The 144179-nt window shown below is 36.8% G+C and overlaps 1 protein-coding gene and 1 long non-coding RNA gene across 9 annotated transcripts in view; one reads left to right on the top strand and one right to left on the bottom strand.

The window, feature by feature from the left end:
* Nucleotides 1-913, top strand: part of LOC109052102 — a 2708-nt gene extending 1795 nt beyond the window's left edge. The window contains exon 3 of the long non-coding RNA XR_002011472.2: nt 675-913. This is a non-coding gene — a long non-coding RNA (uncharacterized LOC109052102). The remainder of the gene's footprint in view (nt 1-674) is intronic.
* Nucleotides 914-4948: 4035 nt separating this feature from the next.
* On the bottom strand, nt 4949-91152 carry LOC109052120 (echinoderm microtubule-associated protein-like 4). Of its 8 annotated transcripts, none has more exons than XM_042736327.1 (24): nt 90739-91152; nt 45029-45211; nt 35661-35793; nt 35006-35203; nt 31681-31818; nt 30844-30869; nt 30175-30207; nt 28306-28429; nt 27687-27836; nt 26965-27034; nt 25962-26072; nt 25235-25330; nt 24824-24958; nt 24002-24137; nt 21157-21308; nt 20067-20192; nt 18822-18953; nt 17349-17416; nt 17146-17234; nt 16953-17050; nt 13932-14019; nt 13617-13715; nt 10378-10508; nt 4949-7083 (listed from the first exon to the last, which is right to left on the bottom strand). In XM_042736327.1, exons 1-24 carry the CDS (start codon nt 90761-90763, stop codon nt 6589-6591), a joined length of 3036 nt encoding a protein of 1011 aa, XP_042592261.1. In that variant the 5' UTR covers nt 90764-91152; the 3' UTR covers nt 4949-6588. The 8 variants fall into 8 exon arrangements, with proteins under 8 accessions (XP_042592261.1, XP_042592258.1, XP_042592257.1 ...); XM_042736324.1 differs by lacking the exon at nt 90739-91152 and adding an exon at nt 62639-63227 and having other exon boundaries at nt 31681-31812; XM_042736323.1 differs by lacking the exon at nt 90739-91152 and adding an exon at nt 62639-63226.
* Between the last annotated feature and the right edge of the window lie 53027 nt (nt 91153-144179).

Here is a 144179-nt window from a genome sequence, read left to right on the forward strand (position 1 = left end):
TAGTTAAAAAGTCTTCCGATAGATTCTTCGATCTTTAGGTTTTAAAGGAGTCTCACAATTTATTCATACAATTTTTCTTTCATAACAATTCTTGTGAAAAAGTTCTTTAATGTGCTGTTACATAATGTACTATATATCAGATAATATATTATTAATGAAATAGGAGACCACTAAATCTTACCTAAAGACAGAAACAATCATGACTGTTTTTAACACACTTACAAGCACTATAATAAAGACAAAGTACATTTTAAATCATTATTATTATTTTTTTTTTGTAAATAATCTTGACTTGTTTTGTCTATTTTGATGTTTTTACTAACACACTAAAGCATGTGTTGAATTGTTTAACTTTATTACAGTCTTATTATATTACAAAGTTAATATATTTTAAATGTACTATATTGTAACTTCATCATTACAAAAGTGTAATTACAAAAAAATACAAGTTTTTACAGAAATTACATTAAAGTACTGTATATTGTAGTTTACCATAAATGACTGTCGGTATATTCAGCAGTGCACTTTTTACCATATTTAAAAGACAATAGTATTATGAAATTACATATAAAGTTGTACTTAAGTCCTACTACAAAAGATAATACTACAATAAGAGATTTGGACACATCTTACATGTTGAGGGTGTGATAACTGATCTGAGATCTCTTCCACAGCAACTGGAGAGAAAGGCTGCGTCAGCGAGGTATTCTGTCAAAGGAAAGGCTGGACATGTTGTTATGAAAACCGGTGCAACGCTTGATCCTCATGGAGTCTGCTGACCACCAGCTTCACTTATGCCTCAGTCATCTTTGTTTTCATTTTATACTCTCTGACATCAATATGATTTTATATTGTGACACCAATGACTTCAAATTAAAAAAATAATTAAAAATAAATAAAAATTCAGTAACCAGCCTATGATTTTGTGCTCTCACTTGGCCATGATACCCAAGGTTTATCAGCAAGCATGTTACACACATACATCAAGGAGAAATAACTTTGGCCTGGCCCGCTGGCCAGTTATTTATTTGCACAGCAGAGAGCAGAAAGTTTTGCTGAGTCATGAAGTGTCTTTCTCAGTGAGGCGCTCTGTTGGTTTCACCACAACATAACCTCACTCTCTAACACAGATGGAAGAAATCAATAAAGAACATAAACATCATTCAAGGTCTGTGATTTTGCTTGTTTACTGGTCCAAACTTCAAAGTTTACAAATGCACCAACTCTGAAGGGTCAAGGTTTGGCTGTCATAACTCCATTAGCCTCTGCTGGAGGTTCACAACTGCACCATCTGGCAGCAAAAAGCAACTTTCTTCATTCTGATAAAAGTTTTTTTTTGCGATAAACATATTGCTAATATTTATTTTTAGTTAGATCTACTCAACTTTGGAATGCTGAGGGGCCATAAAACACAATGACAGTACCCTCAAGGGCAGCATATAATGCAACCAAAAATGTATTTCTATTTTAAACAACCAAACATTAAAGTCTATTTTTGAAAATACTGTGAAGCTGACCAATGAATTCATTAAGCTGACCAAGTAGGAAGTGTGAAATAGTAAAAAATTGCTGAACATTTTCTGACCCTCAGGCCATCCAAGATGTAGATTAGTTTTTTTCTTTATCTAAATACATTTTGAGAAATGTAGCATTACATCACTTGTTCACCAATGGATCCTCTGCAGTGAATGTGCGCCATCTGAATGAGAGTCCAAACAGCTGATAAAAACATCACAATAATCCACACCACTCCAGTCCATCAATGAATGTGTTGTGAATTGAAAAGCTGGGTGTTTTTAAGAAACAAATCCATCACAAAATCAGACATATTTGTTTAGAGCTGTTTTGGACTGTTTGTGCTTATAAACAGTACTTGGTCTGTGCTTATTTCTCTCCTGATTCAGATGAAACTATCAATCAGTTTAAAAAATAATCTAATCTACATCTTGAAATGGCTATAGGTAAGTACATTTTCATCATTTTTAAAATACATTTTTAAATTTTTTGGGCAAACAATTCCTTTAAAGAGATAAAGTATAAAGTGCATCCAGGTGTTCACATTAGAGAAATATGTAGAATTTCAAATGAACAAATTACTCCAGGCATCTCCAAGAGACAACACAACGACTGTTTTTAAAATGTTTCTTTATTTTCTAAATTCTTCAGTATTTTCTGCCCATTGGCAGGAATGCATAAGAAACAGATTGGCTCAAACTTTGTCACAAGAAAAAGAAAATTGCCTTTTCATATTTTGTTAACATCATTGAATCACTTGCATAAACAGAATCATCATTGTGGTTTTCATAACTGTCATTCTGTTTATCAGAAAAGCTTAGCTTAATCTCCGCACCTTTATTCAATGAGGATATAGTCAGACGGCCTGCAAACAGCAAAGCATTCAGAAGTCCAGAGCTGTACTCAAGCCCAACATTTCCACCAAGTGTAGATACAATCACCAGCTGGGCTTTTCCATTCCCTCTCTCTCCCTGTGCATGTTTTGGAAATTAGCTCTTGGATATTAGCAGATATAAAAACACAAACAGCAGTCTCCTCAATGGTGAACACAAATACATTGACATCAACAGCTTCACTTTCACTCTTGTTTTTGAAATCTCTCTCAAAACACCCAAACCCTTCACCGTTACTTCTACCAACACACTTAGCATTCTTTTCAATATCAAATAACAAGGCAAATAATCTGTGACATTCAAAAAACATTTCTGTATGCAACGCTCCATTCAGCTAACAGGTTTCAGATAAAGGAGTATGTTCTTGGAAGTGACAGGTATATAAAAAAGCCCTGGAGTCTCCAAACTGAGAAAACCTGGCCACAGTGTGACAAATCCTAAAATCTGAATTCATGCCACTAGGCCACTATACCTGCATCTGCAGGAGAACAGTCCCCAGCTTTTTCGTGGATGAAAACAAACATGGAATCATTGCCCTTGCATTTCAGAGAACCTCCCTACCCAAAAAAAGTTATATACATACAGGTACACCAATATATACACAATAAAGCCAGCCCTGAATGCAACAACAAAGGTCTGTGAAGGATCAACATCCTTGTTTGTAACTTGTTTAAAACTTCTAAGAGTTGCCCTTTTGATATCAATGGTGTCTTGAAGTTTTGGTGTCAAGGAGAGCCAAGCTAGTGGCCTCAAAAAGTCACACTTAAAAATGTCTGAACACTATTAAATCAGATTCAACAGTATGAATGAGCTTTTCAAATGTCACTTTTCTGAGAAATTTGACAATTTTGATTGCTAGTGTTTTGGTGATTTTTGCCTCAAGTTCACACTAAGCAATCACAAAGCAAAAACTATCACATTAACATTTGACTTTTGTCTTCGTTTTGAACTTCAAATGCTTTTTGTGAAATATCTTGCATTAAAAATGTGCCTGTATTTTGTTTCTGCTAAGAAATTCATACATTTTAAGTGTGGCTTTCTCACTGTATAGGTCAGGACAAAAACATAAAACATGGAAGTCCATGGAAAACCTAACTAAGGCAATCTCAGTGAAAACCATCCAACTTTCTTTAAAAACAGGAAAAGTCCATAAAGCATTCATAAAAAGGTATAAAAAGGTAACTGCAGACCAGCTGAGGGGCATTCAACTCAACACCGTCTACAGAACAAACGTTGCATAAACACACCAAAACCACAAAAACAATCAGATCTCATTCCATCTACCATCTAAACGTTGCTAACACCACCTAATCAACTATTACATCCATTTCATGCACTTAAAAATCACTTAAAAACACATCAGACATGAGTTTGAGGCAGTTGTGTAAAATACTTAGTATTTGAATGCTGATGTGTATTGTTATACACATTACAGAAGATTGTCATTCTTTCACAATTAAAAAAGGAAAACCCAAATTACTGTAAATGTGTATTTGAACCTCTCAACACCGTACATCAATACAGCATCGCATCCTAAAATCTGAGTGTGTAAACCATGCTTTCTCATGCCTTTGTACACAGAGACTGCACATAAATGTACAATGCATTTTAATACTCTGCAATGCTTAAAAATCAAGAGGCTGCCTGGTTTGAGAGCTGTTTTGATGTCTTTTCTGGTGTATTATTGATGATTTAGGTTCCCGTTCATCAAGCAGCACTGGAGGGAATCTCTCTCAGCAGCTGTGCTCTTGTGTTTCATTGATATTGATGCATTTCAGAGAAAAGATTTGCTTCATCTCAAAATATCTGCACCTACGAATGCTGTTTAATCTTCAGTGAGCTTCTTTTTCATCCATATCGCCATGCATTGTTGAGGGAACACACAAAGGCAGAACCATGGAAAAGTACCATGGTATCAAATGGGAATACTAAATTATATTCCAATGCTTTTGAATTCTCTTGTGTTCGCTCAGAAATCTTTTGTGATGGAAATAATATTACGAATTAAGGAAGGAAAATGCTAATGCTTTGCGAATGAATGCAAACTTTCTTGGGTGAACGCAATACTTTTAGAAAACATGTTTCATGAGAGAATATAAAGTTTCTAAGGGGAACGCAATGGTTTTGCGAGAAAACAAATGTTTTGTCAACAAGTGTAAAATTTCAAATTACCTTAGCGAGAAAATGCTAACGCAATAGCATTGAAATATAATTTTCCTCCCATCACTATAAATATAATATGATACCATACTCAAATACCTTGATATTCCATCCTGTGAATGTCAAAACATCACCCAAATTACCTAAATTAGCCCAATATTGTACAAATAATACTATGGTGGTTTTTTGTGGTGCTTTTTTTGTGAGTTTTAGAGAGGGGTGTGGGAGAAAATATTTTTTTTTTTTTTGTTTCTTTTTCTTTTGGAGTCTGTCCAAACAGAGTGATCCTTAGAAAATGTGAGGGAGAGAGGGAGAGGGCGATCACCCTTTAGCGGAATGAAAGAAGCGGCGACTCGCGCGCACATACACACTCACGCATGCACATTTAAGACTTGTTTAATCTTTCGTTTCTCTCATACGATAAAAAAACAAGAACATCTCAGTCCAATGAACAAAATGACAAGAAAATCAGTCCCAAAATGAAACCTAAAAACAATGCAGTCTCGGTGAGAAGAAAGTCATTTGGATGCAAGGTTAAAACGGATGGTATGAACGAGGAGGTTCTCCAGTCCAACAGAGGAAACTGAGAGATGTGAGGGTGGTATGGCATCTTTAGACAGGTGGATAACCGAAAGTCTGAAATAGATATCTTTTAGAAAATAGCTCGGCTATTGCCATGCAGCCCCCATTTTGAGGCAAGGCTTGTGTGAGTGTGTGTTACTTGTGTTTGTATTGAATGAAGTGCTCCGCTGTTTATGGCTGTTCTCCTGTAAAGCGGCGATAATTGTGCCAAGTTGAAATTCAAGGTGTCCGTGACCATGATGATGAATTGTTGAGGTCCTTGAGTCTGACCTATAAGTCAGGGGCACCTGCCTGGTGTCACCAGATATACACGTCCAGTAGTTTTTGGCTCAGGGACAGATGCTATGCAAGCATGCAAATCAGCTTTACATGCAGTCCTCCACCAATGTTCACAGAGAGCGGGAGAATACAAATCATCTACATCTACATCATGTGATTTTTAAAAGGTTTACTCATTTAAAGGGATAGTTCACCAAAAAAAATGAACATTATTTACTCAACTTCATGTTGTTCCAAACCTTAATGACTTGACTTGCCTTTTGCAGAACAAATAAAACTATGTTTTAAAGAATAAAAGTCAAAGGAGTCCAGTGTTGATCTGGGCCCAACTGACTTTTGTTGTAAGGACAATAACAGGCAAAAGATCTTCAATAGGTCTTCAAAACATCTTCAAAAGATCTTCAAAAGATTTTTGACAAGATCTTAAACAGATCTTTGAAAGATCCTCGAAAGATTTTCGACAGATCTTCTAAAGATTCTGAAAAGATTCAAAACCTTTATGAAACATTTGTATTTTACATACTGTAGAAGTCAGTCAGTCATACAGGATTGGAACGACTTGAGGATGAGTAAATAAATACAGAACATTCATTTTTTTGGGTGAGGAAAGTGAGGAAAAGGTTCAGTAATTCAACTTAATTCACCCTTATTTGCTGATCATTAATCAATTAAATATTGATGTATATGCCAATGACATGTGTCCATTTTATGTTGTATTTGTCCAGTTGTCTGTTTATATGAACATGTTGTTTATATCTAAAACTTTTAAATCATTTGTTTTCTTCTCTTTTTTAATGTATCACAGTTACTGATGTGTCTATGCATGTGTGTATTAGTGTTTGTGTGGTAGTGTGTGTGTGTGTGTGTGCGTGTCAGTGTAAACTTGTAGGTGTTCTAAATCTTTCCAATCTTTTTTTTTTAATTACACATTCCAAATCTCTCACCATCCAACCCAAACCAATGCATCCACAACAACATCTACTGAATGTCAACATAACAACAAACTAAGACACAAAACGAAAAAAAAAAAAAAAAAAAAAAAAAAAACTTGAAAGGATAAAGAGAGGAGACCCTGCTTTTGTAATCCGACAGGAAGGCTGCAGTGACGTGCTGTTGCCTTTGGGCGGATCGAGCAGGCGAGAGTAGGGGTCGGACTGCCTTATAAGGGAGGGTTAAAGGTTGTGCCCTCATCACTGGGTGTGGCCGTATCATCGCTAGGCTCTAGGCTGTCCTTGGGGCTCAGGGTGCTGTCGGATGGGGGTGTGGCCTCATCTGAAGGGGGCGGAGTTTCAGGGGAGTCGTCCTGCTGTCCATTAGGAGTAACCGTGTGCACGGGTTCAGGGGGAGTGGGTGGGGGAGTGTTGGTGTCGGGTTGGGTGCTGAGGGGAAGCGAGGCTGGCACCGGCAAGGGCTCAGTAGGAGTGTGGGGAACGCTGGGTACCGATGGCAGGGTGCGAGGGGTGGAGTTGTGCAGCAGGGAATCACCCAGGCCCAAGCTGGAGTCACTGTGCACCAAGGATGAGGTCTTCTCCACCAGACGCCACTGCATGATGCTCGTGTCCTTGCCACCCGTTGAAATCAGGTGACTGTCCCTGTGCATGAAGCTCACGTTTGTCACATGACTGCTGTGGGCACTGTACTTGTGGCTTGGGGCCTGCAATTAAATAATAAAATCAGTAAAACATCAGATAAAGAGAGAAAATAATATCCCCCAGGCTTTAATTACAGCTCATGTTTTGGGTAATACGACAAAAATATTACATCCCGATAGGAGTAATTTGATTTCACAATAACAATATATATCACAATAGTCATTTTTTCTTTAAATAAGGTCTGTATGACATAAAATACGGTTTTGATACCGTAGAAATGTAAAAATTTTTGTCACCAGTGTCAATATCACAAATATGAATACTAGCCTAAATTAAAAAAAAGAAAAGAAAAAAGAAAACCTCAAGATCACTGAAGACAAGTGAACAGTCAGCGATTAAATAAGAATAAGTAACTAATTACAAATATTAGGACAAAAAAAAACTACAGTATAACAAATGAATAAAAAATGCTACACACATTGTAAAATATAATTAAATTCTTATGAAAGATACAAAAGTGATTTAATCAAGAGCAGTGAGAGATTTTCTCTCTTTTGTAGTTTAATTAACACGTATGAGAGACAACGGGAATATTACACTGCTATCACTTTAAGAGCTGCCCAGATCCAACATACTGTCTGTTACACGTGTTTTCTTTCTCAGCTGTTTGGTTTCACTTAAAACAAAAATTACTGTGTTTATAAATAGAGTTGGAGATGGATGATCCATTGTGGTGACCCCTAATCGGGAGAAGCCGAAAGAAGAAGATAAAGATAGTTCCAAAGATAGGCATTTTGACACATACAAGTGTGTCTATGTAACCTTTCAAGGCCTAAAGCAGCAAAAACAACTCCGTTCAATACTCCTGCGCTCTGAGCACTGTATTCATGTGCACGTGCCTCTCTAATGGTGCATAGAAACAGTCTCTCTGACAAAAAAGGTCAGAAACTGCTCAGAAATGGTCCTTCAGACAGTGCAAGTATATAGCGAAATCAGTTCTTGCTGCTGCTGATTGTGTTTCAATGGCTTAGAATCACTTGATTTTAAACAGCAATGCTTAAAAACTAGGGGTGCTCTGATCGGGATTTTTGAGGCCAATCACCGATCACAGAAAGCGGTATGTGCCAATACCATCACCGATACTGACCTTTTTAAAGCCTTATTTTTATCATGTATAATTATTTACAGTAATACTCCAATCAGGATTTTTAGAAATTTGTTCAGGGCCTGAATTTCATTTTTGAAATTGGGGGAATTTCCCTCTTATAGGTGACTCTTGTGAGAGGGGATTTTTATTTTATTTATTTATTTATTTTTTTTAATTTGAGGGGTGGGGGAGCATTTATTTTATTTTATTTTTAATTTATTTTATTTTTTTCAAAAACATATATTTATCTCACCTATATGTTCGATCATGCAGTGCATTTTTGTTTTTATACTCCTGCAATTGTTGCAAAATAGCTTACACACAGCACAACACAGTTGCTCAAGCAAGTGGCAAAATATTTAAACTAGTACTTTTCTTACATTATCATAAACATTCTAAATTAAAACAGAAACAGTCAGCTCTACTCCTTTTTCCTTTGCATTTAAATCTTTATTACAAGCAATCATTATAATAAACTTTGTTTTCCTACCTCCATGAGTGCCATCTTTTATTGCCTTTTTTATCTAAAAGTGCTCTTTTCCTTTAAAACTAGCCAACAAGCCATATGTGTTGACTGTAAAACACAGTAGAATTTAATTATATGCATTTATGGTGTAATTACTACATTTTCATTTATTTACCGTAAACAATGTGCTGTCACTTTAATTCAGCACATGCAGCAAACTCGGTATGGAATCAATCGCTGCATTGCTGCAGAACGCTTTAATCTGTTAACATGAGCATGGAAAAAATACGCACTGCAAACGGAGTATATGTGAACCTGGCATTATGTGTGTGCACAGTCTACAAAACACAATATGATTTGAAGCGATTTGCACATTTGAGAGGGAAAGAGAGAGAGCGTGCGGTCATTCACTCACGCTGTTTGTGAAATTATGTCTCAGAAAGTTTTCAAATTACTTTAGAAGTTATTTAATGAAGAAATGTAAACTGTACCTCATCTTCAGCATTATAATTATTTTACCCATGTTGGACAGAGACTGAGATGGTGCCGCTGCATGTCATGCCAAACCTCTTACGGCAGGCGTGTCATCAGTTTGAGATTGTTTTTTGAGATTGGCCTTTTTAGAGACTGCCGATCAAACATCCCAAATCGATTATCAGCCGATAGTGATCGGTAGACAATCAATCGGAGCACCCCTATTAAAAACACGTGCAAACAATAGGTTTTCGTGACCACGTAGTATAGCAACATCATGTGAGCATGTAACTGCGATTGAGATGATAGTCCAAAATCTCTACCGGTTGACAAATGTCTACCGACTAATAATATCTACTGGTATATGTGTTCCTGGACCACAAAACTAGTCTTAAGTGTCAATTTTTCGAAATTGAGATTTATACATCATCTGAAAGTTGAATAAATAAGCTTTCCATTGATGTATGGTTTGTTAGGATAGGATAATATTTGGCCGAGATACAATTATTTGAAAATCTGGAATCTGAGGGTGCAAAATAATATATATATTGAGAAAATCGGCTTTAAAGTTTTCCAAATGAATTCTTAGCAATGCATATTACTAATCAAAAATTAAGTTTTGATATATTTATGGTAGGAAATTTACAAAATATCTTCATGGAACATGATCTTTACTTAATATCCTAATGATTTTTGGCATAAATAATATTTTTGACCAATACAATGTATTTTTGGCTATTGCTACAAATATACCCCAGCGACTTAAGACTGGTTTTGTGGTCCAGGGTCACATATAGCCCACCCCTAGTTGTAACATACAATGGATTACTTAAAAAGAAAAAAAAATTGCAGTCAATTGTATGAAAGGGGAAGAATTTAAGTTGAATAAATGATTGGAGAAATCCGACATATGTCACCAGACAGAAGTCTGTAGTTTCATTGGAAATCGACGATAAGAATTAAGAGATCAAAAAACAATTTCAAGCATAAATTGTTCACAATAAGATCAATAACATGCATTTGGAAAATAGAGGAAAATAGGATTTTCACTAAAGTTTTAAAGAACTTATAAATGACTAAATTTAAAAGTACTGAATCAAATTGCTGTTCAGTATACTGAAACAAACTGAAACAAAAACCAATGAATCATGAATCAAACTGGTTTATATCTGGCTTCAGATATCTAGCTAACAACTAATACACATCATGTTCTAAAATGTAAAATTAAAGATGCTCTTTAAAATATGACAGTAAAGTGATGTGACAGACCTTCGGTCTTGAGCAGGGGTACTGGAACAGGTGAACTTTACAAAAGTCATCAGCCAGAGCGATCACCTTCCTGTTGTGAGATCGCACAAGTGCATTGATATCTGTCCCATCTGAGCCCTCCGGCCAAACACCTGTTGCACAGCAAACACCAAGACACATCAGTGCACAACAGTAGCTAGAAGAAAAACTCTACCAGTTTAATAATGACATTTGGCAGTAAGCTGTCAGTATCACCTTTTCCAGGAACAACTGACATTTCACAACATGATGGAGTGACATGTACATTTCCGCACCATGTAGAGAGTCATTTTAGTAAATCAGTTCATTATTTTTTTCCATTCAAAAGTAATTACTCGTCCTTCAGTCCCAATATTTTTTTTTCTTTTTGTTGTTGTTGTTGTTGTTAAATGATGAGAAATATGGTATGTTTTAACTTAGTGTATACATTTTAATATACTTTAACTTTTCATTTTCACATTTTATTTAATGTGTCCAAATCTGATGTTGAAATCCAAATGTATTTATTTTTGTGCTAGATAAATGCACTGTTATGTTGATAGTAATTTAATATTCTGTTAAAATCCGTCTTTAACTGGTAGCAAGAAGAAACATCAAATCCTTACTAACTGTTATAAGGGAAAGTATTTTTGACCTCACCACTATAATATCTATAAGCTCATACAGTAGACACCTCATCACATTCAAAAACTATGATCATCAATGGATTAGGAGCCTTCAACGAGGTTACCAGCAGGAGGCAGAAGAACACCAGGTACAAGAATCTCTCTCTCTCTCTCTCTCTCTCTCTCTCTCTCACACACACACACACACACACACACACATTTGTTTTTGTGAATTGTGGGGACATTCCAAAGGCGTAATGGTTTTTATACTGTACAAACTGTATATTCTATTGCTCTACACCAACCCTACACCTAACCCTACCCCTTACAGGAAACTTTGTGCATTTTTACTTTCTCAGAAAAAATCATTCTGTATGGTTTATAAGCGTTTTAAAAAAAGGGGGACATGGGTTACGTCCTCATAAGTCACCCTCTCCTTGTAATACCTGTGTCATACCCATGTCATTATACAAAGTTGTGTCCTGATATGTCACATACACACACACACACACACACACACACACACACACACACACACACACACACACACACACACACACACACAGAGAGTTTTCTGTAATATCACATTCACTGTACTGCTCTAATCTATTGGCTCAGTGCTAGGGAATTTGTACAATTCAACAAAATATTTTCCAGTCTAATAAAGTGCTAAAATATGTGGAGTTGTGGTGAGGACTGGGCTAGCTGTATTCAAAAGCACCCTGTGTGAATGTGCTCCAGTATTACAGACCTGCACACACCAGACGGCACGCTATGCTGACAGATAAAGTGAGTTTGTGGTCTGAATTACTTTTGGTTTATGAAATCACCCTGCTTAGACATGAAGTCACTCAGAATGTGAGCAAAATTAGAACGACAGACTATAACTGTGCATATAAAGACAGAGTTGCAAAAACAGAAGGAAAGTGAAATGAATATATAAATAATGGTGATGTGCAACATTTTCCCATTGAAATGAACTAAATACAATAAAGCCTTAATCTGGATATACCTGATTACAAAATGCAGATTACTTTTTATGATCTATCTATCTATCTATCTATCTATCTATCTATCTATCTATCTATCTATCTATCTATCTATCTATCTATCTATCTATCTATCTATCTATCTATCTATCTATCTATCTATCTATCTATCTATCTATCTATCTATCTATCTATCTAGTAATTTAACCTTTTTGATTCCATATTTTAGATAAGGTATTCTGACTACTTTTTTGATTACTTTTGACCTTACTTGTAAGAAAATATTTTCCAATCTTTATCAACGTCATGAAGTGCATTAAACATTACATACACTAGTGTTTCCCAAACTGGGGATCATAAATGAAATGCAGGGCATTCACAAAACGATGAAGAGATAATAATTCATAATGTCAAATTAAACTAATTGTATGGCCTCTCTATTTTCTGTGTAATTACAGTCACCTGCCAACTGGCTGGTGTGTGCAGGTCCATAAAACTTGAAAAGACTTTTTCTAATTTAAGTGGTAGGATTTTTTTAGAAAGGAAAATTTAAGAGAGAAAAAGAATAAGAGCAAATCAATACATTTTGAATAATTTACTGCCATTTTGTGAAAAATGTGTGATCATGTAATCTATAAAAAGCAACTGTAGTCTGATTACGAGTATTTAAAATGTAATATTATCTAATTACAAGTACTTCATTTTTGAAACCTGATTACATAATCCAGATAACATGTAATCACTTACTACCCAATCAGCACTGTGTGTGTATATGTATATATATGTAATATATATGTAATCTTCTAGGGTTAAAATTATTAGTCTGGTAAAAGTTAGATTAAAAAGATAAAGTAAATCTGGTATGTCCTCATTTAGATTGCCAAGCAAAACGTGTGTTGGTGTGTGCGAGAAAGAGAATGACTAAGACCCCCTCAAGACTAAACCACTGACAGGAAATGAGTGTGAAATAGAGCAAAGAGTTCAAATACCAGCCACACATTTGGAAAAACCAAACAAGGCATGCATACACAAAGCACACATACTCATAATACATAAAGCAAGACCAGCCACACATTTTTTAAAATGAGTGGTGTGATTCGTATTCAAAGCACACATACTCATAATACATAAAGCAAGGATTATTCACATGTCGTTATAGTTGTGCCGCCTCTACTGCTGTGACTCCTGAAAAACTTTTTCATTCCGCATCGTCCCATCAACCTCTCGCTGGATTCGCTCCTCGGCTATCAATGAGAGGAACATCTGTACTTCCTCAACAGACAATGAAATGTTCAAAACAGTTGCGTTCGATCCTTCGCTGGCTGTTGTACTTTAAATGTAGTGGTTCTGTTGTGTCTCTGTGAGTTTACATGTCACATTTTCATAATAGTACAGTTTGCTTGGAACCTCAATCAAGGTGGTACTGAAAAAAGTACAAGGTACCAGGTACTGTACCCAGTGGAAAACCCCACAAAAGTGAACCGTACTGTGCAATGGAAAAACACCAATAGTCATTCAGTGACAGACCCTTAGAAGGCGATGCGATTTCAGCAGTGGGTACTTTACAGTAGGTTTCAAACCCCTACTAGCAATAACACCCACAATGCACCACTCTACAGATACTGACCAAAGACGTGGTATCCTAGCACGCAGGTATATGTGGCCCAGTCGATGTCCTTGCACTCAGAACGGTTACGAATCAACTTACAACCGTTTGGAATGTCCCCTGTGGAAGAGGGAAAACAACATGTCAGGAAAATCTGGGATATGGTGCAAAATTTAAGTTATTTTGGTCCAAAAAAAGTGCAAACACAAACCACAAGCTGAATCAGTTATGAAGTATTCTACCAAACCAATGAGACAAAAAACAAATAAGATTGGAGATGGAGATGTTTTTCAGGGAAACCGCGCCAGAGAGAACTCGTTGCGGTCGTCCACTTACAGTAAAGGATTTCGTAGTCTCCTGAGTTGGACATGATGAACTTGTTGTCGGGGGACCAGTCAAGATGTGTAATGTAGCTGGAATGTCCCTGAGGACAGAGATTTAAAGATTTGACAATGAAAAATTTTAAATAAAACAGTTCTGTCACATTATTTTCAATAACCAGAATTGATTTAGGACAATCAGAACCGTTTAGGACAAAACAAGCACTAGAAAATAAACACTTATTTTGATGTGTTGACTAACGTACTTAAAGCACATGTCAAGTACTTGATTATAATTATTTGATGTTGTACTAAATGGTAATTTCATCATTACAAATGTATAATTGCAAATATATTCAAATTCATAAAAATGTCAACAGAAATCACATTTAAGTTTATTAGGTTACCAAAAATCCATTTGGCAGTACACTTTAACCCTATTTCATTGACAATACAAGTAATGCATATGACATTACATACAATAATGTACTTAAATTCCAAAGTCCAGCTAACTACATTCAATATAAAATATAAGAATAATAATTGAGACTGTCTGAAAACATTACATTAACTTTACATTAGTACATTACATTAGTATTCTTTTAAAGTATATTTGTGAGAAAAAAAGGAATCTTTTTTTTTTTTTTGTAACAAAATAACAACACATCATGAAGCACTATGTAAGAATGGAAGCAAGGGCAATTTAAAAGCTGTACCACACCCAAAATAATTAAATCATTTTCAAATACTTGAAATTATGTGTGTGAGTCATACTGAATACATCTATGATATTGTTTTGGTGCTCTGTTGTCCTTTTCGGAACTTTAGAGATTGAATGTTCTTTTGTATGGAGAACAGCTGATCTGACGTTCTGCAAAACATCTCATTTCTAACAACATATTAGTGAGAAAATAATAATTAGATTTTTGAGGTACTCTAGCTCTTTAACATAGATACATGAAAGCAACAAAAGTTCAGTTGAAAAATCAATTAAACTAAAAGCACAAATAAATCTTCTTCAAAAGAGACCATGTCAATAAGAGCCTGAGCGTCTCACTGACACTGACAACTAATCAAAGGGATGGAATAGCACAAAAAGAGGCTTTTTCAAAGACTGAACTCAGTGGTCTCAATAAATAATGCTGGAGGGTCTCCACCCAGAGCAAAGAGAGACACAAACTAATACTGTCTGACTTACAGCTCAGGGAGGGAATTAAATTTTTGTCTGACTTGGCTCCGACTTGTCCACAGGCTTCCCTACCATATGTGCACTGACATTTACATGTGAGTGTGTATGTGTTTTAAAGAGTCTTGCGATTGTGAAAGCTTGCTATCTGCGCACAGAGTCCCCCCTGTAGATTATAAAGATCACCTGGCTCTCCATTTCCAGCTTTTTCATACACATATTGACATGTGCTTTCCGTTTCCACTATCCTAGATCCTGAACTTCCTTTCTATGGCTGTCGAAAGAGGTCAGTAAAAGGCAAACATTCCCACGCTGCACTGTAATGCAAATGGTTTATAGCTCAATGGTGCATTGCTTGGAATTTTTGACCTCAACAGCATTTGGACACTTTTGCACATTTAACTCGCATGTAAAAATGTATGTATCTCTTATGAATTGCATAGATAAACTATTAAACCATCTCATCTGCACTCAAATGCTGTTGGAGCTTTTCTCAGAACTAGCCATTTTCAAATACTTTTAATAAGCTGATGTTTTAGTGATTTGTAGTCTTTGTGATATTTTCTTGAAAATGTGTTTTTGTGCTTTTTTCTTTACAATGAATCACTCAGTCTGATATTTTTAAGTTTTGCTTACGTGTCCAAATACGTTTTGGGGCCACTGTATGTGTTCATCTGCTTTCATCTGTCTGCGAGTAACATGGTTCAGCTACGCTGACAGACACATGAGCGATTTGTCTGCCAGCATCAATAAAACCACAGACCAGCATTCCCACAATGTCTGAATTCTCTCTGGAAGCTCAGACGTGTCAGGCAGTCAAGAGCGCTGAAAGACAGGCACGCTTGCATTCGGTCCGTTAAAATCACACTGACATCTTCAGCCATTTCACAACCAGCGTTTCTTCACTCTCTTTATGACTTGTCGAACGACAGACACCTACAAAAACTGACTATGTGGAAATAATTTCATTTCTGCTAGTCATTTCATAATTGGGTTCTTCTATGAAAGGAGAACCATTTGTGTGTCCATCATGTTTAATGAAGAACACTAAACACAGAAATGTGTTTTAAAGTGTTTTTAAAGATAAAATACTTGAATTCAAGATGAATTATAAATGTAGTCTATCAAAGCATTCACAAAGCAATAGCCTATATTAGTACATGACAGAACTTTTTTATTTGTCTGACAGAACGTATAAATCTACACAAATGTACTCTGTAAGGCACCCATTTCAGAGAATGACTCTATTATTACTGTGATTGAACACAGATGTTAATGACATTAAACTTCACAGCTACTGAAAAACGGTGCAGAAAAATACTAAAAATAATAATAATAAAGAAAAATCTGAGGAATCAGAAGAACAGTGGTGTGATTCAGAGTGTGTTGATGGAGTACAGCCGAGCGAAACGAGACCCAGGTCAGACATGGGCAAACGGTCACGCATGGTAAAGTTTTATTCTCCACTCTCCCTGACCCCTCGGATCCAGCAGAAAGGGGAATAGTGAAAATAGACAATAATACAGCCATAAAACAATTATGTGAATTGTAACATTAATCAAAAGGCATTATTTATGGATTGATTACGAATATGTTTTAAATGCATGTTTCAAATTCTTTGTATTCGTTTTTGCTTCTAATATATTTTTTTAAATGTCTATAAATAAATAAACCTTAGGTCTTCAAACATTTTTGTAGGTAAATGTATTTTTTGTAATTTTCTATCAGTCAGTGTCAGGACAAGCACAGTAGTAAATCTTTTGGGAGTTCAATGCGCATGAGATCCACTAAGCTGTTTTTTAAGCTAGAACACATTTTGTGCAAACAGTCACACAAACTTCAGATACTCACAGTGCATTTCCCATATCTGCTGTACTTGCGTCCCTTATCCGACACTGTGTAGAGGTAAATGAAGTTATCATGTGATCCCACTGCCAGCAGTGCACCATCTGAGGAGAGACAGAGAGGTCTGACTGTCTGCTCGACACAGAAACACAAGAAAAAAAAAATACAGAGTATGCAAACAAACCACACTCCTACTCACCGACAGAGTAGCGCATCAATGACAGCTGCTCATTGCCGTCTGTGTGAATGGCCACCAGGTCTCGCGTCTCTGCGTCCAGAGCATACCACCTGAGACGCACACAAAACAATCTCTGAACTACAGTCAGCAAAGCATTTTTATGTTAAATTTGGGCAAAGCAATTAATGTAAACTTGACATAGAGATGATATAGAGATCACTTACTTCCCTGAGTGAGTACCAATGGCAACAACTGAACCGCTAGGATGGAAATCTGCGCAGTGCCCGTGCTCCTAAAAACACACAAACACATTAGTACTGTCACACTCATAGCGCACGGGACTCTGTTATAAAACTGAGAGTTCTGGATCTAATGCAGATGTTCTCATTTCTATATTTCTGCTGAAATGAAAGGTGCTTGTGTTTTTGTTCTTTTACAGACATTAGATGTTACAATGCATTAAAAATAAATTATTAAAAACTCAAAAATTTAAAGTGTTTCAAGAACTGAATGCATTTCAAATGAACACTTATAATGACCAATGCATTTGCATGACTTTTTTTTTCTACCTGATAAACATTTTAGAACTTGAATTGAAAATTTATTTTAGAAATTTCCATTAGTTTTCCAGGTAAAAAAAAAAAAAAAAAAAAAAATCACGCTTCCCTCACATACAGTATCCAGGTTTTTCAAGACTTTGGAAACAAGCAAGCATTTTTTTTATGTACATATATATATATATATATATATATATATATATATATATATATAAATATAATCTTAAGCCATATTATGGCCCTCTTTGAAATGTGATTAGGCCCCTTAGTGGGTCCCGGCCCCTTGTTTGAGAAGCACTGCTCTAAATGCGTGGATGAGGTCACAAAAAAGAAAATTAAACCTGATATACATACATCAACTAAAAACTGTATTACTGCATTAATACAAATGTAAACAGCCTACAGTTAAGATGACAAGGGGTATTTAGCGGTTATTCTGTGTAGCTTTCCATCTTTCAAGCTCCTATAAACCATAGTCTTAGCTCAGAGACACACTGTCCAAAAACAGTAACCACTGTTACAATAAATGATTGTGTGAAAAAAACTCTGTATTTGCCAAACTGCGCAAGCTGACTTTGTACTGATGTCTTAATAAAAAGGTTTTGCAAGAACCACTAATGTCATGGCATGTGTCATAAAGTTTGCCAACAAATTCCCCAAAATCTGTTTATTCTGCTTTGTTTTCTGAGAAATATTCAGTACGGATTAGATCTAGACGAAGAGAAAGTTTTCACAAAATCAACAAAGAAGCTGTCTTTGGTATTTTCAAAAGAACAAAGCACTGGGCCATAATTTATGCCAGTAACCACTGAAATTAAGTCTGATGTATAGAACAGAACTGTAGCTCTGGATTGTTTTGATAGTTACAAAACTGAAACATTTAGTGGTTATGCCCTTCAAGGCCACCTTTAACGAAGCCCATAAACTATATTACCTGATGAAAGGTTAGTGTATTGTGCTTATTATTATTGTAATTAAATAATAATAAGTTTACTACGTGAAAATGTAATTGCCCCCTACATTTAATAACTGTTTTTAACGTTGTGGATGACACATGCCACAACATCTCAATCGGACTTTGACTTGGAAAAATTTTCACAGCACTGTATGTGCGCAGATGTGTGTTTGTGGGAGTCTTACATCCAGCAGTCTGGTCCATTCCAGCATGTGGTCCACTGAGTTCCACAGACACACCTGTCTGTCCTGAGCACAGGTGAGGAAAAGGTCCTTGAACGGGTGGGCTGCCAGACCCCACAGCTCATCCGTGTGACCCTAAAAACAGAGAGTCCCATGAAACTAATTCTATAAATGTGACTGCAGTTACACAAGTTTGATAAGCATTGACTCTATATATTTAAGAGATTAAGATTATTGGGATTATTGAGAATTGTGGGGTGAAAAAAGCTAATTGACCTTCACTACGTTCTTAAAAATAAAGGTTCTTGATGGCATTCCATGGAGAACCTTTAACACCCATGGAATCCTTCCATTCCACAGAAGGTTCTTTATAATAGAAAAGGGTTCTTCAGATCATTAAAATAACCACACTAAGGCTATGCTAACACTACTACATTTTCATTTTAAAATGCATTCAGAACAAACTCAGCACACCTAAAGAAACGATAGGTGCGTAGGAAAAATAGTCCAACAACACTGTCGAATCAAAAATATAAAAATCATTTGCCTGAAACGTTGCTTGTGCTTGTAACAATAAACTTCAATATTTAGCAAGTATTAATAGTGTGCGGGATTGCATCTTTGAACTTTTTAAAATGCATAACTTTTGCTATGGTTATGCCTGTTGTTTATACTACTCCAGTGTTTTCCACCCTCGAAAATGAAGACTTTTGAAAATGCTTCAGAACCCGCTTTAGTTTGAAAATTCTGGGGTTGCGTTTCAGTGTAAATGGACCAAAACGGAGACTTTTGAAAATGATGGCGTATTACTGACGACTGCGTAAATGATAACATCATGCTCTTTGCTGTACCCATAGATATGTATAGGTAGATTCCCCATTCGACTGCTCCAAGCATGCAGATGCGTCCACTGTCTAAATAATAGGGAATCTACCTATACATATCTACAGTTGTACCTGCATAAATGGTCATGTGACGTGTTTTCGGTTGTGTATTGTGGGTGGAGATCGATTCTGAAACGCAGTGAAAACGCCAGGGTAGACAAGGATCGTTTTCATTTTAAAACGCTGTTGTGAAACGAAAACAGACTAGTGTAAACAGAGCCTAAATTTCTTTTAAGAATTGTTCATTAAAAGCTTCTTTGGGGAACCAGAAATAGTTCTTCCATGGCATCACTGCAAAACCCACTTTTGAAACCTTTATTTTTAAGAGTATAAGGCTGCACATGAGATAAAATATCTGGTTTACCTGCACTTCCACCTGGAATCCGTCGTTGAAGGTGCCTCTCAGAATGAAGTTGCGTGAAGTGCCCACCAGAAACTGCTCGCCCTTGCCCTCAGCTACTGCACGGATAGTGCCATACTGATCTGGGACCTGAAGAAAAGCAATCACACATGATAGATATGTTATATTTCATCTTGTTATAAGAGCTTGTGATGTTTCTCATATTATACTGTATGCTATGATTTCTGGTAATACTTTATGTTAGGATGACATAGTGACACGTTACATGTACTAGTGTAACAGTAAATTACGCATAATTACAAGTATCTAACCCTAACCGAACCCTAATCCTAAAGACAGTATATGCGGTTAGGGTTAATTTAACATTAAGCTTATTTTTTTTTTTAATGCCATCTAATGATTCTTGTTATAAATATGTCTGACAAGATTTTTTGGTTCAGTATATGAACTACTGTTAAAAAAATTAAACAGGACAAATTCTAATGTACAGAAAATAAAAGAAAAAAGTAAAGCTGTATTAAACTTTTATTGCGTTGATGCTTGAAAACCTAATTTTGTCTCTGACCCAATTACACTGTAACAATGTCTCCACAAAATAAAGTGTAACTAATTTACTATGCAATCACTATTAATTAGTATCATACAAACAATCAAATGAACGCAGAGTGCATAAGGAACTCCGGTAACACTTTACTTTAAGCCTTTATGTATAATTCATTATAAAGAGTTATTAAAGCGTGTAATGCATAATAATTATTCATAATGTGCATTGTAATACATTACATCTTGTCGTAAATAATTATAACCAAATTTAAATTGCATAGCGTAACAATGAACTGTTAAGTGTTACAATGTGTTAACTGTGGATACAATTATTCATGAGTTTGTACAATGCATTATAAGGTGCATTACATGGCATAATTAATGCATTAAAAATACTTTTGTAATGCATTTATACATAAAGGCTTTAAGTAAAGTGTTACAGAAAAGCAACATTAAAATAATCTAATTAGCCTATTCCAAACTTTTACTTGTAATGTATAGCAGATACAGTACGTGTCTCTTTAAAAACATGCTCTGCTTTGTCTCTCACCTCGATGTCTCTCTCTGGATTCAGGTCGTGGTCCCACAGAATGATCTTGTGGTCTTTGCCGCCCCCTGTGAGCAGAGTGCCATTCCTCATCTGACACAGAGTGAAGACGCTGCCGTCGTGAGCCTTGATCTGACGCGTGATCTGAAACGCTCCTGCGGGGACGGGACGGGTTAGTAAGACAGACAGAGACCCGCTCTCACACAATTTCTGGGAACAGAACACCACAAATATCTCTCCTGGCTAATGCGGTTTAAGTGCCAGACTGTTTTGCCATTGGGGATGTGATAGGGCTTTTAGAAAAGCCAGTGAAAGAGAAGCTCATAGATATTCTTGCCAGTGAGGCCAGGGGTGCGTGTGTGTGTGATGATGTTGCATTCTGGGAATTCCAGTAGATTATCACTTCTCCCTGTAATGATACTGATGGCTCGGCTGTCTGCGCAAAGAGCCAAACCAAGGGAAATATAGACCCCTGGAGTGCCTAACCAGCCCTGTCAATACACACACACACACACACACACACACACTCACATATCTGAAACCGAGTGCGTTTCTGAACCGACACACTGTAACACACCTGCACTACCACACTTATACAGTTACATGGTATCTGCAAGAGTACAGACGCAGAGACAGGAAATCAGCTAGACGAGGCCAGTTCAGGGCATAACATATGCCAAATGACTTAAGAGGGAAAGAAGAAATGAAGCAGCAGCCGGCGAAGCACATGTGAGGCTTCATAACAGGAGGACGTTGCACAGCTTAAGCAGGAATTCATTTTCATAAAGTGTGTGCTTATCTGTCTGTTGTTTTTGCACTCTATTTTTCAACTCATTTAACAAAATACTTATCCACAAAACATACAAGAACAGACGTGCATAGCTATGCAAGGTCAATTTTTATTGCCAATGCTATCTGGAAAAAGTTAGAACGTAATTCATAAGTCTCTTATGCTCATTTATCAACTTCTTTGATCAAAAGCACAGCTAAAGGAGTGAAATACTGAATTTTCAGCATCATTACTCCGGTCTTCAGTGTCACATAATCCTTCAGAAATCATTCTAATATGCCAAATTGTTTCTCAAGACATATTTTTGATTATTATCTGTGTTAAAAACAGTTAACAGGAAACTGTGATACTTTCATGATTCTTTGATGAATATGAAGTTTTTTTGAAATAGAAATCTTTTGTAACATCAATCAACAGTCAATTTTGATCAATTTAATGCATACTTGCAGAAAATACTGTAAGTATTTATTTCATTCAATATAAAAAATCTTACTGACCCTAAACTTTTGAATGGTAGTGCAATAACAATGGGCCAAGCTTCTGATCAGGTGTCACTGATATGTAAATATAGGCAGTCGTGTTTATGTATTCATTTGTTTATGTAGAAGTTTGAGATGAGGTACAGGCAGCTGAATTTCCATAAATGCACCTCTTTGGACTCAGGAAAGAGTTTGAGTTTTGAAAGTTACAGATTTTCAGTTCAAAATATCAAGTAAAACTACTATAAGTGCTCTGTGATTGGGAGTAGTAGTAGTAGTTTCCGTCCTTTAGGGGGCGCTGTGTCACAGGACTGCACTGTACTGATCGAGAGGGTAAATAAAGGCGTGATAAACCAGCATGCCAGTGAAAACCATTACAACTCCAGGATCAACACAGAAAAAGCAATGTCAACTTGTGCACACAGACACTAGCATGTGTGTATGCAAACACAGTTTCAGTCACATATCAAGAGATGTGCACTTCCATTGAAAAGTCTTCTTGAAAGCTACTTTCTACAACAGGTTTCTAGAAGTTTCTGTTTCCGTCACTGTTTTCCTGAAATGAATGCTGGCCTCATTAACATTATAGTATTGATGAAACAAAACGTTAATAATGTACCTCAAAGTGCCATGATACTAACATCTTTTCTAATATCACAACTTTGTGTTTTCAACACTGATAATATTAAGAAATGTTTCTTGAGCAGCTAATCAGCATATTAGAGTGATTTCTGAAGAATCATGTGGCACTTAAGACTGGAGTAATGATGCTGAAATTCAGCTTTGCATCACAGGAATAAATCACATTCTAAAATATATTCAAACAGAACGGTTAACTGTAATACTATTTCATAATAATACAGTTTTTACTGTATTTCTGATCAAATAAATGCAGCCTTAGTGAGCATAAGAGACTTGTTGCAAAGAAATTATTATTTTACATAAACTTGAGCACTCATGCTCTGTAGTAGGTCAAATGTGAGGGTCAGTGAGGTTTTATTTGTTGCATTCACCATAGTGTAATAAATTCCTCTTTTTAACTGAGTGTTTTTTACTACTGAAGTTAAAAAAGAAAAAATGAAACGGCAATCATAAACTGAGCTTTTAATGTCATTTTCACAGTCATGACATAAGAAATAAACAAAGATTTCCTATAGCAGTGTGTCGTCAGAGTTGTAAATCCTACAGCCTTCCTTGACCTGTGCAGTAACAATCTGCTACTGTTAATATGACGTGTCTTTTGGTAGAACATAATGTGGTTATGCATTGACCCTACATGCATCTGGCCTCATTCTACTTCCTTTATTTTCTTTCATGGTGAGCGGGTACTTCTCTAGTTTCTGGTTTCAGAGCGTGCAGCAGAGCAGAGGATCAGACTGCATTTGGAGGTGGATACCATAACTTGCCAACAAAGTACTTTTTGTAAGGAAATGCAGGTGATGATGGAAAAATGAGGAGAATGTTAATGTGAAGTATGTGTTTTAGTATGCTGGTAGTGCTAATAATGTCTGTGCCTGTGTGTGTGTGTGTGTGTGTGTGTGTGTGTGTGTGTGTGTGTGTGTGTGAGACGAGCGTCTACCTTTCGGCCCTTTCCCTGGTGCTGGTTCAGCGGTGCTGCGGGTCCATATCAGCATGATTCCTCCTGAGTCTCCGGTCAGGATGTCTCCATTATTGAGAAAAGCCAAACACTGCACAAATTTGGGCTTCTCATATTTCTGTCAAAGACACACAAACAAAAGTATTAAATGTGAAGTCAGGTTTTATAAACCCCATGTACTATGTACTAGCCTGTGCTTTGTACATCAAGCTGACTGCAGCATTAGTCTAGACATGTTTCTAGGGCTGGGAAATGTTGCTAAAATAACATTTATCTTGATATTTGTTTGACCTTTTGACTATTTCATACATGACTCAATATTTACTGTATTTTCTCTGAAATGGTCTGACACAGCGATTTTTTTTTTCCCTGATCAGTTAATAATTATGGTATGTTTTTCACATTGATATTCCCTAAATGAGCTCATATATATAAAATAATATAACAAAGTATATAGTAAAAAAAAAAAAAAAAATTTTATATATATATAATATATATATATATATATATATATATATATATATATATATATATATATATATATATATATATATATATATATATATATATTTACCTACAGTACATATTTTTTAACTAAAACATTTCAATTAAAAAAAAAAATTCAACATGGACTCTTCCATGGACTCTTCTGAGTAATTATGCTAAATAATCACTGAATCAGAGTTCTCAATCGATTTGTTTATGGCCTGAGGGTGATCAAATTTTCATCAAGTTTAGATTTTTGGGTGAACAATTCTTTTTTATATATTCCCCACTGAGAAATATAAGCATGGGTGTCCTTACGCCAAAAATGCCTTGTTTGCGGGCGAGTGAGGAACCGCTCCAGGTCCAGAAGAAGATATGGGATTTTCCACATGTGACAATGGTGTTGGCGTCAGTCGGGTGAAACTCCACCACTAAGACCACTTCATTGGTTGTCTGATAAAACAGTATATTGGCAAAAACCATTACATAAAGAACAAAGAGATGAGAAGAAGGAAAAGAGGAATGTGCAGGGAAACAGGGTACAAATGGAATAGACATGGCAAAACATAAAAGGACGAGAAGGAAGCCATCTGAAACAAGATGAAAAAGGCTGAGAAGAAAGGAGGAGGAGGAAACAAGATAAGGGCTAAGAAATCTAAAAGAACAAAGGAAGGGAGTGGTGATATGTGAGACAAAAGAACCAAATGATTCAAAGAAGTGTCCACGTACCTTAATCTCAGCGATTTTTGATTTCTTCTGCCAGTCCCACACAGTGAGCATGTGCTCATTAGAGTCATCAATCACACTGAGATGAATGCCTGAGTCCTACACACACACACACACACACACACACACACACACAGTATGAGCATTACAAATCCATACTCTACTATTAAAGATTGAATTACTGTTAACGAACAAACACTAAATCACAACACTTTCGGTTTCTTCAGCCTCCCCATAAAAGAGCCATTTATATATTTGCACTTCATTCAGAGTCGCTGAAAATGACCAAAGAGTGCAGTGTTTGATGTTGAAACAACCAGGTTCATAGAAACTTGAGGTTTTCCACCATTTGTAAGGTGAAGAAGTCTTGTATTATCCATTAGTCACCAGAAAAACTGTCACAAAGGCAACACAATTCCTATCTGCCTCTGAGCCAAATTAAAATATTGTTCAATTCTCAGTCGATTTGCACAGATATGGTATTATTTTATGGTTTATCCTGATTTCAAGGTTAACGTTATTGACAGTTGAAAAAAATAAAATAAAAATGCGAACATGACCCAGATCCAGGAAGAGCGCAGTGCAAGACTGTGAAAAATATTAGAATAATTTTGAAAAAATAAACAAACAAACAAACCACCAGGCTTATCAATTATCAAAACAGTTGTTAGGCAATGCTAATTAAACATAATGAAATCAATTCAACTTAGATAGCTGATGTTAGACTCACGGCTTTAGAGAAAGCGAGGGAACCAACTCCTCTCTCAAAGGTGCCGAGGCCGATGATCTGCAGCGTGGACAGACTGACCGAGTCCCAAACTCTGACGTGAGGCTGAAGCGGCTGCAGGATTCACAATACAGACATGTCAAATATCACAGCAGGAACTTACGAGGTAAACATCCCAAAAGAGCTTATATTGATAAACAAGCAACATTGTTGGGAAAAGAAGAAACTACTAACACAAGTAATACATGGTCCGTAAAGTGTGTGTGTGTTTTTTTTTTTTTTACAGTGTTTTAGGTTCTTTAGGGATCCTCTGAATACCTGCAGGTAGATGTGTTTATGCACTTTCAAGACATACTGTTTGTCTTGAAAGTTTGTTTGCTAAAGCACATTTGCTGTTTATTAGTACTTAAAAAGTACATAGTAATGCCTTATTCATAGCTATATTCTAGAATTATATTCTTACTTAATACCTAAATCTAGAGTGTTACCCAATATTCACAAGGCCACAGGAACAGGTATGCTCAGCAACAAGCTGAACAGAAACTACCCAGTTATTCCAGACCGGTTCTCCTATTTTGCATAACTAATACCAAAAGATGGAGCATAATATTTGAAAATGAAGTAGAGTAGTTTAACAAATCCTTGGAAAGAAAAAAATGAATGCCAATATTTTTAATAGACGTCTCTCATGCTCACCAAGGTGGTATTTATTTGGTCAAAAATACAGTAAAAACAGTAATATTGTGAAATATTATTACAATTTAAAATCTGTTTTCTATTTTAATTTTTCTTCAGGATACTCTGATAATTAGAAGGTTCAAAAGAGCATATATTTTAAATATAATTTTTTCTGTCACCTTTGCTCAATTTAATGCATCATTGCTAAATAAAAGTATTAATTTAAATCTAATAATTATTTATTTATTTTTTACTTTTGAACGGTAGTGTACATTATGGCAAACACAGGTTTGTGCTTTATCATAGTAGCTGCGCTGATAAAACTCACCCTGCCATCCTTATCCACGCCTGCTATCTGTCCTGTGGCGATACGGATCTTATCCGGGTGAACAGCAAGACTAGAAGAGAAACAGACATTCACTGATCAACACTGCTGAAGTCCTCCGAGGTGAATATGGCTTTGTTTGTGATCATTAATATGTCATCATGCAAATAAGCAACGAATGAGGATTTCCACTGGCCTGTCCATATACTGATATCTAGAGACCAGTATGAATTCCATTATATATCTATTTAAGACAATATTTGGTAACACTTTAGATTAGGAAACACTGTTCACTATTAACTAGTTGCTTATTAGCATACATATTCCTAGCACATTTGCTGTTCTTACTCAATAAATCTAAAGTGTTACCCAATATTCACAAGGCCACAGGAACAGGTATGCTCAGCAGCATCATTGCTAACAATGCTCTCTGTCAAGGTTTTTTTTTTTGTACACTACATCAGCTCATTTGTTTAGATCAGTGCCCACAGAAGACATTTTCCTGTCATTTCCATCCTGTGATTACACAGCCTCAGGACGACAAAACTAAACGTGAATTCACAATGACAGCCATTCACCAAGAAAAACTGCAACATGTTTCAATTAAATTTTCAGTGAGAGTTGGTTATTTAATCACTGTCAGTGACAAAGTCCCATATGACGGATGATAAGACCAACAGATAACTGCATGGCCCTAATAACACAACATGTGTTTTCAATCTCACCACTTGACACAGTCAGTGTGTCCTAAATAGTGCCGCTGTGTCCTCTCCTCATAGTTGAAGAGCACAACCACAGAGGCGATGAAATATACAATCTCCCCGGTAGGTAGCAAGTAAACGTTTGCACGGCAGTCACGTCCCCTGTAGCCATATCTGCCCGTCTGAGTCAAGGAGGATACAGGGAATACAACAATATTCCAAAAACCAAAAATGCATATAATACTTGTCCATTACTATGTTTTAATGTCTGTGAAATTAATTCACAGAATGGTGTATTTTCTCAGCAATTACTGGTAAAATAAAATAAAATAAAATAAAATAAAATAAAATAAAATAAAATAAAATAAAATAAAATAAAATAAAATAAAATAAAATAAAATAAAATAAAATAAAATAAAATAAAATAAAATAAAATAAAATAAAATAAAATAAAATAAAATAAAATATTTATTGCCATAAACTTCTAATCCAGTTTAAAATGTAATTTTTCACATTATTTTTAATGCATTTTTATGTAATGTCATGCTATGATTTGACTTTTATGTCTTTACTTTGCCTATGTAAAGCATTTTAAAAAACCATTGTAAAATACAATACATTCAAAGTATGCTAGAAAGGATACACCCACTCCAGTTTGAGTCTCTCTGGGGGAAGTTCGGTGCGGACATCATCGTAATTCTCCACGTCCGATGGGATGAACATTGTGATGGGTCGTCCTCGCATGAACATTTTAATATATTCTCCCTCTGTGGAGAAATTTGATGAAAGAAATATTTTCTTAGAATATAGTAACTAATTATTACGAATCAATAATTATAAGCAATTAGTAACAACTGCGAATGAAACATATATCTCAAACAAAACCTATGTTTGTTTGTGTGAAGTGTATATTGAATTTAAGAAGCAAGTTTTGGTAGTGAACATGGTCTTTCAGAACAGACTGCATGAGTTTGTTAGTTTTAGCAACATTTAACATACACATAGCATATATTTAGCTTCGAGCATCGCTCCTTCTTACTTAAAAAAACGAACAAAAAAAAAAGTTTTTTTTTAAATACTATACATTTCTAAAACATGATGCTCTTCGATGGAGTTAGTGAGGCTCATGCTTAGAACTCATTCATAAACCCAAGCAAAACAAAAAGTGAAGCTTTTGAGTGGCGTGCAGAAGGGCCAGAGCAATGACAATGGCCAAATTTACCTGTGATTTAATAAAAAAGAAAGGTACAAAGCAGAAACATCAAGTTGATGAAAAAAAATGGACATTGCGGCAGAAACATTTTGCACAGTAGCAGGTCTTAGAATAGCATCGCATAATTCTATAAAGTATTTAACACTGAACAAGACATCTGACCACAGATAACCTTTAAAAACAGCTTAGTTGGCCGAGGATCTCTAGAACATTCCTCACTGCCACTGATATCCTTAAAGGGATAGTTCAGCCAAAAATGAAAATTCTGTCATCATTTACTCATGCTCATGTTGTTCCAAACCTGAAGGAATTTAATAATTGTCTTTTTTTTTGTTTTTTTTTTTTTTTTTTTTTTAAATAATACAATATTAATGTTTCACAGCAGAAAGAAGGTCATCAGGTTTGGGATGAAATGAGAGTGAGTAAATGATGACTGTCACAGTGCTTGCATACTGAATTAGTATATATACAGATGAATCTTACAGAGACATGTCTAGGCCACATTTCACCCCAAAATAAAAAATACAAAAATACTTATTTTATTTTTATATTATAAATGATCAATAATATACATTTTTAACAATTATATATTATTATTTTTATTTTATTTTTTCACAAATATATGGATAAAATGTATTTTTATAATAAAATAATTAATTAATAAAATAAAAATCTTTTGCATTTTGTAATATTTTCAATGGATATTAAGTAAAAAAATCAGTGCAACAAATACTTTTATTTTACAATAAATGAAATATTCTACCCCAAATAATCTAATAATAATAATAACAAATAATAATTTTTACAAAATGCTCTTTCTCTCTCTCTTTTTTTTTTTTTTTTTTTTTTTTTTTGATTTTGCAGTAAAATATGCGCTGGATATGTTCTTGAAAGCTTTAATGAGATTCAGCCGTGAAGCTGTTCTGCTATCTTTATTTTAGGACAAACACATTCCTCTGCTAATGAGTTACTGGTGGTGAATCTACAGTAAGTCATCTACTTAGAATAGTGAGAAGAAATGAAGAAGCGAGATGCGCGTTTATCATCTAGGCTGTAAGCTCGGAGGAAATCCACTTACTATTGATTCCTGCAGAAATGTTATTTAAGATTTTAAGGAACAAGAGAGACAGAAGAAGAGTGGAAGAAGTGACTGACCATTGATCTTGCAGATCGATCAACAAGTTAAAAGGATTAAAGCAGGATTAGAGCCAGAAACGCTTATAACCAGCATGAAGGGGGTAAGGGAGGGGTAAAAAATGTTTTCGGCGGTTTTCGGCCCTGTAGAGAGGAAGACCTTACCTTGACTGTTTTTTTCACGGGTTGACATTTTAGCTGGGTATGGGACAGAAATAATAATCTCTCAAAAACAAACACAGAATGGCAGACAAGGAACAGTTTTATTGATGCATGGTAAGAGAGGCCTGTCAACAAACAGTTTTTAAGATGGGCGTGATCATTAGAAAAGTCTGGAAGAACAAACGAGGAACCACAAGACACAGGAATGCAGTTTGTGTGCATCTTTGCCAAGATTAAAACGACTAGAGAGATGCTCACACCTGTACTTTTCTCGACCAAGTGCTAAATCCAGATTCGGGATAAGGTCGTTCCAGGGCACACTTAGCCTGTGACCACTGGCATGAGCCCCGTGCTAACAGTGCTTTTCGATGTCACCGCTAATCTTGCTCTGGGACAAAGCCAAGTACTAAGAGGTGGCATCATGCTACTGTAGCTTTCATTTACACTTATGAAATGCAAGTTGGCTACAGGGCACAGCTTAAATGTTTTTTACAGATGTTACTGTGCAAATGACATGTAAATGAGAATTTGTAACGATCTTAAGTGCACAGAAGGTCTGCACGAGGCAGCAGTTTCACTTGAACCACTGTGATACAGGAAATGAGAGGAACACATGAGGAAAAAATGAAGTTGAAACATAATAGATCACGTAAAGGCAAAATGAGACTTTACCTTGGCTGATGACTGGATCTCTGTGTCTAAAGAGGAAATGGGAAGAAAATCAAAATATTGTTAACACGAGACAAAAAATTGAGTTCCAAAAATGGCATGTTTGTTCAACTACAGGAATGTCTCAAAGGAACCGTTCCAAAATGAAAATTCATTTTATTGTCATCATTTGCTCACTCTCATGATGTTTCCAAATCATATGACTTTCTTTTTTCCACACAACACAAAAAGAGAATCTCTGACATGCTTTTTCCCATACAATCACAGTGAGCGGGAATTCAACAAAAAATGAGCCTAATATTAACTAATTTAAAAAAAGAATACCTTTGTTGCGGTATTTATTAAGCTTTGTTAACAATAGTTAATTAAGTACAATTATTCATTTTTATTATTCATTTATTCATGAATCACTGTTAGTTCATGTTAGTCCAAGAAATAATGTAGAACGTTTGATTTGAATAATTTATTAGTAAATGCTGCTATTGACATTAACTAAGATTAATAAATGATTTAGAAGTATATTACATTGTTAGTTTATGTTAACTAATGCAGTTAAATTATATTTACAATTGGAACTAAAGTGTTATCCAAAATCACATAAAAGCACCACTGATGCACTATATCATACGCTTTATGCTATGGCGGGAAGAATGTTACAAGTTAATGACCTCAAAAAATTTCAGACATTATTGTTAGGAAGACTTGGAATATAGCGCACAAGTGGTCTAGCCCAATTTATGGTACTTTTATTATGTTATTTTTTAGTCTTTTATTTGGATGACTTATATGAGGACTAGAGTCTTTGTAGGGCAAAGGGGACAGAAGGAACCCAACACTTACTTCTCTGCATTCTTCACCACTTTGGACAGCAGTTTGGAGGTGGAAGCTGCTTTCACCAGCTTATTCCTGCTCTCCTCTCCGCTGTCCCACGTGCTACTCTGAGAACGCTCCATTCCTCCACGCTTCGCACTGCTACCCCTGGTGCAGATGCAAATTACACAAGAAAAAACATATAAGGACTTCATTCGAAAAGGAAGGATGAAGGGAAAAGTAAAAAATTTAGAGGAGAGCTATTGTGAGCTTAGAGGAGAACAACCCATTAAATCTAAATAGATCTACATAGACCCACCAAAATGGATCACAGGTTTATTCAGACAATTTTAGTTAGAATAAAGAGTGCAAAATGAACTCTATCCAGGTCCTCCAAACTCAAATAACCACAACTTCTCTTTGGTTAATTTCAAACTGGAAGCCAGAAAACAAGCAACGCCCCCTTGAAAGTCAAAAATGCATCCCTCAGGTAAAAGATCATGCATATGCCAAAGCACTCGATGGTTAGTACACACAGGGGAGCTGAAAAACTTGAAACCCAGTCCAGTGGTAAATTGCATGAGATTGTTCAGGAAAAAGATGCCACACAGCAAAGCTAAAGGAAAGTAGAAAAGGAAACACATCAGAGGTTTAGAAAGGGAAAACAGAGGAGCGTTATCCTCACGCGAAGCTGGGTAGAAGAAAAAAAATGTTAAAAGTCCAAAAACAAAACAGTTTTCTGGACCACCCCTTCTACACCAACCTAATTTCCAATTCATTCGCTATGGGAACTAAACAGGAGGCTTTTTTTTTGACAGAAAAGTGGGAAGTGAAACAAAAATGTTGGGAAAATCTGACGTTTGTGCAAAAAATGTATTAATGATTGCAAATTTTGGGGCTTGAACCAACAACCTTCTGGTTAGCAGGCTATAGAGTCTATAGAGGTTAAGGCAGGGGAGCATGGGAATTTTTTATTTTTTTTGGTACAAGTGATCCAGAAACTCAAAGATGTACGTACACATTAAAGCCCAAAGTATACTTAAGTTTTTAAGTGTACATTGCGCAATATCAATTTCATCAGCTAGAATTTTCTATCCGTGTGTATTCGTACTTCATAAACGAGTATGAAGACATTTTTATCGGTCATCGAGAAATGGCGCAGACACTGGACACAGATGAAACTTTCTAGAGCTTAAGTTTTGAGTGTCTGTGTTCTCACACGCTATCGAATGGTGTATACTTTGAAAGGCTGTGGGTTTGGTTATATGTATATGCAAAGTGTTCATGCTAAAATTGAAGTATACTTTGGGCTTAAGGCCATTAAATAGGTCAAAGCTGTAGCAAAGTACCTCCAAACTCACCAAACATGGGAGTAAGAGAGGAAAGGGAATGGATAGTTCTCAGGGGCAAAGCGGACACACTTCCACATGTGAAAAACTGGCTTGAGTTCTACATTTGGGGCCACTTGTGAGGTATACCGGTCTAACGATGTCCATCCCTACATTTACTGCACAATTTACTTCTAAGAGTTCTTCTTTTCAGGAAAACAGACATCACATGAGGCATTACTGTATTGACAACTGTATATTTCTCAAAACAATCTCTCTCACAAGTTTAGCATTGCTGATGCTAATTACCTATAAGAAAGCTCAAGTCTTTGCTAGTGTGAGTGGAATCTTCTTGACTGCAGAGGCTTTTCTAAGTAATGTGACTGTGGCCAAATCCTGGCTAATAATCTTCTTGTTGCATCGTCTAACAAGCATGGGTTGGGCCGTGAAATGACATTACGGAGACATCTAATTGGTTTTCCAGTTCTCTTTAGCTAATTGGATGGGACAGCTTGCAGATATGAATAACTCAGCAGGCGGGCTCTTGGATTATTAAGTACAGACTAGAAGGTTTGCTAATGGTGTTGAAGCATGGCTGGGCTAATGTGTTAGCCTGATTACCCTGCGGATTATTAAGCAAGAACCAAGGGTTTGAGCACTGAGAGGACATCACATCTGCTTTCCATTACTTTCCTCTTCTGGGCGGACCGCTCTGAGCGATCCAGAGCATAACACATTCTGACCTACACTGTCAGTCTGATCCTAGCAGGACTGATAAATGATGAGAAAGCAATAATTTGTTAGGTATAATTAATTTAAGAGCCTGGAAATGAGGTTTTTGTAATGAGTACTGATGGATGTTGTTTCTTTAAGTCTTAGTGACTTACTTGTGGCTCCTTCATTTGAACAGCAATGCATACTATGATCTGGAAGTAAAAATCCCATCCTTTTTCCACAGTAAAATCCATTGCATCCACTCTTTAAAAAAAAAAAAATGAATATTTGCAAATGATGGAAGTGAATTGTTCTCCCTACATTATAAATTTACTTATATATGTGTATAAGTAATACATACATATATATATATATATATATATATATATAATATATATATATATATATATATATCTATATATATATATATATATATATAATATATATATATATATATGTGTGAAAATTTAGCTTTGCTATCAAATAAAATAAATTACATTTTATTACTTAATATATTATCAAATAAAACATTTATTTTTAATTGTAATATTATTTCACAATACTACGGTTTTTACTTTTTAAAATAAGATTTTAAAATATTAAAATATTTTAAATAAATTATGTATTTAAAATTATTTATTTATTTATTTGGTGAGCATTAGAGACTTCTTTTAAAAACAATAAATATATTTACTTACCACAAACTTTTGAAGATAGTGTTTAGAATTAAAACATACATTTATATATTTAATATGATTTTTATAATTACAATATTTGTTAATGAGAAGTGAATAATTTTATAAATTATTTTGTACTGCACTTTTGTTTTTTTTGATATTATTACAACATTTGTAATGCTGTATCAAATTAATTAAATACAATATATTAATTTATGGGAGTATTTCTTTCACCATAAAGAACTGTATTTTTCTTATTCAAATCAAATGTTTTCATTATTGCTGTATACACACATATTATGTAAACAAAAACTTTTATTTTGGATGTGATTAATCGCGATCAATCATTTGACAGCACTAGTTTTAATATTGTGAATCATCTTGGTTTGGTCCAAAATTTTTAGTTAATCATTTTTCAAAATCCCTATGGAGAAAATGAATGGGAAAAGTACTTCCGGAACCAAGGCAAATAAAAAGCGGCCAGTCACTGTTGCGATCTATTGATCTTGATATTGATTGAGGAAGCATGTCAGCCCTGCCCCTTGGCTTTACGTCAATAGGTTGCGAAACCGCAGCAAGCAGATTGCCAAACGCTGCTCGAACACTGCCAGAAATTGCATGGCTGTTGGGAGGAACCTTTTGGCTGGGGTTGACCCCTTGTTCTCCGAGAGCCGTCTTTGGGACTGTGGGGGATGAGGGGAGGGGGGGTTGCTGGAAGGGGACGGTGCCTGAGGGGTGCTGGGTGCTGAGGGGGTTTTATCGTTAGCCTGTGGCGGCTCCTCTTTCTCCTTGATCCCCTCCATCGGAGGCTTGTCTTTTTTCCGCTCGCCACCACTGCAAAAACAACATGCAGGTCAACAGAGGAAGATCCGCTACACATGAAAAGATGAGGAGAGCTGAGCATCTCAACACTGAGATGAAACACTCACAGACATTCAGATGAATATATTTCTTCAGGCTGAAAGAGTATCACATATTAAACAGAGAACATCTGAATACATCAGGGTAAGATGAGTCGTCAATCATTGTGACAGCATTTTTCCAGACGGCTGTACATTTTAAAAGCGTGTCTGTTAAAAATTAATTAAGAATATCCTAGCACAGTGTTTCCTAAAGCAGTCATGGAGGTTTGCCACAACAACTCATTGTGATCATCTACCTAATCTAACACACCTGCTTCAAATCATCAGCTCATTAGTGGAGAGCTGAAATGGGTCAGAGAAGGGAGACAACCAAAATGTGTAGTGGAAGCTTTGAGATCATTTGCATATTTCGGTTGTGTGTGCATTACCTCTTGGCGGCGGAGGACAGTGTCTCTTTCTTGGCTATGGACACTGTGGAACTCTCTCTGTGAGATTTGCGGCCGCTGGAACTGCCATTGGCAATACAGGACATTGAATAAGCCTCTCGCAGCGGGGTCTGACCTGTAGGAGACACATTGCGCATCGGTTTTATTCCCTCTTATACCTTAAAACAATGACTCAAATCTCAGCACTGCAACAAATTTACTGCCCAGATCTTCTGTTAGGGTTCCCACACCCTTTGACTTTTAAATTTCCATGAATTTTCCAATTGGATAAGCTTTTTTTATATTAAAGGGGAGGCCTAATGATGTTTCATGCATTTTGACTTATTTACACTGCTAAAGTGGTGGATTCTCATACTAAACACGGTCAAAGTTACAAAAAAAATTTTTTCTATGCCAAATACACTCATTCACAAACAATGGACAAATTATAAATATTGTAAAACATGTTGTTCTTTGTTAGCTCATATTTGCTAAGGCATTATCTCATGTTAAATATATGGAAACTTGTTTATGCCACAGGATAAAAAAAAAAAAAGGTAATTGCAACTTTTTAACTGTGACTTTTTCTCAAAATTGTGAGAATAAAAAGTCGGAATTGTGAGATTAAAAAGTTGCAAATACCTTTTTATTTTTTTAATTTCATGGCAGAAACAGAATTTAGTGACTCAAAATTCAGAGGAAAGAAGTCAGAATTGCGAGATATGAATGAAGGAATGAAAGTCATAATTACTTTTTTTTAATAATGTGGTGGAAAAGTGCTTCCATATAAATGGGAGCTTTTTTGTAAAATGTTACCTAATTCATGTGCAGAATATTGTATGAATATTCATAAGACATTATGAAAATTATAATGCTGAACATAACTATATAAGATTCTAAATAAATGATATATATAATTCTACAGAATATATCGAATTTAAATATTAAATATAAGATTTAAATTCAATAGAGAAATTTCCAGAATCTTCTGTGACTTCAGATTCTATTGATTTCTATGACTTTGAAATGCTTGGAAGTCATACAGCTGAACATGATCAACAGTCAGGAAATAGAGAAAGACAATATAGACTGTTAAGAGTCTGGCTTAAATAAAGCAGCAATCCAGACTATGCTAACTGGATTAGTCAACTGATTTACTAGTCCATTTTAATTACAGTACCACTGACATAAAAATACTTTTTTATTTTTTTTAATCCAGTCCAATGACATCCATACTGTATATTGTAATAAGTATGGGCCACAATAGCAACATCATAAAGCATTTTCTACACTGATAATTATAAGAATTCAATTCACGTTTATTTGTATATCACTTTTCATGATACAAATCATTGCAAAGCAGCTTTACAGAAAATTTATGCTTCTACATTATATTTAGTAGTAGCTTATCAGTGGTGACTATCAAGTTAATGTCCACATGGCAGAAATGTACAGTAAAAATCATGCAGTTAGTTAATGACGTAATCAAACAGATGGTGGACACTATTAACAGCAATGATTATATGTTGCGATCAAACTTATAGCAAAATTTGGTGGTAGTTGTTGTTTGTTGGCATCATCTGAGGTAGTGCTGGGTGATATGGCCAATTTTTTTTATTATTTTTTATTTTTCATATCGGTCTATATCAATATATATTTAAATGTTTTCTTGTGCAGCAAATCAGAAAATTTGTATGGTTTGTTTTGTGTGGTTTGTGTGTGAATGATGTATTGATTAATGTGGATTTTAAGATTTGTTTGTGAGGATTATGTTACATTTTTAAAATATATTCAAATAGAAAATGTCTTTTTATATTATATATATATATATATATATATATATATATATATATAGCAGCCTTGGTGAGCAAAATAACAACAAATAAAAATTTCAACATATAAAAACATACAATATCTTGCCAATCTCAAACCTTTGAATAGTGTATATAAAATGTATGTAATATGTATAGTGAAGACCAGATCAGAATGAATAAAACAAATCTGTGGTTTATTTTCCATTTTAATTAAATAAGAAAGAATAACCAACAGATGCAGTCTCAGATGTCTGGATCCTAGCGGAGACACACTTACTCGTGTTAAACTAGCATTTTGGATTTTACAGAACAGACTGAGGTGTCCAGTTGAGTTTGTTATGGTGTTCTCACGCTAAACATTAGTGCCATGATTGCAATGGTTTGCATCAGCCATGCTATTTAAAACTCTCTCTGTATGGCCTGAATGTGGACATGTCTGATTTAGGTCCTTGGCTGCTCACCGGTCGCTTCACTTTGACCTCTTTGCATTGTGAGAGAGACTGACGCCTGTGCAGGCCTTGCGTGATGGATTCGATTAATTGTTTTTCTCCGAGGCACGCGTACGTGTGTGTATATTATCTTAGGAGGCAGTGATGCGATGTCAGTAACACATGGCTCTGTTTCACGCTCCATTAGCCACAACAAAAACACACAGTGTGTGGCTGACCTCATCAGACTGCTGAGAGATGTGTGCCTCAACAAACCTTTGTCTATAGTGATCCAGATAAAACACAGCATAAAGCAAAACAACTACAGGTCACATTCATCTAGAATTTCCCTTCCGCATGTTTCTTTTTAAATTGTATTTGAATGTTTAGAAATATTTAGTGTGCATTAATGATCTAAGTCATTCTAGGTTTATTCTTAAATTAAAACAGTCCCAGCTCCACGCAGAATCTGCGAGTGTTTGTATATTTTCTATGCTGATTTTGTGGGAAAATCTGCATCATCTTTATTGCATCATCTATACCATATATGAAATGCCTAATATTAATTAATATTAGTATTGCAATTTATTGCTAATAATAATAATAATAATAATAATAATAATAATAATACAATCAATACAAATAATATACTACTAATATACAAATACATTATTGATTTTTGTTTTATTATTATTATTATTAATAATAACAATAATATTGTTGTCGCATTAATTATTATTCAGTTATACAGTATTCGTTTTTAATAATAACAATGATAAAAGCAATACAAATACTACTAATATACAAATACAGTATTAATATTTATTTTATATATATTTTTTGTTATTATTATTATTATTATACCTATTACCAGGATTATTATGATTCTGATTATGATTCTGATTAGTACACACACACAAGCACACACATACACACACACACACACACACACACACACACACACACACACACACAGGGAAAAGTGCACTTTCAGGCTCTAAGGAACAGAACTCTGATGCACTGAAAACATTTTGAATTTAAAATGATATTCTGACAAAGTCATATTACATTTTGGCCCCATTACTGCTAGCTATAAATTTGCCAAAATATTTAATAAACAAACATGTATGGGGTTGGAAGAAGTTTCAAACCTTTCGAATTACAGACAAAATTACAGACACGTTCTGTTTTTACATGTTTAACCGTAAAAGTCAAACAAACTACACAAGCTTTTACTTTCAACATCATACTGTTATAATTAAGGAAACCTAATCGTTCAGATTTGTGTCTCAGTAATAGGTGTCTTTACTGGAAGCTGCCACTGCTGCCACAACAGATCATGCTGTTTGCATCAAAGAAAGAATTAAAGCTTCTGTTTAGAGCACTGGCTTTCATGGACAGAGACTGAGCATTCAAGCATAAGATGAGCTTCTTCCTGTGTACGATGTATGGGTGTGTGTGTGTGTGTGTGTGTGTGTCTAGTCAGCACAGCCACACAGGAAGTCCTCATGTGACCTCACTCCAACAGGAAACCAAGGAATTATCTGCCTTCCATCAGAAGCCTGTCACTAGCTGTTCATTACCAAAACCACTGGTATTCTCCATCACTTTCATGTTTAAAATACAGGACAATTTGCTGGATTTACGTATATAGTCACTCTTAATCATATTCAGTGCACTTCATAGAACACCTCAATAACAGTCTGCCTTACTGAACCAGACAGCTTGTGAAAATCAATTCAAATGTATTTCACAATATGCCAAATGAGTGATCAGATTAATCACAAAAACAATAAATCAATCACTGCATTCTGTAACTGGGAAAAGCAGTTTGTGAGGAACCAGCGCTTCCCTTTTCCTTAGTGAATTGAGCCCTTTCAAAGATAGTGTCCAGAGAGCAGCTGATTGAGGATAAACTGAGGTTTGGGAGAAGACTTGAGTGGAAAGACTGAGAGTTTGGGAAAGATACTACTGTGTGGGGGATTATGGGAAATGAGGGGGAATAGATAGGGGGATTGAATGTTATAGGAGCAGTGAGTCAGCCTTGAAACTCAAATCAGCATGGTGAGAATGAAAGAGAACTGGAGGAGTAAAAGTGAGAAAAATGGGTCATAATGGGCGCAGTGAGTAAATACGGGCAGTGGAAAGAAAATATGGTTCATTCAGGGACTGAAAATGTAAAAAATGAGAAGTAGTGACAACTAGTGACTAGTTTAATCTACAATGAAAATTAATAAACAGAAAAAAGCATGATGTAAGAGCAAGTAATATGCAGATTTTGTCCGACAGAAATTCAATAGCAGTACGATTAAATGTTAATAAACTCCCACTTTACACTCTATTGCTCAATAGATTGTTAATGTTCCTGAACAGTGTTGGGGTGGTAACTCATTACAAGTAACGCAAGTTATGTAATCAGATTACTTTTTTCAAACATTAAAGTAACGCATTAGTTTTTAAATTTACAAGAAGATATCAGAGTTACTTTTTCAAATAAGTAACTCCAGTCACTTCCATTTTTATTGAGTGAAAGCTCTCCTATCCCCACCTTCTGAGAAATCGGAGTAAGATGTTACTTTAGTTCTAGACTAAATGTGAACATGCATTAATTCACCTAACTCACAAAAAAAAAAAAAAAATCAGTTTTCCTCAAAATGAATAAAAATGAATAAAAACAACTCAGAATATGATGCAAACCTGCATTAATTAAATATGTTAAATAATACAAATATCCTTTATGTGTTTAATCCCATCAACCATACTAATAAGCAAAAATTACTCAACATTAACTAACATTTGTTCTTTTTTTATTGCTAAAGAGTGTTGAACTTTCTTCTTCTGAATTCTGCTGTACAGACGTGAATTTACATTTCCTACATAGATTTATTTTTTTGGTTTGGGATTTTTTTAAAGGTTTTTTAAATTTGGAAAATTTTATATTTTTTTATATTAAAGCAAGACATGGCAAGATTTGAAAAGTTTTGAAAAGTAATGCAAAAGTAACGTATTCCATAAAAAGTAATGTAATACTTTTACTTTTACTATTTTAGGGAGCAACGCGATATTGTAATGCATTTTAACTTTTAAAAGTAACTTTCCCCAACACTGTTCCTGAAATAAATTTCTTAAAGGCTGCGTTTATTTGATCAAATATGAACATTTAAAAAGCAATATTGTAAAATATTATTACAATTAAAAACCATTACTCCTCTGTTCAGTGTCACATATGTTATCACATTTCTTTTTATTATCAATGTAAACAACTGTTTTGCTTATTACAAATGTCTTTACTGTCATTTCTGATCCATTTAATGCATCCATGCTAAATAAAAGTATTAATTTCTTTAAAAAATCTTTCTGATCCCAAGCTTTTGACAGTAGTGTATAAAACAAAGATCAAATATTTTGACTGCAGGATTAGGTTGGAACCGCTTAACAAATTCTCTTTATTGGGGAAATCCAGTCTCAACTAGCTTAAACATGAAGCTATTTTGAGATCCAAAGTAATTGTTGAATTCAAACAGATGAAGTCTGAAAAGCAGACATGTCAAATTTAATCTAACAAACAGTTTTTAGAAGGAATGCACACTTTTTTTCAGTGTGTTCACAATAAAGATTCAGTCTGACACTGATACATTTCATGTTTAAAAAAAAAAAAAAAAAAATCCGGTCATGGATTCAGGAAGGATGATCTGACCTTCATCTTATGACACATCTTTTTAGTAAGGACGGAGCTCTGTATGCTTATAATAAATAATATCATTATTTTGAGGTTTGTTTTGGCTATTAGCTTCCAGTTTTGATGACTATTACTGTAAAATGTGGAAAACGGTCATAATAAAGAATGAACAGTGTAGCTGTCCAAGCTGTGTTCTGTGTTGAGTTAGAGGTTGGCCTTCTTTCTGATGGTTTTGTCTGGCAATTGCCGTTCAGGGCTTGAATTTCTATTTTGTTTAGAGGCTTGGTTTCGTTTTGCTTGTTTTCATTGTTCACTGCCTGAGAATTGTTGTTTCTTGCTTTCGTATCCTTTTCATTTGGTCAAATTATTTCTAGGCCCAGCCCTGTATGTTTGTAAAGGCAGAAATTCAAGCACCCCCGGTGTCTGTCACATGAACGGCTCCTTTACACAGAGCAGATCAAATGTCTGAACACACACATTAAGCTGCGTCCCACTAGACTTATATGTACAATACAAAATAAAAAAATATTTTTTAGTAATCATAATGAAAATAAAAGTGAATTTCAGGCCTGTGAAAGTCTGAGAAAAATCTTCTAAAGTCATGGAAATTTTAATAATGAATATTAATCCTTCTAGGTCTGTTCTGCAGTATAATATTTCATTGAGATGAAACTCTTTGTTATTGCTTGTGTTGAATAAAACATTCATTAGTCTGTCTATTGGTCTAATTAGAGACACTTGTACACTAATACATATAATTACTCAAGTCTATTTTTTCTAAAGCCTATCATCTGACATACAAATGGAAATCCAATCCAGCTATCTTTGTAAAATGGTAAGAATTACTTGTGAATGGAACATGAGGTCTAGTGTGACACACCTTTGGTCGTGTCGTGGATGGGCGAGATGTGTCACACAGGGATCCATACACAGATCCCACAGGGAAAGGGAAACCAGTGAATGGTTGAGGAGAACACAGTGCCAGATTTTCCAGCTCTTCAATCTCTCCTGTCCTCATATGTACAGTAATTCATTTCCTTTAATCATCCACTCTCGTTACGCTCATACATTTACAAGCCCTTTTTATTTATTTTTAATAAGAAGGATTGTATAAATGTAAACTTCTGAGTACAAGTGTCTGTTTGCAGCTTTAATTTTAAAGAGAAAAATAAGATGTGTGCTAAATCAGATACTGATGAAAATAAAGTCCAAAGCATACTTTAGTTTTAACGCAAACACTAAGCATTTGCTTACAACCAAATGCATAACCTTTCGATGTAGACTTTAATATTGTACTATTAGGGGCGTTCGACATCTATAATCTGCGATAATATTGTAAATGTTGTTTTAACGATGTGTGATTTGATGTTATTGAGTATTTTGCAAAAAGCATTATATTTCTTGTTTTTGCGCTATTTAGACAACAAAAATAATTCCGAACAAAGCCACAGCAGTGTTTTGCGTCTCTGAGCAGCATGATGGTGTTTTGTTTCTGAATGAATGGCCAATTTAAATGGTTCAGTTCGATCGCAGTGACTTGCTGGCGGTTTCAATTTCACATTCAAAGTATCTTCTATTATTCAAGCTATTTCAAATATCAGTATTAAACGTTTTATGTCTAATATATCAAAAATAAATGTATGCATTTGTAATTGCAGGTTACATGTATTCATGTCTTGCATTAATACATCTAAATGCCACTTCAGATGCAGCTTCTGTGTTTCCTCTGCATTGCAAAGATGAATTTTATTTATACTGATTTGATTTGCTTGGTAACAGCCCAAATGTCATATTATTCTAATTCACTGATTTTAAAGAATTTGACTCAAAAGATAATGGACACTTTTATAAAGCTTAACTGTGTAAAGGTAAAAATGCCCATAAAATATAAAAATCAGTTTTTCAATATTGGAAAAGATTAATTTCTATCAGTGTGAACTGACCACCACACAGAATATGATGAATATCAATAACTTTAGGAGTCAGGTGTCCACAGTAGTCCTTAAGGCACCAGCACAACAACACACAGCAAAATATCATCTAATTATCATTATCGATTATTTTTTTGTCAGTATTGCACACTCCTATGTACTATATACAGGCTCTCGACACTTAAAATTCCACATCTGTGTTTCTCAACAGTTTATGTTACCAGTAATGCACAATAGGATTTTTATGTTGCATCTTAAATTGATAAATTAATGTTTTTTTTTCTTCCATTATTTTATGGTCATATCTTACCATGATTGTGTTTTGTATTTGTGTGTATGACACTGTACACCTTCCATTTATTAATACACATCTATACACCTTTATATTATTATTATTATTATTATTATTATTTGTAAATTACAAATTTACAGGTTGCTTTCTAAAGATGTTTACATTTTTGCTCTATTTTTACTGAATTATTCTGCCAACCACAGCTGCCAGGTTTTTTTTTTGTTTGTTTGTTTGTTTGTTTTTTCTGTTAAAGCCACATGTACACAGTATGAAAAAATTCCTTATTCAAAGAATGCCTGAATGACCAGCTATATTTGTCATTACATGCACATACAAGCACTTGACTTGACATTCTGTACTTTAAACATGCCTTTTCTAACATAAAAAGGGTTATTTTACACAAAATTTGATGCAAAAATAATGCTCTTATTTACAATATGATAACTAGGATTCAAAGTGATGAGGTCCTGGGACAACTATTGCCATGCTACATTCTTAAACATTAATGGACAAGAAACATTTACGGTTTCTCTCAATATTTCTAAAAACCTGTGGTTAATTGGTTAATAGTAGATTACTAGGTAGTCCGCCCAAAACGTCATTGGCTGAGTAAGCTGTCAACATGTTGGGCCGCTCAAACAAACAGAGCAATATTTTGTCAGTGCCACACTGTTTACACTATCGTAAGTCATCCTTAGTCTTTACATATTAAACCAGGAAAGGATAAAAGTATTTTAACATCAAAAAACTTTAAGCTGCATAAAGTTAAAATATACACAAATTGTGTACGTGTGTGCGTGAGAGCGAGAGAAACTGGGCGCGAGGCAGCCAGTGTGTTTTATACAGTGTGTTAAACGGAGAACAAAGTGAAGTCAGTTTTAATGGTCAAACATTAAAATGCCTTCCCTCAAGCAGCCCCCAAGATCACACGCTCAAACACACAAATGTTCACACACACACACACACACACACACACACACACACAAACACACACACACACACACACACACACACACACACACACACACACACACACACACACACACACACACACACTCACACACACACAGCTGCTATTCAAATGGAAACGTTCAGCGCCGTGGGTCAAGGCTGGATTGAAACTGTTAACAGATCCTGGTCTGGCTGCGCTCCTGCACTTCCTGCATGTAAACAGTGCGAGGATCACTGAAGGCAAAGACGCACACACACACGGCAGTGCTAGGTTACCTTTGCTGCTTTGCTGTTTTTTGGCAGCGGCGGCGGAGTCCTCTGACTGAGCCAGACGTCTGAGCACGTCTGCCAGCGCGGCCTTCATCACTGTCAGCTCATCCTCCTGCTGTTGCACTCGCAGCTCCAGAGACGACAGGCGGTCCTGCACGTCTGATGTGCTCACGGCAGAAATACTGTCATCTGCCAGAGAAAGAGAGATAAAGATGACTTTCTCATCTTCTATATAGTACAGATGCACAATATAGAAGTCTTGTCAGATATATGTTATCTTCTTTGGACAACAATATCATTGTCAATATAATAAATTATCAACATTAAAATTGTAAAAAGAATTTTAAAAAGTGTGTATATATGTAGATCCTGCAGCAAAAAATTTTATTTATACGGTTATATAAAATCACAATGTAATACAGTTCAAAAGTTTGGGGTCAGTAAGATATATATATATTTTTTTATTTCTAATTTTATTCAGCAAGGGCACGCTGAATGCATCGAAAATTACAGTAAAGACATTTCTGTTACTATATATCTATTAATATCTATAAATGCTCTTCTTCTGAACTGCATATCACAGTTTCCACAAAAATATTAAACAGCACAACTGTTTTCAACACTGATAATAACATTAAATGTTCATTGAGCAGCTAATCAGTATATTAGAATGATTTCTGAAGGTTCATGTGACACTGAAGACTGGCGTAATGATGCTGAATTTTTTTCTTTTATTTTATATCACAGGAATATATTACATATTAAAATATAAAACAGTTATTTTAAATTGTAATAATATTTCACAATATTATTGTTTTACTGTATTTTTTTGATCAATTAATTGCAGCCTTCGTGAACCTAAGAGTCTTCTTTCAAAAACATTCAAACACATCTTATTTATTCCAAATTTTTGACCGCTAGATCTCTTGTACTGTAGCGTTAATTCAAAACAGTTCTCTGCTGTCTAGATGAATATATCCACAGAGCATTAGTGGACACACTAGTCACATAGAGCACCACTGTAGCCATTCTTTAAAGCACATTTCCCATTGATAAGTGACATCTGTGCTTTTTCAATCTTGAAGAGCACCAGATACCACTAATGTCAACAAACAACATGGAGAATGGGCTTGGGGCTGTTTATACACAAAACGGAAAATGAAGGAAAGACGCAAAAAAATATGAATGAGACAGTGGGAGATGTGGGCAGCACAGCTTATCAGTTACAGATGGAATTGGTTGTAAACAAAGGCCATTTTATGCATTAAGTCTTTCTTCTAGCAGTTTCATTGGCTGCTGCGATTTACGCTCTTTTGCTTGTCAAGAGATAATGAATGCATCTAAACACAGGTAGGCTGGATTTTAGAACAGGTTTTATATTTTTTATAAACAGTTGTCATTTCATCAATTTTTGATGTCGCAAAAATAAAGTACATTTTATTGAAGAAGTTGTATTTAAATTGTATATTTTATAAGCAAATAAAAGTGAATTGTGTCCACTTTGAGAAGTAAAGTAGAACTTATATACGCCCTCAAAGCTAACAGACATGAACTAGCAGTCAAACATGACAGAACCAGAAGAGTCGGTCCTCTAGTGTAAGCTAGGCTTAAAGGGATAATTCACCCAAAAATGAAAATTCATGCCGGAACTGGGTCAGCCCTGGCGCCACCACACACGCACACCACACACATGGTACTCCTGAACGCGCATCCACAAGTGATGCAGTAGAGACGAAAATGTGGAATAAAGTCATTATTTTTGTTTCCTTTGCGCAAAAATTTATTCTTGTAGCTTCGTAACATTACAGTTGAACCACTGATGTCACATATATTTCTTTGCCATCTTAGTACTTTTCCAGACCTTGAACGTGGTAGTTCCCTTGCTATCTATGGGAGGGTCAGAGAGCCCTCAGATTTCAGCAAAAATATCTTAATTTGTGTTCCGAAGATGAATGAAGGTCTTATGGGTTTGGAACAACACGAGGGTGAGTAATTAATGACAGAATTCTTATTTTTGGGTGAACTTACCCTTTAACATTAATTGCACAGACAGCAGCAGGTATAGGTTGCTATCACTTTAAAGGGTTAGTTCATTAATTCTGTCATTAATTACTCAACCTTATGTCGTTCCAAAATCATAAGACCTCCGTTCATTATCTGAACTCAGATAAAGATATTTTTGATGCATTCTGAGAGCTCTCTGAACCCCCCCATAGACAGCAAGGATCCTTACACAATCGAGGTCCAGAAACTTAGCAAGGAGATCGGTAAAATAATCCATGTGACATCAGGGGTTCAACCGTAATTTTATGAAGCCACGAGAATACTTTTTGTGTGCAAAAGAAAACAAAATAACAACTTTATTCAACAATTTGTCTCCTCCGCATCACCTTAGTGCCATTTTGGAGAGTATCCACTGAACGCAAACAACGTATGCTGTTCTGTGTCAGCTGCACCACGCAGAATTATTTAAGACACGAAAAAGAGCTGTTTAATTCTGTACTATATGACAGGCGTCTTTTTTGAGTGCATGTTTTTGATGTGTGTGCAGCACAGAAAAAAAAAAAAAAAAAAAAAGAGTAAGAGTGCCCAATTGACTTCTCTTTCACATCTTCTTGCACTTGCATATATTAAAACAATAAAATGCACAGACATGTATCAATAAGAGGAACTGAAATACATGTGTCTTATCCAATCCTCAGTTCTTGGACATTTAGAACCAATTCTAAAATGAAAATGGTTCTGTGGAAAAAAAAAATATGAAGATATTTTTGAAGACTGCTGGTAAACCAAACAGTTTTGACTTTTAGTGTTTTGACAAAAAATTATAGATACATTTCTAAAATTATCTTCTTTTATGTTTCAAAGAAGAATAAAAGTTTTTGGAACCACAAAAGGGGAGATTTTTAATTTTCGGGTGAACTTTCGCTCTAAGTGCTTTTCTTTGCAGCAGAAGGTTAGCAGTATTACTGGTGCTGCAGTGCATTAGAGGCCTTTAGTGTTGGGTTCTGGATGGGGGGCACTGGATGGTTCTGCAGCGCTGCAGTCAGCTGCCAGGCTTTACTGTGGTTGGGATTTTGATTGCTGGACTGCTTCCCTGATCGAAGAGGCCCTGCATTCTGAGCTGCGGTTAAGTAGCTTAAGGGGCATAAAATACCATATAACAATTCAAACTCTCACACACCAACACATCTCTGATCCAAGCTTGAAACCAAACCATGGGACATTTTTACACCACTAATAAATCACTGGAAGTACTCACACTCTCACCCACACAGAATTCACAAACAAAACACATGGGCACAAATACAAGAAGCTTATTACCACACCGCACATCCAGCTTTGAAAAATCAGCAAATTTCATATATAGCGCTAATGATAAGGGTGTCTGCAGTCTTTGGGTCACTGCGGAGCTCCGTGTGGAGACAGAGAGGAGGTTCAGGAATGCCCTGGCACACACTCACACAGACCAACCCACAACCTACTAACAGAAAGTCAGTGGGTAAATACCCAAACAAAACACGTCAAACAAGCCAACAAAGGGACCCTCTGTGCACTCTAACCCAGAGTCCATTATTAGACATGAAGCCAAGTACATTAGCTAGATACTAGGCCAACAGCTGAGCTAACCCACTTTACAGTTTGCTGTTAGCACAAAGATCAATCGGTCCAATCTGGCAACTCCGGCAATGGAGAGCGAAACGATTCAACCTCATTCAACCTCCTGAAGCCGTCTAAGCCACTGCCTGTCATGAGTCAGAGACGCCAAGCGAGTGCAAAACTACTGATCGATACTTAGTCTGTCAGAGTGGCATATCAAACCTCTCATTCCTGCCTTGGTGAATCACGAATACTACCATTAAAAATGAATCACCTTCATAGCTGTGCTGTTTGCTTTATTTCTTTTTTAAAGTCTTGACATCTGAAGGCCAGATTATGGCAGCATTTCAAAGAATAATCAGGGGTGAATATCTGATGTTATATCACCCATAAGAAGCTGGGGGTAAAACTGAATTTGATATTAAAATTATGTGCTTTTGATCGATCACGGCAGCAGTAATTTATTAAATGATTGGGCAATACTTTTGTGGTTATGTTCATAACATTACCTGCATATGCATTTCCTTTAGTGATGCTAGATTGAAGAAGATAGTATGTGCAAATAAACAATGTAATCAGGTCGCAGAATTATTAGTGAATTCCTCTCTTCAGATCTACATCAGATCACAAAGTGTGACAAACAGTGTGACCACCAAGGCTTTCTATAAGTTATGCTCTTTCTGAGGCAAAGCAGCCAAACATAGCGCTTATAGTTTGACGAATTCTTCTGCAGAAGATCAAACCTGAGGCACTAATATGGAGTAGCTCCTTCACAGGATTGGCAATGCAAATCGAATGCTACAAAGTAGGAAAATAATAAAAATTACCCCATGATTTACTCACCCTCAAGCCATCCTAGGTGTATATAACTTTCTTCTTTCAGATGAATACAATCGGATAGTGTTGTCAAAAGACCCAGTATTTCGGTACCAAGTCGGTACTAAAAAAATAAAAATGTCACGGTACCAGGTTTCTTTAAGTAACGTTACCGGTGGTACCGAGTACCCGGTCAACCCGGTTCTTGACGCATACAGCGCTATGATTTCCGCAAAGCAGAAAATGTGGACGGAATCTCAAAATCCAGTCGTGAAAATGAAACTTACATTTTAATATGGACAGTCACGGAATTTGTCAGAGTTAGCATTAATTAATCAAATAAAATCTCCATATGGACCAGTATCTGTAAATGTTAAGCCTGTTAAGTTAAGTTGGTTGAAATATGAATACTGCATGTTCTGCGCGTCTCTGTGTGAATGAATGAATGAATGGCAGAGATGTGCGGGTTTGTTTACTACATAGACTGAAGCACGTGACGCTTGCAGTAATTTCAGCATCTGCCGTCTCAATGAGGACATAAATACATAAACATCACCACCAGAACTGTTCTGAGTCACTTCACAAGCGTTTTACCATTTCATTTGAGTAAAACCAGTGTCAATTTAAAGGTATTCACGGCAACCCAGGGTTTCCACACATTGATTTATTACAATATCTAAACTGACCGCCACAAATAGATTTTCCAAAAGGCTTTGACTTCATTGAATAAACATGAGCACTGCACGTTTCAAAATCAAAAACCGATGCGGGTGTTTTTATATCACTGTATTTCAGAAGGAAACCGACTGTATTTCATTTTCATTTCATTTTGCTTGTAATGCTTGATAAGGCAGCGTTTGTGAGCTCAGCGCTGTTTTGCAGCCGTTACCGGAGAATCCTGTATCTCTCCCGCACTTAAAGCGCCCCCTGCTGGCAGAAAATTAATTTGCACATATACATAAATATATATATATATATATATATATATATATATATATATATATATATATATATATATATATATATATATACACACACACATATATGTCTCGTCAGTAATCCGGTTCCGTGATTAGTAGTAAATCTCCATCACTTGCTTTCAGATAGAGCGGTATTTAATACACAGAGCCATAGATCACTGACAAGCTTTGCAATATCACATTCATAATCGCATGAAAATCGACCTAATTGTCAGTGAAGTATGGCTCTGAAAGCAGGTGATGGAGATTTACCATTATTAACGCAACCGGCTTTACTGACGAGATGCGTATGACAATCGCATGTGATTAATTGCACAGCCCTAACAGAGAACAGAGCATTTTTTCCTGTAAAAATCCACCAAACTTTTGATGATATGATGCACATTATCCTTCAATGAATAAAACAAGAGTTGGTGAACTAAGGAACCTGAACACAAGTAAACATTCCCAAGTGACCACAAAAGGCTACACCAGACACAAGTCCATACACACCAACATTGCTCAAATGTTTATCTTTAGGGATGTAACGATTCACTCAACTCACAATTCGATTCAAAATTTTTTGTTTGTTTGTTTTTTACAAAATGAGATTTAAGACAAATTAAATTAAATGTGTCCTTTTATTATTGCTTAGACGAAATGGTGCACATTTCTTTGTGAAATTTAAATATAACACTATAATAATATACTAAGATAGCACTTGCATATTATGGCTCTTTTGTTGATTTTGATTGCTTCTATTGTCCTCATTTGTAAATCGCTTTGGATAAAAGTGTCTGCTAAATAACAAAATGTGAATATAATGTAAATGTAAATTATAAAAGTTTATTTGAAATTTTAAAACAAGCTCCAAATCAAATAAATAACACAAATAAAATAAATCTCTTCATATTAAATAAAATAAGGCTTTGTCTGTGCTCTTTCCATTTAAAATGAGAGGCAACCACTGCATTTTAATCATAATCCAAGCAAAGATGCTGCATACATGCAACATGAGCAGTTTTTAAAAAAAATCTAAATTTGAAGCAAAAACAGAATGGATTGACTTTAGTTTTGTGAAACTATGCATAAAAAATATCTGCATGAAACAAACAGATGATGAGCTGAAGGAGACACAGATTCACTCTCTGCCAGCAGGTGGCACTTAAAGCATTTCCTTGGTTTCCACTGTAAACAAAGCAGCGCTCCACTTATGAACTTTAATATGCATTGTACAGAGGCAAGATAAAAAGAGAAAAAATACCATTTAAACTTTTCTAAAGACAGTAAGTTCCCCCTCAGACATGCATTCAAATAAATTCCTATCCCTAATTGAATCGCAATTTGTTTAGCATCTCAACTGATTTGAATCGTCACATATTTTGAATCGATTTTCAACTGGCTTGCAGTTAATTGTTACATCCCTATTTATCTTAGTCAAAAATTGACCAAGAAACAAACATCTCAAGGTTGCAGGAAATAGCCAATAAAATCCAATCTCTGGAGGGCTGCAAAACGGCTGCAATATTTAATTTGCTTTCTCTGCCCATGGTTTCCTCCCTGTCTGCAGGTCCTTCCTCTCAAACTGTCTTATCTCAGCAGACCACGGAAACATGGAGAGGGCAAACGTTTATAATACAATGCATTTCTTTGAGAGGAAATCGCTTTGGGAGGTTGTTTGATACTGGCAGTGCATACGGAAAAACCAAGGGCAGAGGGAGCAAGCTAAATAGAAAGAGAAAGGCAGGGTTGAAAGGTGACGGAGTATCCCCAGGTAACCTCCACCAAATATATCAATGGTGTGATGTTTCTCCAGAATGGTGTACACCTAAAATGAGTATAAACTTGGCTTCTTTCACATTTCTACCCATGATTCCTTGTGGGCTAAGAGGAAGGAAGGCCTACGCACATGTCATATTTCACAATAGCTCGTCACATTCCTTAGTTTTCTCCCCCACCCCTTCAGCACGTACACCTAAATGCACACACACCTCCAACCTAATACACATCACCTCAGCATGCAACTTATTTATCTTGCATAGAAGATATGCAAACCTCCCAGACTCGGACCAGAGCCCAACATACGCTCATACGCACAACTCCAGCGAGATACTAGACTCGGTGTGGGACAATCCCATAGCATGTGGCCAGACTGCATGCTCATAAGACTTGTTTTTGGCATGCTTCATTTTGACTGGAGGTCTATGGAGGAAGTCCTCAGGATTAGATGGCAGATTCACAGCTGAGATAAGACCCATGGTGCAATCAACTGTATTCAGGCTCTAGTTGCACACAAACACAACATTCGCTAGCATTGATTGATGTGTCTTGTTAATGTTCATCATTTGCAACACTTCTTGTTAACAGACAGCTCTGATAATCTGTCGTGGTGTTTAGCTGTGAGCTTCCGGAGTACAAGATAAGGGATAGACGGAAGCATTGACTGGCTGCACACAAAACTGGGTTGAACTTGACCTTCATGAAGCAGCAGAGATGTCTCTTGTGTACCTGGCAAGGAAAATAATCAAGTCACGCTGCCAGGGTTAGGAGATCATTAAAACACTCGGCACACTTGTAAACTGGAGTAGAGCACAAGGCTGCACATGTCTGAACTGGTTATGTGTGTGTGAGAGTCTTATATGGTTTAGAGAACAAAACATTTAACTGAAGTAGGGTTATTATACTCTCACACATGCATTCCATAATTAAATGGAACTGAAGGCTTGCAAAAAGTACTATGGAATTATTGTTTTATTAGACACGTACCATGTTATTTTTGTACACAGTACCATTGTAACACCCTTTCTTTGGATATCGTACTATGATATTATCATGTTTTTGGTTGCACTTTATTTTACACACACACACACACACTTACATTGTACTTCCTCAGGAAAGTACTGAGTGAAATAAGGTTGAGTTAAGGCTAGGTTTATGGGTAGATTCTAGGTTAATACCTAGTTTTTTCATAGATAATGCACTCACTGTATAAAATAAATAAATAAAAGTCTTTGTAGTACTATGGTACTATGTAGTACACTGTAGTACTATGTCAGAGATCACACAAATCATTAAAAAACAGTCCAAAAACACAGCATTACCACACCCTTTTTTTAAGCATAGTAATGTTAAAAGTAACTAAGTAGTACCTCTGAAAATACACTTTGCAATACCATGGTCCAACCTTTATTTTAAAAAAAGGACCGTGATAATACCATGGTTTTTATATTTTTGCATTTGCAGTACTATGGTAAATGCTCAACATGTGACTGTGAAAGGCAGGGAAGCCACAAAAGGGAAGCTGTGCAAGGCCTCTGTAATACTGCTTTGAGTCATTTTGCGGAGGTGAGCTCATACAGGAAGTGACCTCAAAGATGTGGGAGATGAGAGTGAAAATTCTGAAATAAACTGACACTCTGCTTTCAAGCAGTGATGCACCTCTTAACTCTCGGTTAACACGCGAAGATTCTCACTACACAGCTTATGCTAACAGGAACCCGAAACTTATGCTAACAGGAGATATTCATATTACTAACTAGATATTTAACATTTCTGAAGAAAAATGAGTGGTGTTTGCCCTTTTAAAAATCATCGCTATAAAGCTACCTCCTGAGGATGCTTATTTATTTGCCCATGGCAAAAAGACAACAACTCTATTTATGAAATGCCATGACACTTTTGTAGGGTTATAGTCCTTCTGTAAAAGTACCAGTGACACAGACTCGCTCACACACAGCTACAGACAGCCTCTTGGGACTGGGTATCATTTTTGCATGCAAGCAATATGAATTAACCATTATAATTCACCATATCCACACAACAGGGGATTACATACTCATACACGTGTCACAGACATGGAAGCTCATTTGCATATAGAGACTCTAGGGAGGAAGAGGCTTGTGCTCTGTCCTCATCTCAAGGTTATGAGCTTCCACACTAGACTGTTCAGTAGAGCTTTATTCACCATCTTTACAATTACTTTGCTGCCAATACAATGGTTCATATACTCTGCTTTTTATTTAGCCTGCAAGTTTTACTTGAATAACCTCAAACTGTCTGTTTGAATGCAGCAATTAAAAACTCAGATTCAGCAATTCATTTGCATCTCAAAAATTAATACATTTAATACATTTCTCAGTGTATATTTAACTATTAACATGATAAAGATAGATATTTAGCTAAATATTGCTGCATAATTCTATGTATTGTTTAATACACACACACACACACATATATATATATAGATAGTGGAAGTAGTGGAAAGTGTGAAAAACATGCCTTGATTTTATTTAAATAGACTTTAATTTGTACATTTTCTTAAATTTAATAATATTAGTCTAGTTTGTCTAAAGATTGCCTCTCTGATAGAATATTGCCATGCCATTCCAAATACATATATTTAATATATTTTGAATGTTTAACCATATAAATAATTTTAATAAGTAAAATATAAAAATTATAATATATATTTTGATGCACTACCATACAAAATTCTGAAGTTTTCATGTTTCACTCACCAAAGATGCATTTACAGTATTTGATCAACAATACAGTAAAACAGTAATACTATGAAATAATTTTACAATTTAAAATAACTTTCCTATTTTCATATATTTTAAAATGTAATTTATTCCTGTGAGTCAAAGCTGAATTTTCAGCAACATTACTCCAGTCTTCAGTGTCACATGATCCTTCAGAAATCATTGCTGATTTGCTGCTCAAGAAACATGTTTATGATTATCAGTGATGAAAACTGTCATGCTGCTTTTTTAATTTTTTTCTTTTTTCCCAATAGTTTATATTTATATAAATATTTTTATCCAATATTTTTCAGGATTCTTTGATAAACAACATGTTAGAAAAACATTAGCATACTTCAGCTACATCAAATGTACAATGAAAATGTATGAAAGGCATTCATTATATTCAAAAAAAAAAAAACTCCTGTTGTGATTTTGTGAAGAAAGTCATAAAAGATGAGACAACAACTTAACAGAATATTAAGACTGCAATAAGGTGCAGTGAGAGTGGTTCAGTAGGGGCTGTGACGGTGGCAGATTTTTACCACCGCGGTGGTAATGGACCAACTACCGCCAGTGGAGCGGTGTTGATATACATATGCATACGCAGCCTGCAAAACACTAAAATAAATATCAAACAAATAATAGTTAAACAAGAAAGTAGCCTATATAAGAAAGTTAAATACACCCTGTCTACAGGACGCAAGCTGCGTGGCGCGACACAACTAACCCATTATAATCAATCAATTCTGCTACACTGTATGTGGCACGACACATGGCAAATCCCCGACAGTAAACTGCCTCGTCCTATGTATGAGGTACAGACACAGACTTCAAATGTCCTGTGTAGACACTAGACAAACATGTTGCGACGCGGTGTCGCATCCGGTGTAGACACGGTTCACTGAAAAAAGCCTCGTCCATTTGGGAAGGTGCGCGCGCAGTCAGTGGAGGCTCGCTAAGCGGAGCCAGGCAAAAGTGTAAATTCTGCTTTAAGTCTTCTCATCTGCATGCACTCTTGTCACATCTTTCATTTATCACTGTCTCGTTTGTATTTGGCCAGTTTGGAGAAAGCCTCACCAAACCTGACCAGCCAGGCGTTTGTGATCACGGGAACTGGAAGACAAACGCAGATGGGTGACATGAATGGAGATGGCACCAGATTGGGGATGTATTATTTGGTTTCCCAACAAGGTCCATCGCCCAACACAAAATCAATTCGCTGAATGCATAAACTATATTTTCCTGCACTCAAACCTGCCAATCTAAAGGAAACGCTGTGTATGGCGTTTGAGGTAATTTGTAAATTACCATAGACTTATAGTCTAAATAAAACAATTTGCAGTTATTGCTGTTATTACACTTGTATACAAAACAAGTGTGCGTAGAGTGCGTGACATCACATGCACTACCACCGGTGGCAGTAGACAACCGTGGTGACAACCGACCACCGCGGTGACACGGTTGTCACGGCGACCGTCACAGCCCTATGGTTCAGTGCAGCTTTATGAATGAGATTCCTCTGCCTTCAGCAGACCAGCAGGCATGTAACAGACACGATTAACTACACAGCACTGAAGCTTCATGTTAATGATTCATTTTAATGTCCTGGGGCTTGACACACAAGATACACACATACTCTTCCTCACACAAAACCACACACACGCCCTCACACATCTGTGGGGCCCATGTGAGATTAGATAATAAGTGGTACAGAGCAATGTTGTGACATGCATTTTCACCACCTTTCTTCTTTTTAGATTATGGACAGACTGAGCTGCGCTGATGTTCAAAAGACAGAACAGACTGTAAAACTTAGTTGTTAAACTAATCCACAGCATACAAAGGGAGCACAGATATCCACCAATTAACCACTGGCTGTTTGGAACAACTACTGTACTACCATATTACAACATTTTTGCAGTAAGCATTTTACTAAGCATTCTATGCAACTTACTGTATGCAATACCCAGATAGCAGTAAACTCTGTAATGTTATACTGTATTCCACAGTTCAATTTGCTTAACTTGATCTTATATCACTTCCGTGTAACTAACAATCCAGAAGTAATTTTAAAGTTAAAACATTGGTTGGGTCTAAATAGTATACTAATTAGGGGAGGGCGTTATCTTATCGTTTCCAATATACCAGTAAAAATTTCCCCACGATAAGTATTAGTCTTCCCGCGATAACCATAATGTCTAGTTGTTGACATATTTCTGTGTGCGACATCGCGGAAGGTGGATGTGAATCTTATTTGTGTTTTTTAGTTTGATGGGGGGCTTCTTGTAAGGTATGTATGTGGTTTGTTTAGGGCTGTACGGTGCACAAAAAAATCGTTCTGAATTATTGTACTGGTTTGGTATGTTATTGATGCAGTTTTGAATGTGTATGTGCATGTTTACAAACCTATTGTCCAACAAAGATATCATTTTTCTCCAAATTAACTTAACAGTTGAGTGTTTGAAAAAATTTTTGTGACCAGACGTTGTTTCGTATTACAGAATGATAGTATTATATACAGTGATAAAGGCTATGTCGATTAGCAATGCATTATAAATATACTTTCCTTATAAAAAAAATACACAAGATTGCTTGAAGCACACAGATAAACCATATATGTTGTGCAATCATATGTTTATTGTCTTAAAGTTTAATTAATTAAAAAATTTCTCTATCTCCATTGTGAGTTTTATTCAGCGATAACTGGATACTTTTGTCCATATTAGGGATTTCCTGGAGCATTGTCAGTAGTATTACTTCTGCTATGCATGTGGAGTTTCTGCGCAAGGGCGCCCTCCGGCTTCCAGGATGAATTAAACAGTGATTACATTACATTACATTACATGTGTACTCAGTAATGCTCACAACACCCTATTTTAGGTAAAAATGGGAAAGACAATACTTTTCTCTAAAGAAACAAGATTCCCTGAATTATCATCATTTATATCATTATCGCAATACCAGAAATATTGTGATATATTTTAAGCCCTTATCTCACATCCCGAATACTAATATACTTGTCTTAAAATTTCTGCTGTACATAATTATATACACATTATAAAAAATGTGTTGTTCCCCCAAGTTGTAAATTATTTGACAGCAAATAGGCCATCCAAGATTACTAGGGTATGTTTTGCAAGAAAATATGATTTTATTCTTTCTACTTCAAAATGTAACATTTAAAATTCAATGTGTTATTTGCTGTTTCTTTGTAACTTTGTGAAATTTACAAGAATATGCTCAACTTGACCTTCAATCTAAAGTGTAACAAATGACCTGCAGTAAAAACATTTTCTCTGACTTATTATTTGTTCTGCCTGCAACAAAATTAGTATTAGTATTAATATAATTTTTAATTAAAATTTTACATTTTAAATGTATTTTTTTTAAATGTAAATGTATTTTTTTATTATTAATTATTATTTTTAATTTTCTAAATAATAAATGGTTGTGACTCACTGATTTAAACATGCATCATGACGTCATTTGTGACTCCGGCATGGCATAGTACTGTTCACATTTTCTTTAAAAAAAAACACCTGAACAATTCTGCATAATTACTGTTACACTTAGTATTAAAAAAGAATATTAGGCAGTGTACAGTGCACACTGTGCCGTATTCAGCACACAGTATTCCATTGTAAACACAGCCAAAATGTGCCCAATAATGAAGGTCTGTGCACGGAAATAATAAAATGTTTGTCTGCATGAAGTGCTAATTATTGCGCTGCAGATTCCAACCTACTGCCTCGCAGCGGCTTTAAATTGTTTAATGCGTGTGGTGACATGTTTGTTTAAAGACATTAGTTTGTGCAGCCGGGCCAACTATGTGCACCGAGCAAGTGTAGAGACAGGGTTACGCAGCGGCCCGTTCGCTAATGGATGAGCAGGATTATCACAGAGTTGCACAGAGAATGCCACATCCGTTCTATAAACCACCACACATCGATTTAGCCTGTGTTACTTAACAGGTATACATCATCCTATTTGCTGTCACTAAACTTTTTAATTCTAATATCACTACTACACTGGCCTTCAGACACCCTGACCTCAAGATATCACTATCAGCATTTTATCAGCAAATAATCAGGCAGTATCAAATCACTATCATAGTATAAGATGGTAATACCATATTCATAATGCCACATACTCCAAAGTCCTTCAAAGAAAGCTTCAGAATCACCATCTATGGAATGGATGTGCAAAAATACATGGTGCTGTGGCCCAAAACCTAGTGGCAATACCATGGTAGATTTTTGGTGATATTTTGTTAGCATCCAAAGATGATTTCCTCATGATAGACATATATTTCTAGTTATTTATATCTGTGCAGGCGTCCAGGCAAACGCAAGAAGTTTCTATTCACACGTTCACAAAGTTTAGATATCTATTGCACAATTTCAAACTAACCTCTGACTGCTAGATAAACTTAAAACACACTAACACGTCCTACACAAACACACACACAGCAGACAGCAGTTGTCCATCTGTGAAAGTTGTCTGAGAGATTCTCTCAGCTGGAATCTCGCCTAACGTACTTCAACTCCAGCGCCAAATACAAACAGACGGTTGTAATAGAATCTGCGTGTGTGTGTGTGTGTGTGTGTGTATGTGTGTGTGTGTGTGTGTGAGAGTGTGTGTGTGTGTGTGTGTGTACGCGTGTAGCTACCTAACCATATTTTAAGGACAAATTTGTAGTCTGATGAAACCTCATTGTGGGGATGTCCTCATTTGTTAAAAATAGTACAAAAATGCTGCAAGTAAAGTTTGTTTGTTTATTTAGTCATGAAATAATCAATTTAATTTATATTTACACAGCTGCATGACCAGACTTCTCTGAAATTTTTGTTGAATTTAAACTTTGACTTTTCATAACTTTTTGAAGTATTAAAATCAGCATTTAGCAATTATTCAGTTATTTTAAGTCATCACGATATGCATGTGATGATTTGTACTAGGCTTGCCGCGATAGACGGTGCTGACGGTGATAACGCTGTTAAACCGCAACACTGGTTACATCACTTGCCCACCACGGCACCAACCCCCACTGTCGTTTAGATTTTTTATATAGTAATACAAATCATTTAGTTCAGTAAAGAACAGAAGCCACAATTAAAAACTGAACGCGGCTGTCATGCAACATTGTTTCATTTTCCCTTTTTTCATTTCCTTAAAAAAGTATTTTCTGCAGCACTAACAGAACTGCAAAAATAATGTTTTCAAACAGGTTTCCATCATCTACCATTGGTCAGACAAATCCTACACTCACGCTATTGGTCGAACCTATGTTGCTGTGCGGGGCTGGTCTGGATGCTTAAACAAACAGAGCAATGTTTTGAAAGCGCCACAGAGACACAGTGTTTACACTTAGAGGAAATAAACCTGTAATGGTTTACTTACATTTGTCTCTGCATACAAACCCAGATGGGAGAAAGTGTTTTACCATTTTTTTTTTAATTATCACACACTTCAGCTTTCATTAAAGAAGATGAGAAAAGAAAAAACGAAGGAAAAGTGAGACGGAGAAGGAAGTAAACAGAAAAACTTGTGTACCATCTGCAAGAAGACAAACACAATCCGAACACCAGCTGAGCACATACTACAGGTAGATTCACAAATGGTGTGCACGAAAACACACACACACACACATACACACACACACACACACACACACACACACACACACACTAGTTAATCGTTCACTTTTTTTATTGTTTCTTAACCAGCATTTATTACAATGAAAGGAAGAAACACCCTGACCAGAGGCAGTATTCTGCCCACATTGAGCCACTGAACCTGAGTACTTCTGTTTCACATCCTCAGTAGTACTACTCTGACCCTAACTGGTCACACAGACACTTTAACACACACTTTTACAAAGAGATTTGCCCCAAGCCAGTTCACCATAAATGAGACACCACAAACAGACTGTACAGACATGGCATCCCAATAAAAACCCACAAGACACATAGAAGCATCTACACACCTGCACGCAAAAAAAAGAAAAAAAAAACCTTAGAAAAAGACAGTTTGTCAAGATAATCCTTGAACGCTGACTTGAGAAAGCCTTATCTAGAAGTTCAAAAATGTTTTAAAATCCTTGAGGATTGTAGGTTATTTAGACCGTACAGACAGAAGAGAAAAAGACAGACAGAGAGAGAGAGAGATAGACAGACAGAAATATTTATTCTTGCAGAGAAACATTTTAACAGTCTTTAACAGTGTTTAGCCGCTTTACTGTGTGAATGAATCTGATGGTTTGAGGCAGAACTACCTCATATTTGCTTAAATATTTTTAAGCAAATATACAGAATATATGCCGCCATAGTTACTAGATCTTATTCAGTTCACAGACATGATGTACACTGAAAACTCAAAAGTTTGGGGTCAGTAAAAGTTGTTGGTGTTTTTGAAAGAAGTCTCCTATGCTCTCTAACGCTACATTTATTTGACCAAAAAAACCATTTAACATAACTTTTTCCACTTGAATTTATTCATGTGATGCTAAGCTGAATTCTCATTGTCACATGATCCTTCAGAAAGCATTCTAATATGCTCATTTACTGCTTAAGAAACATCTCTGTTCAGTATCACTGTAAAAAACAGTCATGCTTCTTAATTTTTTGTGGAAACTGTAATACATTTACTTCAAATAGAAATCTTTTGTAACATTATAAATGTATTTAATGTCACTTTTGTTCAATTGAAAGTGTCCTTGCTGAATAAAATCTTACTGACCCCAAACTTTTAAATTATAGTATAAACGTGAAATTTCACACCAAACTGAAACAGACAGCTCTAAATATGAATCACTAATTTAAACTTAGAACACTGTTTTCAACATTCAACACATTTCATTTCTAACAAAAATCTTAAATGAGAAATCCTCCAGTGTACCTATTTCCTCAACAAAAGTCCAAGGATCTGCTAACACTAAGTAAATGTGCAAGTTTAATGGTTTGAAAAAAAGAAAGCATAATAACTCAACAGCATAAAGTTCTGTGCTAAGTTTGTTGCATTGAGTTTAAACAGTGAGAAAACGTCAATTTAAGTCTACAGTATTCGTCTGCTGTGTGAAAATTTAAATGAGTTAGAAAAGATATAGCAAATTAGTATTTTGGCAGAAAATCTATGCCAAGTTTGTTAAGCCAACATAAATAATAAATTATGGTTTACAACTACAGTACATTCTTAAAAATAAAGATTCCAAAAGGGGGTTTTCACAGTGATGCCATAGAAGAACCAGTTTTGGTTCCCTAAAGAACCTTTCAGTGAACAGTTCTTAAAAGAACCATTTTTTTTCTTAGTGTGAAGAATATTTTAATAATCTCAAGAACCTTTTTTCCACTGTAAATAACCTTTTGTGCAATGAAAAGGTTCCATGGATGGTAAAGGTTCTTTGTGGAATCATTGAGGCCAATAAAAACCTTTATTTCTAAGACTATAACCACACAAAGCTCTCAATCGGTGTGGTGACCGGCATTCAAATAAACTGCTTTACTCACTAAACACACATATAAATGGCTGAGTTGCATCAATGTAGTGAGGTTAGAGCGTTACACATACTTCCTCTCTGTGTGGTGTGCAGAAGGGAACCTCCAAATGACAAAAAGGAAGACTCACACTAATACACTGCGCACACACACACACACACAGACATGCATGCATCAGTCTCACACACACACAGCCCTCCCCACAATCCCGCAGCGCTGCTTTACCGGTGCAGTGGTGGTTCAGCGTGGCCGTAGAGTTGCACACTGGAGCTAAACCTGTCGTACTGTCTTCCATTCTCCACTCGCGCATACGTCTGCAATCTTCACCGCTGCTTGTACGCTTCTCCTCGTGTTCTCCTTTCTTGTCTGTCTGTCTCTTTGCAGTCTGTGTCGTTCTTTCTCTGTCTCACACACACATTCTTTCTTTCCTGGATGGTGCTGCACACATATGTCCGCTCACACAAAAGCCAGGGTGAGCGAGTGAGCGCGAGGGTGAGAGAGAACAAGGGAAACTAGAGGAGGAGGAGATAAAAGGATAAAAAAAGAAAATCTTTGATGGCTAAGGGAGTGGCTAAAGCTTGCACGTCTTTAACCTCTGCCGTTCCGACGAAGCCACACACACAGTGTATGTTGTTTTACTGTGCGCTGGGACGGGGGAAGGGAGCACCAGGAGAGGGGAGGAGACCACGTGGAGGATGTCAAAGCTTTCAGAAACTGGCCAAGCACACTACAGCAAATTACAACAGCTCTGCAACCCTCGTTCAAATGACCACGCACTGGCTGCTGGAAGTGAAATATTTGTCACATCACATGATTTAAGACATCAAGATGCAAAACAAAACTGTAAATTGCAATTACATATGATAGCTGGGGCTATTCCGGTTGACACAGACTGTATTTCACAACTCAAGCATCCTGCATATAGTATGCAAGAGTAGAAATAGTGATAGGCTCAATGGCAGTTGCTAGGCTGGTGCATGTGGCCTCAGAAGTACACAACCAACATACTGCCATCTTTGCTCATTAAAAATTTGGGTTGTACTTTATTTAGAGGTGTCCTTGTTACAGTGTAATTATACATTTAAGTACTGAGTAATATTAATTGACTACATGTACTTACGATATGGTTAGGGTTAGGATTAGGGTTTGGTTTAGGGTTACTTGCATGTATGCATAATTTATTGTTATTATAACGGTAAGTACATGAAACAAGTGTAATGGACACTTTAAAATAGAGTGTTACCGAACTTTGTTCCAGACAAAGTGTGACTAATTACTGAACAAAAATAGAATCATGACAAAGCTGATTGGCTGATGGAACCACAAACCCTTCACAAGCAACTACCCTGAGCACCCTTGTGAAAATTAGTATGTTATTGTATTGAATGTAAGCTTGTAGTGTATTTCAAATCCAAAAAGTATGTTTAAAAAAAAATACCTTATACTATAATATAATATTAATGAAACAAAAGACCTCTTAAGTATCCTTACAATGCACTTATTATTATTATTTTTTAAACAAACTAAAGTACACTTTTAAAAAGTGTAGTTTGTAATAATGACAAAATTCTACGTTTTATTTTAAAGTACATTTTAAACCATTGTTTTAAAAAAAATTGTTGTGCTTTAAACAAGTACACCTATTTTTTGATGTGTTAACTAATGTTCTGCTAAAGCACATGTAAAGTACTTCATTATAATTTTAACTGTAGTGTGTTATTCAATATTATATTCAGTTATTATTTTTTAATGTAATAAATCACATCTTTATCATTACAAAGGTTTAATTGCAATGTATTTAATACATTACGTTTCATTAGGTATGACATTAAAGTAGTTATATTTTAGTTTTAATATATTCAATTGTTTATGAAAAATACATATAAAGATATAATTGCATTATACTTAAGTGGGTAAAAATTTTTTTTTTTTAACCACTTGTTACTAATTGCACTTATTAGTTCAGCTAACTGCATTTAATATAAATGTAAACTACAAATTAACATGCAATTATATGTCAGAAATCATTACAGTCAGTTTGCAATTAAGTATATTCCTGGAAGTAGGCTATATTATTTTCATAATAAGAAACCTCCCTATACGGCTAGTTTTGAAAGGAGAAGCAGACTTTTTGCTAAGATAATGGTGTAGCATCTAACTGACAAAATTCCCCATATTGGTCAACCACTAGTCTCAGATCCTAGTATGGATGAAACAGTTCAAAAGTGCCAGGATGGAGCGACTTCATGAAGTGATAATATTCTGTAGTATTAGAAACTATTTTCAGAAAATATGAGCCCTAGTAATCCAATGATCATCCCATGACCGTCATGCTTTGCAAAACAATGTGAGTGAATGATTGTTCATGTGTGTTTATAAGCTCAAGTCATTACCTGCACATCATTCCGAGTCTTAGTGTCTTAGTTTATATACAACTTATGTACTTTTCATATATTTACAGTTTATATCCCTCAGAGTTCAGTGAGTTATAATGGTAAGTGTGCCTTGGCGGGCCCTCGTTCAAAAACAACACGACTGTTTATTAATTTTAGACCTGAGGAGAAGGAGTGGAGCATAGCAGCCTTGTTTAAAAAATAATGAAACATTTAATTATCCCGCGTTTGTGAAGGGGCCAGCCTGTCGCTGAGGAGAGCTATAAAACAATGAGAAGGAGAGCGAGTGAGAGAGAGCATTCCTTCAGCACACAGCTGCCAAGTTGGAAGAAAAACCAACAACAAAAATCGACTGGTTAGAAGCCAGGAGGAGAGCCAGAGAGAGGAGAACAGAGGAGAGAAAGAATATCGTGGCCACGTACACCGCAATCCTTCAGCGTAAAAAAGCCTATAAACCGAATGAGAGGAGACTGAGAAGATAATCAGCATACGAGGTGGAAACCTTGTCTTTCGGTGGGATATGAGTGTCATACTGACACAATTACAGACGAGGAACGAAAAGAAAGTAGGTCAAAGGCCAATCATAGGGACTGTCAAACTCCCACTCTCACACACATATGCATGCACTTGAACACTTAACATCTGCATTCAGCCAAACATATTCCAGCTTTCAATTAAATTACAAACCACAAACAGAGAGTACGCCTACATCTGAATGATCAAAAAAGACACACTAGCTCTTTTCCAAAACCTACTAAGCTTCATTAGCCTACTACCTACATTAGGCAGTTTTCATTGATGGCAGTATCCCAAGTGAAATGGAATTTCTGATTTGAAATGCACTTGATCTGGAACACTCAGGGTTCATACAGCTGTTTTAGAGTGGAATTCAAGCACTTTTCCAGCACTTAAGCTTTGAAAAAAGTAATTTTTAATTGTATGTATTTATTTTTTATTATTATACTGGAAGTTCTAAGAAAATGATCAAGCGTTTTCAAAGATGTTATTCAAAATTCAAGCACATTCCAAATCTTGAAAACTCTGTTTAAACCCTGAAAACTCTACAAGGTCCAGAGCTCTGTGAATAATACAAATAATGAACTGGAAAATTATGGAGGTTTCTTTTATTAAACAAAAATGTAAAATTTGGGTGCTATTCTATCTATTTTTATTATTAAATGAATTAGAATATTTATAATAAACATTTCTCATTTCAACACAATCCATGCATAAAAAAGGGCTAAGTTAAAAAGTGAAGTGATGATTATTTATTTATTTTTTTTTTTTCTTGGACCAGCTGAACTTCAGTAAGAGAATCTTGGTCAAGCACTGAGATTACAGTGCCAACTCATACACAGCTATTAACACAGCAGTGGCAGTATGTCTACAGACACACAGAATATCCACTGTAGCCCAAAGCTGTTGAAGCACATTTTCTATATCTGGTTGGTAAAGTCCCACAGTTTCCAGAATCACAAATTAGATAACTGTCTTCTGAGGAAGTCTTTATATTTACCCACTTGCACAAACTGTTCATTTGCATTTTAGCTGCAAATTTGCAGCAATGTTTGCTAGAATCCTATAAGACAATTCATTGAAAATGAATGACTGTTAAGTGCTGTTTATTTGCTTGTGCATTAAAGTGAAATTATATTCATTAAAGGAATGTCACAAACACATCCACCACATTATTGTTGAATACGATTTTTCATGAGTCGGATGCAAAGCACTAGGTTCTAGATGATGCAGCAGACCAGCACAATCTGGCATACTTTACTGAGATCATACAGCATTGCTTCATTATTAAAGAATTAATGTTGCCATGGTGAATGGAAAATGTATGCAAACATTTCACCCTCAGAGACCTAAGAAGTGATATTTATTTAGGGGTGAAAAGATTTACCTCTTTTTTTTGATACCAAAAAGTCTTTTTGAACTCAAAAGGTAATATAGTATATTTGAACCAGCAAGGATATAACCAGGAAAAGTTAAGAAATTTTAATTTAAATTTGACCCCCTAATGCCCAGTCAAATTTTAGCTAATTTAAAAACATCTTTATTTTGTGTACATTCAAAATGTTTGGGCACATAAGCTTTTTCCATCACTAGACATACAGAAATTAAATATATATGAGATGTCAAATACTTGTATTAGTAAAATAGATACATTTGTTCTAAAAGTGTTATGAAATGCGCAATTTTGTGACAGACTTAATATGCAAATTTCTTCCCATCAAATCTTTTGTGTGAGTTTGAGTGTGTTATGTGTAGGTTTTACCCATATTTATTGTTATACAAATATTGCAGTTCTGCTATGCTGGGTCCGTAACACTGTGTTTACACCGGAGGCGACCGTTGTTGCATCGAACCGCAAAGCAACCACTGCAAATCCATTTGTCATTCATTTCGAAACATTTCCTTATTGAGTTTACATACATTAACATGTAGGTTCTTGCCAGAAGTTTTCAAGCTATTCATATCATTTCAGAAATGAAAGGCACACTTTTGGTCTATAAATTACTTTTCAAGAGTAGATTGACTCGTTTTGTGAGTCAGGTCAAACTGGGCGTGTTAGCGTGTAAGACCCTAAGGCAAATTTAACACAGCTGAAACTGTCATACACAGGTGTGCAGATGCACTAATTCAAAATGCTGACACGTAACATAAGTGCTGAGGTGTATAACTGGTGTTAAACTGGAAAAAGGTGTAATATTTCATTTTAACAGATCTGAATGCAAATTCCAACCTTTTGGGTCTATAAATGTACCCAAGTGCTCAATTCTTGACAAAAATTAAACTTAGACACAACTGAGATGCCTGAACCATAGATACAAACATGTTGGCAGAATGCATAAATTCCAGATTGAGACCTGCAAAATAACTCTACTGCAGACACAAAGCATGTGCCACTCCCCATGTCCCAGCATGTGGCCTGGCGATGGACACAGTCATCTCAAGAAAGGAAACAGAGACTCATCAGAGTCCCACAAACATAACACTAAAATAGAGAAGACAGGAAGGCAGTCGGTGGCACACAGGAAAGAGAGAGTGTGCAAAGGGTGAATGCAGAAGGGCTTTTCATACTTTCAGTAGAGCATCTGCATGAACACCCCAACGCCTTACCAGAAACAGCATCACCACTAAAACACACTGCTGCAGCAATATCAAACGCCCCAGCAGTTTATGAGAGTGAGTAAGTAGTCATTTAGCTGACACTTTTATCCAAAATGAATTTATTACTCCACTTATTATAGGGACTGTCCGCTTTAAACAAAAGAAGGTTAAGAGTCATGCACAAAAAGCTCGGGGGTCTGAACCTACAACCTTCTGGTTAGTACCAACCCAAATCTTAAACCAATAAACCACGTCACTCTGTGGAGTCAAGAAAGAGTCACTTTCAGCCTCACATGCAACACCAAGTGATGCATGTCACACATAAAACTCTGAAGAACTTACAACAAATCAGCAGTTCCAATCAATACATATAAAACTTACAAGAAAAAATGACTAAGCTGGTAAGGAGACCTTATTGTGTGTTGATAGTCTAGCTATTTGAGACTAATATCAGGAATCTATAAATGTGATGACACAGCATTTAAGTGAATAAACTCTGCACTAAATGTGAAACACTTGTGAAAGCATTGAAATTCTCAGTGCTTCAATCAAAACTCTTTACTGGTGACTCATGACACCCACTGAGGCCAGACACACACACACACACACACACACACAAAACATTTTCAAGGGCACGTTTCCAAAGGTTTTTCATTTTAACAGTGGTGATAAAGTGGGAAGGTACAGATCATGCAAGCTTGCACTTGAATTGGTAAAGACATGCATATCCATTCTGCAGTGTCAAAAGCTGAAAATTTCTAATTTGATTTACTGCAATATTATTCCTCTTCTCCATTCTTATTTTTAAATTTCCTCCATATCTCTCCATCTCTGCCCTGCATAAATCATAATAAGGCTAATGGTTTTTGACGTGACACATTTGGGCATGTCTGAACAGTGCCGTTAAGGCTTACACAATATTTAAGAGTAATGCACCCTGATACCTGTATGATCAGTTTGGCTCCTTGCTGAAAGACAGAGGTGTCAACATCAGGGTCTAGAGTGCACTAGAGAGGCCGAATCAGAGGATACCTAAACACCCTTAAACATCATGTTAAGAGTTCCTAAGTGGGCAATTTTTAGCCAGCATAAGTAACACATACTGTAAGTGGACTAGATGTTTTACAAATAGTTAAAAGTCCAGTTCTGTGAGACTAGAAAAACCATGACTTATAGTCTGATTAGTGAGCTTGATTAGTTTTAGATTTTTTCTTATTTTTAGTTCTGATATTTCGAGTGGTGCTTTAATCCCCATGACCTGTGACCGCATGCTTTGCTTCAGCTGTCGGACAGCTTGCACGGTGAAACACTCTCAGAAAGTTGCATCTTTAAACTCGTCCTCCTGAAATCCATTTTGCGATGTTTTTTTTAGCATCTTGCGCAATGTGCTTCAGGTTAAGACATGAAAACAGTCTAAACAAATAAATCAAGACCCTGTATTTCATTACATTCAATTGTAATCTGTCAGGTTTTGAACGTTAGAACACATCCTATATGAATATACCCTTAAAAAAAATTCTGATCACAGGAATGTAAAGTAAATAAAGAGTTAAAAAATATACTATTATATACTGATGTAGTAAATGTAGTTTTGCACATCACTAGCTGCTATGATGCATTACATTTGTAAGCAGATGAAAAAAAAATGCTGTAGTTTGTTTGGTTGTTCGTATGTTTTTTTTTTTTTTTTTTTTTTTAAGTAAAGGTGAAGTGTCTAATTTCTCTCCATTTACACCACTGAATGAAATTGCAAAAACAATAATTGCATTCTTTCTAAAGCTCAAACAGTAAAATGTGGCACTAACAACAAGGACATGGGTTCAATTCCCAGAGAAAGCAAACCTGAAAAAAAAAATGTCTATCTTTGCATAAGAGCAATTGTGTAAATGTAAATTTCCAAAAAAAGTTTTCTGAACACTCTCCTTGTCCGCAATTGGTCTGACAAACAGATAGCCCCGCTGGGCTCAAACAAACAGTGTTGCCGTGCTGGGCTTAAACAAATAGAGCAATGTTTTGAAAGCACTAGTGTTTTAAGGGTATCAGCCTGGCTTAGTGATAGTAGTCCTTTAATATTTATCTAAAAGTAAAGTATCTTAACTTAAAAAAAGACACACTTCAGCTTCAGAGGCTCAGTAATATCGTTTACAGCATGCAGTGCACCACCGCTCCTCCCCATGATGAACGTGGTTTGTTTAGCCTCACTAAATTAGAACAAGAAAGACAGAGGGCCAGAAATACACCAACGCACATGCATGCATATGCACAGCTGGCCCCTACGGAGTGATAAGGCCATTTGAGGTCAAACGGACTACAGAGAGAATGGCTGCCATGAATTATAGGACTGACACAGACACAGAGACAAAGCAAGGGATGACAGAAAAAGAGATATATACAGACAGAGAGAAACCACAATGGGGTGAGCCTGACAAAACAAGACATGTTCGACATACAGCAGTCACACGCAAACTAGCGTTTAGGGAAATGCCTCCCACATCAGCTAGTCACATTGTCAGACTTTTGAGAATCAGCAAGAAGTCTGGTCCACATCGCCATTTATTTTTGTCAAGAACTGCCCATGCAAAATGTAAAGTGCCGAAATGTAAAGTGACCAACCACAGATTTTAATTTTTATTGCAATAATCTTGTTTATTTGGTACTAAGTGACTCTGTAACTGTAAATATCTAAATCTAATATTGCAAACTTACAAAAAGCTGCATTCTGACTTCCAGAAATTACACAAAGCAAGCCAATCAGAGTAAATCATGCTGTTTTTTTTTTTTTTTTTCATTCTTCTTTGTAATATGCATCATAGGGTCCGTGCGAGGGCTGTCTCAAGCTGAGATTGAGACGCTAACAAAAGCATCACATAAACATCTAGCAACATGGTGCCATCAAAAATGGCATTGTACAACACAGCTATGCAGTCTGGAGCTTTTTTGTTGCTTAACTTGGCCACAGAACCCTTTTATTGCTTTCAAACTTCAGCTCATTTCAACCGCAGATTGTTAGAGGAAGGCTGAGTTAGGACACCCACACAACAGAAAGGAAGGAGCCATGGAGAACTTGGATAATCAGAATGGATAGAGTCTTTTTCATGTGAATGAGTACTAGTCTTCAGTCATTTGTAGTGTTGATATTAGTGTGTGTGAGGGCGTTCTCATTCGTAAAAACAATATAAGAAATTAAATAAAGGGTTGTTGTTGTTTGCTTTATTACATATTCAAAAGTTTTCTGTAAGAGTTAAGGTTAGGTATAGTATTTATAATTAACTGTATTATTAAAAGAGTAAAAATCGATGGAATGACCCTGTTTAGATAGCTAATGTGTGTTAATATTCACAAGGATACAATAAGAAAATTAATGATTCTGGTTCCAAATTAACTTAATCACTCCTGAATGAATGAATGAATGAATGAATGAGTGAATGACTATAAATAAATAACATTTTACTTATATATTCATCAATTTAACTATTTTTTTTTAATTAAATAAACAAATAAATCAAATTCAGAAGTAGAGGATGCGAATCAGCAATACCAGCAAAAAAAAAAAAAAAAAGTTATAAAATATATAACTTTAGAAATAAATTGTTTATTTTGAAATAATTAATACATTTCCCAGTTCCCAAAAGTAGATGCTAATCAGCAACAATTTTTAAACTGCTTTACAAAAAGTTTTTAAAAGTTTTAAATAAAATATTAATTCATTGCAGGTTTTTTTTTATTACTGTGAGGATGCACCAAAAATTGGTCCTAGATTAAACTATATTAAACAAGATGTAAATAATACATATATAATATATAAGCAAACACTAAAAAACAATACAATGTTTAGTAACATATTACATTTTAAAATACTGAATGTGTGTCTTTACTGACAGGTTGTTCACGTGACAATATGAAGTTAATTACAAGAACTTAGGTAGACAACATTCATAGAATTACAAGTCAGATAACAGCAACAGTAAAGACTTGCGGTTCAGTGAGTCATTTTGACTGATTAATTCACAAGTTTCACCTATTTGTGAGTCAGCAGATAAATGTGTTACCTACTGATTTCATTCTATTATTTTAGATCATTTTTGCACCATTTGTTAAACAGTGGCACTGTAGATTCAGCACCGGTGCAGAAAACACTGTCAGAGCATTTTATTACGTTGTATCTGGACCTGAATCTACAAAAGAATGCAGATGTTCAAGAACCATTAACAAAACGGTCATGGAATCCATTTGGCTTGGGTATTTCAAATAAACAACTGGTTTGAAATAAGAACAAGTTCTCAATTCCAAAACCTTAAACACATGCTTTGGCTTGGAGCCATTATATCAACAGGTACGGCCTTAAGTAGCAGCTATTCCAAATCTACATGCAACAACACTTCGTTCTCCAATCCACACAAATTGTACATCAAAGCTCACATTGCGTCTGTCTAATTAAAGTAGAAATGCAGAGAGCCGTGATTCCTGCACCCCTGCCCCCTAATACATCATACTCAGAGACTCTGTTAACCAAATTTGAGCAGATTTTAAAAAGACAGATGTCTTATTCAAATTCTTCAGTCACTGTGTTTAAAAAGAAATTAAATAAAAAATTTTTTATAGAAATTTCACTTAAGGATACCAGAGATCCAGTGTCTCACTTCAAAACTGTCCACTCCAAAAAAAAAAAAAAAAATATAAGTAAATAAATAAATAAGATTATATAATAAATAAATAAGATTCACTGACAAGCTACGCAATATCGCGTTCATTATCGAAGGCGATTCATCTGCGATAATGAACGCTATATTGCGTATCTTGTCAGTGAACTACGGCTCTGTCTATTAAATGCCGCTCCATTTGAAAGCAGGTGATGGCGATTTAGCGGTAATCAGGGAACCGGCTTTACTGACGAAATGCGTGTTACAATCACATGCGATATATCCCCCATCCCTAAATCATTACATCCCTGAATCAGGATGGAGAGAGTGGTCTGGTCTCGGGCAGCTCAGACCCAACATAAGAAAAAAAAAGAAAGTTTGAAAGTCCAAAAAATATATATTTGTAGTAGCTAAGAACATACTGACAGCATTAGCCTGCTACAGTCTGTTTATGAAGTACTTTCCTCACCTGCTTGAAGCCAAAAATTGGATGAATGTTAAAATTAATACAGCCATACAACCGAGGTCAACAGCATGAAGCAAAAGCAACATGGAAGTATGTTATGTGATGAATGAACCTTCTTTCTAGTACATGAGAGAGTTAATCATCTACTACAACTGAGGGTTAAAAAAAAACATTCTCTTGTTCAGCCAATACTGATGAACAGCTTCACCATCTCTTGCTCACAGACACACAAACATAGAGCTCAGTGTCGTCTTTGTGACTGCGTACATGCTTCAGCGCAAATTAAATGAAGGAAACGCACAGCACTCGTGCCAGAGCAGAGCATACAGATGGTAGGATACAGTTCATATAGCCTGCACTAATGAAAGCCACATTATAAGTTAAATAATAGCAGATGGATCGGGTGTGCAGTAATTGAATGACACTAGAGGGCTGTACATTGATCCGGGCAAAGTTTCATGCTGAACCAGTTTGCAACTGGCAGATAAGACAATACTAATCGTTAACAATCACTACAAACACCAACAACCCTTGAAAGGTCATGAAAACAAAGCGCCAAAATTTTGACTGCACCTTAAGACGTATAATTAGCATCTTTGCTCATGGCTGGAAAAAAAATTGCAGATTTCAGACTTGCATAAAACAATTGTGTTCGGACACAACTGTGTCAATCTGTGCATGTCAAGTTTTGGTATTAAAGCCAGCTTGAAGAGTGAAATCAAAGGAAGCACGTAGCCAGAGCGCTGCAGGGCGGCTGGAAAATTTAAACTGCAAACCTGACACTTACTGACAAGCTGACACTCGTCTGACTGGAGAACTGCTGTCAGTAGCTCTGTCTCTGCCAATTCCTCTTTTCTCTCTCCAAACGGTATCTCATATTTAATCGGATTTCATTTCACTATCCGTGAGAAGAATGTCCTCATGTAACAAGAGCTCACAATATCAAAATGATTTTAGAGGCACTGTAGGATTACTCTTGAATATTGTGATCATTTTAATGCACTTTTTAAATGCCTATTAAGTTTCCCAAAAAGCACAAGTGACAGATCAGACAGACTAACATCAAGAACTTTGCTTGTCTCTCCATCATAGGTAACTACTGTAATTCTGTTTATGCTACTTAAGTTTAAATCAGACACTGCATACAAAATCACATACTCTCAGTGTGTACTACATTAGATAAAGAACTGATAAAGAAAGAAGGATCAGTTCAGCCCCCAAAAACTAAATAGGTTTTCCTAATTAGGTTTTACCATTAGGTTTTACCTAGTCAGCAAAAAGTTTTTAATCATTTAAAATATAAAAAAATTTTGTATGAGCACTTATTTGTATATATATATATATATATTTTAATAAGTACAGATCAGAATAATTTTTATGTTTTTCTTTTTCTTTTTTACACACACACACACACACATATATATATATAAATATATATATATATATATATATATATATATATATATATATATATATATATTTTTTTTTTTTTTTTTTTTTTTTTTTTTTACGGCATCAACAGGAAGTTTTATCATATTTGACAGCACATGATTAAATAAATTAATCAAATCAAAATGAGTTCATCCATCAGATATTTTAAACAGCTTGGCTTTAAATGCTTTGTAATCGAGTGCAAAGAGTATATTTGAGCCACACGCCTTGCAGCTCGCACCCATGAGATGTTTTTTGACATGTGACCTACTTGGGTAACTTACCTGCCATTCATGAATCCTCTCCTATGGCCTCATGGGATACTAAAGTGCCTATCAAATGTGCAAACCAGTATCTCAGCAGAAGCTGTAAGTCACCTGAGTATTATTTTTTAGTCTTCAAGGAGTGGTTCACCCAAAAATTTAAATTTTGTCATTATTTACTCAACCTCATGTTGTTCCAAACCCATAAGACCTTCGTTCATCTTCGGAACACAAATTAAGATATTTTTGATGAAATCCGAGAGCTTTCTGACCCTGACTAAAATCATTATTTTTGTTTTCTTTGTGCATAAGAAAGTTTTCTCCTAGTTTCATAAAATTAAGGTTGAACCACTGATGTCACATGGACTGTTTTAACAATGTCCTTACTACATGTCAGTTGTGTTGCTGTCTATGCAGTGTCAAAAAGCTCTTGGATTTCATCAAAAATATCTTAATTTGTTTTCCTTAGATGAACGTATGTCTTACGGGTTTGGAACGACATGAGGGTGAGTAATTAATGACAGAATTTTCATTTTTGGGTGAACTATCGCTTTAAATGGACAGCACACCCAAAAACAAATAAAAATCTGTCATAATTTATTGACTCTTTCTTAATCGCACAGCCCTGTTTGGCAGAAGAAAGCAGTTTAGATACAGATAACAAAACAACCAAAACAACCATTTATGTTGCTATTACTCTTGTTTCTGACTTTCTTTTTCTATGTTCCCATATGTCTTCACATATTTCTCTTATTTATGCTTTCTTTTTACATCTGCTTCTCCTCTTTAACTCACTTTTGGTCTCTGTTGCCATTTAGCTTGAAGTGCTTACGCAAGCTTTCAAATTTATTCAAGCAAGATCAAAATGAAATGTTAGGGGAAGTACATTCACTCAAACCCCAGTGTGGTACTTACAGGAATTAATGGGCACTATAGGAGTAAAACGGTTCCAACAGCAAACCCGAACCACACCGTTCCAAACAGTCCATGCACAGGCTCACAATGCTCAGTCTGTAGCAGCTCACTGTAGATGTACAATTACCACAGCAATAGCAGTTTATCCTGCAAAAACAGCACTGAGACGTCTTCCTCCAACTGCTTCATTACAAATGATCTGCATTACTTAAAAGCCCCTAAGAGGGTAATTTTAGGTACTAATGATTTCTCTCTAGAGCAGAATACTGAATGCCTCTCTGTGTGATGCTGAACACTCATAGTGTTTACTAGATTCCAGGTGCGCTAAGCATTCTTTGTTTGTGCCTCTGGATGTTATAATGACACCTATCACAAGCATGGGGCATCACAAACAAACAAAAGTTTTCAGTTCCGCCATTAGGAAAAAGGTGTATTTAAGTAATTTATTCTACTTTATAAGAACTCAAACCTCTTTCAGATGACCCAAAAATCAAGTGAAGAAATGAGCCCAGCTGTGACTGTATTTACATTGTAAATGGGCTTAGAAACTGAGCCAGGTCTCATTCTTGTCTACTTTATTATACAATCACAATATGATACTGTATCATTGTTGAATATTGTTTAATATATTCAACATTGAATGTTTATATTGTGATTACTTAACTTCCACGACTTTGTGTACACTAGGGTTCCACATGACTAACAAGTGTACACTACGTTTCAAACATTTTTTAAAATAGGTCTCTTATGCCCAGTAAGGCTACATTTATTTGAGCAAAAATACAGTGAAATATTAAAACAATTTAAAATAACTGTTTTGAATATACTTTAAAATGTAATTTATTCCAGTGATTTTAAGCTGAATTTACAACTTCATTACTCCAGTCTTCAGTGTCACATGAACCCTCTATAATCATTTGAATATGCTGATTTGCTCCTCAAGAAACATTTATTATTATTATCAATGTTGAATACACAGCTTCAGGATTTTCAAGACTTTACTGTAGCATTTTAAAAATATATTGCATACTTGATTAATAAAAGTATTAATTTACAAAACAAAATAGGGCATAATGTACTGTATAAATATAATTGTCTGTAATGTTTTTTTTTGTTGTTGTTGTTGTTGTTTGTTTGTTTTGCATTGCGTTGTGTTTTAGAGTTAACAGAAAAGTCAGAAAAATTATTGGATAATGTTTTAGCAAAAAAAAAAAAAAAAAAAAAAAAAAAAAAAATCCAGTACATTTTCCCTATTTTTCAGTTTAGAAAAAAATCCAGAAATATAATTTCTATAAAAAAAAAAAAAATACATAAAAAAACTTTTCTATGCCACTGATATGATTGTATCTTTAATCATCTATCAAAGGCACTATTCATTAGATGTAAATGTATTATTTATTTCTCATTATTTAAAGTTCAAATTCTGAAATGTTATGTTTAATGAACACAAAGACACAACTTAAAAACACACAACAATTCCCTCCTCAGCCTCAAATCCGGTTGTCTAAACGTCTGCAGCGCCCCCTGTCTGCTCCTCACACAAACTCTGCAGAGCTTCTGATGGAACAAATTGTGAGTACCTACTGCTGCTGTGCACCTGGTCAGCATGGAAATCCTTTTACCAGCCATGTTTGAGCTGGATGCTGTGGAAAACTACCAGAGAAAGTTGGAAGGACTGCTGTGGCCTGCCTTTAAATACCCAGCTCTCCTGAGTGAAAATGCAGAGTCATCACTGGGGTTCTGCTGCACTGCGGAGACGGAATGAGGCCGTCAGACAGACACATGTTTATGCGGAGCGTAAAATCTGCAGTGTCACTGCCCTGGCTGACCTCACAGTGCGCAAATGTCCTTCCCTCAAAACCCTAATTATGCAAAGACGTTAGTACATGAACGTGAGTGTTTTCCAGTAAAACAACCATGTAGATCTTTTTAGTAATCCAAAAAATAACACTAAAGAGAAAGAAATATAACTTCTTTTTTTTTCTGAGGATGAGTTTACTGTGCAATTTGGCCAAATATTGTGATTTGAACAGTGAATTATGAACATTTCTGGAAATACCATGAGCACCACACGTGATCCGAGTATGTAGACAACAGACTTAATGTTTATTTAATTAAATCACAGGTTCTGTGGTTTAATCACACTAGCTGACTTTGTTTAGCTTAATTGTAGAGTCCAGCCTTGTGTGTTTACAAGGCAGCTGAACTCAGAGTCTTGTGTATCCGCTTGTGTACGTAGGTGAGTGACTGTGGCCAGCGTGTGGTAAGGTTAGCATTTCAGGAGAATAGCGTGGAGGCGTCTGATGGCAGAAAATGACAGATGTTGCACATTTGTGATTTATAGGTGACAAAAACGGCTAAAAATAAGAACCCACAGCAGCACAATGAGCTACTGTACCTGTCAGCATGTCACGCACAAAAAACCAAAGGAGACCTAAGTCAAGCACAGTACATTTCCAGTCGTTTAGAGAAGTGGTCAATTGCACAAGTTTCAAAATCTAGACAGTCAGTAAATTCAGTAATGTTTCAGTAAATTCTGTGTAAATCTTGTGATTAAATAATCATTTAAATTCAAAGTGTATGTATGTTTTTATTTATTCTTATTTATTCAAGCTAATTGAAAGGAGCCTGTGAGCAGATAATCTAGCACATCTATAGCAGTACATTTGATACTGATCCAGCTCCCGCTGAGCGTACACCTGTCTTGTGTGTGTGTGTGTGTGTGCGTGTGTGTGTGTGTGTGTGTGTGTGCGTGTGTGTGTGTGGGTGTGTGTGTGCATGATGGGTTTGTAAAGACAATAAACACTGTAAACAACTACAACTTTTTAACCACAACTTGCCAAACGTGCGGTTTATCCTAACAGAAATGGTTTAGTGCGCCTCATGGTTTATGGACCATTTATAGAGTCATAACCACATCACACATGACCCAGATGGTATTTTTCATGACCATGTGCATCTTGAACTCATACATGTGCCTAAAAACTCTGACTGGGTTTCATGAGCAAAGAAAGAGTGCCTGCAACCTCATCCAAGATCTGTGTCCAACCCAGCCATTAACTTAATCCATCCTGAACCACTTCAGACTACATGCTGTTCTACCATACATGTGGATTTATCTCCACCCTGAGATGACAACCCTGTCTCTCTTTCTCACACACACACTCGTGAGGGACGGCGGCACATCCTGATTAATCCTGATTAAGGTTAGAGTACAGCCAACACAAAATCTGGCCCCTTATGTTCACCAGCACTGTCTTCCGGCGGCCCATTCTCTTGCTCTTTTTCCCAATCGGGGGAAGCAGAGCAAAACAATTTTTAAATTAGTTGATTCAGTTCTCAATTTCATCCAGGGCCTGCACTAATAAATCAGTCAAACAAGCCTTGTGTGTTCAATAGACTTTCTGTGCATGCAGGGGCGTGTCTAGAGCATTTTAAATGGGGTGGCCAGTCTGGGGCACTGGCTCAAAAGAGGGTGGCCGGGGGTGGGGGTGGTGGGTGGGGAATATGGTTTGCGGCATGATGTATGTTAAAATACATCGTGTATACACTCACTAAACAAAGAGTGACAGCTTTTTTAGTGGTAATGAGCACTCTTTGCAAGCTTTCTAGTCTATGATCCAATTAAAATGTAGAACTTTGTTTTTCAGCCACACACACATTGCAAAGTTTCGGGAATGACATCTGCATATTTATGTGGGATTCACTCTCGAAGTAGCAGTGATTGACACGATGACCAAAGCAATAGACGGGATGTGAAAATGGGCATTAAGACTAGAGCACCCTCACTAATTTTAGAAGCACGCTCAGTGATTATTTCTGGAACCTGGTTAATACGCTTGTATTGCAAAACTATATACAAAAACAACAAAATACAAATGCACTTAATAAAACAATTGAATAAATGCATATTTATAAGTTAAGCACCTAACTAAAATAAGTAGGCTATTTATAAAATAAATAACTAAAGAAGGCTGACTATAATCAGCTTGCTTCCATTTAATGAGATAAGCCTACTCCTCATCTGAATTAGAAAAAAGGCGCTTCTAGTCTTCAGTGATGCAAGAACGTTCGAGCATACACGTTATCTCTGAGCAAAAGCAGAGCCAATTCATAAAAGAACAATGTATATTTAAAAGCACACATCCAGTTTTATGTGAGTGAAGGAAATCCACTTGCGAGTGGAGATTCGTGCATTACATGGATCACGTAACATTATGCGCTCTCGATATCTGTCAAATATCACGCTATAGAAACTGCCTAAAATTAAGTATAAAGAGGAGAAGAAAGCGGCCCTAGGCAGCTACTCATGCCAGGATCCGCCACTGCCAGATGCAGTTAGAAATTTACTTAAAACAAGTCTATAGCAAGACATCTGGTGGGGGTGGGGGGGCACCTGGGGTGCCACCCCTGGCCACCACGTAGACACGCCTCTGTGTGCATGAGCTTCCAGAATAAACATGACAACTAGGGCATGACATTTAAAATACTCACAATTTATTTACAATGATGCAAAATCACAAAATTAAGCAATATAATAAATATTTTCATGATTTTAAGAGATAAGATATCTAAGATAAGCACTAAGATAACTGTGACAAGAAAATTTGTCAGTATCAAAATCAGTCTTATATTTGTTAAGTTTGATGGATTTCTGTGACTCAGTTCAAACCATTTTAAGAAACAATTTCAATGATTCATGTGTGTCATATTTGCATTTTTAAAGCATTAATATGTTTTAATAAATTATATAAAAATATTATATATGGATTCACATATACCATTCGAAGGTTTAATGCTGTTGGTTTGAACGTTCTATTAATTCAAAAATCCTGAAAATATTAGCACTGATTTGTTTACACAAAAATGTAAAGCAGAACAAATTTCAGTGTTGATAATAACAATAAATGTTTCTTAAAGCTTTCAGCTTTGCTATCACAGGAATAAAGTACCTTTAAAAAGGGCAAAGTTACATTAAACTGTAATAATATTACTTTTTACTGTATTTTTGGTCAAATAAATGCAGCCTTGGTGAGCATACTGTAAGAGACTTAAAAAAAAAAACATTTTATTAAATCATATCAACTCTGTATGAATTAAAATCATTTGTGAAAAAGTTTAAAACAGAGATCGTTTTTTAATTCGATTTTTGCTATATAAGGGTCAGGACATTAAACGTTGTGAAGTTACTATCTAAAAAATGTACGTTTGATTGAAATGTTGGCTCTTATTACTGAAAAAAAAAGTATTAAACAAAATAATAATCATAAATATTTTATATGTTTTTTTTATTTTTTATTTTATAATGATGTTATTTTTTTTGATATACTGACTGGCCACTAATGGCAACATTAAAATACTGCATTTCATTCAACTCACTTGTCTGCATGTTTTTTTTCTTGATCAAACAATGAAGACAGAGGTTGTTGTTGACTAATTATACTACTTCCTGTTTTCCCCAGAGAACACTAGAGGAAATTCGGTGGAGTTTACAGGCAATTAACAGAAATGAAACAAACATGGATGACAGACAAAGTGGGCTTCTGGGAAAAGTTCCAGACACTCTTTCACTGTCCATGCAAGTGTCCCGTCCTGAGAAACCTCTCAAAGTAAAGGCGGTGACACTGTAGTGATGTTTACATACAGCAGCCAGTGGCCCAAGATCCTCCCTTACAGACAAACTCACACAATAAAATTGATCCGGCCAAACTGTAAGTTGCATTATTTCTACGCTTGTGTGTGTAAACAGTTACCTACTGACTCCTTTAGTTCACTTACCCAGCAAAGGCAGTGTTTACTCCATGTTCAGCACTTGAGTGTGAGTGTTTTGGACTTGTGAGTGTGCAGCACAAAATAAGGACGTGCATATATTCTGGAATCTGTCGACATCAGCATCTGCAGCTCTGCAATTCATCAGACTTCATCTGTCTGTCCTCTGCACACTCACACACACATATTGCTCTTCTTGCTCCAGCTGTAATCTCATCCATTGTTTTGAGGGAAGAAGGGAATGAGGAATGTGAAAAGCTGGGAGGCAACATTCCAGCATCTGGAAGCGTTCGGGTACACGTGTGTCCCTTTCCGGATCTCTCCCTCCCTTGTCTGTGTCCTGCTTCCCTCCATCTTATTTCTTTCAAAGAAGAAATTTTGAAATCTGATCTTCAGCTTGTCTTTCCAAGTGCAACTCAGCACACAAATACACACACACACACACACACACACACACACACACACACACACACACACTTTAACATTAACAACTGCCATATGCAATCACAACCACATGAAAACCACATCACAGGTCATTTAGAGTCAAAACAATCAGATACTTCCAAAACAAACTTGCGCATAAAACCCAGTTTGACACACTGCAACTGAACCATGAGCGATGCTGGAGACCCGTTCATCCCAAACCAACATAAGTCAGGGTTTTCAACAATGATATGGTTTTCACATCCCACTACAGCATTCACAGAGGTTACATTGTGTTTATCTGACAAATCTACTGACAAAAAAAATTGATTTGCATCTGTCCCTTTTGGGGTTTTCACAAACACTGAGCACACAAAGACACGCTGTAATGTTTCCTTGAATCAGAAACCTAAGCCAGCACTGGTGCATCTACTGAAGCTCCAATAAATAAGTCAACAGTAGGGCTGTGCAATTATGAAAATGTGAAAATTTCATGTGCATCTCGTCAGTAAAGCCGGTTCTGTGATTAGTAGTAAATCTCCATCACGTGCTATCAGATGGAGTGGCATTTCCTACACAGAGCCAAAGTTCACTGAAAAGATACGCAATATCGCATTCATAATCGCAGACGATTCACCTGAGATTTTGAACGTGATATTGCGTAGCTTGTCAGTGAACTTCGGCTCAGTGAGTTTTCTCCAGCGCTGGAGAGCTGATCCGAAATTTATACGGGTCCTACTTCTTGCCTTATTGTAATCCTTCTTTTATTCCGCAGACGTTTTCCTCTTTTGTTTTTATCCGCCATCTCTATCTTTCTGTCGTCGCTCAGCTTGGCTAATGTCCGTCCTGTGCACTGAGTGCTATCTCTCCTCCACATCATGAGTAGACACGCCCCTTACTGCTGATTGGCTACTAGTTTGTTTTGGTACAGCGCCCCGACTTAGCGTTTTTGAAAAAATCCATACCCCACCTTTAAATCGACACATTCTTAGGAAATAGTGGGTTCACAGCAAATCATCAGAACTATTTCAGTAAGACTAAAGCTACAGTAGGTATAGGCTTATATCACATATTAGCACAAACTACTAGCTATTTTGAGCACCTAGTTGTACACATGTACACATAAAGTATCAACTCATCGTACTTACAGGTTGTGGTTCTGAAACGCTTGTTGGTCCAAATAAAGATTAGAAGCCGACAAAGATAAGAGGCAAGATTAGAGAAGCAGGCCTCTGTAAAATGACAAGCACACAACAAATGGATGGAATTGTATTGCTGTGGTATTGTGGAAAATATTAATTTGAACTACTGATTCTTCACATCATAATCTTTCGGCAATGAAAACAGAACAAACTTGGTTTCACTGCGCAGAACACAGTGTCTTCTCGACATGATGTAAACACACTAACTAGCGGAAGTGTTTGTGGGCAGGTCAGAGTGTTTGTATTTCACGGGGTAACAGGCAAAAATTAGAAAATATGACAACTCATTAAGGCAATTCAGAATCGACTCTCTCTTTTGAGAGATTTTTATTTATCATGCACTTTTTTAATTAACAACTTTGCAGACGGTTTACTTTTAAGGATAGCTAAGGTAAACACTGCAAAAGAGACATTTTTCAAAAACCCATATGAACTGCTATTTAAAGCTATAAAAGTTATTGATTTCCTCTTTTTTTTTTTTTTTTTTTTGGATTAACAGACATCACAGCAGCTGGTTATTAGATTGTGTTGGCTGCTATTTCTTTAAGAGTCCGCTGCTGAACATGACGCGGATCTGACACACATTGTATTTTCTTTCAAATCTCTATAGATTTTCTGACCCACTTCAGGTTTTAAAGTTTCTACTAATGAGCTAACAAGTTGAATGGGGAGTGTTAGAGGAGGGAGACAGTCCTGGGCTGCTCCAGGACAGTTTTGAAAACCATTTCAGAGACATGTTCTTTAAATGTGACTCATATAAAATATATTACATGTATGCACAGTTTTAAGGCAGCTTTAATTTCCTTTTTGGTAACTTCATGAATTAACCGACCACTACATTGCATGCACAAAGTTTCTTTTTTTGATATCTGATATGAAATGATACAGGCTACAGTGCGCGCTGTCGCCTTTGTGCGTGCAATTGAACAGCACGCGCTATGAGCGTTTTGTGACTGAATAAATGCACTTCTTGTCAATAGAAAAAGTGACAGAAGCAGCAGTTGTGAGTGGGGTGGCCCACACTAGTTCTGACCCTGAGTTAATTGCGTTAAATAATTTTAACGCGTTAAACGGAAAAAATTAATCGCCTGCTTTAAAGTGCTAATTTTGACAGCAATAATATATATATATATATATATATATATATATATATATATATATATATATATATATATATTAGGGCTGTCAGTGTAACGCGTTAACTTAATTAGTTATGAAAAATAACGCGATTAAAATATTTTAAAGCAGTTAACATACTGGCCCCACCCCCAAATCTGTATGTCATCTTACATTTCATACAGTTGACTGTTGACATATATGATGCAGGGCAACAACTCCATAAATGCGGTTATGCCCTAAAATGTAAACTATTGGGGTAAAAAAGGCCCGTATGAGTTTTTGTCTCCTTTTTAATATCATATGATAAGCGATATCACACGAGCAGCGAGAGCAATATCAGACGAGTGACGTTTCTGTCCTGAATATCACAAGTTTAAATGTGATTTTATACAACAGTTCAATAAATAAGAAGTTAATATTGTTATATTTTAAACACAATATTATGTTTTATGCTCAGCTTTGCAGAGAACTTATTACCTTTAAAGCCATAGCAGAATAGTCTTGCATCTCCGAGCAACACAGCATTGTTGATTTTCTGAATGAATCCACGTTTTGAATGAATCGTGTGAATCAATGATTCAAAGGACTATACATAAAAAGAGCTGTTTACTTCATTCCTGAATGAATCAGCCGTTCAAATGAATGACTCATAAAGACATTTACCGCCACCTGCTGGCAGATTTATTTTCTTATTTAGAGTATAATTTAATTTATAAAAACATTAAAGGGACAGTTCACCCAAAAAATAATTTACTCAAACCTGAATGACTTGCTTTTTTATGGAACAGAAAAAAAAGGTATTTCAAAGAGAGTTGGTAACAAAGCTGTTCTGGTTACCAATGGCTTTCATTGTATGAACAAAAAATACTGAGATGTTTCTCAAATTACCTTCTTTTATGTTCCATAGTTTATGTTAGGCCATTGTAGCCTAAATGTCTTTATGCAATAAATTTTATGTTGAATCAAATAATATATATTTATTATATAATAATATTTTTAAAGCTACAATTTGTAATGTCTACTTGATACTTTACCATTTAACATGAAAATAGCTTTAAATAATCTTTTGTGGCTATTTTCACAGTCAAGTTAATTTTGCGATTAATTGCGATTAATTATATTAATTCCACGAAACATCATGTAATTAATTAGATTAAAAATTTTAATCGACTTGACATCCCTAATAAATATATATATATATATATATATATATATATATATATATATATATAAATATATATATATATTGATTGTGTTTACATACAGTATTGCCAAAGCACTATTACACAAAACTGACAAGAAGTAATAAGATAATAGTGATTGTGTTTACATGCCCAACTCTAACTATAACACTATGTTTCTGATCAAATACTGAAGAAGAAGAATTCTGCTGAGAGAAAAAAAAACTTAAAATGATTAAATCCGTAAAAGATTTGGTAGTGCATCAGCATCATACAAACAAATGAACAATTATGGGGCGATTCACAACAGCATTTTTTGTTTAAAATAATGAGATGCATGGTAGTGGAATGAAAAAGAGAGACAAAAAATAGATACGTTTTTAAACTACTTTTTTTCCCCTCAGAATAACAAGAGGTAAACTCACAATTCTGAAGGAAAAAAGGGTCATCGCAAATCTCGCAATTTTGACCTTTCTTCTCAGAATTGTGTGTGTGTGTGTGTGTGTGTGTGTGTGTGTGTGTGTGTGTATGTTATATATATGTGTATATATATATATATATATATATATATATATATATATATATATATATATATATATATACACACACACACATATATTAGTCAGAATTGTGATCGCAATTATATGAATTACTTTTTTTATTCCATGGCAGAAATAAGCTTCCATATCGATTCCATACCGACTCATTCTTATTAGTTGTCACATTTTGTTGCTTTTCATTTGCATAAAAAAATTGTTGCATCAATATCTAAACCTACACTGCATCACAGGAAATCAATAACTATAACTGAAAACAAACAGCTTCTGGTTGCGTTTTCACTACAAATTGCTATAAGTGTGAAGTTCACCGCCCCTGTGGAAAAGCTCGCTCCGTACAGGGCTTAAACCAGCAGCTATCTGGTTATCCACCCTGAGCTTTCAGTCACTGCAGTACACCAGCTTGGTACAGCTGAATAACCCACACACGGCCCCACAGAGGCCTGGGAATGAGCAATGGAGGTGGGGAATGCACCTGGCGACGGGAGGAACGGGGGCGGCTGCTATTTTTATGCTGAGTTTGACAGTTGGGCGGCTGATTGGGTGCAGAGCGAAAACTGGCGCCATCTCGGCACAGTTTACACTTGAGGCCTACATGGAGACCTTTAAGAGTGCTGGAGCCATGAGCAAGACCCTACACCTCCATCAGGCTCCCTGCTTCAGTGTCTTTTACACATCAACATAAAACATGCACATGCCTTAAAAGGCAGCAAACCGCTCACAGGCCAACCTACTGACCCATACTCATAAGAGCACATAACTCCGAGCCCTAACAACACTAGATCTCAACTGATGGTTGGCAGCCCAAAATTGAAATTTGAGTATGTTTTGATTGGGTAGATCTGAATACAATAAAAAATGCAAATGAATAAAATAAAATAAAATAAAATAAAATAAAATAAAATAAAATAAAATAAAATAAAATAATAAAATAAAATAAAATAAAATAAAATAAAATAAAATAAAATAATAAAAAAATTAAATTAAATTAAATTAAATTAAATTAAATTAAATTAATGTCCAATAAAACAAAAATAATTTCCCTATGCAGTTCATAAATACTAATCTATTAAATTTAAATATATTTATGAATAAATTATAAATACATTTAAATGGCCTTTATAAGGACATTTAAATGTGGCTGGTGAACAACATCCAACCCAAGTCCAACACTGACCTGAGTAGCAAAACATCACAACTGTAAATACATGGGACAATTACATGACATTAATATCTATTAATGTATTCAAAAATACACTAAAATGCAATGAATTCTATAAATGATTGAATACATCTCTTCTATGAGTATGCTTTTAATTTCTGATATTTATTGTGTTCATTCTTTTTCTTAATATCAAGGAAAAATGCATTTAAAGATAGCAACAAATTAAAAACAAATTATTGACAAACAACTTTGGCATCAAAATTATTTTTTTTTTGAATCAGCTTCACTGTTAATAGCAATTTGAAAAAGTTACTTGTAATCATATTTATTTATTAATTTTACAAACAATTATTAATAGCTCATTTTTAAAAAAATACAATTTATATTTATATTTTATATTTGTATTTATTTATTTATTTTTTTATAACGAGGTATACTCACATGTATTCAAGGTGGTGAACCATTTTACTTAATGGTTACACTATTAAGTTAAAACCACATGACATGACACAACATTTTTATTCATGAGTCATTAAAATGAAGCTTTCCTGAAAATGGATTTGAAGTTATCCAAAAGCAGCATTTATAAAAAGTACACGAATGTTGTAAGGTTGCTTTTTAAAATAGTTTTCTTTTTATCACACCCATATCTCAAGTGTCATGAAAGGAAATCAGTCCGCTTTCTATTACATGCGCACATTTTTCAAGTTAAGCTGTGCAAGTTTTGCTTCACTGTCGTCATGACCAAAACCACATTTAACATTGTCAAAAACCACATTTAGATCTTCCAAGAACCAAAGAGAATCAAATGGGCCTGCACGTCATACCGAAAACTTTGAGTTTATTCTCTGCCGCCACCTTGTGTGACGCAGAGACGGAGGTGACAAGGCTGCGTGTGGCTGATAGTGCGGTCTGTCTCTGACGGATGTACCTGTGGGGCAAAACTGATACTAGATCTGGTTTTATACACGCTTAGTGCACTTTTGAGTTTGAAACCTTCACCTTTGTCATTAGAAAAGCAGTTTCGGGGAAATCACTTCCAGTACAAAGTAAAGGAAGCCAAAGCTAGATTTAAATTGACTGATAGATCAACTGAATAACAAATTAAATTTAGGCTAGATGATGTGGTTTGATAACAATTAGCTTCTTTATAGAATAAAAAAAATAATAATAATAAAAGGCTTATTTATAAGCAAAAAAGAGAAAGTATAAGTCGATAGTAAGGAATGATGGGGGCATTGCAGGACAGAGACTACAACACACACAGACACACACACACACACACACACACACACACACACACACACACACACACACACACACACACACACACACACACACACACACACACACACACACTGCAGTTCAGCAGCAGTCATATCCAAAAATTCAGACCGCAGCTTAATGGCCATATTCACAAAAATGCATTGCCATTTCAAAACAGGCCCAAAATAAAGTTTTCCATCACATGCACCTGCAGAAAAGTCTGACAGTTTTCTCTATGCAGTTAACTGGCCCTTTACTTCATATCGCATCCCTGCCAGACACTGCGACATCACCAAGGTAACTCAGAGCAGGACTATCTGAGCGCTCAATCCTCATCCGAGCGTAACCAAGCAACAGAATCAAGTTATATAATCAACACAGAATTTCATTGATCAGTCGTTATATGACAGGATATTCAAGCAGCCGCTCTCAAGTCAACGATTACAGGGCAAAGTCCCACACAGCTTTACAGTTGCATTAAAATGAAGCACTTCAACATCAGAAAACAATGAATTTGATATAGAAATAATTTTTTCATACTTCTGAGTAATTTCAATATGCATCTTTTAAGATTTGCAAATGAAGAAAATATATATTTTATTAAAAAAAGTCAACTTCAACTACATTAAATGTTAATTATTAAAACACCATGTTACGTTAAAACACTACAAAAGTAGTTAATAACATGATTATATTTATTTTTATACATCTGATATATTAACTGTATATTAATTAACTTTATATTATATAATTGGATTAACTAATTTTACATTAATATATTAATTTCATTTTTAAAAATCAAAATGTATATATCTATATATACACACAATCAAATATTAAAAATTAAGTATTCAATATTATTTATTAATTTTACATATATTATTAAATGTGGTTCTGTAACTAGTAAATGGACCCTTTCCACAGACCGTGATTTTTTTATGTATGGACATTTATAACACTATACTAGTTTGTATATTAACTTTGCATCAAATAACAAAAGTTACTCTGCTGTGAGGGTATTTCTAATATATTGGGAGAAACAGTAAATTTAATTCATCTGACTGCCTTTATCAATCAATTTTGAGAGTCGTGAAAACAGTATTGTGGACTTTTTCTTTTGCTATTTGATCAAATGGGGATTCAAAAATATATTTGATGTAGTCTTCCATTCACTGCTATATAAGTTTAGCAGTTTTTGACTACTTCCGCTGTAGAGAAACCCAGAAATGTGAAAAAGAGTCCATAATAAAATGAAAATTGTGCAACAAAAAGGCCTTGTAATATTTAGTTACACAAATAGTATGCTCCAGCACACATGCAAGTAGTTTATGAGGAGCAATAAAAGTTGGTCATGTCATTCTCTGTTAGGGCACATTCAATCCATTATGCAATTAAACTTGTAGATAGCCATCTGACATGTCTGACAGACACACATACAGTACATCAACACATCTGCACATTCACAAACCTCAATTGGACCCTTCATAAACACAATAAATGCATTCCTACTGCCTCCTGTGCCTCTGGCATGGTCTGTTATCTGACCAAATAATCCACACTGACTGCCAGAGCTCAAAAACCACCAACACCACGATCACACAGCCTGCACTGCTGCTCCATTAATGCTATTCTATCCTAATATATACATATCAACACACTGCTATGATTTCACAGGCATTTTACAGTACTGATATTATTTTTACATTATATATTTTGTTTTAAACCATAAAATTTTTAATTATTTAAGAGTGAAACTAGAATGTTCGCTATTTAAAACCTAACTAAGTTGATTTCGTATAAGAATTTGCATTTCCATTCTTGAATTTATTTGCATTATCATTATGACTTCCATTATGATTGGCCTGGTCTTATTAACATAAGATAGGGTGGATAGTATGCACATTGGGACGCAGGGTATGTGATTATAGTGCACTGACAAAAGAAAATAAGACGCGAGCTGGGTGTCATGACAGCAGCGGGATTTCATTTACACCGACCAAGAACCTTTAAGCATAAGCTACCTTTAAGTTTAACACTATCCTTTTGCTGCATTGAAAGTAAACACAGGCATTTCCTTCAGGAAATACAAATCCTGAATAAAGCGTGAGCTGCAGTGTGTTGTGTGCTCAGAGCATTTTCCAGTGCCATGTCACTGCAGGGTTTAACGATGGAAATAAACAGCAGGGTAAATATACGGCCATCGTGAATCGTGGTATGAGTCTCTTGACACAACGCTCCTCTCATTGTAGCTTTTTGCCCACGAATGCAGTGTCAGAGGAGCGTGGCTATACAGCTGACACGAGTGTACAGCGAGACAGCACACACACACATTCCACACTTGGGTCTATATTCGCCATGTCTGCAGAAGACCCATCTAATAATAGTCAACATTTAACCTCACAGACAGACAGACACACTCACCTAAACTACCGGCGAAACCGTCCATTTCTGGGGTAAATATCCAGGGAGATATTCCTGGGGCGACTGGGGGAATTCGTCCTCTATTTGAGAAGAAAGGGAAGAGCTCGTGTAATGTCACACCGGCTGGATGCGTTTAAAGGCAAGTACAACGGGACGAGCGGCTGGCGGCTGGATCTCCGTCCGGATAACGCAGCGCTTTTCTGGGGCAGTCGATCACGGCGGCTCCCTGAGCTGCTCCACCACGATCGTTTACACCTCCGACGGGGGAGGGAGTATAAGGAGCGCTGGGCTTTCGCGTTTCCGACTCCGCCTGCTTTGGCACGGCGAGCTTCCCTTCAGACGCAGAGCAGCGCTCACTGCTTCCCAAACCCGACTGCGCAGTGGGCCGCGCTCTGACATTACGCAGCATCTCAGTACGACATCTCTCTGTACTCTAGTGCGCACTGATGTCCTTATGAGAGGACCACTGGTGTTTTCGTAGAGAATCGTTTTTTTTGTTTGTTTATACAGTTGTGTATTTATTTTTGCTTGTCTCTCAAGTAATTGACTTGCTGCTCCTTGTATATGCGTTCATAAATCTTAAAAAAAAAAAAAAAAATTCCAAGTATAAGGTTTTTAGACATGGTACTATCTAGACATCATGGTAATATCATTGTATTGTTCTGAAGTACCTGATACCAAAAGTACATTTTGATTAGTCTATAGTCTGTCTATGTAGTAGTGTGGCAAAATCCAATCGTCATACTTAGTTAAGATACCTTCATTGAAATTGACTTGAATTGTGTGTGTGTGTTTGTGTGTGTGTGTGTGTGTGTGTGTGTGTGTGTGTGTGTGTGTGTGTGTGTGTGTGTGTGTGTGTGTGTGTGTGTGTAGGAATACATTTTCTACCAATATATGTTTGGCCCCTTTTTGCATATTTCTTAAAATGTTTTTTTTTTATTTAAAATATTCAAAAATAGATTTTTTCCGCTCTATAAAAAATGCATTCATATTATGTCATATATTATTTTTTTTTTTTTTTTTTAAAAAAAGCTTGATTTGTTGTCTATAAAACGTGTATATAACTATATAAACTTCAGCAAGGAACATAATTTAAAATGCTCCTTATGTTCTTTATTTCATGTGTCAAAAGTGAGGCACAAACCAAGATTTATAAAAGCTGAAACTGACATTAAAAAGTTCTTTAAAATGTTCTTGCAAAACCTGAAATATGTTATGGTATATGAATGATGAAAGTAAACACATAAAATATATATTTAATCGAGTTTCATTGTGTGCAACACATATTGAAACTGGAAAAAGTGTGTGTGTATGTATATGTATATATATATATATATATATATATATATATATATATATATATATATATATATATATATATATATATATATATATATATATATATATATATATATATATAGTCATGTGAAAAAGTTAGGACACCCTATGAATGTATCAGGACTCAGGATAATAAAAAAAAAATATCTGATCCTTGGAAAGTCTTAAAATTTGGAAATAAAGCCTCAGATGAACAATATCACATGTCATACAGTATCACACCTTGTCATTATTTGATAAACAAAAATAAAGCCAAGATGGAAAAGCCATGTGTGAGAAAGTTGACACCCTGTGATTCAATTGCCTGTAGATCCACTTTTAGCACCAATAAGTTGAAGTAATCATTTTCTGTATGACTTTATCAGTCTCTCACATCGTTCTGGAAGAATTTGGTTCCACTCTTCTTTACAACGTTGCTCCAGTTTATTGAGGGTTGTGGGCATTTGTTTATACACAGCTCTCACCACATGATTTCAGTCAGGATGAGGTCTGGACTATGACTGGGTTATTGCAGAACCTTGGTTCTTTTCTTTTCAGCCGTTCTGTTGTAGATTTGCTGGTGTGCTTGGGATCATTGTCCTGTTGCATCACCCAATATTAGCCAAGCTTTAGCTGTTGGATGGATGTCTTCACATTACACTCTAGAATACTTAACTATACAGAGGAGTTCATGGTTAACTAAATGACTGTGAGGTGCAGGTCCTGTGGCTAAAAGGGCAAGCCCAAAATCATCAGTCCTCCACCAGCATGTGTGACTTTTGGTATAAGGTGTTTGTGCTGATATGCTTTTAGGTTTTCACCAAACGTGCTGCTGTGCATTATGGCCAAACATCTTTTGGTCATTGTCCCAGAAGTCTTAAGGTTTGTTCAGATGCAACTTTGCAAACCTAAACTGTGCTTTTTTTTTTTTTTAGAAAGAAGAAGCTTTCCTCTGGCAAGCCTTCCAAACATGCCATACTTGTCCCATATTTTTCTGACTGTACTCTCATGAATTTTATCATTTAACATGTTAACTGAGGCATGTGGAGCCTGCAGTGAAGTTCTTGGATTATCTGCCATTTCTCTGAGGGTTACACAGTCCGAACTTTTTAGCAGGGACATCCACTCCTGGGAGGATTGGTGTCTGTTTTGAGTCTTCCACTTGTGAATAATCTTCCTCACTGTAGAATGATGGACTTCAGATTGTTTGGAAATGGCCATATTACTCTTCCCAGATTGATGGCAGCAACAATTGCTTCTCTAAGATCATTGCTGATTACTTACCTCCCTGGCATTGTGTTAACTCACACCTGAAGGCTCCAGACCAGCAAATTGCCAAAACATCTGATTTTATAGAGATGCTCACACATTTGCTGATGATCAGTTAATCAAAGGCATAAGACCTGGAAAGAACCAGTTTTTTTTTTATTTTGCATTATTATTATTATGTCCTGATAAGGAAAACCATGGAATTAAATAGGGTGTCCTAACTAGATAGATAGATAGATAGATAGATAGATAGATAGATAGATAGATAGATAGATAGATAGATAGATAGATAGATAGATAGATAGATAGATAGATAGATAGATAGATAGATTTTATCAAGTATGATATTATGACCTTGCTCCATGCTGTTTTGTAAGACAGAAAGGAAGGGTTAAAGTGTGGTTGAAGGACATCTGCCCAACAGGTGCCCGCTTGTTAGTTTTTAGCACATTGTGTTGGGGTTCACTGCACACTGGACCATTAAGGTAGTAAGCAAGGAAAATGCACACCCATGAATTGTTAAACTACTGCAGTGTGACTGCAAATTCTGCATGCCAAGAAATATTTCACATGGAGAATTCCAATGATTTAACAGGGATTCTATAAGCTATTAGTGCTTCTAAAGTGGAATGTGGGTTTTTCCACGTTGGAGATTCAATTCATTTGATTAAGTGAATATGGAAGGCGCCAGTAACAATGCACAGTCTGGCCACTCAGCCCTGGACCAATTAGAAGAAAACAGAATAGTGTTTTGGTGAAGCAGTGAAATACCAAAGGTTCAGACTACTGTGTTGAGCAAACAGACCATCTCTGTGTGTGACTGCTGCTTCTGCTCACTGTTGCTCTTAGACCGAGCTGCTGAGTCTTTGTGAATACGAGGACTCATTGTCGTGTGCGCTGGATCAGGACAGAGACAAGATTGTCCTCCAGACTGACCCTTGAATCAGCATGCTGGGATCTTCTCTGAGAGATTATCATTGTGTGTATGGGAAAGAGATGTGTTCGTCTCGGGCTGAGCTGTAATGTCAGCATTATAGCTTCACACCGCATGCCCCCTTCTCCTGATGACTTCCTGACAGGGTCTGACCTCTCGCTCCAGCCAGAAAAAGAGAAGACCAGACAAAGCTCTCTTTATTTTTCACTGCTGAAGGACGAGGGAGGGAATGAAATAAGGACTAGAGAGATCCTTTTCTTTGTTTTTCTCTCTTTCTGGGCCAGTGAAGAGAATGACACATAGACCAAAGCTGTGGTCTCTACTGTGCAGTAGCTATTTCTCTCCCTCTTTGAAGATGATGAATCACCCAAACTCCAGCCAATATGCTGGACATTAATAATTCATCAGATGACTATGGGAGTTTAAGAATACGTTGAGTGTTAAACATTCGCAGTGAGTCATCCCATACATTACGGCTAAGTGATGCCGCCTGACATTGTTTTCCTTCCAAGTCTCTTTTTGGCAAATTACACAGTTTTCAAATGCCCCGAACCAGATGTGAACAATGCATTGTTTGGCCAGCCTAAGCCAGTTTAAATATCACCTTAAACTTTGCTGGGAATACAAATGAATCCAAATAAAATTCAATAGGTTTTCTCTGTCAGAGATGATATAGAATGCATATTTTAACTGTATACTACTGGAATAGAGAAGCATTAGTTCATGATCCATTCACCAAATATTCCAAAAAAAGTTCACAACCAGGACAATAACTAGAACTATAATGTTTTAATAAGTTGTTAGTAATAGTTTTATGAAAATAGCTGTAAAAAGCTTTAACGGTAATGACAGAGATGAACTATCTTTTTTTTTTCCAGCTTATGAATGATAAATGTTAGAACATTTAAGCAGCAGACAACAAAACTGCAGCACATAATAATGATGATAATATTTAATAATAATAATAATAATAATAATAATAATAATAATAATAATAATAATAATAAGTAATAATGAACAAAATGCAGAGTTGCCATGTTTTTGCAAAAAAAAAAAAAAAATAATAATTACGCCAAATCGCTACTTAAAACGCTGGGGGTTAAATTCACGTTTTTAGGCGGTTCCTCTGGTAAATATCACGTTATTGGGGTCGATTCAACCCGCGAACGTGAAAAACAACGCTCGGCAACTCTGTGTTAAAGTAGCCCAATTTCACGGGAAAACTGAGGACATCTCGGTTATGTATGTAACCACGGTTCCCTGAATAGGGAACGAGATGCTGCGGTGACGTCACCGTATGGGAACACCTCTCGGTGTGACGAATGTCTGAAGCCCTATACCATCTCGCCAATCCTATTGGCCAAATAACGCTTGGCACCGCCCTACGCATGCGTACGCACCGTATACCCGAGTGCCGCGCGCTATTTCGCTCAGATTTCATGAACTGAAGAAGAAGAATGCTATCAGGCATGGAACGGCCGGGACCGCAGCATCTCGTTCCCTATTCAGGGAACCGTGGTTACATACGTAACCGAGATGTTCCCTTTCATAGGTCACTTCGATGCTGTGGTGACATCACCGTATGGGAACCCTATACCATAACGCCTGACGTACCTGATAGCTGGGATCCAAGGAAGCATCTGCTCAAGCGGAGAGAACCCGGGAGCCAGGAGCCGTCCTTACATCCAGACTGTAAAACTTGATAAAGGTGTTCGGTGAGGACCATCCTGCCGCAGCACAGATATCAGTCATAGAAGATCCACTGAGGACAGCCTGTGAAGAAGCAACTGCTCTCGTGGAATGAGCTCTAACTCCTAGAGGCGAAGCGAGACCGCGCGCCTCATAGGCTAAAGATATTGCCTCCACCAACCAATGGGACATGCGTTGCTTCATGACAGCATGGCCTCTATTTTTGTGTCCAAAACAGACAAACAGCTGGTCGGACTCACGCCATGGGGCTGTTCGATCGACATAAGTCTTGAGCGCTCTGACAGGGCAAAGACTCAGATCTCCTGACCCTGTCTCAGCAGGGGGTAAAGCCTCCAAGACCACTTGCTGAAAATGAAAGGGGTTCGAAGCGACCTTAGGGACATAATTAGGCCTCGGTCGCAGCAATACCTTCACAGAGCCCGGTGCAAAGTCCATGCACGAAGGCGAAACAGAAAGAGCCTGTAAATCCCCAACTCTCTTGAGGGAGGATAAGCAAAAAGAAAAACTGTCTTTAAGGTCAGGATTTTATCCGGTATAGTTTCCAAGGGCTCAAACGGATGTCCTGATAGACCTTGCAACACAATAGATAAATCCCATGAAGGAACTCGCATAGGGCGGAAAGGCCTCAGCCGTCGCGCACCCTGTAAAAAGCGAGAGACCAGCGGATGACGGCCCACTGAAGCACCATCTATATATACGTGGTTAGCTGAAATGGCTGCCACGTAAACTTTCAGAGTTGCTGGCATTACTCCATCAGAGAAACGGTCTTGAAGGAACTCCAGTACTGAAGCCACTGGGCAGTAAACCGGATCTATATTACGAAATCCACACCAGGTCGTAAACAGCTTCCATTTGAAAGCATATAAGCGTCTCGTAGATGCTGCTCTGGAATTCATTATAGTCTCGGAGGTTTCAGCAGAAAGACCGGGACATATTAACTCACTCCGCTACGAGGCCACGCCCACAGTTTCCACAGATCTGGCCTTGGGTGCCAAATCATCCCTCGTGCTTGCGATAGTAAGTCCTGTCTGAGGGGAATCTACCATGGAGAGCCCGCTACCAGACTGACCAGTTCCGCAAACCACGGCTGTGTGGGCCACCACGGAGCCACCAGCAGCAGCTGCTCCACTCTGTCCAGCTGTATCCTGGACAACACTGCCGGAATTAGACGAATTGGAGGAAAAGCATACAAGCTGGTCCTGGGCCAATCGTGAGCTAACGCATCCAAGCCTAGGGGCGATGGAGGGCATAGGGAGAACCACAGCGGGCAATGCGTAGTCGTGCTCGACGCGAATAAGTCCACTCTCGCCTCTCCAAATATCTGTTATAAAAGGCTCACCATCTGTGGGTGTAATCTCCATTCCCCCTGCTCCAGAGTCTGCCTGGATAGCAGATCCGCTCCGAAGTTCAAACGTCCGGGGACATGAACCGCTCGGATCGACAGAATTTGTTCTGAGACCAAAGAAGAATATTCCTCGCCAGCCTGCACAGGGGGCGAGAGCGTAATCCTCCTTGATGAGAGCTAGAAAAACTGCCAGTAATTCCAACCTGTTTATATGCCAACCGCGTTGTGTCGCCGTCCATACTCCATGAGCTGGGCGCCCTTGACAAACAGCTCCCCAACCGGTCAAAGACGCGTCCGTCGTGACAGTCTCTCGGGAATCACAAATCCCCAGCCGAACTCCGGCTAGAAGGAATTCGGTTGACATCCACTGTTTTATTGACATAACACACCTCCGTGTCACCGAAATCGTACAATGGGGAAAACAACGGGGTGAACTGTTCTGACTTTTCTTCCACCACTGAAATGGGCGCATGTGAAGTAAGCCCAGACGGATTACAGGGGATGCCACTGCCATTAGACCTTAAAGTCTGAGGCACAGACTCACCGTCACTGTGCGACCTACTTTGAAGTGACGCACGCATGACGTGAGAGACTGAACGCGCGGGAGAGATAGTCTTGCTGTCATCGCGCTAGAGTCCAAGTCTATTCCCAGAAAGGTTATCCGTTGAGAGGGAATTAAAACACTCTTCTGGAAATTCGTGCATAAGCCCAGGCTGCTTAGATGATTCAGCACAAGATCCCGGTGAGAGAGTGCTTGAGTCTGCGATTGAGCTAACACCAGCCAATCGTCTAAGTAATTCAACACGCGAACGCCCTGGAGCCGCAACGGGGCCAGAGCTGCGTCCATGCATTTCGAAAAAGTTCGGGGAGCCAGGGCTAAGCCGAAAGGAAGAACACGGTATTGATACGCTTTGCCCTCTAAAGCGAATCTGAGGAACTTCCTGTGTCTCTTGATGATCTGAATATGAAAATATGCAACCATTCAGATCGATCGTGACTAACCATCTGTTTGGTTGAATCTGAGACAAAATGGACTTTACCGTTAACATCTTGAATTTGCTCGTCCTGAGTGCAAGATTCAAACGGCGTAGATCCAATATGGGTCGCAAACCGCCCCCTTTTTTTGGTACAACAAAATAGCGGCTGTAAAAACCTGACTCCATCTGAGAGGGGTGTACTTCTTCTATAGCCCCTTTCCTCAGCAGAGCTGTCATCTCTTGCCACAGCACCGCGACTTCCTCTGGTTTCACAACCGTGGGAAGAATTCCGCGGAAAGGAGGCGGGCCTTTTCGAAACTGAATGGTGTATCTGTGACGAATCGTGCGTAACACCCATTGTGAAATGCCGGGCAAGCGTTCCCACGTGGCCCGAAATAACGTCAGTGGTTTCAAGATTTCCGCCTTTTGCAACGTTTTCATACGCGTTAAAATGCCCGAACACGGAAAGCTCACGGCGTCCGTAAGCCGGGGAAGCGCGTGCGTCAAATTCGTTGCATCTCGTTGTGTATAATCCTGAAGCGTGTCCACGGCAGGAATTAATCCAACAAGATGAACATCGGGCTCTGCCACTGGCGAAAAAGCGGCGGCTGTATGAGCCGTCATAAACGGGCCATCTTTGCCAGACCCTTGGATCGTTCCTCGGATTCTGAAGGCTGAATTGCGCAGAGTGTCTGAGGGAACGCCCGACATGGTTGCTCGATCCAATGCTGCTCGAAGCGCCTTTTGCGGCGAGACAGTCAATGTTTGAGCGTGGGGACTGCAGTGAGAGGGTTGGATGCGCAAAAACGGTCCAACAGCGCTCTCTAGTGGAGGGCACAGTCCCTGGCAAGCAGCGAGAATATCAGGAGCTGCTATTAGGAGCCCGAGAACGAGAGGCATTAGCCGTCGAGCTCAGGTCCAATCTTTTCCGCTGTCGCTGGCGAGCCAGTGGAAAAGCCTTAGGACCCCAGTCTTTACGAGGGGGCGCCATAGGCGAAGGCTCTTCTCGTGAGGCAGCCCGTTGGCGGTTTGAGGAGGGTTGAACGAGACGACCGCGGGGGGCGCCTGCCGCCGTTCAATCTCCCTGGGCCTGCGTGGAATCAGCTGGCGGAAAGCGGCTGATTGCTGTTTCGCTGCCCTAAATTTATCCACCACCGACGTGACCGCCTCACCAAACAAACCGTCCTTAGAAACAGGGGCGTCCATGAGAAAGGATTTGTCCTTTTCTTTGATATCGGTGAGATTAAGCCAGAGGTGGCGCTCAACCGTAATCAACCCAGCGATAGAACGGCCCACTGCCCGAGCAGTATGTTTGGTAGCGCATAGCGCCAAATCTGTTGCTCGTCGCAGCTCTTTCACAGCCTCGGGTGTGATGCCCTCCCCCTCGTCGAGGTCCTTTAAGAGCTCCGCTTGGTAGGCCTGGAGGACCGCCATAGAGTGGAGCGATGCGGCCGCCTGGCCAGCAGCCATGTAGGATTTCCCGACGAGGCTAGACGTGACTCGACACGCCTTTGAAGGAAGAAGGGGGCGAGACTTCCATGCCGTGGATGAATTAGGCGCGAGATGTTCGGCGAGAGTCTCTTCCACCGGAGGCATCGCTGCATAGCCACGGTTCGCCATATCGGAAATGGTGGCGAAATCCGCAGCCGCAGCGTTCGTAATGCGCGACGTGTAAGGCTGTTTAAAGGAACTATAATTATCTTGGTGGAGGTCCGGGAAAAAAGGCAGGGGCCAACGGGGCTGTGCAGGAGTACGACTGGTTAAGAAACGGTCGTCCAGCTTCGATGAAGGTTGGGCCTCGGCCTTCTCAACCTCCCAATCCAGTCCCAGCTTACCCACCGCGCGAGAAACCACATCCAACAGCTCGCTGTAGGAGGGGGAAACACGCTTCTCCTGTCCGCTAGTAGGGAGAGGGCTGTCAGTATCGGCCATGAAGTCCTCAGACTCCGAGGCCGCGGTGGATAAGACATCGTCGTCATACTGCCCACAACTGAAGGAGATAGCATCGTATGCCTCCGGGGTGGGCTGTAAACCCCCATCCGAGAAAACGACGGGTTCGACGAAGCTAATTTCCTGCACTCGGGTAGGGGAGAGCGAGCGACGTGGAGAAAACTCCAGCGCAGCGCTGTTGTCGTAATTTAGGTCGCACATGTCTCCCCATGCCATCGCCTCGTGCGGTGCCTCGGCAGCCGCAGAAGCGACACGGCGGGGGTTGGACGCGGGGGCAACCTTAGAAAATACTTCTACCCTCGAGCGCAGTACTTTAAGCCGCAGGCTATCACAATGGGGGCAAGAAGAAAGGCCACTAAGCGCAGTCTGTGCGTGATGTAAACCCAAACACACTACGCACCTTTCGTGAGTGTCTCCCTTCGTGATGAACCTGGTACACAGTTCCTTGCACTTTCGAAAACTCATCGCGTCCGCGAAGAGGAGTTAGCACTGCTCGAATAAACCGCTATGAACGCGAGATGATTCCAGGGCACAGATGATTCTCTTTCCTGAAGGAAATGAAATCTGAGCGAAATAGCGCGCGGCACTCGGGTATACGATGCGTACGCATGCGTAGGGCGGTGCCAAGCGCTATTTGGCCAATAGGATTGGCGAGATGGTATAGGGCTTCAGACATTCGTCACACCGAGAGGTGTTCCCATACGGTGACGTCACCGCAGCATCGAAGTGACCTATGAAAGGGAACTTGCAACACTGAGGTGATATAAAAGAGGAAAGCAGGCATTTGGACCAAAGCACTGTGTGGCAAGGGAGGGGGAGACTCAAAATGTTTCTAAATTTAACACCCATTTTTGCCTTGTTTGTGTCTTTTTTATTACTTACAAAGTACAAAACATTGCTATTTACAATACACAGTGTGGTTTTTAATCTTTTTTGGGGGGTCAACCCTCAGAACCCTCAACCCATCCCCCCAACACCCTCCCCGGGATTTCTGCTTATGTATTTATAATCATATAATAATAATAACAATAAAAACTAAACATTAAATAATCAATAATAACATAACATAAACAATGATAAGCCAAATGCTATGTGAATATATAGGCTATATTTTTAGTCCAAAGGTGAGAGGTGCGTGAGCAGGATCAAGTCCTGCGTCTCAATGTTAATACTATCCATCCTAAATAGTATGCGAGATTAGAATAAGTGTATCCCAAAGTACAGTTCTCAACACACACAACTACTTCTTAAATAAACAAAATCAATCAAAATCATGAGCTTTAGCCCATAACCAAGTGAATATTTCATGCCTACAATATATATATTTTTTTTCTGTCTCTCACTACAAATTAAATTCTATGTTAAAATAACTCTATTCACCTTTAATTGGTTGGTGAGTTGTGAACTATCAACAGACATAATTTAATTTATAGCCACCAGCGGGCACTGTTACTAAATATTTCTTAATATTAACTAAATGTCATGGCACATTTATTTATGCAGTGTTTTATACAACAGATATAGTTTCAAAGCAGCCCCAAAGGAATAAACTGGGAAACTATTTTGAATTTTCTATAAAGACAATAGGGGCTTTATGGCTGTATGAAATATAAATAATATGAAATATAATGTTGCATTTAAAGACTATTGCCTTTGTCTTCAACAGAGAGTAATTTTCAGTATTTTAGTTCAGTAGTGTTTCAAAAACACTATAGATGGGCTACAGATGGTTTACAATAAAAAAATAAAAAATAAATGCTTTGAAACAGGACAATAACATCATGTATAGAACATAACCAAGAAATATTTAATGAACACAATGCCCCTTTCTTGGTGGAACTATACAAATAATGTACAGTTTTAAGAAGAACCATTTTGGCTACTTTGGCTCCCTCTAGTGGCTACATTGAGACATTACATTACATTGAGACCTGTGCGCAACCTTCAACAAAAATATGCCTGTGTCTGCAGCTGATGTTTGCATAGCACACATTCAAGGAATTCTGAGCGGTGTTGCCCTCCCCTTAAACTGTTATATCAAGCCTGGGTTAGTGCTTTAATGATGTGGACAGCTGATTGATGGCGCTCTCCGTCATGGTGAGGTCTGTATGGTGATGGTGAGAGGATCACTGGGGAGCTGGAAGCCATCTGTGTGCTGGTGCTGAGAGACGAATGTGTATGATGGTGGGCTCATTAGCAATGTTTTCATAACCCCATTAAAACGTGATTCTTTGCTGTGTTTTACACTAATTGGTGTACATTTGTGGTGAGGGGTAAAATCATTTTACATGCTATCATTACCTCCTGTATGGGAACTCTGTAGATGTGAGGCCTTACTGTATAGGGCCCACCCACATGTTCATACACCCCTACTGACAAACAGTAGATGTTCTCAATCCAGATATTCTGACTGTTCATGAACATACATTGGGATTAAATAAAAGGTTTTCAAACAACATCAAGAGTTTTGAAATTGAAATTCTTATTTTTCTTTTTTTTTTTCTTAAAGCACTTTTGTTTGTACATATAAGATCCTAGTATGCAGATTCCCGTGAATTGATTCATAATTCTGATTCAATGATTTGTTTACGAAATCGTTATATTATATATAAATATATTCAATATATAAACAACATATTTTTCTTAAATATATACATGAATGTGTTTTTTTTTATATATGTATATGTATGTGTGTTTATTTTACACAGTACACATAAATATATTATATACACAAAAACTTTTATTTTAAACAGTTATTTCAATAATAACAAAAAAATCAAATGAAATGCAGGTAATTCTAGGAATTTAATTTTTTTAACATGCATTTCACAAAATAAGAATATTATAAGCAGTTTTGTAGATATTATTTATTAATTTATTTATTTATTTTTACATTTTAAACAACAGTATGAAAAAAAAAAAAAAAAAAATTTTTTGTGTGCATTCCTGAAGTTCAAACAGTAGAGCGAAGCGCTCATAATATAAACATCACAATCGTAATTTAATTTTGTTTACATATTTCACACAACACATCAGAGGGTTGACATTCTGCAGGTACGTTCCTGATCCTAAATGAGAAGAAGTCACAAAACTTTAAGAAAAAGACTATTTACAACAACCATATTATTGCTGTGGCTCAGACTGACTGTTAACATATTATAAGGGCTAGAGACAAGATACATCGACAATGGGACCTCTAACGACTTCAATCATTGCTGTATGAATGACCTTTACATATAAGAAGCAGTTAGACCACAGTGTTTTAACATAAATAGATGTTAGAATACATTCAGGAGGGTTTTATGGCTCTGAGAGAAGAGTGTGAATATATGTACACATTTTTTTATACTTGACTGTTGGCACAGTAGAGCACTGGACCAAAGTATTCACATCCCCCTCCCATCTGAAAGCCCACTAATCTAAACTTTCATAAAGGCTCCAGACACCCCCTGCTAATACCTCATTACTTCATATTAACCCCTTCAGCCCAAAACCCCCAGTAACACACAGCAATTCATAGAGTTGCACAAACATATATGTGAATTGACATGTTGAAACACACTACAAAAAAACAGTGTCTTTTTGTTGTGCCCATAAGAATATATATATATATATATATATATATATATATATATATATATATATATATATATATATATATATATATATATATATATATATATATATATATATATATATATTTGCGTGACCTATGGCACATCTCTCTCATTTTCCCTAGTAATTCCTCTTAAATGCTCACACCCAGAGCTGTATAAGCTGGAGCAGAGATGGAGGGCAGATAAACGGGTACGAGGCAGAGCGGAGTCATTAAGGACGTGTTGATGGAGGGATTCTGAATTATGGAGAATGTAGAGGGAACAGAAATGAGACGCCTGACTGGGGACCCTCCTTTAGAGCTCTTTACACTTCAGTCCATTCTGTTTATGTGTGGCCTTCACAAGGCGCCTATGCTTTTAACACAACTGCTCCTCATATGAATGAACAATCCGCTCCCTGTCTGCTCACGTTCGCTTTCATCAAACACCACCAGCGCTGAAACCTTCTATTAGCTCAGGTCTCAAAGCCACAAAGGGGAGAAAGCTGCTTCAAATGGCTTCCGCACACAGCACAGGCGGAATGGGCCGTCAAGGCCTGCGGTTTTTCTCTCAAGGAGTTATATCAATAATGTGAGTGGGTGTTACTTTTATGATTGAGGAAAAGTGCTGTTAGTGCCAGTATAGAGTTTTGTAAAAACTTGCATTGCGTGCAAAATAAATCATAATTTTTGTCCAAATCCACCCTGAGTTGTATTGAATGTGCACTTGTATGTTTCATATCTTAAAAATATATTCTAAAATATCTGTAATTGCAGATAATATGGCATTAATGTCATAAATGTACAGTACATTTTCATGACTATATGTGGTATACAACAACATGTACTTAGGGTTTGGTTTAGAGTTAGTCGCTTATACGCAAATTTACTTTTATTACAATATTAAGTACATGTAGTGTGTAACAAGGACACCGTAAAAAAAATAAAATGTGTCACACTATCTGTATTTTTCTATTCACACTTAAGTACACTTTTAAAAACTGCTTTTTTAATAATATCAAATTAAAAGTTTTACCTAAAAAAAAATCTTCTTTCGTCATTCTTTAAGGAAGTACATTAATTTTTCAGCACATGTAAAGTATCTGATTATAATTTGTAGTATTTTTTTCTAGTTTTAGTGTTAAATATTACATTTAAAGTTGAGATATTTTGAGTGTACTTCATAATTTCAAATGCGCATTTACAAATTTATTTAAAAACATTAAATACAAGTTCCAATAGAAATAATATTAACATATATTTTAGTTTACCAGAAATACTTCTCAGTACATTTGGCAGTGCACTTTCTTAAATGGGCCAAAAAGCACTTCTAAGTTCAACTAATTGCATTTTCATTTAATTGCAATTAACATGCAGCATCTGAATAATTACATTTAGTTTGCACGCATGTATGAGTTTATTATTTCCGTATTATTTCCATAATATTTCTACTTAAGTATGCATACTTTTTTCAGAAGGGCATACAGTGGGTGTATATATACCTGCATGATTATTCATAAAATCATTATTTAACACATTTTTTTTTTTTATGAATAATGTAACGTTTAACATTTGCAATAATAATTGGAAACTCTAATGTAAAAAGGGATAAAACACATTTACAGGATCAGTCGCTGTAAGATCATGGGAGCAAAAGAACACACTGTAATTAATGGCCTTATAGCATAAGTGAAATGTCTGAAAACTGGCCTGAAACTCTCTCACACTGCTCTCAGACCATTAGCCTTTCCTATTGTTGAGACCTGGTCTATATCTTTAAAAAGAGACATGTTTGCTAATTTGAGAGTTGAGGAAATGCTTTCTTCTCTCCTGAGTTGGCAAAGACAATCGTCCTGGGAGCTCAGTGGTATAAATACCCAAGACCAGGGATTAAAAAAAAAAAAAAAAATCTTAATAAAAAACATACTTTAGAACAATGGAAGTACCAGATAATCTGCATTATCAAGAAAACCAGAAGCAAGAGGCACGCAGGGAGCTCTGGTGCTTCCTTGACTCTGATATACATGTTATTCATATAAATATTTATTGGACATATGTAATGGAACATACCAAAGTGGATGCCTTCCTCCAACTTCAACCTCCCTTTATATGAAATAAACCAGACCTAGTGTAAAGAGAGAAAACAGAGAGTTGTGTTTTGCTGGATGCTGCCACTAGGGGGCGAGAGGTGGCTGTTTTCTGTTAATGACCAAATTCAGGTCAGTATTAGTTTGCTATCTGGACAAAATAATCATGTTTTTGGAAATAGTAATATCAACTGCTGCTTTTAAAAAGAGATTTCTTAGCACACTGCTACTCTCATTCATTAATTCCCAGATACTATTCCTCCTTTACTTTCTCTCACAAAAATGCACACATACCCACACAAACCATCCAAAAAACCAATCATACCCCTGCCAGGCAATTCAAACATCAGTGCCAACTTGAACTTAAACTTGAAAGTGTACGTTTTCACCACAAACATGCCTAGATTTAACCGTTCCCAGCTGGTTTGCACATTGCACTATCCAGCAAGGCTTTAGTTTTGACAAGTGGGTGAATGGAAGAAAATAAGCTGGCATGCCTGTTTATACGTTAAAGATGTGACCCTTAAAAGAAGAGACCTGCCAGGAATCATAGTAAAGTGCATACAGGGTTCAGAATTAACATGTGCCAAGCTAGTTGGCCGGTAACTTTATTGGGAACTGCAACATAATGTTTACATTGAATAAACATTATTTTGTAGTAACGCTGAAAGAATGATAGCCTGACATCTCTGATGTAAGAAGCGATGTGTGCGATTCAAATCAAAGACATGCTAACATCTACGAAAGAAAACATCTGTCGCCTCATATAACTTTTACCTCAGTGGAAAGATTGGCATCATAAGTTTATTCAGGATGCCTTAATTTTGGCTTTCACCCATATGCAGACTGAATGAATATTCCACACAATAAGCCACGTGTAATGCTATTTCTGCGAATGGCTAATCATATATTTTAGTTTTATTTTCAAGTTCGAACTTTATATGAATGAAACTTTCATGTATATTTCTTTGCTGTTGGTCTTCAATACTTCTTACAGTTTGGGCTGTATGATATATTTTTAAATATCATTTTAAAATAGAATTTTAAAATAGCTCTTGTTCCTCAGAGACTTCGGGCATGACTTAGATTTATGCAGATTTGAAAGAAAGAATTATGCAAGGGTAATAATTCAATGGTCATACGAACAAAATGTATTTTCCAATAAATACAGTTTCATGGCAGAAATAATAAATATTTATGAGCCATTATTAGGAATATTTATGGCAGGCACATTTTCTCACTGGAGCTAAATTTGAAGACTGGGCTCATGGCAAAAATTGCCTGCTGAAGACGTGGAAATTTTCAAGGTTTATATTTAGAAGAGTGTGATTGCCACTCATTCTGCGGGTGTGAAATGATTGTTTCTTTAACACTGGATCACTTTATCTTTCACTATAGTGTGATGCCATGTGTCTCCTGAGTGTTTGGAGATTAAAAAAAAATATTTCTTAAGCCCTTCCTCTAAATAGAACTATTGGTTCATAATAATAATAATAATAATAATAATAATAATTATTATTATTATTATTATTATTATTATTAATCAATGAATAAATGCTAATTTCATTGTTTGGAAATAAAATGTGACTGAAAAAAGAAGCAGTTAATCCAAAAAAGAAAATTCTGCCATCATTTACTCATTCAGTCATGAGTGTGAGCGACAGAATTGAAATTTTTCGGTGAACTCTTCCTTTAAACAGTAAAATGCCAATGTCTTGAAATAAATCTGAATAAATCTTCTTTCAGATTGTATTAGGCTAAAATACCGGGGTCTCGGATAAAGTTAGCATTGATGCAGGTTGACTATATTGTGCACCAAATGCTGCTTTGATAGTCCAGATCTAAGGCATATTCCCTCAATACGAGACCTGCTCTCTCGTCATGATCAAACTGCAGGAAATGAGCCACAGTAGGATGTGGGGCAAGACATGACCCAAATTCTGAGGGCTTTTGAGCTGCAGTGTGGGGCCCTCAGGGGCCAGAGCCCCTTCAATGCCCCCTTCTATCTCCCCAATCCCTGCAAAAGCCCTGATCAAAGCCTTGCCTTACCCTGCTCACCGTCACAGAGTGCCCCAACATAAACAGGAAAGCCGGCTAATATGAAAACACTGCATCATTTTCCATTTTTCTCACTGAAGGATGGCCGTTCTATTATAAACACCCATGTAGGGTCTCGTTGGAGGACAATTCCCAAGCATTAGCAGGTCAACTTCGCATTATGGTCTGACGTAATAACAATGTCGGTGTGTTGATATTGTAACAATTAGATGCTGATAGTGCCTCTCGATTGCTTTATTTAAAAGAACAGTTCAAGATCGCAGTTTTAACAGGAAGTCTTGAGACATATGCATGTTTACATTCCTCCTCCACAGGCCGTAAGTTAGCGCCGACGACATCCCAAATAGAGCGAGAACAGGAGAGTCAGAAGAGTAGAAACGTGACTTTGGCATCTGCTGTTGATCAGGTTTCCAGTAGTAGGACCAGAACTACCGTTTAATTTCTTCATCATAACACAGACCACCAAAAGCAGGAGGAGTGGAAAGAGATCGGCCCAAATCCGCAAATGATTTGGCTGCCTTACCATAAACAGTCAACTTAAAGTCAAACCCAATTGTGGGTAAAACACGAGCATATAGCATCATATCAAAGATGTTGATCGCATTTGCTACGGTAATCTGAGCAACCGACCTTAGCAGAACAAACCCGGACATGTGCTTCACGCCAGTGTGACAGCGTCTGGCTGCGACTCTTTGTGTCTGCAGTGTGTTCGGATATAACTGTCTGTGATGGCTCTTGGCTGAACATTTCTGGAGCGATCTTGCATACGCAGTAACAAAAAAGAACTAAAATAATCCACATAATCATTCGCAAAAATTGCAATGCAGACATCCATGTAGAGATTGAACAGATGTTGATATCTCACGCGGTCACTGTTGGCTTTCATAACAGTCTAAAAGAGTTCTGATCTTTGATGGGTTCAGACGCCACATGAAATTGCATTTTGGTTGCTTTGAATACAGTTTATACTTTTCCATTGGTTTTGCATCTTGAATTTCATTAATTGTGACTGTTGGTCTATATTAAGGATGGACATTGTTCATTTTTTCTACTCAAAATGACACAATGTAAACAGATCCAAATCCTTCAGCAGACGGTGGGGATTTTTTTTTATAAATTGATATATATATATTTGATATATATTTAAGAAAAAAATAAATAAATAAATAAAATACTGGTAAAATATGCTCTTTGCAAAAACTGTTAACACTCTACTTCAATAATAGTCCACATTCTGCAGACTACTTTTCAACTAGCATTAATTAGAGTATCAGTAGACTATCTGCTTAATATCTGCTAACACTTTATTTGGATTTCCCCCAACAGACATTCTAATGACGTTCCAAACATATAGGTTTGGGAGGAGTTCCTGGTTTGAGCCTCAGGTTCGAATGTCCATCAAGGACAGCAAGCCAAGTTTGTTTACCATTAATTATTGAGACTGGATGGGAAATCAATCACAGCATTAGTACTGTCAAGTTAGACTCTCAAATGATCCACGTCTGCCTATAGGAATATGACACCTATCACGTCATCCCTAAAAGAGTTTTTGCAGGACAGTCGATCGCCAGGAGCAGGGTTGGGCACCCCTGCTTTATGGTCTATTCAGTATTATTCAGCAGCTTTATCGCTTTGCTCAGGAGCTAATTACCTACCCTCCTCCATCCTCAGCTCCTCCTTCCATCAGCAAGCAGGACTTTTTGGCTTTATCCTTCTAAATTGTCATTAAAGGCACAATATGTAAGTTTTCGCCACTTGAGGGCGCGTATTCAAAACAAACAAAAAAACAAAGGCGTAGTTTGATGACGCCATGACTGAGTGTGGAATCATGGGAGTTGTGGTCTTCAACCCCACAGCTAAAGCAATCCGACAGGACTCGGGCAGAAATCATGTTTATGGATGAGCTAATGTATGAAAGATTTATTAACGTCGTAGTAAGAAGCAGGGTGAGGCTGAAAGCCGTTGAAATGAAACAAGGCCACTGAAGTAATTGCTAATAAGAGACAAGTGTGACACACCTCTTGAAAGCAGTGGAGCTTTTATTATGACACAGTCAACCACTTCTGCTCGTTCCGGTCGTGCGTATGTGGGGTAAAGCAGCTCTGTTTTATCATACCAGATACATTTGAAAGTTCTGTTATAATGCTTCTCTGTGCGGTCGTCACCTGTCTAATAAAACGCATAACATATTAAAGTGTCTTTAGTGTTTCCATGTTTTCGAGGGTGTATGACATCATTGGCAGGTGACACAATGACACTATGGACACGGCCCGTGTCGCTAGTTAAAATTGCTTATTTCTCTGGATTTAAACTTTCTTCAAAATATTTAGGATAATGTTTTTGGATATTTTAATAAGAAAATCTTACATATTAAAGTGCCTTTAAGAACATTAATGGTATCTGCTACATTTGGTTCTGTTCTTTTTATTCTAGGGGGTTATTTCTGCTCTCCCTGCTCTTATCCATGCAATACAGGCTGCTTGGATGGGCAGGGAGTTTTTGCCCAGAACACAGGCATACCACCAATCCAAACTGTGCTAATTCCCAATCGTCTTTGACTAAAGTGGTCCTGACAGAAATTCTGATTGCATGGGCAATTTTGCAAGTACTGTACATGTCAACTTATTCTCCTAACACACACTCTAATACTCAGTGATTCAGCATATTCAGCAAAAAGCCTCTCAATGGCAGCTATTAACAGAATGAATCAATGAACAAATATTTGTTTGTGAACCGACTCAAAAGATCTGAATCATTAAATGAATCTAATTCTTCACTGCTGCTAAACTGAATTGAATCTTTGCTGGTGCTCAGGCACATGTCCCTATTTAAAAATCTCTTATTAAAAATATTTTCGTCTCACATTACCAGATACAGTATTATTTCTTAGGTTTCTTGTTTCTTTCTGCCTGAGAACATTTAGACCTTTCACAGTCAAATATGCATGGCCAGTATTAATTTCTGAATGAAGACAGACAGATGGGCAGGTCTGGAGATGACTCACTATACCATGGAAAATTTGAGCAAATCCCTGCAGTGTCTTCCCATCTGCTTTGGTCAAGGAATATGGGATCCTACTCTGGGCAGTGTGTATAAAACATATGATGGGGTGGTGCATGCATTTGTCTCCTTGAACTATTTTTATCTTTTTTTTTTTCTTTGTATATGAAATGCATATTTCAATTTTTATTTTATTTTTTATATTTTTTTAAACAAATACTTTTTATTGAATGGATGAAATAGATTTATAACTTTCGAATCTTCAGTCTTTTTGCTGTCCAGACTGTTATCATCCCTTCTCTGAAGGCTTTGAAAGGTCTGACCACAAGCCGCTGTGATATTCATCGACTAAATATGTCTGGGAATGTTCTGGATATTTAAGATTGTCCTAGGTGTGGTTGAGGAAGGACGGCGACTTCTCTTCAAGCCAAGTCTCTTCTCAGCTGCTCTCTTCACATCTGGTTTTGCCAGTGTAACCAGCAAGGAATATAAAACACATAACATGTACTTGCAATATCAAATTTCACTGTAGAAGATATTGTAGAAAATAAAAAGTAGGCTACATCTTAAAGTTGGGCACCTTGGGTTCAGTGTTTGACAGTTAAAAATATGAGGCAGTACACACAGATTTCAAAACGTGACATTTTAAATACCTGCTTTTAAACATTTACGCCACAGACTACAGAATTTATTAGCAGGAAGCACAAAGTCTGACAGGTTTACACTCTGAGGATCTTAAACACGTCTCCTGTCCTTACCTCATCTCTCTGTTCCTCCTTCCGTACAGCGGCGGCGCCTGCTCTATGGCAGTCATTAAAAGTTTTATGCAAAATCCCACAATGCATCAGGACTGTTATCGCTGTGCATTTTTTATTTTTTTTTGGACACAAATGCATTTCCTGCTTGCGGTCCAGGCAAGTTGAAGTCTGTCATTTAAGAATGGAAAAGAAATAGAAAGAGGATGTAAACAAACCCTGTAAATTGAGGCTCCTGGCATTGGTATTTATTTTCACTGAGCTTCATTTCTTTCCTCAAAGATGTTTTTTTTTTTTTTTTTCTGTCCCTCATGCAAATGTGAGTTTTTTACACTTTCTGTATTATACTTATATTTATCACACACAAAAGCTGAATGAAATATAGCAAATGTTCTGTTTTGGATGCTAGCATGAGATGTTCATGTGATGAAGTCTTAACCGGCTTCATGCCATCCTCATGGGTTCCTTTTTTTTTTTTTTCTGGTGAATGATATAGCTATGCTGGTCTACCATCCAACCAATCGGCCTTCTTGGCTATTCTTAGAAAGTTTCAATGATCTTTCTTGTGATTCTTAGCTTGTCAACATCAATCATACACAGTGTTTGGGATCTACATATTTTTTCAAAACTCAGCGCTGATATTTTTAGGGTCAGAATTGACCAGAAAGGCCTGTAAACATAATTCAGTGGCAGATTTAAGTAATCAGGCCTGTCCTTCTAGAGTATTGTATTGTTGGTTTTATGAGGGCTACATTTGGTAACATCAAGTCATGTGGCTTTGGGTTTTTCTCTGTGGCTTCCCTGACGGCTCGCACAAAATGACAAGACGTTTAAAACTCTTGTTAGAAAATCGATGGATCAGCATAGAACATACAGAACATAAAGCAGCATGCAGCATCTAGCATCAGATGAAAAATTGCTTAATCTTTCCTATGAACTCTGAAAACTGGCCCTCCCTCAGGCTTTTGTATAGGGTCGTTACTGGCTATATTATTTCAGCTGGCTTCACTGCATATATGAGTTTTTGTGTGTGTTGGTCTCATCTGGTATAGTGACACACAGTGAAGAGAAGTCGAATGTGTCTTCAAACACAATGTGGTTGTAATTAGTAAAAATACTGGTGGAATAGTACTGAGATGACATTCTGCTGCCAAACACTTTGGTTTAAACTGCTCTTGCATCTTTCATGTGGCCTTTCCAATCTCTGCAACCACTAGAGAGTATGTAGAACCTTCAGTGTCCACATATACTCTTTTTTTCATAGGGTTGGTCTCAACATCTGCTCAAATTGGCTCTGTATCAAAAACTTTGATCTGCCTCGCTGTCTACTGCCTACTTACTACTTTCCAAGGCAGCATACTAACTGAAACAGTGCCTCGTATGTCACTCATTTGAGAAAGTCTACACAGGCAAAAAAATCTGTGTCACACATTTAGCACTTATCATCCCATATGTGTGCATGGCTTGACTCACAATTGACTCTTCGCAAAACCCCACCCCCCAAGCCATGGCGCTCGGAGGCCACACATCATGTTCTCACGCAGTTAAAAATACATCGTGGAGCAAAGAGGAAACTGACAATGCACCGACAGACAAGACAGAGCAGGATGGTCTCAACTTTCCAGTTTTGTCACTTTTAAATAAATTCCAAAAAAACATACCATTTTGTGGCTCTTTAATGCATCATGACAAATCGATGTAGCATCTCAGTTCAAGTGGCACATGAACCGATCATCACTTCCTCATTAGTAGTTATAGCATGAAATAAACATGAATGAACATCAGAAGGTGTCTTGTTTCAATGGCGCAAAGACATCAATACACACCATTTTTCTAGTTTTAGTTGACTGAAGCTAATCTACTCTCCTGTCTGGTTTGTTTGTTGGACAAAAATGGCAGATTCTAAGTTATGATTGGTCAGATCACCTGGCAATAAAACTTTATATATATATTCAGGGTCCTTTAAAAGTCAAATCAAAAATTTTGATCAGATTTAAGTCCATAAAAAGTCTGAAATATTCATGTACGTCTTATCATTATCATTTAATATTGTCTTAAATTTTGGGACTGAAAAGCAAGGATTGTGATAAGGTTTAATATGATTAGTAAACTTCAAAAGGCAATAAACTGAATTAAATGATTCACACACATTAAAAGGTAACATACTCTGATACATGCTTAGGGTTTTGAAGCAGTTCATAATCGACGAATACCATCCATTTATGCCAAGTGGTTGCTTATGATCTACTGTTGATGGAAGTAGCAAGGCAAGGACACTTCAAAATAAAAGCCCTGGTGTATTTTAAGGTTCTAATTATAATGTATAATTGTATAATATAATGTAATTGATTATAATGAATTCAAATTTTAGCTTTTCTTACACACACTTATTGTTTCACATTGATTCATCCTCAGGGGTCAAATGAATTACCGTCTGGATGACTGTATGAGCTTTTTAAAGCAAAAACATTTCAAAACCTATTAAGTTGCATTATGTGGACTCACAGAGATCGATTATTATGAACTATTGTTCTAAATGATGAGAGAATTTTCATTTTTGGCTGGATTAATCCTTTAAAATACTGTCTGTAGGCAGTTCACTAGGTTCATTGTGTATATACTATGAAAACATGTGAAAATCTGCTATCAACGCCACCTCAGCAGCAATGTGTTGAATTCCAGGGGGCGAATGTGAGAGTGTGTTTTGTATACCAGACTCACACATGTAGCAGTGTGTACGAACATATGCCTTAAACACCGGAGACTCATACATCACTGTCAAAGCGTACACACTGCATTATACGCTAGTTGCCTTGGGCGGGGCAATGTGCAACAAATCTGTTTCAAATCAAAATGAGACAAAAAAGAGAATTTAATGATACTGAACCACATAATATTGAATTACGGAATAGTTTCATAATAACTTGTTCCCTGAGGCCAGTAATAAAAAATGATTGTAAACAAAACCAAACATTTCAATTCTATCCACTTCACTATGTCCCTTAGCACAGATTTCAGGACTATGAGCAAAATGAGGGCATTATACATCACACAGATTCATCTACAGTATACAGTATGTATGTACGCAAACATCTTGACCTGCTTGTTATTGTTCCTGCATGCAATGCTCAGGCATCCTTTGCCTTTTATCAGCATCATAAGCAGGGTTAGATAAATTCCAGTCCAGCAGAAGGGTTAAGTTAGGATCAAAGTTAGGATCCGTACCACTATCTCTCTTCTGCTCCAAATGGACCAAACATATGGGCATGAACCCATGAACCAATGCATGTCCTCTCTACAGCGTATAATGAGCTAACCAGCACTGGCAGCCCATGTGTGTCTGACTCAGACCACATGATTCTCTTTAAAAATGGATACTTCTGACTGTAAATTCTTATTGGATGAGTCCAGTTGTAAAACATATACACAGGCTGCACGTATTTTAGCATTGTGTGTGTGTGTGTGTGTGTGTGTCAGTCATGCACAACTGAGCTTCAGTGTTTACCATAGTTGATGTGATCTATGTATATGTGTTGATCGGCTTTTATACTGTATGTGGGAAAAAAAAATGGGTAAATTAAATATGCTTATCATATTAAGTGAATCATGTCTCTTCTGAAGACTTGGCTTGAACGGCTTGATTAATATGAATTACTTTTACAAATTGTTTTTGTACTTGTGTGAACAGTTTGGCTGCATGCATGGATTTTCTATGGTTGGATGGACAAAAATTAAAAGCAAATATCATCATCTGTAGGTAAGTAAATGATTACATAATTTTAATTTTTGGGGTGAACAATACTTTAATAATAAATAATAACACTGAAAAATGTGGTAACAGTTGGGACTAATTCTAACTGTTAACTAGTTGCTTATTAGCATGCCTATTGTTAACATATTAGCTGTTTATTAGAACTTATAAACACATATTCTGCATGACCATATTCTACATCCCTAATCCTACCCGATACCTAAACTTAACAACTACCTTACTAACTATTAATAAGCAGCAAATTAGGAGTTTATTGAGGCAAAAGTTGTAGTTGTTAACAGGGAGAATTGGACCTTAAAATAAAGTGTGACAAAAAATGTCTTGAATTGGTAAATGAAATTTTCTTTCCTGTGTTGATGTATTTCCTTTTGAAACTGGTAGTTTGGGTGGGACATATCAATGGATCATTACTTTTAAATGTAGTTTTCTTGTCTCACAGCCATCAATCATACTGGCTATTCTTATCTGACTGAACAAAAATCTGTGTAGTGCGACATGAGTGTAAAATTTAAACATGTTTCCTACGGTCAACTTTTATAATTAGTACAGTATACAGCACATGTTTTCAGAGTTAATAGACATACTGTAGGCCAAAAATAGCACGTTGACAAAAACCCTTAAAGCAACCACCCACAAAATATTTAAATTTTACTTCAGAAAATATAGAAATCTTGACGAGTTACGATATTACTTAATCTAGGTTAAACTGTTTAATTTTCCAGTAGTAGGCCTATATCATGTAGCTTTGTTCTGTCCTTCTACTGCACTGTATATTATCATCACAGTGGGTTTATGGTCTATGAAGCTCCACATGCAGATATGTAGCAGATTGAGGGGATTAAAAGCATATTAGATTATGACCTCATTTCACAAAGAACACAAAATTGCTTTTACTGTCAGATTGACTTAGGTGTAGCACTCCTCTATGACCATCTGTTGTTTATTTATGTTTAGGTTCATATTATTTTCAGAATGATGTCTCAAATCATATAAATTCTCCTAAGAGAAATGCAGTGCTATGCAACAAATTCACTGTGCTTTTCATCTCTTCTTTTCTGAAGAACAAAAACTTGTTAACCACTCACTGCTAAAAAAAATAAAGGTACTTTAATGGCAACTACTGTAAGGTTCCGTAAAGAATCTTTAACATGCATAGATCCTTTCCATTGCATATTCTTTATAGGTTCTTCAGATTTTTAAAACATTCTTAATAATTTTCTGTCCACTGAAAGTTTCTTTGGAGAACCAAATCTGGTTCTTCTAATCTGGCATCACTGTGAAAACCCTTTTTGGAACCTTGACTGACATCACGAGAAAAACGTGGATACTGAGATGTTTGCTAAGGATTATGGGATCTACTCTGGCATTGGCAGCATCAAAAGCTGTCTGCTCTATCAGTGTGACACGCAATTGTTTTACATAAGCCCAATTATGGTGGAAATTAATTAAATCAGATGGATTTTCGATTGTGTCCATAAACAATGGGTAATTTTCTTCACCAAGGTTCTCATTTAATTTTAGCACACATTTACTTGATTACTGTACTTTATAGCATTTGACATGACTGTGCTAACCCTCCTCGTTCTTTCCCCTCCTTTATGCTCTTTCACGCCACATTGCACAGGAATATTTCTGACAGATGTTCTGTGTTCGAGCATGGCAGAGGCGATGTGCAACAATGCTGTTCCCCACCATCTCCATAAAAATAATCATTGCGGCTATATCTGCCTACCTCTGTCTCTCTCGCTTTCTCTACTCCTCCATGTCAGATTTGTTTGAATTCCTTTAATGAAGGTCGGTGCTCCTACAGTGAATCTGGAGCACTACTTATTGGAAAGAGCCCAGGTCACAATTCATTATTTGGACAGGATCTTGTTATAGAAATCAGCCCCATTTTAGACTGCCCTCCTATGCAAAAGCCTTATAGGCTCTTTGCTATGTGTGCAGTGGTCAAATTGTTTGATGTATCGCAATGTATTTAACCTCTGTATAACCAGTGGCGGGCTCATCACACAAAGTGATCATGTCTCTTCTGAAGACTTGGATTAAACTGTTTGATTCATATGAATTACTTTTACAAATTGTTTTTGTACTTTATGATTTGTGAACAGTTTGTATTTATTTAACCTTTGTATAACCACTGGGGGGCAGAAAAAACAGAGAAAAGGTTCTTACAATATTTAAAATAAACACTTAAATAACAATATTTTGAGAGGAAATAAATAAATTAGTATAATGTTATGAGAAACGTTTAAAGAACTTTTAATGGACTTTCTAATCACAAGAAGAAAACCATAATATAAAAAATATATACATTAAAAAAATGTTTCATTTGAGGTGAAAAGACAAAGAAAACAAGAAGAAAAAAAATATTTCTAAATGTTCCCACAACATTTTTACAACCTAAAGTTGTTCCCTGGGTATTTTTAAAGGGCTAGTTTACTAAAAAATGAAAATTATGTCATTAATTACTCACTCTCACGTTCCAAACCCGTAAGAGCTTTGTTCCTCTTCGAAACAAAACTTAAGATGTTTTTGATGAAATTCAAGAGCTTTCTGACCCTCCATAGACAGCAACACAACCACCACGTTCAAGACCCAGAAGGTTAGGACATTATTAAAATAGTCCATGTGACATCAGTGATTCATGAAGCTATGAGAATACTTTTTGTGCCCATAGAAAACCTGTCTATAGAGGGTCAGAAAGCTCTCATATTTCATAAAAATATCTTAATTTGTGTTCAGAAGATGAATGAAGGTCTTACAGGTTTGAAACTACATGAGGGTGAGTAATTAATGACATAATTTTCATTTTTGGGTGAACTATCCCTTTAAGGGTGATAAAAACATGAAGTTCATGAAATATATAATCTGCAAGTACAGTTTTACAAAAATATACTTTTAAGATTTGAAGTACACTGCGAGTGCATTCAATAACTTTTTTTTTTCTTACAAAGGTATTCCTTTAATACAGAGTGGAGCTTTCTAGAAAGCTGATGGGTGTTAATGCAATGAGGAGGTTTTCATGAGATGTAAAAGATAAGACCTGCTGGAAACCAAACATGGCATAACTCTTCATTCTTAGACATTCAGCAGAATTATGGCCTTGTTCCACTAGAAAAAAATGTGCAAAGAGACACCTCCTTTGATTACAGTACTGCTTATGGTGGGGCATGCACATGTACCATTCAATTCCAGCCTACTATAAATATCAGTCTACAAGTATGACAGAATATTTTTGTTTAGATTTTTGGTTCATATCCAGCTGCCTCATGTCTGCTCACTGAAAGTGCGTCATGCACCGTAAACATCAGGTTCGCTCCTTATTCGGAGCACACACTCTGTTTCCATGGTTGCATGTGGTCTTTGCAGGTCTTCTGATCTTTGAAGGCTGGTTTCAAAGCAGAGCTGCGGGTTTCAACCAGCCACAGTGAGTGTTGGATGATGTGCATGCAGTAGCTGAGAGGAACATCTTCACCGTCTCAAGATGTCTCGTTCTTTGAAGTGTTCGGCAGTTGCCGTAGGAACCACATCCTAGTGTCTGCCCTAGTCTGGTCCAGCAGACCTGCTTCACCTCACAGGCAATTATAAGGTCCTGTTGTCTTTTCTTTCTTTCTCTCTCTCACTCTCATTTTTCATCTTATTTTGTCCTCGTCTGTTTTTTGTCCTTGTCATTTTCATGATATTTTGCCAGACCTTAACAGTTTCATTCTTACTTTTTTATCTCCCCAGCAATCACTACTATTTTGATTACTGTATATACAGCATCAATGCTCAGAGGCAGAGCTTGCTTTTTCAAAGCTCATGAAGACTTGAATCACCCAAAAATTCTGTTATCATTTACGTTGCTCCAAACCTGTATGCATTTCTATATACTGCAGAACATAAAATACCAATGGTTACAATTGATTTGCATCTTACACTCATAGCAAAAGTTGTCACTGGGGCAGGACTTTTCAAAATATATTCAATAGCAAGCATTTGTACTGTTTTTTTCTTTCTTTCTCAAACTGCAGTTCAGAAATTAAATGTCTAGTGAGTGGTATGAAAGGGTTAATGCTGTATTGCATTTGAATATAAATGTGAGATTAAAAAATGCATTTACTAACGAAACTAAAGGAATCAAAACATTTATCTTGCTTGCATTTTCATTATTGATGTTTCACGAGACTTGTACCCAAGTGCTGTGCATCACAAAAGCCAACACGTTCTCACTCCCAACTCGTCATATATTGATGCTTGGTCAGGACCCCTTGGTGTCGCTTTTTGAAGCTCAAGGTACCCCTTAGCATCATTTTTCGATGCACAGGGGTATCCTTTTAGCATCACTTTTCGATGTGCAGGGTCCGCCATTGTTTTCAGTTGTCTTAAAAATAATTTTATATAAATTTATACTTTCATTGGAGCACCTAACCCCTCCCCTACCTTAAACCTACCAATTTCTGAACAACATAAAACATGTAACAGGCAAATAAAAGTGCATTTACGGGTATGTATTGCAAAAACTGACCATAAAAAGCAGTATAAAAGCATTATAATCAAGTCCTGTTGCATTCCAAGTCTTCAGAAGCCATACAATATCTTTATGTGAAGAAAAGAGTAAAACTAGAGGCCCTATTTTAACAATCTAAGCACATGGTCTAAAGTGCAAGGCGCAGGTGCACTTAGGGTGTGTCCAAATCCACTTTTGCTAGTTTATCGACAGAAAAAACGTGCACCTGGCGCATGGTCTAAGAGGGTTGTCCCTATTCTCTTAATGAGTAATAGGTGTGTTTTGGCCATAACATGCGATAAACCAGTCAATCTCACCTCCCATTCCCTTTAAGAGCCAGCTGCGCTTGTGCCATGGTGGATTCCCAATTCGCAAGAGCAAAGACTGAACATGTCTCCAGAGAGGAAACGGAGCTGCTCCTTCGCGTGCAAATAGGTTGCCTAATTCTGATACATGCAATGACTATTCTTTATGACATGTAGGCATTTTTATATTTATGTAGCCTACACAACAATAATCTTTTACACTGTAATCATTTAAAGTCCCCCTGTAGTCAAAACATTTGGCCCTTAAAACTTATCTTTGATCATCAAAATGACATATTTAAATGTTGTTGTTTTTTTGTTTTTTGTTTTTTTTTGTGTGAAAATTTTGTCATGCCTTAAAATAGCTTAAATGTAACTTTACACCTCATTTAATATACTCGGATCTATGAATAGGCAAATTAGCCCCGTCTCCACTCAGTCACACTAGCCAAGAGGCCATATTTTAACGATCTAAGTGCATGCTCTAAAGTGACCAGCAAATTGAGCTTAGAATGTGTCCAAATCCACTTTTGCTAGTTTAACAACGGGATAAATGGTCAGCGTGCCAGGCGCATGGTCCAAAAGGGTTGTACCTATTCTCTTAATGAGTCATCATGGGTGTGTTTTGGGTGTAATGTGCAATAAACCAATCAGAGTCTCATCTCCCATTCCCTTTAAAGGCCAACTTGTGCTCGTGCCATGGCGGATTCGCTATTTACATGGCGGAATTTGCAAGAACAAAGACTGAACGCTTCTCCAAAGAGGAAAGGTTCTGCTCGAGCGCGATAAAGAGCATGAGCAGACCATCTACGGCAGGGATAGGCAACTCCGGTCCTGGAGGGCCACTATCCTGCAGAGTTTAGCTTCAACCCTCATAAAAACTCACCTGCCTGTATCTATCTAGTAATCCCGAAAACACTGATTGCCTTGTTCAGGTGTGTTTAATTAGGGTTGGAGCTGAACTCTGCAGGACAGTGGCCCTCCAGGACCGAAGTTGCCTATCCCTGATCTACGGGTTACAATAATAATCTTTTACATTGTAATCCTTTCATTTTTAATAATTGACATGTTTGTGCGCTGCTGCGTGTCCTTGTGTATGTAATAAGCAGAGTGTACATGTGTTGTTCACCCACCTACAGGCACATATTACTAACGGGCTCTTTAATTAACAAAAAAAGAAATAAAATAAAAAATATTGTGTCACTGACTTTAGACAAGGTTTCAGTTGGTCAAAAGCGCAGTCTATTTCAGTTGAAACACGCTTTTGACCGCAGTGTCTGACAAAGTCCCGAAACACACCTGTAGCCAATCAGCAGTAAGGGGGCGTGTCTTGTCCTGATAGCAAGAAGAGAGCGCTCAATTTGAGTGCCCAGGACGCATATTACATTACATTTACATTTAGTCATTTAGCAGACGCTTTTATTCAAATTTAGCAGATTAGCAGATCGACTGTAGATTGAGAGAGATGGCAGATAAAAAAGGAAAATGTCAGAGAAACAAAACATTAAAAAGAAGGGTTACAATCAGGCAAGAGGTGGGACCTGCGTGAATATAATGTTGCAGCTTTCCAGCGGTGGAGAGAAACTCAAGGAGTGGGAATGGCTCGAATCGGACACCGAGGTTGCTTTGTTTCTTTTTGATAGGTGAGTAACGTTGATTTTGCTTTGTTTCACACAGCTTATCCATGTTGGGTTTTGTTTGAATATGCTTGTGTGTCATCTTCACTCGTTTCCGCGATTGTCGTTGCCATGGTTGCGTATGTACTTGTGTGGCCGAGAGAGCTCAACGTGCTGCAGCTTCACAAAACACATTCAAATAGAAAAAGCACCAGCAAATTAAGAAAACATCTTCATCAGTTTGACAGCACACGTGCTGAAAATACACACAACACAAACAAATACAGAAACAAGCTGCAAATACTCAACACAAACAAAATTACCCCAACAAAACGAAAATTAAATTTTTGGCGTATTGATTACCATTTGTATAACCACAGTTGTACAAATACCATGGTTAAACTATGGTTAGAGTAGTAAATCCATGGTTAATTTGTGCAGGATTACAGTAACCATTTTTTGTTTGTATTTTTAATACAATATAATAATCTAACCATTACTTTGTACCCACCTTCTCACTACACGCTGTTCTGTTGTCAATAAACACACATGACAATGGTGCTGCCACTGACGTTTACGTTCTCTGTGTGTGTATGTGCTATGACTCCTGACCCCGGGGTCCAATGAGGAGCTGGTAACTGCCTCAATTATGCCTGTAGCAGTAACCATAGTGATCATATACAGGTGCATCTCAAAAAATTTTAATATCATTTAAAAGTTCTTTATTTTTTTTAAATTTAATTCAAAAAAGCAAACTTTCTTATATTTTAGATTCATTGCGCACAAACTGAAATATTTCTGTAGTTTTTTTTTTTTTTAATTCTGATGGTTACCACTTGCAGTTTAGAAAAATTAAAAATTTTTTTTTTCAAAAAATGTGAATATTTTCAAAGATTAAATCAAAAAAAGATTTACAAAACAGAAATGTTCAAAGATCTCCAAAGCAGGTTTAATTATGCACTCAATACTTGGTTGGGGCTTCTTTTGCATGAATTACTGCTTCAGTGTGGCGTGGAGCCGATCAGGCCTGTGGCACTGCTGAGGCATTATTGAAGCCCAGGTTGCTTTGATAGCGGCCTTCAGCTCCTCTGTATTGTTTTTCAGATGTTACTTATCTTCCTCTTCACAATACCCCATAGGTTCTCTGTGAGGTTCAGGTCAGGTGAGCTGGCTGACCAATCAACACATTAATATCATGGTCAGCAAACCACTTGGAAGTGGTTTTGACACTGTGGGCAGGTGCTAAAGTCCTGCTGCAAAATGAAATCAGCATCTCCATAAAGCTTGTCAGCAGATGGAAGCATAAAGTGCTCCAAAATCTCCTGGTAGATGGCTGCATGGACTTTGGACTTGATAAAACACAATGGACCAACACCAGCAGACGTCACGGCACCCCAAATCATCACTGACTTCAGAAACTTCACAGTGGACTTTGGATTCTGTGCCTCTCCAGTCTTCCTCCAGACTCCAGACCTTGATTTCCAAATGAAATTCAAAATTTACTTTCATCTGAAAAGAGGACTGTGGACCACTGAGCAACAGTCTAGTTCTTTTTCTCCTTACCCCAGGTGAAATGCTTCTGATGTTTTTTCTGGTTCAGGAGTGGCTTGGTTCTAGGAATGTGAAACCTGTAGCTCTTTTCCTGGAGATGTCTCAGCATGGTGACTCCGGCTTCAGTCCACTCCTTGTGAAGCTCTGCCAACTTCTTGAATCTGCTTTTCCTGACAATCTTCCCAAGGCTGTGGTCATCCCAGCTGCCCAGCTGCTTGTGCAGCTTTTCCTACCACACTTTTTCCTTCCAGTCAACTTTCTATGAATATATTTGGATACAGCACTCTGTGAACAGCCAGCCCTTTCAGCAATGACCTTCTGTGGCTTCTTGATGATCGTCTTCTGGACAACTGTTGCATGTTCTAAACTAGCCCAAGAGGTACCTAGTATTTGTATTTTGTGTTTTTGGTTTGTTGGTGAATTTGTAGGGAGTTGTCATTGTATGCTTAGGATGCGTGATCTTTTATCGGCCGGTTTTTGGTCTTTTTCCGGCCGATTTTTCCGGAAGCGCGCCCGCGTGCACAGACTACATTGTAATCATTTGCTATCATGTCATTTGTGTGGAAGTATTTCGAAATCTGTGCGCAGGACACAGGCAGCCGTTCAGCACTGGAAGTGCAGAGCTACATGTCTGAGGCACAGATAGCAGGAAGCGAACAGCTGTTGGTGTACTGGTGCACAAATAAGAGCCCCTTTCCTGCACGAAATAAAGGTGCGCGAGCGTACTGTAGGTGTCCATGCCCTACACAAGCGGAGATAGTGAAGGGGCGTTCAGCTCAACTTCTTGCGTGTTGGATGAGAAACGAAACTGTCTAAACGGAATTTTTTTTTTTGTAAAGCAGAACTTGCATACACGTTTGAAAAGCCAGAAGTAAACGTCAGTTCTGTATAGGATGATTATTTTTATTTTACCTTAAAATTACATCGACTTAATTTGATTTAAAAATCACCTGCTGTAGCACATTCAAAAAAAGTGTTTCATTCATCCAATTAAAACATTTTAGGGTAATAAATCACATCTATATATTTTTTTAACTTGAGCCAATAGCTATTTATTTTTCATTGGCTCAAGTAAAAAATATAGATGTGAATCATTACCCTATTTTTATTTTTTTTAATTGGATAAATAAAACACTTTGCATCTTTGTTTTATTCGCACCAACATTATTTGATTTGAACATTTTGGAATAATGTATTTATATAGCATATTTTTATTTAGTCTCACTGGTAAAGACCTTTTTTTAATTTAAAACCAAATTTAAAAACTAAAATACTGAATGCTGATTAATAAACATCTTATTGAATATGTGTTGATTGTGTTGTTTGGACTGTAGAACTATGCAGTTGTTGGCTTTAATTTCACATGGTTACAGTTAATCTTTTAATTTAAGGCCAGTTCTATGTAGTTTCAACACAATTCAAAAATAAAGGCTAAATGCTGATGTCTGTACCATCTATGTTTGTATTGAATGTAGGCTACTTACTGTGCAGTTACTGCTGTTAATTTCAGATGGTTACGGTTATCGTTTTCAATAGCCAATAGCCAGTTTGGCCTATTAAATACCAAATAAATATCTTGTTTATGCACGCTTTCCTTCTTTCTTGTTTGTTGCTTAAAGATAAAAAAAAATCGGAAATCGGTATTGGAATCGGCCAGTTTGCATTTAAAAAATCGGTATCGGAATCGGCCAAGAAAAATCATGATCGTGCATCCCTAATTTATACTCAAAATGAATCAAACTAATCAAGCTCAAAATGGAATATTCAAATTTTTTGAGATGCTGAATTTTTAATTTTCCTGAGCTGTAAGTTGTAACCATTTTGTCACACAAAATATCAGTTTATGTGCAATGTATGTAGAATATAAGAAAGTTTGCTTTTTTGAATTAAATTACAAAAATAAAGACCTTTTCTATGATATTCTAATTTTTAGAGATGCACTTGTACTAACATCTATGACTGAGCTGTTGATTTTTCTGAACTGAAAAAAAAAAAAAGACTGCTGGACAGCTTGGTCCCCCCCCAGTTAAAAAAATCCTATCTGCGCCCCTGGTTGTGACTGTTTACATTGAAAAATCACACCCCAAAATTTATGCAATAATGGCAATATTATTACCCAATATATAATTTAATCATGACTATGAAATTCCCAGTGCCTTTCGCATCAGCATACTGATGTCAAGGGTTTCTAATTTAAAGCAATGGAGGACCCTGGACATCGAAAAATTATGCTAAAGGTGTACCCTGTGCATCAAAAAGTGATGTAAAAAAGGGTCCTGACCAAGTGTCAATATGTGACAGGTTGGGAGTGAGAATGTGTTGCAAAAGCTACAAAGCAAGTTTACTACATTTGAAAGCCACATATATGGTGCTGAGTATGTAATAAATATCAAAATTTAGTAGTTTACAAATTATGCACTATGGTATAGTTGTTTTTAGGTTTTCAGTTGCTATTAGATGCTGTATATAGACTCTGCTTCAGTTATGTTTTATAGTATCTAATAAGTTTGTCTCAGATATCTCTTCTAAAATTCTTCAGGAGAAACCATTGCTGAATGCAGATCAAAATCTCACTGCAGTCTAGGAAAAACAACTAAAGATCTAAAGATATCTCATTAGCGCCCCCCCCCCACACACACACACATTTCTATCACTTTTTCACCAAGCTTTCATTAATGCTTTCTCACTCATTCCTGTTGGCTCTCATTCATCTTCTCTCTTTAACACCTCTTTCCATATTCTCTTCTCAACCAAGGTAAACATCTTTTATCATATAATAAAAATGCACAATTTTATTCCTGAAATGTTTAAAATGTAATTTCACCATTGTTATTTCCACCCACAATGATTAGTTCATGAAAGTTTATAGAAAATGACTGAATTCCTCTTTCATTCATGTATACACACTTTGTACAAATGAAATAAACATCATTAAATAATGATTGTGAAAAGTGCATTTTAAGATTTAGTTTATTTTCTAAAAGTCCACAAGTGCCCATATTTAAAGAAACGCCCATAATTCCTCACTCTTTCAGCGGTGTGGTTCTCTGCCTTGGGTCAAATTGTTTCTGTTTTGAGTTGGGCAGGGCAGTGGGCCGTGGCTCATGTCTGTTCTTCCTCCAGCTGTCAGAGGGGCAACAGTGCCGGACTGTCCTGGGGCTTGGTGCAAATAAACAAACTGATGAAGGAGTGCGAGAGCATGGAAATGTACCCTATTCACAGTACTGCAGTCTGCACTTCGCGCCACAAGCACACGGGTGAGGTTGTTAATTCCCTTCCCGTTATTGAAAGCCAAGTACAAATGACTCATTAATTACACATTCAGTACCGTAGTTCTAAGGTTTCATCATACATAAATTGTCAGTTGGTTTAGAATGCATGATTTATATGGGATCTGGAGAGAAGGGCACAATCAGTTGTGCCATGTTCACCTGGCAAATGTGAAAAAAAATTGCTTAACTGTATTGAATGTACACTTGTACTGAACTTCAAATCTAAAAAGCATATTTAAAAAAAAATAATAAACTTGACATGCAGATAATTTTACTGAAATAATGACACTTAAGTATCATTACTTCACTTTTACTTTCAGAGAGACACTTAAATACACTAAAGTATCTTTGTTATAACATCAAATTAAATTTTTTACTTTAAAAGTACATTTTTAATCCTTATTTTTCAATAATGTTTTGTCATGCTTTAACGAGGTGCATTTATTTTGGTGTGTAGACTAACATATTAAAGCACAGGTAAAATACATGATTATAATTTTAAATTTGGTGCTATTCAATACTAAATTTATTATATTTTAATTGTACTAAATTGAAACTTCATTACAAACTTATAATTAACAATATCAAATGTCATAAAAATAACATTAAAGTATATTTTAGTTTACAATGAATGCTTTTCAGTACACTTTAACCATATTTCAATATAAATCATCATGAAAAGACAATGTATTTAAGTACTGGGTCAAAAAGCACTCTTAAGTCAAGCTAATTACATTTATTATAAACATTTATTATAAATTAAACTATAATACATTTCAATTTAATTGCAGATAACATGCTATTAAATGTTTGAAAACATTACATTCAGTATGCAAAGATATAAAAGTATGCAAAGCATAGTGTACTTTGCACGAGAGTAAATACATTTTTGTGGTAAGAATAAAATTTAAATGTTTCTTTTTCTTTCCCAAAAAACACAGGAAGTTACAAAATAGAGCAAATGATGCACACTAGGTGTATCAAATGTAGTTGGTATGGTGTAGGTGTACAAATGTAGTTTTACCACAAAGACTGACCCCCTCACAAACCAGTAAGGTGAATCCAAATGCTTTCAAATTAAACTGTACCATCAACATTCACAACAATTTGTTTCCACACATCCATCTTGGAAGTTTCCCATTAGTATTGTAATGGTTGGGCACAATTAGGCAACAGGCAGCGGGTCCAAATGCAGTTTAAGATCCTTTAATGATAATCCACAGAGATATACATCCGAAATACATGACAGAACCAAGAAAGGGTCACAAACACATGAGGTAACACTTAGCAACTCACAACAGACAATGGCGGATCAGGGCTTAATATACACAAACACAGGACCAAACAGGAAATAGAACACAGCTGAACCAGGTAGACACTAATTTATATATATATAAAAAAACACCCACACAGTAAGATGGGAAATGGTGTCCATGACCAGAACAACAGGCAGGAAGACAAGACAACACAGGAACACCCTCTAGTGTCTCACAGAGGGGACAGAGGGGAGGAACTAGAGTAAAGCCAGAGGTAGAGCTGATTGAACTCAAGGCGGTGGCCATGGTGGAGGCAGCATAGCAGAGGGCAGAGACCAAATTGAGGCCAAAGGTTGAGCTAATGGAGCTGGTTGTCCAGAAGATGGCACAGATAAGACAGATGGCGGTCTGGGCAGAGCTGGTGGAGCACATGGTGGCTTAGGTGGATCTGGCCAGAGTGGAACTGGGTCTGGATTGGGTTCAGCAACCGGACTTAGTTCGGAAACAGAGTCTTGGATTGAACTTGGCTTAGGACCAGGAATTTGGACTGGACTTGGATTAGGACTAGAGACTTGAACCGGGCTTGGCTCTGGACCAGAGACTTGAACTAAACTTGGTACCGTTATGGATTCTTGGACTGGACATGGTTCAGGAACAGAAACTTGAACTGGATTTGGCTCCAGAATGGATTCTTGGACTATACTCGGCTTAGGACCAGAGACTTGAACTGGGCTCGGCTCCAGAATGGATTCTTGAACTGGACTTGGCTCAGGACCAGAGACTTGAACTGGACTTGGTTGCGGAATGGATTCTCGGACTGGACTTGGGTCAGGAACAGAAACTTTAACTGGACTTGGCTCCGGAGTGAGAGTACAGTGTACTTCCCAGGCACACAACACAGCCACTGCTATGTCTGGAAGCACTGCAGACAGAGGAACCACCTCTATAACCTCCACTTCTGAAAGCCTTAGGATGCCAACTGCTCTCACCAACCTCAATGGAGGGTCCGCCAAACTGGAAGCAAGCCTCAAACGCTTAGAGAAAGCCTTATGTTCTCCAAATACAACACTCCAGATTCCAGGAAACTCTGGTTTGGTGTTCATGACGGCCAGAAACTCTGGAGTGTCGTCCATGGTGGCTGAAGACCTTTGCATGGCTTTCATAACATCTGGAGGCTCTGGCATGGCAAACCAGACAGGTGAAGTGGCAATTCTGGCTGATGAGGTGGCAGGTGAAGAAGCAGCCTTGACAGGTGGTGGCTCCAGCTGTGGCCTGGCGGCTATCTTGGGTACTAACACTGGCATGGCAGCCATCTTGGGAACTGGCTCTGGTTGGAGCCTGGCAGCCATCTTGGGAATTGGGTCTGGCTGTGGCATGGGAGTGGTGATGAACACTGGACCTACAATCATCAGTGTTTGGCATGTTAAGGTTGAGCACAAGTAGGCAACAGGCAGTGGGTCCAAATGCAGTTTAAGATCCTTTAATGATAATCCACAGAGATAGACAATGGCAAACCAGGGCTTAATATACACAAACACAGGACCAAACAGGAAATGGAACACAGCTGAACCAGGTAGACACTAATAAAAAACACCGCAAGATGGGAAATGGAGTCCATGACCAGAACAACAGGCAGAAAGATAAGACAACACAGGAACGCCCTCTAGTGTCTAACAGTGGTGCAGGCAACCGGGCGTAACAAGTATTAATACAATTGTGGTGACATTAAAGTGGCATTTATCTTGTAAAAATAATCATTCTGACATGACTTTTAGGTTTTAATAACTAAAAGTATTAATGCTAACTATCATAACTGCTTTGTGAAAGTAGCTCAGCTGTAGCTGTTCCAGTAGCACTTTTACCAAAGTGTAGTTTGAAAGAGAGAAAAAAAAGGCTACCTAACTGTTTTCAGCTGATATGCACACACCTCCAAGTAAGATTCAATTTATACTAATTTCTTTTAAAATGTTTTCTCTATGGTATGCATTGCTGGGAAATATGTTTCAGTTTAGTGAATCAGTTTGTTCAGACAATTTGTTTACATTAAGCTGTTCAAAAAAGTATTCATTTCCCCTTGGCTGCATTTCACTTTTTTTGTATTGAACACTCCAAAGAGAAAAGAAAAATTTAAATCGCATCATATGACGCCTTTAACTGTCCGTGGCTTGTGTACTGCAAATACATATGAGCTTCATCACTGTGTCTGTCACTCGACTCCCCTTTCGGCTTGAACTGATGGTAAAACTAAGGACATTGTTAATTGTCTTTACATTTATTTTGAAAGATGAAGCTCGCGATTATGGAAGGGGGTGTTACACGATGAGTGCTTGCGGTGTTCGGCCAATCACAATGCACTGGGTCAGTTGGCCAATCAGAGCAGACTGCGCTTGTCAGAAGGAGGGACTTTGTAGAAAACTACGCATTTGAGAGAGACGGGCATAGAGGACCTACAATAACGTACAGTATTGGAAAAATAATGTGTTTTTTGGACATTAAAGCATGTCAGCATATTGTTTTACTCCAAATACACACAATAATGATCTTTAAAAAAGCATCATATGACCCCTTTAATTAAATGCTGCTGTTTTTTCAGTCTTCACGTTGCAGAAATTACAGTGTTTTATAGTTTTTCTATAAATGCTAGTGACTGCAAAAATTAAACCAACGTATATACTTAAAAACCTATAAAGAGCTTTAATATAATTGCAGCTAATTAGTTTGTAGTTTCTTTTTTAATTTTTTTATTTGCTTGACTGTTATCTACTTGAACTCATTATTATTTTGTTTTGTGAAGCTTCAGTTTGAGCTCCTCAGTCCTGCAGGTGTGTTGGCTCTCTCAGTCTGACCGGATGCTGCACAGACCCCACATGCTAAAAAACCCCTCTCATGCTCCTACTCCCTTTGCCCCCTCTACTTTCTTTGTAACCAGAGCAAAACCTGATGGGACGTCAGTGCTGTTTACCCTTACAGTGAACAGAACCCTGAACTCTAGAAGGCCTTGAGGAGCAAAAACCCTGTGAGACCAGTGTCTTGCCGCAGGTGTGTGTGATAATATCTCTCATCTGTCAAAAGGGCTGAGAGCCAGATAACTAAATGACTTTTACAAATGTGAGGAAGACCAGACACTGATGCTCCATCATAAGACCACAATGTTCTTCAGAAATGCACTGTTTTCTGCACTACTATAAAGTACCTTATATAAGGAATAATCTGTTTGGAGCCCAAAATTTTCTAAGGTTTATGCATGTCGTTCTGATCAATAATATAATATAATATAATATAATATATATATAATATAATATAATATAATATAATATAATATAATATAATATAATATAATATAATATAATATAATATAATATAATATAATATAATATAATATAATATAATACTGTACAAATTGTGAATAAAAACAGAATGCAATGATGTGGAAGTTTCAAATTTCAATATTTTATTAGGAATACAACATAGATGACATATCAAATGTTTAAACTGAGAAAATGTATCATTTTAAGGGAAAAAATAAGTTGATTTTAATTTTCATGGCATCAACACATCTCAAAAAAATTTGGGACAAGGCCATGTTTACCACTGTGTGGCATCCCCTCTTCTTTTTATAACAGTCTGCAAATGTCTGGGGACAGCGGAGACAAGTTGCTCCAGTTTAGGAATAGGAAAGTTTTCCCATTCTTGTCTAATACAGGCTTCTAGTTGCACAACTGTCTTAGGTCTTTTTTGTCGCATCTTCCTCTTTATGATGCACCAAATGTTTTCTATGGCTGAAAGATCTGGACTGCAGGCTGGCCATTTCAGTACCCGGATCCTTCTTCTACGCAGCCATGATGTTGTAATTGATGCAGTATGTGGTCTGGCATTGTCATGTTGGAAAATGCAAGGTCTTTCCTGAAAGAGACGACGTCTAGATGGGAGCATATGTTGTTCTAGAACTTGGATATACTTTTCAGAATTGATGGTGCCTTTCCAGATGTGTAAGCTGACCATGCCACATGCACTCATGCAGGCTTCTGAACTGAGTAGTGATAACAAATTGGGTTGTCCTTGTAATGTCGTCATTATGTTCAGCTGTTTCTTGTTTATTATCCTCATTCGGTCCATGTTTTAAAGTTCCGGTCTGTTCAGTTTTTGTCAGGTATTGTTAATGTGAATGTTTGCATCTACTGCACATGTGTCACAAACCTTCCTCTATGTTGGATTTATCGTTGTGCAGATTAATTAAAGACTGTTAATACTAAATATCCACTGTTAATACTTAAGCGTTACAGATTACAAATAAAGGGGAAATCACAGACGAGTACACCAGTCCCACTCCGATCCAGAGCCCAGCAAGGCATCACCCTGCTGCATGGAGCATCAGCCTAATCCCACCGTAGACAGAGGGCCAGCACCCGCCGTGATCGACAAGTCATCGGCAAGAGGAATGACAGAGCTGATGATCGCCCTGGAGCCAGAGCCTCATTGGTCATTTGACAAGGTGCGAGAGCCAGCTACAATGCATGCAATGGTGGAAAGCCCCACGCACCGTACCACCGCTGAGGGTGAGCAGAGGCAGGACTCAGGAGATTTTATAGACTTTGATTTTGAGGTACTTCTTCTGTCCTTGTCTGAACTCCCTGTCTGTCCTGAAATGACCATGGAGGTCTGTTTTGAACTGTTTGTCTGCTTGCAACTGTCTGTTTGTCCCGTCATAACCATGGAGGTCATTATGAGCTGTCTGCCTGCCTTGGATTATTGTCTGTGTGTCCTATCATGAACATGGAGGTCATTCCCCTGTTCGTGGCACTCCCTGTCATGGGGTTGCCATTTGACGTGTGTGTGGGCGGCATACACAATCTCGAAACCCTTGACTGTCATGAACACCCAACCAGCCTCCCTCTCCCACCTCCTCTCCTGTGTTCTCTATTATCCTCTATCCTACTGTCACTTCATCCTGCCAGCTCCTCAGCTCATCCTCAGCCTTCCTTCTGTGGATTGGAGTTGCTGCAGGCCTTTCAGTCTCCTGCTTCATTGAGGTCGGAGGATCCCTGAGCTCTGCCTCCAACCTCCGAGACCTAGACTCCATCTCAGCCCATCGACCCAGCGGATCCACCATGGCTCCATTCCTCCAGCTTCGCTTCATCCCTCCGTCCCTCTGGCTCTGTTAACCTCCTCCTTCCCTCCAGCTCCACCTTGGTCCTCTGTTGCTCCAGCTCCATCATGGCTTTCCGGATCCCCGCCAAGGTCACCTGAGCCATCTTCTTTGCCTTGGCCCTCCTGATCCTGGTACATCGGCACTACGTCTCTGCCCTGGGGTCCTCTACCACCTGCCCTGCCTCTGTCAGTTGGCCCCCTGGAGTCATCACTCCTTCCTCCACCAGAACATTGGCAGCTCTTAAAGTAATAGCAGTTCTAATAACCAAGCTGCTGTGATGTCTGTTAATCAAAGAATCTGTATATTTCATACTTGCTGAAGGGCACAGGTAGATAAATATGACATTTATTATAATGGGTTTATGTGTAGATTGTTTTAAGTTTGCTTAAATTAGAAGTTGTTATTTTCTAAAGTCTAATAAATGTTAAAATTGGTAGCTCTCAATTATACTGTAATGTTGAATGGCTTGTCAATTCTTAAATATTAGGGGGGGGATCTATTTCATAGAGACATCAGTGATACTAGCCTTCAGTCATACCACTAAACAAATATTTTAAAATATACTGTCTTTATGTTGTTTCTATATTAATTTCAAGATTGCATGTGAAATATTGCTATATAAAAGTAGATTTAAAAAAAACATTATTTGGGATTAATTGTGATTCATTTCAGAAAAAATAGATTAATTCATAATTTTTTTAATCGGTTGACAGCACTAAATATAATAAATTTACAAATCAAGTACATTTTATTTGTATATTGTTTTTTACAATATAATCGTGTATTTTCACAATACAGTAAATATGATATAAAATATTACTCTTTTACTTAGTCAGTTTTAGCCTTCTGTGGTCATATTTTTATTGATTTTTTTTGGGGGGGGTGATTTTTATAAATCTATAATTCATCTGTTGAATCATATTTTCATCTGTTCCAGTTTGCGCTGTTTCTATAAGCAAGAAATCTAATCTGTGGCATATAGAAGTACACAAAACATTGTTTTAATTCCAAAACCTGAAAATTGACTCAACAGAAACAATTTGGTAAATTTGGTAACCTTTGTACAAGCTGAATCATTTATTCTAGACAGATGAATTATAGCAGTCACATTACCACTTAAGGCATGCATTAACAGTCTGTCGCTATTTATGACTTGCATAATTGTCCTATATACTGTATCCTTTCCATTGTAATATATGGCAAACAGCACACGCATTTGTGCCCTGAAAAAAAAGGTAACTGGTAGTTCTGGTTTATATTCTCGCGAGCAGTAGTGTGGGGTTTTCCTGTGTGCCAATTAACTGTGTATTGCTTAGTCCATCTGTCAGGATACAGCTCACGTAACTATAAGGCCTGGAGGAAGGAAGTCTGCTCTGCCAATGGACTGGAACCTGCAATCCAGTTGTGTGCGGCTGGGCAGGGGCGTGAACCCACTGACCTGTGGCTGGATTGGCTCTAAAATCGGCTGAGAGATGTGGGTAGGGTCCATTATACAGTTGATGGAATCCGTATGCTTTCAAAAATCTTACCAATGCAAACTTTCAGCCCACTTCAACATGCAATATTACATCTCCCACTCTGTGTGAAGACTAATGAGTCTGTTTGGTTGTGGTTGCCAGTCAGCTTATTCATTAAAAGTGTTGCAAAGGCAAGCGTCATTATTATTCAAGGCCATAACCACCATAGACATTGAAGGGAACAAATCCCTTCCAATAATTAGAAATGGACAGTTTAATAGTGCTTTTTAAATGTTATAATCCATTTATTACCTGTTAACCATAAATCTTGTGGTGAATCTTAAATGCTTTGGTCTCTTTTTAAAGAAGCCACTTGGCAGATTATTGGTTTAGAAAACATGTTCTACTTTAAAACTGTGAGGGAAAAAAAAAAACTAAAGTTTAAGTTGTGGTCCTAATTTGAAGTTGAAAAATTAGTTTTCAATATTTTATTTTTGCAGTACCCAATTTTTACAGATGAAATTAATTTCACATTTGTTTCCATTGTAGTCAGTACACGTGTTACTGTTTTTATTTTATTTATTTTTTTTTAAGTAAAAAAGTAAAAATTTTCAAAAATGACTGGAAAAATATTAATTAACATTTAATTATTGTAGGATCAGGGTTTGTTTTAGCTACATATTAATTATACTACTATAGAAAGTGCATGTATCACAGTAAAAAAAAAAAAAAAATATATATATATATATATATATCACAGAATAAAGACTTCACTAAGAATCCCCGCTCACATAAATGCTGTTTTATTTGAGAGAGAGAGAATGAATACTGTCACTCCTGGTTTTGATTTCAACCCAGTACCACAAGCCTGTAAAAGTTTTGCATTTGAACTGAGCAGGGCTTGTAAAATACAAGACGTCCCACTCTGTCCAAGAGAGACAACACTACAACTTGTTAAATCATCATCTCTGCAGCTCCTGATCCTCCCTCGGTCATTTTTTAAATAGACATTTGATCCAGAAACATTCTCGGTTTTCTTCAGAAGCTTTTAAAAGTGGCTGTCTGTGTCCAGCTCTGTCTGTTCATGAGCTGTAACTGTAATTTTTGTCATGTAATTTGGTCATGTAATCAGTAACTGTCAGACTACAATTTGTAAGTAATCTTCCATCTCTGCCAAGAGGAGACATAAGGGGGTCATGCATTATTACCAAATGATATTGTAATACGTTGTGAAATTTTCTTCCTGTCAATAAGTGTTTGCGTGAGGGCTGAAATGGGTGCTTTTGGAAGGGTGTGCAGTGGGTCAGTGACCCCGGGTTGTGCAGTGGGGTGTGGGCCGCACTTGAGGACAGCTGCTCCCTGTTTGGGGTGTGATTTATGCAGGCTTGTTGCAGATTGCTGTTTCTGTACTGCTGGAGAAGAAACTGGCCAGGCTGCTTGCTTCAGAGCTATAAATCAATCCACGCTGGTTTGGCTGAGTCTCCTGTATTCCACTTGAGCTTCTGGAGTGCTGCAGCTAAACTTTATGCATTAAAATCTCACCATCCTAACATTACCATCTGTTTTCTCTCATACATTCTTGTCTTGGAAGCAAATGTTGAAAACTTTACAGTACTATACATAATTAATCAAGGTGATCCATGAGGGCTGAGAAAAAATATAGAATTTAAGAATTCACTCATATTAAGTCCACATGCTCCACACAATGAATTGGAATAAAAAGAGAAATTCAAATAAATCAAAGAACTACAACAGTTTCAACAGTGCATTTTTCTCAATTGATTATATATTTTTCAATATAAAAATGTAAAACTGTCAAACCAATTAACACTTTTTTTTAATTATTATTTATTTATTTTGTTTATTTTATTTGCTACAGCATCGTAACATCATCTACCACTGTATCAGATAACTTCATTAAAATAAATATTGAAATCTAAATTTTTTATCTACTGACTACTCAATTTTTATTATAATATTTTACAACAATTAAGTCTAGTCTAATTTTATTGACTTTTTTGGGATTTGGGGGATGTGTTTTTCAAGAAAATACTATTGAAGTATTTCTACTTTATAAAATTTTGTAAAATATGTTTAATTTCAGTGCATTACTTTCTTTGTAATTATTTGTGAAATTTACAAGCAACTTCTAAATGAAAATTGTCTACAATTTAATATAATAATGCTATCACAGATTTCCTTCTTTAATTTAATATGCTTTTAGGTCTTGATTAAATTTAATGTGAGGAGATCCGTGGCTGCGCTTGAATGCCATGTGTTATGTGTGCAAATACCAGCACAAGTCTGCATATAGCCTGTGAGTTTGAGTGTCTGTCTGCTAACGAGTGCTGCCAGTGCCAGCTCAGGGGTGGAGGGACTCTGGGCCTCTGCCTGGCCAACTGTGCTTCAGAGCCCATGTCATCACACATGGTGTCAGGTTCTCCCACATACCCAGAGTGCTTAACAGGACATAAAGTCAAATGAAATGAAACACGTGTGAGTTTGAGAAGGCAGGATGGCATATTCAAGTCAAGTCCAGTCAACTCTTGTTTGTTTATTTGTCAATTGCACGCTTACACAGTGTTCACTGTGCATTGAAACGCTTATGACGAGGCTCAGGTTGCAGAACACTGACAATACAGACACTTGTGCAAACAAACACAGGCACAGTGTATAAACACTATGCAACTATAGTGATCTAATGAACTGTTAAGCTTTACATAATGGAATGTTTGTTATTGTTAATGTAAGTTATTGTAAATTCATATCTGGTGTTTAGAATAAACTTTTTTTTTTTTAACAATGGGCAAATTTAGTTCAAATTTATTCAGTATTTGCATTAGTCAGACATATAACAGATTGTTGAAAAAATAAAATAAATAAAAAAGCTTGTGATGTATAACAGTAAAAAATACCCAGTGTACATGCAGTGTTTACTGCTTAAATTCAAATTTCACTGTAAATAATTATTTTTTTCACATTGATCATTTTGAAAAATTGCTGGTTTTGGTGTTTTAGATTTCTGTTTATCACTGATTTTGTGTGGAAATCAGATTACCATATTGCTGTCTTTGTAGATTTTGGTGGAATTTATTTTCCGATCTTTCTTTATATGTTAGCTACATTTTTAATCCATGTTGCCAGATATGTGCACTTTATGTGTGTATGTTGAAAATGTGTGTTTGTGGCTTTTCACAAAATGTTTTGCATGATAATATCCAGTTATAGTATACCTTTATTGAGTTGGCATCAACTGCATTAATTTTAGGTGATCGATATCTGGCAACAGCAGCACATGAAATTGCTCATATCATGCCAAACAACCAATAAGAATGTGGATTTTGAGGATGTGATGTCAATTCACAAAAACAGAGCAGAGTTGCCCAATTTTTTTACCATGAAGGGTCAAAAATATCAAACTTGATTGAGGGCCATTATATCTAACTAGATAATATAAATATGTACGTTTTTAAAATTGTGCATTCTCTAAAAGACAATGCACAAATACAACACACACACAAATTGTACAAACAAAATTTTCATTAAAAAATTACAAATAATGATATACTTCAATAGCTTTTTATTGCATTTCTGCAATAGCGTGCAAAGCACCAAAGCAAATCTGTTGTTGATCCTCTCATCTGAATCTTCCCTTTTGTAACTGGTTGCAGAAAATGATCTTTTGGCAATAGAATAATTTGGCCAACACACATATTTCCAACATGTTATTCTGTATATAAGCTTTTAATACCTTAAATGACAAGGAAATCTATAATAATGGTATAATTAATAAGCAAATCCACACTCATCCTGAATGGCTGAGGTATACAGAGCATTCAGAGCTTATATGGACTGCACTCTATCTATATGCATGCAGCTCATATATCAGCATTACTCTTGCAATGTCATTGCGGCTAGACAGGATGTTTTGGTGCTGAGAGAGTGAGAACTTCAGGAGAACAGAAATTGTCCAGACTGCCTCAGTTTAGTAGCGATTAGAAAATACATTACCAAGAGGTCACTGGGTAGAGCTGCTGACCTCATTTCCTGTGTCTCCGATTTAAAGTGTATACATCAGGCTGTGCTTGTCATGATCACACTTCAGTATGTAAAACAGTTCATGAAATCACAGTAAATGGCAGGATCAGAGTGTGGAAGTACAAGTTAGATCCTTTTTTTTTTTAATGAAATTTTAATTTGTTCCTTACACAAAACAATCATATACGTTAATATTTTGAATAACTGGAATATTGGAATACATGTTGAAATATCATTCATTTATTTGTGATGGCATTGCTCATTTATTATGAAGTATCAATTGTTTTCAGTTATTAATAATCATTCTAATTATTATCAATGTTGAAACATTTTTTTTTCTTTTGGAAACCGTAGTACATTTTATTCATGCTTCTGTGATATATATAAATTTCAGTTAACAGTGTTTATTTGAAATGTATGTATTTTGTGACATTAGCCTATAAATGTCCTATAAATATATTGTCACTTTTATCAATTGCATCCTTGCTGGGAAAAATTAAATAAGTAAATAAATTACCCCAAAGTTTTGAATGGTGTATCACGATTTCAACAAAATTATAAAGCTGTTTTTAACATTGATAATAATAAGAAATGTCTTGAGCACCAAATCAGCAAATTTTATTGTAATATATATATATATATATATATATATATATATATATATATATGTTGAGAAGAAAAAAAATCTGATCAAATAAATACAGCCTTGGTGAGTGTAAGCAACACCTTAAAAAAAAAAAAAACTTTCCAGATGATGTGAAAAAATTCACTTTTATGTTACATTTTTGTAGCTTGATCACTGATTTTGTTCTCTAGAAAAGAGCAGCATGAACATTCTTCTAAACAAGTGATTTTGTGTACCACAGAAAAACAAAACAAAACAAAAACAAAAAAATATTTGGAACAACATAAAAATGAATAAACTGTGACAGAATTACTGATGACTTTTTAGGTGACACTTTTATCTAAAGCAGCTTGTAAAACAGATATTACAGCGACACCCGTACATGTCTGACTCTAGCACACAATAGCAATAATTCATTGATCATTCTTAATGAGGCTTAAACCTACAAAACTTTGCTTATCTGCCGAGACCTTCACCCAATCCAAGATGGGTTTGAGAGCTCAAAGGTAGTGAATTTCTTTAGATTGGTACTGACTTTCACAGTGACCTCTTGAGGAGCCTCAGCAGTCATCTGACAGGCCTGATGAAAAGAAGCCTTTCGGCAGCCCATTCATCATTCATGATGCTTCTCAGCTTGGCTTAATGAGAATCATCCTTCCTGCTAATGCATCTGTCGGCTTCCTCCTCCCGCTCTGATTTATTCTCCCTCCTTCAAACTCCTCCTCCACCATCTTTTCTTTCTTCTTTGTGCCTTATTTGCTTCTAAGACAGTCTATCCACATAATACAATACGTTACATGATTGTAGGCAAGCTTTTATCTGTGCTGTCGTCTTTTTTTGTAATTGCTTTTATGTCTGTTTTTAGGCATTGGCATCAAATATATCAGATCAGATTAGTTCACTTTAGATGCAGATACACAAATGTCCACTGGGTTTGTTAGTAAGAAACAAGCAAACATATTTTCAGCTTATTTGAGTCCAGACAGTCTAAACATTGCCAGTGATGCTATCTTCAGTCTTTGAATCTTTTCTGGATCTTACCCATATCATTTTCCCTTTGTCCCCTTTTCAATCCCATTTCCTGTTTTCTTTCTTCATTTTCTAGATCTCATAAGTGTTTGATTACAGATCTTTCCACAGCATTTGTTGTGCATCATCATTACAGCAGTTTTGATGAAGAACATTATATAATGTTATGATGTTCAGTGCCTTTACGATAAAAACTCATTCTAAATGCTGTTGTTCAAGCAATGATATGACATGGAACTGATTGATGTTTGTTTGTTTGTTTGTTTGTTTGTACATAAAGCAGGAACAAATGTTGGGCCAAGAGCTTAAAAAAAGTCTCCACACTCAAAAATCATTTTCAGAATATCAAAATAAAATACTACTACTACTACTACTACTACTACTAATTATTATTATTATTATTATTATTTATCATACTTATTAATATTACAAAACTATTATTATTATACAAATGCACTGAAGATGATGGAATGTAGGTTGTTTTACGATCCTTTATAGTGGCAATGAAGTTACACAAAAAATATTCTGGAATTCATGGTACACACGGTAATGAACCTTGTTGCTGTTGTTGTTATTATTATTATTATTAAGTTTAATTATTACTAAATATAATTATTTTACTTGTATATTATTATTATTTATTTTTATGTAAATAATAATAATCATGAAAACGGATTTTAACGGATTTTAAAATCATGATTTTTTTTTTTTTTTTTTTTTTTTTTTGTGGCAAGGAACCTTGCAGTTATACTGGAAATATTCTGTGAATAAAGTATATACATTTTAAAGTGATTAATTATTATTAGTAGTAGTAGAATAAAAAGTCCTAAATAGAATTTAATGATGGTTATTTGAAGATATAAACAATAAACTTGAAGTTATACTGAAAAATATTCTAGAATTTATACATTTAAAGATTTTTATTTTTATATACACTTAGATTACACTGATCTGTAGCTGACATTTCATCACACTACATTTAGTAGTAGTTCTTTCACCACTAAACAGTCATTCAGGCACATCTGGACCTTACTAGCCCAGGGGCAAAGTGCAGTGTTTGCTTAGTACAGCCGCATACTGTGTGTTACGTGCGGCTTTGAACTTCTCAGATCTCAGAACTTCCTCAGACAGTGTTATAGGTGCACTCTGTGTGAAAATATATAAAAGACAAGATTAACCCTGTAAGCAGAGTTTACAGTGTGAGGGTAATCCTCTGTAATCCTCCGAGACCTTGTGGTTGAGCTCCAAAACATTCCCTCTCAAATGCTTGCTCCCTAGCAACAGCATGCTAACAACACCTAATTTCACTGGAAGGAGCGCAGGAGTCACATTTCTTGGACCGTACCGAACTGAGAGAGCGAGGGAAAGCGTGAAACAGAGGAAAGAGTGAGTGTGAAAGAGAACGTGAGAGGAGGTTTTTCACATCTTCCAGCAAAAAAAAAAAAAAAAAAAAACGTCAGCTTTCACCATCGACACTAACCAGAGGCATGAACTGAGAGCAAGGTGGCCAGTGAAGCGAAGCAGCCAAATTGCACCTTGTGTCAATAATTGATTCCTTTCCATTTGCTTGTTCTGGAATCGTGCTGGTCCAGACAACAAGTCAAGTGATGTGGCATGCCTTCCACGCAACATTATCCTAGCAAACAGACACGCATTTGTGTGGAAAAGCTGGCGTAGCTGGTAGGATACAAATGTTTGTAATTGAGCCTGTAGATAGTGATGTGGGAGCAGGCTGGTAGTGCTGACAGAGGCCGTTACTGTAACTCTGTGAATAATGGCTATTGGTGTGTGCTACAAGCAGGCCCAGCTGCGGAGGGGAATGCGTGTGCATGAGAGTGAGAGTTGTGCAGCTAACTGGCCCCAACGCGCAGCAGGGCGAGAGCTTTCAGGACCTCATCCATCATGCCACGGGCCCAATCACACCAGCCGAAAACAGCGCACAACACTCACTGCTATGGGAAACAATCCTTCATCTCAGACTCACAAATGCAGCTCCACCATCCCAAGCTCCCAAGAGGCAGAACGGACAAGGGGGCCTCTGCGATGGGAGGTGCAGCTGTGGAAAAACTGTATTTCACAAACAATACTCATGTTCAATTCACATATAACATAATGCTTTACTGTATGGGGATTGATATGCAGTCTTTCTACTCATATGGGAGTTTTTTTTGTGAGTTTGTTTATGCATGTAACCAGTGTTGGGGTAATGCATTACAAATTACTTAATCAGATTACTTTTTCCTGTAACTAGTAAAACTTTACTTTCAAATTTAACAGAAAATATCTGAGTTACTTTGTTTTCCCATTTATTCACTGACACCTCTCCTGTCCCTGTGTTGAGAGAAATTGGGAGTGAGGTGTATAGGCAGAAGCATTTCCTTCAGCCTGAGGCTAATTAATTTCACTTTTGGCATTAAAGGGCCTTTACAGTTGCCATAAATATAACTTGGGCTCCCTTATCGAATGGGAATTGGCACTGTGTCCCCTAGAGGACACTTTGGAGAACATCTTCAGCGTGACCGGTGTCTGTAGTGCATGTGGAAACACAACAACAAACTTGACATTGGTGTTACTGGTGCGACAACAAGTATAAAGGCACCTGTAGAACACACAATTAGCTTCTCGTCTTCAGGAGCCATTTGTTTGTGTGTGCTTGGAAAGGATGGAAGGGAAAAAAAAGGGAAAGCATGAGTGAACGCAGTTTTAAAAGATGTGTCTCACTGTGTGGTAGATTCCTTATACCCACTGATTCCCATGAGTTGTGTGATGTGTCTGGGGGTGCAGCATGCACAGCGACTTTCGAGGGAGCCAAGTGTCTGGGGCTATCCCGCGAGTTGCATCCCACTTCCTCAGCTATTATCCTCACTATGTTACGAGTTGGTTTATGGGTGTAAGGTGATGGGCAGTATCGCAGCTTGCATACCCACTTCTTAATCCGTTGCGCAATACGACAAAGTAGGTTCCCCTCTGTACTGTGCTTGAGACAGTGAGATGTACGCAGAAGGTGTGGGCTATTCCGCAGCTCACATCCCACTTCCTCAGCTGTGATCCTCACAATATTATAATGTTCTAAGGAGACGGGCAGAATCGCTTCTCACGTTCCCACTTCTTATGATATGTTGTACATTTACAACTGTGAGATGTCTGTGAAGAGTGTTGGCTTTTTTGCATCTCGTGTCCCACCTCATCAGCTGTGATTCTCACAGTGCTATGAATCTAAAGAAGATGGGCAGTATCACTTCTCACATTCCCATTTCTTATAATGCATTGTTCACTAATGCTTACATTGTGAGATGCCTATAAAGAGAGTTGGCTTTTCTGTGGCTTGTGTCCCACTTCCTCAGATGTAATCCTCAAAGGAGTGTGTGTAAGGAGTATGTGATGAGTGTGGGGGATTATGTGACTGTTGCTGGTGTGTCCCTAGGGATGAGGACTCCTCAATTCTTTTTTGGTGTTGGATCCCTTCAACATGGCGGTGTGGGTATTTGTTCCCCAAAGTGGAACGAGACACTGAGTCCCCTTGCCATGCTTCAGGCATTTCTGTGCACGTTCCTTCAGACGAGAAAGCTAATTATGTGATCTACAGGTGCCTTTTTATACAGGTTGTCGCACCACTAACACGTCACAGGCCAATGTCAAGTTCATTGTCATGTTTCTACATGCACTTCAGACACCGGTCACGCTGAAGGAGTTCCCCAAAGTGTCCTCTAGGAGACGCAGTGTCTCATTCCCCTTCTCAGGAACCATGGTTACATGAGTAGCCTGAGACATTTTTTGATATTAAAAATAAATAAGCAAGCATAGCTTAGGTGACAAAAAGTAACGCAAAAGTAACATAATCCATTACTTTCCATAAAAAAATAATAATTGTCCCTAGGTTAC

The sequence above is a fragment of the Cyprinus carpio genome, chromosome B13 (genome assembly GCF_018340385.1).
Source record: "Cyprinus carpio isolate SPL01 chromosome B13, ASM1834038v1, whole genome shotgun sequence".
Classification (NCBI taxonomy): domain Eukaryota; kingdom Metazoa; phylum Chordata; class Actinopteri; order Cypriniformes; family Cyprinidae; genus Cyprinus; species Cyprinus carpio.

What these genes read in the sequence shown, in the direction of transcription:
- LOC109052120 (XM_042736323.1), bottom strand. Translation starts at nt 62,723, where the DNA reads ATGCGCGAGTGGAGAATGGAAGACAGTACGACAGGTTTAGCTCCAGTG. An exon ending in ACCAGGGAAAGGGCCGAAAG is followed by an intron (nt 21,309 to 24,001) that starts GTAGACGCTCGT and finishes CCGTCCCCGCAG; the next exon opens with GAGCGTTTCAGATCACGCGT. An exon ending in ATCCAGAGAGAGACATCGAG is followed by an intron (nt 20,193 to 21,156) that starts GTGAGAGACAAA and finishes GCTTTTCTTCAG; the next exon opens with GTCCCAGATCAGTATGGCAC.